A 135,204-nucleotide genomic window follows, 5' to 3' on the forward strand; every position below is an offset into this window, starting at 1 on the left:
CACTCCTCCATGACGACATCACGGAGCTGGCGGATATTCGAGACTTTGCGCTCCTCCACCTTCCGCTTGAGGATGCCCCAAAGATGTTCTATTGGGTTTAGGTCTGGAGACATGCTTGGCCAGTCCATCACCTTTACCCTCAGCCTCTTCAATAAAGCAGTGGTCGTCTTAGAGGTGTGTTTGGGGTCATTATCATGCTGGAACACTGCCCTGCGACCCAGTTTCCGGAGGGAGGGGATCATGCTCTGCTTCAGTATTTCACAGTACATATTGGAGTTCATGTGTCCCTCAATGAAATGTAACTCCCCAACACCTGCTGCACTCATGCAGCCCCAGACCATGGCATTCCCACCACCATGCTTGACTGTAGGCATGACACACTTATCTTTGTACTTCTCACCTGATTGCCGCCACACATGCTTGAGACCATCGGAACCAAACAAATTAATCTTGGTCTCATCAGACCATGAGACATGGTTCCAGTAATCCATGTCCTTTGTTGACATGTCTTCAGCAAACTGTTTGCGGGCTTTCTTGTGTAGAGACTTCAGAAGAGGCTTCCTTCTGGGGTGACAGCCATGCAGACCAATTTGATGTAGTGTGCGGCGTATGGTCTGAGCACTGACAGGCTGACCCCCCACCTTTTCAATCTCTGCAGCAATGCTGACAGCACTCCTGCGCCTATCTTTCAAAGACAGCAGTTGGATGTGACGCTGAGCACGTGCACTCAGCTTCTTTGGACGACCAACGCAAGGTCTGTTCTGAGTGGACCCTGCTCTTTTAAAACGCTGGATGATCTTGGCCACTGTGCTGCAGCTCAGTTTCAGGGTGTTGGCAATCTTCTTGTAGCCTTGGCCATCTTCATGTAGCGCAACAATTCGTTTTTTAAGATCCTCAGAGAGTTCTTTGCCATGAGGTGCCATGTTGGAACTTTCAGTGACCAGTATGAGAGAGTGTGAGAGCTGTACTACTAAATTGAACACACCTGCTCCCTATGCACACCTGAGACCTAGTAACACTAACAAATCACATGACATTTTGGAGGGAAAATGACAAGCAGTGCTCAATTTGGACATTTAGGGGTGTAGTCTCTTAGGGGTGTACTCACTTTTGTTGCCGGTGGTTTAGACATTAATGGCTGTATATTGAGTTATTTTGAGAGAGGAATAAATTTACACTGTTATATAAGCTGCACACAGACTACTTTTCATTGTGTCAAAGTGTCATTTTGTCAGTGTTGTCCCATGAAAAGATATACTTAAATATCTGCAGAAATGTGAGGGGTGTACTCACTTTTGTGATACACTGTACATATACAGATAAACAGCACAATTAAATTCTTTCTTCGCATATCCCAGCTTGTTTTGGGAGCTGGGGTCAGAGCGCAGGGTCAGCCACCTTACGGCGCTTCAGGTGCTAGCATACAGAATGCATTTGATTGCTTTGGTGATTCCATAAGTGGAAGGATAGTGTGTTCTGATGCCCCCTCTGACTTTCTGTTTTTGTTTAGTTCACCTCCCCCAAATCTGTCTAAATCCAAACAGTGCCATGGTCAATCATCTGGAAATTAGCCAGACTTATTTTATTTTATTTTATTTAACCAGGAAATTTATCTCACTGAGATTTACAATCTCATTTGCAGGAAAGTCCTGGCCAAGACTTTGTTGTGTTAGCTTGTTCTACAGAACATGACTGGAAGTGCTTTAAAAAAAAAAGTATCAAACAGGTACAAAGGTAGGGTGACCATATTTTGGTTTTAAAAAAAGTGGACACTTGGCAGGATGACAGCATGGGCCAGACAAAAACGTTGATTTTTATCTGTAACCGGTCTCTGCATTTTAATTTTCATTTGAGCATTTTTAAGAGAAGTGCGAGAAGGCGGGACCTAAAGAGAAAGGTGAAATCAATGCAAAAACAAGCAAAGAATAGCTTGTACAGGCTACAATAGCCGAATCCCACACATTTATAGTGATTTAGAAATCCTGACACTTTTTTTAGGTCCAAAAAGAATGTCCGGGAAAAAGAGGACGTTGGTAAGATGGCGGATGTAGTACGTCTGCACACTTGCGTACTGAAAGAGCGAACTGCTATTTTGGGTGAGCAGTGCGCTCCGCCTCCAATCTAGTACGTACTGTTTAAGTATGCGATTTTGAACGCAGCTTTTGTTTAAGGTTGTTTTTCTTGATACAGCAGTTAATGATAAGTGACAGAGATTTTCCAAAATACTCTTGAGCCCATGTTGCTCTGTCCATCAATAATTTCCTTTGGGGTGAATTAAGTATCTACCTATCTCTATCTATCTATCACGACAGCACGACAGTTCTCTGATGACTGCTCTCACAAAGCTTGGCACAAAGTGGCGAGCCACGACCCATCCTTGCCTGCAAAGATTAAGCCTTTGATGGATGCCCTTTTAGAAGAAGAAGATATACTATATTTGTCATATATACATATACAGATGTACAGTACAATGAAATTCTTTCTTCGCATATCCCAGCTTGTTTTGGGAGCTGGGGTCAGAACGCAGGGTCAGCCACCTTACGGCGCCCCTGGAGCAGCCAGGGTTAAGGGTCTTGCTCAAGGACCCAACAGTGGCTGCATAGCAGAGCTTGGATTTTTTTATACCTAATCATGATTCAATTACCTGTTAACAGTTAAACTGCTAATTGTGGAACCTTTCAGAACAGTGTCTCAAATTCAGTCTTATTTTGTCTCTGTCCTGAATTTTTTGGGTGTGTTGCAGGTGTCAGATTCTATTGTTTTTTTATATTTACAAAATACAGTTAGTAGAACCTGGTGTGAGGGGTGAGTAGTAGAACATGATGTGGTTAGTAGAACAAAGTGAGAGTGGTGATAAGTCAGTACCTTCTCTGAGATGTTTTTCCATTATTAAAGTTAACAGGTTTGTCCATTGACTGGTCACTCTTCATGGATACACCACTGGGTACTGGAGAGGGGGGTCTATATTCACCCTCACTAGATACCACAAAGAGAAGAGGTTACCAACATAAAGGTTCATGATAAAAAAATGTAATCTTTATAAGTAATTGGTTTAAATTGCAGGTTATATTAAAGAACATGATGGTGGGATTAGTAAAACATGGTGTGATTAGTAGAACTTGGTCAACCTGTATTCAGTCATAATTGTAAGTCACTTTGGATAAAATCACCTGCTAAATGCCACCAATGTAAATGCATATACTAATTAATCTGAGGGCTGTGTTTCAATCCACATGCTAGCAGTAAATAGTTTTGTGTAGAATGATATAAAGAACTTGGTTTTAAAAAATAAAACCTTTATTACTCCTAACATTAAGGCAACAAAGGTTAGCTTCAGGTGCCAGCATACAGAATGCATTTGATCGCTTTGGTGATTACATAAGTGGAAGGAAAAAGTGTTCTGATGCCCCCTCTGACTTTCTGTTTTTGTTTAGTTCACCTCCCCCAAATCTGTCTAAATCCAAACGGTGCCATGGTCAATCATCTGGAAATTAGCCAGACTTTGTTGTGTTAGCTTGTTCTACAGAACACCACTGGAAGTGCTTTAAAAAAATAAGTATCACACAGGTACAAAGGTAGGGTGACCATATTTTGGTTTTTAAAAAAGTGGACACTTGTCAGGATGGCAGCATGGGCCAGATGAAACCGTTGATTTTTGTCTGTAACCGGTCTCTGCATTTTTATTTGGGCATTTTTAAGAGAAGTGCGAGAAGGCGGGACCTAAAGAGAAAGGTGAAATCAATACAAAAACATGCAAAGAATAGCTTGTGCAGGCTACAATAGCCGAATCCCGCACATTTATAGTGATTTAGAAATCCTGACACTTTTTTTTTAGGTCCAGAAAGAGCATGTCCGGGAAAAAGAGGACATATGGTCACCCTAACAAAGGGAAACCTGGATGAAGGTCAGCAGTCCAAAGTCTCACCTCTGAATATGACACTGCTCCTCCTGGAGACTCATTTTAGAGATCTGGAGCTTCTCACGCTCCTCCGATGACACTGGGTTAGAAAAACTAAAACCTTTAGTCACCTAATAAACACCACAGACTTCATCCTGGTGGGAAAGAAACAGGAGAACACTGAGATGGTTGAGCTCTCATTCTAATCAATAGATCAATTAAATATCGTAAATAATCTAAATCATCTACAAATAAAAACAAACATTTACATTTAACATTTAACATTTTTACAAAAATATTGTAAGTTCAATCTTCTTACAAAGTGCATAACATAAACACACACTGTATGGCCACAAGTATGTGGACACTTTTCCTAATCACTAGGCTCATGTGTGTCACACACATTGCTAACAGGCGTATAAAACTGATTATAGAAAATAAACGACTGCTTGTAGCTTTAAAGCTCCAAAGAAACAAAATGAAAGTTCTGGAGCGGTGGAGTTAAAGTCCTTATTTGAATCCCACTGAGATGTTGTGAAACCTTAAACGTTAATGCTGGAAAATCCTCTAATGTAGATGAATTCAAATGATTTTGCAGGGGAAAGCGGAACAAAATTCCTCCTCAGAGACGTAAAAACTTCGAACCCACACCATTCCGTTAGACCTAAAACTCTGTAAAGCACTATTAGCATAATCAGCTTCTCTTTAAATCTGTCAGTAAACTGTGTGCAGTATTTCTACATTTCTGTTTTGTATAATTAAATAAACATTTGTAGACGTGTGTTCAGTTCAGTGTTTATAATGGAACTCTTTTGTGGTCTAATAATTTAGTTTGTTGAGTGATTTGATGTTTTATAGCTTTCTGTTACTGTTTGTAGCCAATCGTTTAACTATGGACAGAACTGGCTATTTAAACCTATTGATCATTTGAATGTATTGAATGTAAATGGTGGGTCAGATTTAATAATGTCCACTGTATTCTGGTGCTTGTTTGCATCAGATATAATAGGTGTTTACATGCCAGAGCTCCAAACAGTGTCTAGAGTAAGTGTTCTTTATGATCACTTCACACCTTCACCAGCAGCAGCAAGGTCCCCTCTCTCTCTCTCTCTCTCTCTCTCTCTCTCTCTTCCTGTCAGGCACGTGCACAGACATTTTTGAGGCAGGTGCTCAAGTTAAAAAAAGGGCACCCATCGCCAAAATTATTAATAAAATAAAAAATACATTTAAAACAACTTAAGTAGGATATTTAACTTATATATTTATTTTTGTTAACACAACACAATCAATACACATCTAATCAAATAACTTAAATGATCAAATTGCATAAATAAATGAAAAACAGGCAAAAACAAGGCCATATTGTGCACGCTTTTTAATAACCAAACGACTGATACTGATACATCTCCCTCATTGGCTTAACTGGTAGGTGGCCTAAAGCCACCCTGAGCTGCTTGCTGTAGTTCCTTTTCTTTCTGCTTTTGTAACCTTTCTTTTCTTGACATTATGCTGCAAAATTTGTAAATGAGATAAATCAATGTTGTGCATAATAATGAAGAGTGACTTACTGAATCTCCATAAAGGGGAGAACACAGTATACATCATTTTACTGTTTTCTGACAGAGTTGAAGCATTACACTAATAATATACCATTACTAGTATCAATTTACCTCACCAGACTGTCATGTAGCTCAACTTAAGACCTACCTTTGATTTCAAATCAGAAACCCACTTTGGGTAGTTAATGTTAACAGTGGGCCTATTTTTATGCCAATAAAATCAAATAGACAGCTAAATAACATTTTCCTATTTATTCATAATTTTTTGTATGCTGTTCTATATCATAGAGCATTATATTTAGCCTTCTACATATATTAGTTTGTAATGTTATTTACCTAGCAAAATTATTCCTCATTTGTAAACCTCAATGGTTGAAGTATAAATGCTTGCATGAAAATAACTCCTTGACTAAAGATGACTTTTCCTACACAGCGTTTTGGCCAGGATGCTGTAATTATAAAATATTGTATGTTTGTATCTATTTTCAACACTTTACTGTGAGAGCTACTTGACATTCTCCTGCAAAATGTTTGTGCTCATGCTTTTTTTCTTCAGGCTTTCACATCAAAATAAGTCCGATTTTAAATGAAACAAAACTAGTGAACTTGTCTAATTAGTAAAACAGTAAAACTCTGTCTGTCTGTCTGTTGTAGTTTGTCCCCCTCCCCCTTCATTAAACATGACAAACGTCAGTAAACAGCTGGACAAGGCTTTGAAATCACGTATTTCATGACTCATGAGTACAGAACGTGTAGGCTATGCGTTATGCAGAGATGCTCTTTGTATGAAACACTGTCATTACCTGTCTGTCTGATGCTGCGGGTCAGAAGAGAAGTGTGTAGCAGCGGTTTGGCCTGGCGCTCAGCATGAGTGCTAACCGGAGGACGAGGAGGGAGGGGCAAGACTGGAGCTTGTGTGCGCCGAGGATCAGATCTGGGAAGAATTCTCACAAGAACTCCAGGGCAAAAGGGCAGGTGCTTGAGCACCACTAGGGGTCTATCTGTGCATGTGCCTGCTTCCTGTTATATTCTGGGGTGCATTTTTTGATAATGATTCATCTTAGCGATTTACGAACAACTTTAAGAACGACGTAACTTTAAGAATGCCAATTTTGCGAGTGTTTCCCAAAAGCCCTCGTAAGTCTCTGAAACTACGAACGAGGTGTAAGTACCAGTAGAAAACTGAATCACCGAGTACCATATAATTTCTCATTATATTACAAAAAGCAAATAATTCATTAAGAAAACATTTTTTTAAAAACAATAACCAATAGATCTTTAAATTATTCGTATAAAACATTACATTTGCAATCGCTATCTGTTGCATATCAAGCCTATAAATAGGTGCACAATTAACCTTTCATGCATCAGTCCAGCAGCATGGCGAGTCTACAGTGCAAACTGGGGCACAATTTAGGAAAGAGAGGAGAGGGTTAAGACAGGTGGAGGTCAGTTATCTGCAACAGGCCTTACTGTGGGTACTGAACACTAGGTCCAACAGCCACTGAAGGGACATGGGAGTAGATGTATGTTTAAAGTTCCCATCTACCCATCTACCAGTGGCGGTTCTTGGGGGGGGACAACCAGCTTGGCCCCCCCTACGGCCCCCCTAATGAGTGAGTCACCTCACTCTTGCGAACACACGGCGACAAAGCTGCACACCAAAGTAACCCACATTTTCCAGTCGGACCGTTGGGTGGACCGAGTTTCCCTCGTGGAGCAGAAGCGCTTCCCTGCACAGGAAATCTGTCTAAAGGTTATAAAGAGAGAAGCAGTAAAGGTGAGTCAAATATTTTGTCAGTGCTATCTAAGTATGTTCCGTTAGTTGTATATTTTGTACAGTCATGTAGGTTAGCGTTACTGAGAATGTGTTGCATTACAGAGTGCTTTATATACGTATAAACATACTATCGTAATGGTCGCACATTTGTTGTTTGCTCTGTAGTTCTTTCCAAAATGAAGAGGAAAACTTCTTTTAAAAAAAGAAAGACAACCACTCAGAAAGTCGGTCAGAGCCAGTGATCAAAACATCCATGTAAACTTTTGATGTATATAAGATTGATGTTAGATGATTGATGTAGTATTACTTTGCTATAAGAAAATTATACGGTAATACTTAATTTTTTTTATTTTTAATCCAGATATCAGCAAATGCAGAGATGATCCACCAGCGCAGCCAATTTTGAAACTGTTTCCAAGGACCCTGATGGGAGACAGGAGGAGGAGTTTTAAGGCAGCCTGGTACAATATCCACCCCTGGTTTGAAACTCAAGAAAATGTAGACTGAAAACTGCATAAATAAAATGTTGAATTCTATTGAATATCGACTGTCCCCCCCACGGTCTAGAACCGCCACTGCCATCTACCCCACCTCAGCCTACATCCCCTGTGCAACCTTCACTTTGCAGCAGTCCTGGGTCATCTCCTGGGCCTTCCTCTGCACAGTCCAATCAAATTGCTTTACCTGATCAACAAGACTTCATGGCCAAGCAGCTTTCAATGGCAAAGATTATAGCTAACCAATATTCCACATTTCTACAGTAAAATGTATATAAATCACAATTAGAGTACTAGAATAAGTACTAGTGGTGGCATTTGATCATCTGATGTGCTAATTTTATTGGACTTTAAAATGTGCTGTGCTCTGTACATAATGGAATAGACACTTTACATAAGTTTTAGATTCCATCACAAATTCCTCCAGTAAAAATGTCTGAAATGTGTTTCATTAATAACAGAGTCAATGCTCTTTAACAGACCTGGGCATTGTACGGCCCGCAGCCCACATCCGGCCCGCGAGACATCCCCAACCGGCCCGCATGAGGTTCGTGGCAATTAAAAAATAGACGTAAATAAATGTACATCAAACATGCAATATAACAGGATTGTTTTTGGACTGAAGGACTGAAAAACAAATGATGTAATTAGACTCAAAATCAAAATAGTGTAAAGTTTAAAAACCTGCACATTTTGTTCACATTTGTTTTTTTTTGCATTTGTTTGTTTAAATAGTAAAATAATGTTGATGTTTTTACTCTGCCTACTTCTAATTGTCCGATTGTAACATTTAAACATTAACAACTTATTAGAACTGCACAATTTACTGCTTTTAATAAAGAGTGAGCAGTTGTAGCCTAGTGCTTAAGGTACTGGACTGGTAACCAGAAGGTCGCTGGTTCAAGCCCCACCACCGCCAGGTTGCTGCTGGCCCTTAACTAATATTGAGCAGAATTAAGTTCACCTTATTGGTCCGGCCCTCCACAACAGTCCCAGTTTCTAACGTGGCCCTTTCGAAAATGTAATTGCCCACCCCTGCTCTTTAAGAATAAAGTTGATTTTGTAGATCAAAACAGGGTACACTGTGTTTATTAAGCTGTAAAACCTTCAGTGTAGATGGTGGTGTTTAACATGTCAGTGCTGGAACACCAAAGGAATAAAAAATAACTGGTCAAATCCATTTTAGATCCAGATACTGACACGGACTCCATTTGTTATGTTGGTACTGAAGCAGAAATTTGCTTAAAGAAATTAAAACCAGTTAAATGAGTTGAATAATTCCAGTCTGTGCGAGAATAAACTGCAGATTAAAAATGTTCACATGAATCTAACATGTCAGTGTTTCCTACATACCCACACTGAACCGTTTTTGCTTTTAAAATAATTCTATAATAAAAATACAAACAGTTCAGAAATATTTTCTAATGACAGCAGCAGATTAAAGCCAAACGTGTTTTTATTTTAGTTTATTTTAGTAAAAATGAGCGGGAGCGGTTCTGAAATTTACTTTCACTTTTATCTTTCTAACGATAGTGTGGTCGAACTTTTCACAAAAAATAAAGATTAATAAAGAAATAAAATATATGTTCGATATTAATCCGCAATTTATATAAATGTTTTGAACATTTGATCATAAATCACTTATATTTCATTCAAAAAGAATAGAATATTTTCTATTTCTTTGCCAGTTATACTGCCCTCTGAACAAGCATTTAATTTATTTCATTTAGATGTGTACATCAACAAATGATGTAATTTTTTTACCACCTCTTTGTTTCTACACTCTATGTCCATTTTATCAGCTCCACCATATAGAAGCACTTTGAAGTTCTACAATTACTGACTGTAGTCCATCTGTTTCTCTGCATGCTTTGATAGCCCCTATTCCTGCTGTTCTTCAATGGTCAGGACCCCCACAGGACCACCAAAGGACCACGACAGAGCAGGTATTATTTGGGTGGTGGATGATTCTCAGCACTGCAGTGGCACTGACATGGTGGTAGTGTGTTAGTGTGTGTTGTGCTTGTATGAGTGGATCAGACACAGCAGCGCTGCTGGAGCTTTTAAATACCTTACTGTCACTGCTGGACTGAGAATCATCCACCAACCAAAAACGTCCAGCCAACAGCACCCCGTGGGCAGCCCTGTGACCACTGATGAAGATGTAGAAGATGAGCAACTCAAACAGCAGCAATAGATGAGCGATCATCTCTGACTTTACATCTACGAGGTGGACAAACTAGGTAGGAGTGTCTAATAGAGTGGACAGTGAGTGGACACGGTATTTAAAAACTCCAGCAGCGCTGCTGTGTCTGATCCACTCATACAAGCACAACACACCACCACCATGTCAGTGTCACTGCAGTGCTGAGAATGATCCACTGCCTAAATAATACCTGCTCTGTAGTGGTCCTGTGAGGGTCCTGACCATTGAAGAACAGCATGAAAGGGGGCTAACAAAGCATGTAGAGAAACAGATGGACTACAGTCAGTAATTGTAGAACTACAAAGTGCTTCTATATAGTAAGTGGAGCTGATAAAATGGACAGTAAGTGTAAAAACGAGGAGGTGGTTGTAATGTTATGGCTGGTCAGTGTATACACAGTATATATAATTTTTTTTGACAGTTAATATTTTTATAAAGGTGATGTTGCAGTATATAGAACCAGTGCGTCTGTGAGTTTTTTAAAGGCAAATTTATTGTTTTTGTGCAGGCAAAGTTCAAGTTAAGAACTACTTAGTGAGTTACGAATGGGTTAGACTACTCGTAATTTACGAACAATTTTAAGTACTATGTGAGTTACGAAGGGTTTCAAGACACACTTGTAAATTTAATAATGTTCGTAAGTACGAGGTTACGAAGTACTTAGCATTACGAATGTTTTGGGAAATGTACCCCAGAGGTCTGCAAATCTAATAAATAATTTACAGTTTATCCTTTAAAACTGCACACATTGCAAATAACTTGGGACAGGGGCCATATACTACTGGAAAGTTTGTGTAAGGAACAAAAACATCTGTACTGGAACTCTCCACATGTGCTGGCATGGTAACTGAATTAAAATGGAGCAGAAGTGAACCCTGACTCTTGGACCTTAACCTTCAGCCTTCCCTACCCTCTGAAAAAAACAGCCTGGTTTACTGTGTCCCCCTTTGCTAAAGTTTAGAAGATTATAGTTCAGAGTTAGAAATGTAATTAGCAAACAGCACTGGGGGTCATCACCTAAAAATAACAGATCATTATAACAGATCATCAAACTCCAAACCATGCGTGTCACTTAAAGCCATTCTAAAGAAACTTCAGGTTCCCAAAAATTTTTTACAATCAGCTGAACTCATCACAATGTACAGGGAACAGTGGTCCTTTGGGTTTAGGGCAAGAAAAAAATTTGATTAATGTTATTTTACACTGATAGAAATGTGTGGGTGGCGCTCACCAATCCAACCTCTCCACCGAGACAGATTCTGATTCCTTTTTTTCACAGTCTGATCTCATTCTGATTTTCTGCTGATCAGCTCTGCATCTCTGCACATTTTAGGAGCAGGATTGATGCGCTTGAATGGAACCACATCTCTAGTTGGAATCCAGTTGCCGAGCGGTCGGCGAGCCGGTCGGGTCGAGTTGTTGGGTAGTTCACACATAGCGATTGAGAGCTGAGTTGTGATCGCCGAGTGAACGCCGAGTTGCTCCCGAGCCAGAAAATCTAGCGCCTACCAGTCGCCGAGCCAAATCTGGGCAAAACTCGTGTAGTGTGAACTAGGCATTACACTACACAGTCTTAGCAACTGAGGGTTAACGGCTTTGCTCAGAGGCCCAACAGTAGCAACCTGGTGGGGTTTGAACCAGCAGCCTTCTGCTTACTAAACTGCCCACTTAGCAGTGACTGAACGTTTTACTTCAGAGTCAGATTATTTTGATATTTTTCTGCTCTAATGACTAAGATCATGTTTGTAAAATAGAGACGTTTGCTGGTGTTTAGAAGTTAAGTTATATTAGCCATGTAGCTTTGGAGCAAAACTAAAGGAAGCGATGGTGAGGATCAAACTGAGGCTCTTAGGAACTTCTGTCCAGCGCCCACTGTACCAGCTGTGCCACCATAACACGGTCTGCTAAAAGGAACCAACGTGGAGGAGGAAACATGAACACAGCTCCACTGTCTGATCTGAGCCAACGGTGCAGGACAAAATGCCTGAGAAGCCTGTGACGTCAGCAGTCCATCACTGACCTGTCAGCGTCACATGACCTGAATAACTTACACACTGGTTTCATAAGAGAAGAAGAACAGAAACTGAAGCTGCACCTCCACAGCGATGAAAATCTCCTTGTTGCTGATGTTCTCAATCTGTGTGATCTTCTCAGCCAAACGACTGCTGTTCTTACTGAGCTCAGTCTGCACACACACACACACACACATACACACTCACAAACACATAAACTAAGCTCATCTAAAATGTTTAGTTATAGCCAATTGGAGCTCATCTTTCTCTCGCCGCTGCTGCTACCCCCGCCCTTGATCAAGGAGGGCTGAGACATTAGGCTTGTTCGAGATGAACTGCGCCTCGCCTTGGTGGTCAGCGAGAGCTGCCGGTTGCAGTTGGGGGAGGAGGTTAAAAGAAAGCCATCAAGTCGGACAGTCGCCACCTGCAACCCACGTGAGCTACATCTCGCGGCGGTTGCGTTCTTCGTGGCTGATGAAGTGAATGCAGTAGAAATCGCTCTGCTTTTGCGTGAAATCGAACTAAACATTCTTGATCACTGAGCAGGTTAAACCCAGCGTTTGTTTTCCAAATCCATAGTGGTGAATATAGATGACCATAAAGTGTCAAACTAAGTTTCTGTAAAATCTGTAAATAAATATAGTTTTACTCATCATTCATTTATCTTGTAGATTGGTGAAAAAGAAAAGTTCTAACAAACATGTTATCAAACACATATTTATGTTATTGAATAGATTTAAATATTTGTCTACAACAATTTAAATGAATAGACCTAAACTAAGTAGCCTATTTTTCAAGGCTGTCTATTGAAACATTTCACATGAAAACGTGTGAATACATAATTCCAAATATACGGTTTGTTCAAGGTAGAATTAGTGAATATGATAAACAATGTACGTAAAAGTGTTCTAGAAATAATTAGATGGAAATTATAAAGTGCACTCAATCAGACCTTAATCATTATGGTTGTGTATATGGTAAATAGACGTAAGGACTTAATCACATTTACCCTTCTTTAGGCTTGTTCCAAAAATACAACATTTTGTAGAGGATGTTGTCCCCCTCTATAGTCTCTCTCAGAATTTAGAGGTCATTTCAGACTCTCTAAAGGACAAGTGGAGGTACGATATGATAACCTTCTTTTCTCTCACTTACTATGTAGGGTCTTATAAACACCATTGGCCCTGTCTATATGAATCCACAGCAAACAAATTGCCACTGACAAAGAGTGTCCTAGCCTGTATATGGACACTGTCGAACCAGGAGTCATATAGGGGTATTTCAGACAGATTCAATATCACAAAATCCACTCTTGCCAAACATCTCCATGAGTTTTGTACTCTGGTAAATACATGGCACACCACATTTCCTGGCCATTAGGACAAACCCTGCACAATTCTTTGTTAGGCTTTCAAGCAGCTGGATTTCCAAACACTATCTGTGCAGTAGATGGATGCCACATTCATATTCCGAAGCCACACTGTGACAACCCCCTGGCATATTTTAACAGGAAACAGTTCTATTCTATCATTCTCACTGGATTTTGTGACAGTCACCAGCAGTTCATCCACATCAGCGTGGGTCACCCTGGTAGCTGGCATGATGCCAGAGCCTTTCGTCTCACAGAGGTTGCTTGTCTTTTAGAAGAAGATCCCCTGTCCCTGGTCCCACAAGGGATGTATATAATTGGGGATTCAGCCTACCCTCTATTGCCCCAACTGATGAGGACTTACAGAGACAATGGAATAATAGATAATAGAAACTAATAGATAATGGATAATAGAAAACTAAACACTGGCCGTGTGGTCATTGAGCATGCCTTCAGCAAAGTTTAGGAGACTCCGATGCCTGCACATGAGGAATGTCCAGTCCATCAGCTCAGCAGTGTCTGTTGCATTCTACACAGTGTTTGCTTGGAGCCAGGAGACCATGGCGATGATGTGCAGGATGAAGAGGATGATGAACAGCATTCACTACAACCTCACAACCAAGATGTAATTCATTATAGAGACATAATAAAAAAAATTTTAAAGGCATCTTTAACTTCATGCCTTTTGGAGATAATTTTATCTTCAACTTGCTTAACTGTTCACAGTAACAGTAATTTTGACCAGGGTGCCCAAATGTTCGCATGCCACTGTATTTTATAGATGCATTGTTAAACAGTATACATCAGTATGCTCACCGATGTGCCCAGTATGAGTCACTAATGAATAATGTGGTTAATATGTGCATTGTACAATTGTGTAGAGGTTTGTGCTTCTTCGAGCACTGACAAATCAGTTATTTAGGCATTGATGATGAATAGTGGCTGTGGTTTATTGAAGATGAATCTCTTAACACAATCATCTTCTGAACAACACATTGTTTTGTTCTTCCAGAACAGCTTACCTTCTGGCCTTGGTTCTTGTAAAGAAACATGACACCATGCACATCCACACATTTTTATTTATGTAGCATATTTTAAAATGTTGACAAAGTTTACAGAGAAGAATGAAAAATAAATCAAAGTGTAATAGTGATAGTGGTATTAAAACAGTTAAGATATAAAATATTAAAGCAATTTAGATTGCTTTATATTAATAAAATGAGAAGACAAGAACCATCAGAAGTTCTAGAAAAACATCAAGATAAAAAGATATGTTACATTAAAGAAATATCAGGTAGCTTACTTGAGTCTTTTCATGATATGGAACGATAATTATGACATGCTGCAATTTGTACGAAAATAAACAGTCATGCTACTAGAAAGCATGATAGTATTTCGAACATATCAGGTCTTTAAGACAAATAAACTGAGATTTACATTTTAGAATAAAACGAAACAACCACCAGAGGATTCAGCGGAGCTTCTAGCCAATGAGGATTAAGCTCTGTCGTCATCAAGCCGTCTCTCAGGCAGCACAGCCCGTGGAGAGCAACTGCAGGGACTAGTTCCACCGCCTGCAGCCGCCCCACTCTCGCAAGATTATAACGAGTCTGTCACCGAGACGCACCGGTGGCGCAGACGCAAGTCGGACAAAAAAACTAACCGGCATGCACCGTACCGAGCCAGGAGGCGATTGGTCTGCGCAGCACCGGGTTAAGTCGAACAAGCCTATTTACTGCTTCACTTCTTTTCACCTGCCAGGGGCGTGGTCTCACAGAGCACAGTGGTACAGTACAGCCATTAACCCCCCCTCCCCCAACCACCCAGCGAATTGTATGTCTGCATAAGCACCCAGCTGGCTGATAGCAGAGCTGAGATTGGAACTCAACAGTGACTCAGTTCAAATGAATTATTCTCAACATGAATGACTCGGTTCAAACAAATCATTCCCAACATGAATGACTCGGTTCAAACGAATTATTCTCAAAATGAATGACTCGGTTCAAACAAATCATTCTCAACATGTATAACTCAGTTCGAATGAATCATTCTCAACATGTATGTAGATTGTAATTTAAATAGTGTTATTATTATTCAATTATTTTGAATCTAGTGTTAGTGATTATTGAACCCATGATGATTTTTAGAGTGGGAATAAATCTTGTATTTTTATGCCTCATTTAAAGAAAAAATAGACACAAGAAAACAAAATACTTTATCATTTAAGCTTTTATGTTTTTTGCTCTTTAAAAGAAGAAAGAACCCTTTACTTTGACCCTGTGACAATTTGTTTTATTTTGAACGGATAAAATTACCATTTTAACCACCGATCTACTACTACAGTCTTATATCATTACAAAGTGAAAACAAACAAAAACACATTTATTAAAAGTCAAAACTGTTACTAAATTAAAATCTCTTACTTACAAAATATTCAGACCCTCTGCAGTGCCACTCCAGATTGTGATCTGATGCCTCCTGTTTGCTTTAATGATTGAGATGTGTCTGGAACTTCATTGGAATCACCTGTTACGATCTGAATTGACTGAACATAGTTTGGAAAGGCAAAACCGAGTCTATAAACACGTCATCGTCAGGACAACAACAGAACCAAGAAGTCCAAGGAATTGTCTGTGGATTTCCACCATCATATTATAGTCATGCACAGATCAGGGGAAGAATATAAACAATATCTCAGACTTTCAGAGTTACCAGGACGTCTACAGTGATCATTATGAAATGGAAGAAGCTGGGAACAAGAAGGACCTTGGTCAAGAAATAAAAACAAAAGTCTGTAAGGCCTTAGACATTTCAACACAACAACAATGTGAAGCATGCAGCCTAAACAACACTAAGTCTTCACTTTCTGCATTTATCGTTTGTGTGAAGTTCAGATATTTACTGGTGTTCATAGTTTACCTTTCTAAATCCCTGAGATCAGGAAATGTTTAATACGTTTTAATGATCAGTACCGAGCCGCTGGTTTGACGATTAAACTCTGTACATATGGATTTATGTGTAACATTATTTATTAAACAGATTTCACCTCGTGTCCCAATATAATGATCAGACTTTAGGGATCATCTTCTGTAACCTAACGCTGACTGAAGCTTTGAGATTCCAGCTCTACCTTCTTATTAGATTATCATAATTAGTTGTAATAGTATCATTGATCATTTCACAAACCTCCCAGTCTTACATTTCTCCTGTCCTATCAGACATTAATCTCACACTAGTATATATTTATATATAAAGTCAGTAAAGCTGATAAAGTATTCTGTGTACTGTACATTATGTATATTTAAAAACATTAATAAACATTAATAAAGCTGATAAAGTAAAACATTCTGTGTACTGTACATTTGTTGGAATTGGTTTGTATGTTTGCCTCTGTGGATTAATGGTGGTACGACGTTTTCTAGCCTCCAGCTGCCTGGAGTCGATGGTTTTGAGTTACTGTCCCACTGCTGTCCTGGGGGTCTCCACCATTCCTGAATTACTGACTACACTGTGTGGGTTACACCAAAAATATTCATTGTATTTACTGTCTGAAGTGGGTGAGGAACCTTCCTCCTCATCTGTGTTTTGAGTGTTCTTTATATTTTGCTGGTTTTTGTGATGAGGAGAAGCTGTCGGGTTCAGGAGTCTGCTGGTCATCAGAATTTTTTTGGCCTTGTCCAGGATGTGTAGATCCTCCTGGTTTATCATATTCTGTTAGATCAAAAAAAGAAAGAAATGTTTTATTATTGTACATTATAATTCATAAAATCTGTAACCCTGTGTTTACATGAGCAGTGACATGACGGAATTGAGCAGAGCGGTATGTGCTTTAACTCCATCATCATGAAGCGGTACGCTCATCGCCCAAGTCAATCAAACTAATAGTAATTAACACCAAGAAACAAGAACAACTGCATCAGTAAAGAGGAACAGTGGGTGCAAGTAACAGATCACCGATGGACAAGATGGTCTAAAAAACAAAACACCTGGACCTCTGAGCAACTGAAAAAACATTCACCATACTTTCTACATTTCTTTAACTTCTCTAGTGCCTTCAATACCATCCAGCCCTGCCCACTGAGTGAGAAGCTGCTGGAGATGCACCTGCACTCCGATACCACTTCCTGGATCATAGACTACCTCACAGGCCCGCCACAATATGTCAGAGTGGACGGCTGTGTTTCTGAGTCTGTGATCTGCAACACTGGTGCACCCCAAGGAACTGTACTAGCACCATTCCTCTTCACTGTCTACTTTAACTCTGGTTCCTGCCACCTCCAGAAGTTCTCTGACAACTTCTCCATTGTTGGATGTATCACCAAGGACAATGAGGAGGAGTACAGAGGACTGATCGAGAGCTTCACTACACGGTGCAGAGAAAATTACCTGAAGCTCAACATCAGCAAGACTAAAGAGATTGTGTTAGATTACCAGAGGAACAGAAGCCCCCCTGTTCCGGTCTTCATACAGGGAAAGGAAGTGGAGAGGGTGGATTCCTACATGTACCTTGGAGTACATATAAACAACAAGCTGGACTGGACACATAACACTGATACCATCTATAGGGAAGGGCAGAGTAGTGTTTTTTTTCTGAGGAGGCTGAGGTCTTTCATGTGTGTAACAGACTGCTGAAAGCTTTTTATCAGTCTATAGTTGCCAGTGCCCTCTTTTTTGCTGTGGTGTGCTGGTTTGGTGGCATCAAGGCTGAAGATGCCAACAAACTAAATAAGCTGGTGAGGAAAGCCAGTTCTGTTGTGGGTCTACAGCTGGACAGTCTGGAAGTAGTATGGACGAGAAACTATGGCAGCTGGGCAGTTCTTTCAATCATAGACTAATTCCACCAAAGAGCAAGACGAAGCGCTTCAGACATTCTTCTGTGCCAACTGCCATCAGACTGTATAACTAGCAGAATACACAGGCTGTCCTCACACTGATATGCCAGCTCCCCCCCATAGAATAACTCAAGACCCCCCCCTTTTTTTTTTACCAGCACTGGACTCTACATTTCAATATTCACACATATGTATATATTTACATATAGAATATATAGTGTTTTTATTATATTTTTGTAATTACTATACTGTTGTATAATAGTAATTGAATCTCATAGCTAATATTGTTTTTATAATTTTCTTATTTTTATTTTATTCTACTGTATTTTATTTACTGTACTTACACTGTACTGGAACTGCTGTAACACTCGAATTTCCCCCATGGGGATCAATAAGGGAGTCTTATGTTAAATGTGCATGTAACACTTGAAGCCTCTGTGTGCTCTGGAGCTTGTCTGCCACGCCCGCCTTCTCCGTGAGCACACTCTGTCTCCTGCCATGCCTGCTCATGATTGGTTCATCTGGCCTAATTATCTCCAGCTGCTCCTTATTTAAGGAGGCAGCATTTGTGTAGACTTTGGAACCTATTTTGAACTGCTCTGGTGTTATTTTGGTTTGGACTTCTAGACAGGACTTGGTTAAGCTCTGTAAGCTCTGTTACTAGCTCTTGTGTTTAGTTCGCGTTACTAGCTATGTTACTAGCTCTTGTGTTTAGCTCGCGTTACTAGCTGTTATTAGCTCTTGTGTTTAGCTCTCGTTACTAGCTATGTTAGTAGCTCTTGTGTTTAGCTCTCGTTACTAGCTATGTTACTAGCTCTTGTGTTTAGCTCACGTTACTAGCTACAGTGTATCACATAAGTGAGTACACCCCTCACATTTCTGCAGATATTTAAGTATATCTTTTCATGGGACAACACTGACAAAATGACACTTTGACACAATGAAAAGTAGTCTGTGTGCAGCTTATATAACAGTGTAAATGTATTCTTTCCTCAAAATAACTCAATATACAGCCATTAATGTCTAAACCACCGGCAACAAAAGTGAGTACACCCCTTAGTAAAAAGTCCTGAAGTGTCAATATTTTGTGTGGCCACCATTATTTCCCAGAACTGCCTTAACTCTCCTGGGCATGGAGTTTACCAGAGCTTCACAGGTTGCCACTGGAATGCTTTTCCACTCCTCCATGACGACATCACGGAGCTGGCAGATATTCGAGACTTTGCGCTCCTCCACCTTCCGCTTGAGGATGCCCCAAAGATGTTCTATTGGGTTTAGGTCTGGAAACATGCTTGGCCAGTCCATCACCTTTACCCTCAGCCTCTTCAATAAAGCAGTGGTCGTCTTAGAGGTGTGTTTGGGGTCATTATCATGCTGGAACACTGCCCTGCGACCCAGTTTCCGGAGGGAGGGGATCATGCTCTGCTTCAGTATTTCACAGTACATATTGGAGTTCATGTGTCCCTCAATGAAATGTAACTCCCCAACACCTGCTGCACTCATGCAGCCCCAGACCATGGCATTCCCACCACCATGCTTGACTGTAGGCATGACACACTTATCTTTGTACTCCTCACCTGATTGCCGCCACTCATGCTTGAGACCATCTGAACCAAACAAATTAATCTTGGTCTCATCAGACCATAGGACATGGTTCCAGTAATCCATGTCCTTTGTTGACATGTCTTCAGCAAACTGTTTGCGGGCTTTCTTGTGTAGAGACTTCAGAAAAGGCTTCCTTCTGGGGTGACAGCAATGCAGACCAATTTGATGTAGTGTGCGGCGTATGGTCTGAGCACTGCCAGGCTGACCCCCCACCTTTTCAATCTCTGCAGCAATGCTGACAGCACTCCTGCGCCTATCTTTCAAAGACAGCAGTTGGATGTGACGCTGAGCACGTGCACTCAGCTTCTTTGGACGACCAACGCGAGGTCTGTTCTGAGTGGACCCTGCTCTTTAAAAACGCTGGATGATCTTGGCCACTGTGCTGCAGCTCAGTTTCAGGGTGTTGGCAATCTTCTTGTAGCCTTGGCCATCTTCATGTAGCGCAACAATTCGTCTTTTAAGATCCTCAGAGAGTTCTTTGCCATGAGGTGCCATGTTGGAACTTTCAGTGACCAGTATGAGAGAGTGTGAGAGCTGTACTACTAAATTGAACACACCTGCTCCCTATGCACACCTGAGACCTAGTAACACTAACAAATCACATGACATTTTTGAGGGAAAATGACAATCAGTGCTCAATTTGGACATTTAGGGGTGTAGTCTCTTAGGGGTGTACTCACTTTTGTTGCCGGTGGTTTAGACATTAATGGCTGTATTTTGAGTTATTTTGAGGGAAGAATAAATTTACACTGTTATATAAGCTGCACACAGACTACTTTTCATTGTGTCAAAGTGTCATTTTGTCAGTGTTGTCCCATGAAAAGATATACTTAAATATCTGCAGAAATGTGAGGGGTGTACTCACTTTTGTGATACACTGTATGTTACTAGCTCTTGTGTTTAGCTCGCGTTACTAGCTATGTTCCTAGCCCTTGTGATTAGCTTTTGTTACTAATAAATTCTTAGTGTGTTTGCATCTCTGCGTGTGTGTCCGCCCCATTGTCTTGCCTTAGCCGCCCGTTCGTGACATAATAGGTCCCCACCTTAAGGACGCAGCGAGATGTATTTTGTTCATGTTTTCCCGGAGTTTAACTCCATGAGGTTTCCTCAGACCCTACCGCTTAGTAGGCCAGCTCCATATGATGGAAGCGACTCATTTGTCGACGGCTTCCTTCTGCAGAGCCAGCTCTACCTGCAGCACCTTATGTTCCAGCCTGCAGAGTTCAAGCCACAGTCTACTACCGACAATTCTCCTTCAGCTCTCCTGCTGCCGCCTTCAGGTTCCGAGCAGCTAGTTCGAGAAAACTCACCAGGTTCCAAGCAGCTGATTCAACATGAATCTTCAGGTTCCAAGCAGCTGATTCAAGATGAATCTTCAGGTTCCAAGCAGCTGATTCACGAAGCCTCTTCAGGTTCCAAGCAGCTGATCCAAAAAAACTCTTCAGGGTTCAAGCAACTGATTCAAGAAACCTCTCCAGGTTCCAAGCAGCTGATTCAAGAAACCTCACCAGGTTCCAAGCAGCTGATTCAAGATGAATCTTCAGGTTCCATGCAACTGATTCAAGACGAATCTCCAGGTTCCAAGCAGCTGAGTCAAGAAACCTCTTCAGGTTCCAAGCAGCTGATTCACAAAACCTCTTCAGGTTTCAAGCAGCTGATTCAAGACATCCCTCCAGGGTTCAAGCAGCTGATTCAAGACGTCCCTCCAGGGTTCAAGCAGCTGATTCAAGACGTCCCTCCAGGGTTCAAGCAGCTGATTCAAGACGTCCCTCCAGAGTTCAAGCAGCTGATTCAAGACGTCCCTCCAGGGTTCAAGCAGCTGATTCAAGACGTCCCTCCAGGGTTCAAGCAGCTGATTCAAGACGTCCCTCCAGGGTTCAAGCAGCTGATTCAAGACGTCCCTCCAGAGTTCAAGCAGCTGATTCAAGACGTCCCTCCAGGGTTCAAGCAGCTGATTCAAGACGTTACTCCAGGGTCTAAGCAGCTGCTTCAAGAACTTTCCCCAGTGTTTTCGCAGCTGACTTCGGACGCCTCTCCAGGGTCCTCGCAGCTGGTTAATGATGTTTCTTCAGTGTTTTCGCAGCTGACTTCGGATGCCTCTCCAGGGTCCTCGCAGCTGGTTAATGATGTTTCCCCAGTGTTTTCGCAGCTGACATCGGACGCCTCTCCAGGGTCCTCACAGCTGATTCAAGGAGTTTTTCAAGGGTCCGCGCAGCTGACTCCGGACGCCTCTTCTCAAGGGTCCTCGCAGCTGACTCCGGACACCTCTTCTCAAGGGTCCACGCAGCTGACTCCCGAAGCCTCTTCGCCAGGCTCCACGCAGCTGACTCCCGAAGCCTCTTCGCCAGGCTCCACGCAGCTGACTCCCGAAGCCTCTTCGCCAGGCTCCACGCAGCTGACTCCCAAAGCCTCTTCGCCAGGCTCCACGCAGCTGACTCCCGAAGCCTCTTCGCCAAGCTCCACGCAGCTGATTCCCGAAGCCTCTTCGCCAGGCTCCATGCAGCTGGTTTGTTTCCGAGTTGGCGCCCCCCGATGGCGCTCCTGTTTACGAGTTGGCGCTTCCCGATGCCGCTCCTGTTTCCGAGTTGGCGCTTCCCGATGGTGCTCCTGTTTCCGAGTTGGCGCCCCCCGATGGTGCTCCTGTTTCCGAGTTGGCGCTTCCCGATGGCGCTCCTGTTTCCGAGTTGGCGCCCCCCCATGGGGCTCCTGTTCCCGAGTTGGCGCCCCCCGATGGCGCTCCTGTTAAGTCAGCACTCCCAGAGCGTGCTTATGAACTCTCGTTGGCTGGTTTTCCGTCAGCAGCCTGTGTTCTGACGCTTTTGTCATGCCTGCCTCAAGATATACTTAATGACTTCAAATTTCCCCCGCAGGGTCCAGGACCTCCTTGTGTTTTTTGTTTTCTTATGTAACACTTGAAGCCTCGGTGTGCTCTGTGCCCCCCTTCTCCGTGAGCACACTCTGTCTCCTGCCATGCCTGCTCATGATTGGTTCATCTGGCCTAATTATCTCCAGCTGCTCCTTATTTAAGGAGGCAGCGTTTGTGTAGACTTTGGAACCTATTTTGAACTGCTCTGGTGTTATTTTGATTTGGACTTCTGGACAGGACTTGGTTAAGCTCTGTAAGCTCTGTTACTAGCTCTTGTGTTTAGTTCGCGTTACTAGCTATGTTACTAGCTCTTGTGTTTAGCTCGCGTTACTAGCTATGTTACTAGCTCTTGTGTTTAGCTCGCGTAACTAGCTATGTTACTAGCTCTTGTGTTTAGCTCGCGTTACTAGCTATGTTAGTAGCTCTTGTGTTTAGTTCGCATTACTAGCTATGTTACTAGCTCTTGTGTTTAGCTCGCGTTACTAGCTATGTTACTAGCTCTTGTGTTTAGCTCGCGTAACTAGCTATGTTACTAGCTCTTGTGTTTAGCTTGTGTTACTAGCTATGTTACTAGCTCTTATGTTTAGCTCGCGTTACTAGCTATGTTACTAGCTCTTGTGTTTAGTTCTCGTTACTAGCTATGTTATTAGCTCTTGTGTTTAGCTCTCATTACTAGCTATGTTAGTAGCTCTTGTGTTTAGCTCTCGTTACTAGCTATGTTACTAGCTCTTGTGTTTAGCTCACGTTACTAGCTATGTTACTAGCCCTTGTGTTTAGCTCGCGTTACTAGCTATGTTCCTAGCCCTTGTGATTAGCTTTTGTTACTAATAAATTCTTAGTGTGTTTGCATCTCTGCATGTGTGTCCGCCCCATTGTCTTGCCTTAGCCGCCCGTTCGTGACAGTGCAGCTTTATATTTACTTATATTTCTTTTGATTTAATTTTTTAACTGTTTTATTATTGTACAGTAAAATGTACCACTATAATTGTATAATTACTACTATAATGTACTAATTTACTACTACATTTACTGCTATCTAGTGTTACGCGGGGGCAAAGCCGAGATAAAGACAAAGGGGGCGGACACACACGCAGAGATGTACAAAACAAACTAAAGGTTCATTAGAACAAAACACAAAACAAATAGAACAAACACAGCTAAACAGACAAATCACCGAACTAATATAAAAAAGGCTAACAAGGACTACAAAGGCTAACAAACTAACAAGGCTAACAAAGCTAAACAGAACAAACAAGGCTAAACTAAGCTAAATGCTAATGCTAAACTAAACATACATAAACTAAGCTAAACTCTAATCTAACAAAACTAACAAGCTAAGCTAACAAGACTAACAAACTAAGTTAACACACTAAGCTAACAAACTAAGCTAACAAAGCTAACAAACTAAACTAACAAGACTAATTGACAAACAAGAGAACAAACCAGGTCTAACTCTCAAGCACACCACGAGTCAAGGGGGAAAATAGCTTCCAACGTCTGTTTTCCAGCTCACCTCTTATATAGAGGCAGCTGGAGCTAATCAGTCCACATGGACCAATCAGAGAAGGGGTGTGGCAGGAGACAGTGTGTGCTGGTGTGGCACACAGGAGCTCCTTGTGACATCTAGTTTTATTGTTAAAGAATGAATCTGATTAGTAACAGTTTATAATAATTGTTGTATGAGATAAATAAGAAGTGTTGTCTAGAGTTTATATTTAGTTTTCTACTTTCTAATTGTTTACATTTGTCATAGTTCAGATTTATTTCATATTCATTAGAAACATCCAGAGTCCAGCACCTACTTTATCATCAGAATCAGATTTACATTCATATGTAGTTTAAATCCAATAATTCTGCAACAATTAAATAATCAGACTTTAGAGACGACAGTAAAGTGATGAAAACAAAAATCTCTCACCTCAGTTTAATTTCACTCCTGTTGAACCATACAGCCTTACATACACTACAGATCTTCTGCACTCCTGATTCTCCAGGATGGTTCCCTCTGAGATCCAGCTCCTTCATGTATGAACGGTTTAATTTCAGAGCTTCAGCCAGAGCAGCATAACCTTCCTCTCCTACACCACAATCTGATAATCTGCAGAAAGAACACAAATGCTAGTTACGAATGTTACTGTGGTTATGTGAGTAGTGGATGACCGCCAGGGCAGTACTTACGTAGTGGATAATCCCGCACGTGTGCGCTTCAGACCGAGATATTTGTATACCAAATTATTACCCTGCAGTGATGTCACTCACAATACAAGTACCTGTGATTCACTAAAAACTTCCTCTTAGCATACTCAGAGTGACCAGGAACCCTGGCAGTCATCCACTGCTCACATAACCACAGTTACATTCGTAACTAGCATTATGTTTCGTATCTCTTGACCGCCAGGGCGGTACTTACGTAGTGGATGATTTATGCCCATGCCATCATAAGGAGTGCTTTAACTTCCACTCGTGGTAAGGGACAGGACAGCCGGTGCCAAGCTAGGTGAGGCTGCAACATTGACGTTGAAAAAAACATAAAAAATTTACATGGCGAAGACCAAGTGGCTGCCACACAAACCTCTGCAATGGGGACCCCTCTTAAAGCGGCCCAAGACGTGGCAACTCTTCTGACAGAGTGACCAGATGACAATGCGGTTAAAGGATGGTTGGATGCCGTGTAGGCCATTCCAATGACCTCCGCCAGCCAGCGAGATAGTCGCTGCTTAGAAAGGCGATGACCACGCTTAGAGTCCAAGAAACAAACAAAGAACTGATCTGTCTTCCGTATAGATGCTGTAGCAGATACATAACATCTCAACGCTCTGACAGGGCACAAGAGCTGATGTCTGGGGTCGGACTGATCGCTATACGCCACCAGACTGATGGACTGGTTGATAAATTACGTCCTGAGAACTTTCGGAAGAAAAACTGGGTTTTGTCTCAAGGTAACGGATGCCCCATCCAAGCCCTACCTGAGACACTCGGGGCTAACCGAAAGCGCCTGCAACTCGCAGACACGCTTCGCTGTTACAATTGCCAGCAAAAATGCTGATTTTAGGGACAACCACTTGAGACCAACCTGGTCCAGGGGCTAAAACTGAGCATTGCAAACATATTCCAGCACCAAGGGAAGGCCACAACAAGCTTGTGTGAGTCCAGAGATGCACCGTTACTCAAGGTTAAACGGCTTGATAGAGCAGCCACATAGATCTTCAGCGTGGATGAAGATGTCCCAGAGTCCAGCAACGCTTGTAAAAAGGAAAGTACTGTTTCCATCAAACAGGAAAGAGGATCAACCAACTGTTCCGTGCACCAGTTCACAAATGACTGCCATCTACCATCATACAAAGCTTGAGTAGATGCTGCTCTAGCATTTAGTATAGTGTTTTGCACTCCAGGAAGAGTTCATTGTCGGCCCTAAGGGCCACAGCCAAAGCTGGAGAAATTCTGGTCGTGGATGCCACACTTGACCCTTCAGCTGTGAGAGGAGGTCTTTTCTTAGGGGAACTTCCACGGAGTACCCCGAAGTAAAGACAGTAGCCAGGGAAACCATGGTTGTCTTGGCCACCATGGGGCTACCAGAAGAACTTTGTGGCCCTCCTACTGAAACCTGCACAACGGTGCCGGCAGGAGAGGGAGCGGAGGGAACGCAAACAGCAATTCTCTCAGCCAGTCGCGGGCTAATGCATCCTGACCGAGTGGGCTGTCCCACTGGTGTTCCGAGAACCATAGTGGACAATGTGTTGTGTCTGATGAAGTGAACAGGTCCACCCGTGCCTGGCCAAACTTCTCCCATATTAGGTGAACCACCTCCGGGTGAAGTCTCCAATGACTGGGGCTCAGAGGCAAGGCAAGGCAAGTTTATTTGTATAGCACCTTTCATACACAGTGGCAATTCAAAGTGCTTTACATAAGGAAAAAATTAAAAGCATTAAAACATTCCTGAGATCTAGAACCTCAGAAAGACTTCTTGCAAACATTTAGTTACAATTAAGACAACATGAAATTCAAACAAGAGAGATAAAAATTAAGAACATGAAAAATTAAAAGAAAATATTGTAAAATATACACTACAATTTAGAATGTACACTACTCTATAAAAAGAATTATTAAGAGCATGAAAAACTAAAAGAAATAGGGTAATAGCAAAAATTTCGAGCTCAATCATAGGCACAAGCAAAAAGAAAAGTTTTTAACCTGGATTTAAACATTTCTACATTTGCGGAACATCTAATATCTCCTGGCAGTCTGTTCCAGTTATATGCAGCCCAACAGCTAAATGCTGCTTCACCATGTTTTTGACCACTGAGCTCAACTAGCTGACCTGAGTCCATGGATCTAAGAGATCTACTAGGTTTATATTCTCTAAACATATCTGAGATGTATTCTGGGCCGAACCCATTCAGTGATTTATAGACCAGTAGCAGCACTTTAAATTCTATCCTGTAACTAACCGGAAGCCAGTGTAGAGATTTTAGAACTGGAGTGATGTGCTCAGTTCTCTTCGTCTTAGTTAGAACTCTAGCAGCAGCGTTCTGAATGAGCTGTAACTGTTTAATGGTCTTTTTGGGAAGTCCAGTTAAGAGACCATTACAATAGTCCACCCTACTGGAGATAAAAGCATGGATCAGCTTCTCTAGGTCTTGTTGGCACACTAGACCCTTGATTTTGGCTATATTTCTAAGATGGTAGAAGGCTGTTTTGGTGATGGTTTTAATATGGCTGGTGAATGTAAGATCTGAGTCTATTAGAACGCCAAGATTTCGGACTTGGTCTTTGGTTTTTAGAGCCCGGGAACTGAGGTGCTCACTGACACTAGACCTCTTTTCTTTGCTGCCAAACACCACAATCTCTGTTTTGTCCTTATTTAACTGTAAAAAATTCTGGCTCATCCAGTTATTGATGTCCTCCAGACACTGACACAGTGAATCTATTGGGCTGTAATCATCTGGTGAGAGAGCCAGATATATCTGTGTGTCATCTGCATAACTATGGTAATCAATGTTGTTAGCCTGTAGCATTTGGCCTAATGGCAGCATATAAAGATTGAACAGAAGAGGTCCGAGAACTGATCCCTGGGGGATTCCACATGTCATAGCCACCCTGTCAGATTCACAGCTGCCAATAGTGACGAAGTAACTCCGGTCTTCTAAATAAGACCTGAACCAATTAAGGACTGTTCCGGAAAGTCCAACACACTTTTCCAACCTATCCAGCAGTATTCTATGATCTACAGTGTCAAAGGCAGCACTAAGATCCAGTAAAACCAGAACTGATATTTTACCCGAGTCAGTATTCAGCCGTAGATCATTTAACACTTTTATGAGAGCCGTTTCAGTGCTGTAGTGAGCTCGAAAGCCTGACTGAAATTTGTCAAAATAACCACTGGAATTTAAAAAACTGCTGACTTGATTGTAAACAACTTTCTCAATGATCTTAGCTATGAAAGGAAGATTTGAGATCGGCCTGTAGTTGTTTAACACAGACGCATCCAGAGTTCTCTTTTTTAGGAGTGGCTTAATGGCAGCTGTTTTCAGTGACTTTGGGAAAACGCCTGATGCTAGTGAGCCATTAACTATTTGTTGCAAATCAGTTTTTACAGAGTTAAAAATAGTAAAAAAAAATTCAGATGGCAGCACGTCGAGACAACATGTTGATGATTTAAGATGCTGAACTGTTTTCTCCAGAGTTTTTTGGTCTATTGTATTAAATTGTGACATAATAGTCATGTTATTTTTAGGTGTCTGTAGGGGCGGCATGGTTTCATCGTTTGACTGAGTGGCGTTGATGGTCAGTCTAATAGTTTTGATTTTTTCACAGAAGAAATGAGCAAATTCATTACATTTCTCTGTGGACAGAAGTTCTGGTGTGATCTGTTTTGGAGGATTTGTAAGCTTGTCGACCACGTTGAATAGAGTGCGGGTGTTGTTGATGTTCCTGTTAATGATCTTAGAGAAGTGCAGCTGTCTAGCCCTGCATAACTCCGAGTTAAAACTACAAAGGCTTTGCTTATAGAGATCATAGTGGATTTGAAGTTTAGTTTTCCTCCACTTACGTTCAGCTCTCCTGCATTCTTTTTTCAGAGCTATTACCATCATTGTGTTACGCCATGGTGCTTTCTGTTTGCTCAACGTTTTCATGACTTTTACCGGGGCAACCACATCCATGACAGTCAATATTTTCACATTAAAGTTATCCAGGAGTTCATCAACTGACTCTGCAATTAAAGTTGGTGATATAGCTATGGCCTCCATAAACTGAGAACTAGTACTTTCATTTATGCACCTTTTCTTAACAGAAACAGAGCTAGTTTGAGCATCTGGAGTGATCAGCATTTCAAAGAAGACACAAAAATGATCAGAGAGGGCCAAGTCCTTGACCATAACAGAAGAAATGTTAAGACCTTTAGAAATAACTAGATCCAGAGTGTGCCCTCGAGTATGTGTAGGCCCTTTCACATGTTGCAATAGACCAAACGTGTCAAAAAGACCAAAAAGTTCTTTGGTGTTATTATCTAAGTGGATGTTAAAATCCCCAGTTATGATGAAAAAGCTGTACTCAGTGGAGATAACTGACAGTAGTTCAGCAAATTCATCTATAAAATGTGCAGAGTATCTTGGAGGTTTATAAATGGTTAAAAATAAAATTTTGGGAGTACCCTTCAAAATAAAACAGAGGTATTCAAAAGACATCAAATTGCCAAGCACAGTCTCTTTGCACTGGAATACATCTTTAAATAAGGCAGCTACTCCTCCACCTTTCCTACCACTTCGACACACATTCATAGAACTGAAGTTTGCTGGTGCTGTTTCATTAAGAACAGTAGCACTGCTGCCTTCTGCTAACCATGTTTCAGTTAGAAACAGAAAATCTAAACTGTAGGATAGAATTATGTCATTCACTAAAAATGATTTGTTGGCTAGAGATCTAATATTAAGCAGAGCTAGTTTTAAAGGAACCACAGGAGCCCCTGGGGCAGCCCAAGGTTGTCGTGGTACAGGTAAGAGGTTAGACTGGTTGACTTGATATGCTGAATGTGTTCTATTCTTTCTATTTCTTATCAACACAGGAATAGAAAACATTTCAGGCATACTGGGTCCAAGCTTACTCTCCAAACTGTTGTCAGTATCATATCTGCTATAGCAAGGACCCTGAACACATCACAACGAGTTATCATTGTTTTGTATTCTGCAGCCGCTATCAGTAGCACTCGCTGAACATTCTGAACTCTGTACAGCCAGAAGAGATGAAGTACAAGGCTGCTGCTGACGGTGCTGAAGTGGCCTCAGAGCACGGGGGGGAAGGGGAAGGGGTGCCCTGGGCTTTTTGGGTGAAACCTGTGGACTGGCTGAGATGGAGTGTGAGAATTTAGTCCCAACACACACCAGTTTCTCCATTTTCTCTGTGAAATCCATATGTGGAGGTGATGTTGTTGAGAGAGAGAAATTGGAGGATGATTGTGATGTCTCTGCTGTTGACTGCTGTGTCACTGCCTGATGATGAAGGTCGTAATAGCTTTCATCAAGAGTCAGAAACTCAGCCTGAGATGTGTTCTCCAGTGATGGGGATTGTATGTTTGATGGTCCTTCATGGTTGAAGGCAGGTGAGGGAGGTTGAGGATGCACGTATTGTGTCGAGTCAGTCCAGGAAGCAGATGGGTGGCGAAGAGCAAAATGGAGGTTGTCCTTTAGTGCCTTCACTCCAGTCTTGCTTAGGTGGGTGCCATCTGGGTAAAAAAATTCTCTGCGCCCCCAGAATAGATTAAAATTGCATCCAAACCTTTCAAACTGCAGGTTCTGCTTAGCCACGTGATGAGGTTGAGTAGCCGTGAAAACATATTAGATCCTCGGGCTGGGAGAGGCCCACTGATGAACTTCTGAGCAGTCAGCTTCTCAAGTGTATTAAACAGTTCAGTGAAGTTGTTCTTTAAGATTTCTGACTCCTCTCTGCGAATGTCACTTCTGCCCACGTGCAGAATAATTCGGTCGATCGCTCCATGCTGGGAGAGAATGTTGGGAAGTTCCTCATTTAATTCCGAGACAGTCACATTCAGGAGACAGCACGTTAGCATTGATCTGCTGCCTATATTCTTGATGGCAGAGTCACCGACGATCAGAGTTTTCAGCGCGTTCTCTGCGTCAGGCGAGGGCCTCTGCTTAATCAGCCTCGTGTTTTTGCTAGCCTGCTTTGAGACCCCTTTTATAGTCAGCTTCGCTGGTTTTGATTCGTTACCATTACCGCTGGGGGTAACCTCGATCAGATTTCTGAGCGGTTCAAAACGATTCAGCAAAGGGATCGGTTTTTGTTGCGACCCTGCTATTTTCCCACGGGGTGCAATTGTGCTAGCTTTTGGAATAGTTTTAGCTTTCCGAGCCCATGATGAGCAGTCTGGCGTGGAAGACATTAAGACAGCCACCTGCTGCTTTTGTGCTTTTGGTTTTGCTCCAAGTTTGTGCCACCGACTTATTCTCTCACATGGCTCGTTTCTGTTCCCCTGTTTTGATTGACTTCTGTCAAGCTTCAGGAAGTCTGTTAAGCTGTCTAGCCTTAGTTTAGCTGGTTGTTCTGTGTTAGATTTTGACTCACCCTCGAGTGATCTGGAACCATTTCTCCTCTCCGTTCCAGGTAGGATTGTGAGCATTTTTGTCTCCAGCACAGCGATTTTCCGTAGAAGTCTGTAGCAGTTGGAGCAGCACGAAGAACCCGCTGTAGTGATAGGAGCCATGGTAGTCCTGATAACTGTGCCCGAGTTTTTTAGTCTGACGGCTAGTGGAAAACTCTGTTAACTAAATGTCTAGTTTAATGTATTTCTGTAATGTATTTCTGTAATTCTGTGCCTTTCCAGCCGATCTATTGTCGGTGTCTGCTGATTGAGCTCTATATTTTAGAAATAAAAGATAAAAAATAACTAAAATAACTAAAAACTAAAAGCAAGCGGAGAGCAGACAGAAAGCGTGCAGCCCTGCCTCAGAGACTGCCTCGAGAGCATGTCCGCTGTCCCATTGGCCATCCCTGCCAGGTAAACAGCCTGTGGGGTGAGGAACTTCAGATGTGCCTATGTCCACAGCTCCTTTGCCAGGTTCAAGAGCGTTCGGGACCTGGTGCCACCATAATGGTTTATGTGATAAACTGTGCTCAGGTTGTCTGTGCGTACCAACACATGCCTGTCCTGCAAACTTGGAAGAAAGACTTCCAAGGCAAGTTTTATGGCACATAGTTCTTGAAAACTGATCTGTTCCCGAGCTTGGCTAGCTGATCAAGTGCCCTGAACCCAACTGTGCCTCCACACATCCCCCAGCCGGAAGCTGACGCGTCTGTCATCACCACTTCCCTGCATGTGGGTATTTGCCCCAGGTTTACCCCTGACAAGATGAACTTTGGAGAGCGCCATGGTTTGAGAGCTGGCAGACACTCTTCTGAAACGCGGACCCACACACGTCTGTGGCGTACAGGATCCAGTTTTTTTCCAGGCTTTGTGGAGTTTCCCCAGGCTTTGTGGAGTTTCCCCAACATAACAGCCTGTGCAGCCGCCGTAAGGAGGCCCTGGAGATGCAGTAGCCTTAGGAACGGAACTCTCATGCTGAGTTTTAGGTGACGCACACGAGACAGGATTGCTTGTGTGCGGGTCCCGGGAAGCATGCTGGTAGGGCTAGCGATTAAAAATAAACCACTCGCTATAACTAAAGATTAGCAACTTCACTTCACATGGAGTACAGAACTCTAGATGAAAATAATTGCACTGCTAGAGCTACGCGATGAAGACAAAACTGCTCGTTAAAAGCAAATATATGGTAGGATTCACTTAACACAGAGTATAAACTCTAGGTGAAGAAAGGGTGCCACGTGGCTAAGTGGGTAGCACTGTCGCCTCACAGCAAGAAGGTCCTGGGTTCAATCCCCAGGTGGGGCGGTCCGGGTCCTTTCTGTGTGGAGTTTGCATGTTCTCCCCGTGTCTGCGTGGGTTTCCTCCGGGTGCTCCGGTTTCCTCCCACAGTCCAAAGACATGCAAGTGAGGTGAATTGGAGACACTAAATTGTCCAGGACTATGTTCGATATAACCTTGTGAACTGATTAATCTTGTGTAATGAGTAACTAACGTTCCTGTCATGAATGTAACCAAAGTGTAAAACATGATGTTAAAATCCTAATAAACAAACAAACAAACAAACAAACAAACAAACAAACTAGGTGAAGAAAAATGTGAAGTTACAACTTTACAAGCGGCGTGCCCCCCTCAAAACCGAGTGAAAACTCTACATTAGAGCGAGCTAACTCCTGTTATAATACAGCATTCGCTTTCACGCAGACTGTTATAATTTCAGCTTACTCCATATTGAATGTGAAGAAAATCCAGTAACCAACACAGTTTCTCAAGCTCATTCTCACACCGAATGCACTCTAGGTGAACAAGGTTGCCAGATCCCGCTGTGGTAATCCCAGCCCATAGAGGATGAATAAAATTCGTAGCTCTGACCCCAAGTGTCGCCGGGCTGTACGACACTTGAGAAAACGAGACGAGAAAAGAGGAAGTTTGCAGTGAATCACAGGTACTTGTATTGTGAGTGACATCGCTGCAGGGGTCACGTGTGACTAATTTGGTATACAAATATCTCGATCTGAAGCGCACACACGCGGGATTATCCACTACGTAAGTACCGCCCTGGCGGTCAGGAGATACGAAACATAACATTCTTTATCAAACCTTAGTGTCAGAAAAGTTGGGACAGGGTGTAAACTCTGATAAAAACAGCAAGGAGTGATTTAGAATTATTGCTTAGCTTCATAATTTATGTATTTAAGTTTATATAAATGTAATTTATTTATGTATATTTTTTAAGAAACATCAAATTTACATCTCGTCTTTATAAACACTGATTCGTGCACAGGGGCACAGTAATAGTGAAACAGGAAAAGACCTTCCACAAACTGTTGTCACAAAAGTAAAAGCATATCATTTATTTTTTACTTCAGGTCTCTCAGCCACACCCACTGTGAGGTAAATACAATTATTTATTATTTATAAATATATATATACCAAACATTAATGTTATCAACCATACCATTAAAACCACCTCCTTGTAACTACACTCACTGTCCATTTTATCAGAAGCACTATGTAGTTCTACAATTACTGACTGTAGTCCATCTGTTTCTCTACATACTTTGTTAGCCCTCTTTCATGCTGTTCTTCAATGGTCAGGACCCCCACAGGACCACCACAGAGCAGGTATTATTTAGGTGGTGGATCATTCTCAGCACTGCAGTGACACTGACATGGTGGTGGTGTGTTAGTGTGTGTTGTGCTGGTATGAGTGGATCAGACACAGCAGCGCTGCTGGAGTTTTTAAATACCGTGTCCACTCACTGTCCACTCTATTAGACACTCCTACCTAGTTGGTCCACCTTGTAGATGTAAAGTCAGAGACGATCGCTCATCTATTGCTGCTGTTTAAGTCGGTCATCTTCTAGACCTTCATCAGTGGTCACAGGACGCTGCCCATGGGGTGCTGTTGGCTGGATATTTTTGGTTGGTGGATGATTCTCAGTTCAGCAGTGACAGTGAGGTGTATAAAAACTCCTTTTTTCATTGATGTCTGTTATTTTGGCCTTATTTTGTAGTTCTCTTGCAGTTTTTTTTTTTTTTTTTTTTTTTGGCAACAGTATTATTATGCAATGGTTAAGCATCCTGATAACTGTGTTTAACAGCCCACTCTCGCAGGTCCTGGGCTATGCCTGCAGCCTCAGTGACAAGACATGCACCATCCCTTTACATGATTTTAGACTTGAGCTTGTCACAAGCTAAGACATTGGGTGACTATAATGTCACAGAATAAATCACCACCATAGTCATTTCTAATGAGGCTCCATTAACTAGGAGCAGATTCTTTTTCCTCACCTAATAGGACAGTCACAATGTTCCCCGAGAGAGGAACCTTAACTTAGAGGTGCTGATACTTGCTGTTTCACATTCCACAGGCCAAAGTTCTGGTTCAGATGGAGCCAAGAGAGCAACACAAACTGTAAAGCCATGTACTTTATTCCCAGAGGCTTCAGGCCAAGATTTTCCTCCAGATTCATCCAAATCTGTAACTTTCATTTTGCACCCTTTCAGCTAAGCCTGACTGCGTAAAGTGGGTGGCTTGGTGACCAGTCACTCGTCTGTGAACACCCCCCCCCCCCCCCCCCCTCTTCCTTCCCCACACTGAGACCTTCTCACCTGAAGTAGAGTTAGGGTCTCATTAACGCCCGGTCCTGTGTTTTACTCAACACCATGAGATGTTGTGAATTACAGAAGTGTATGAGCATAATTACCTCAGAACCTCCAGTTTACACTCTTTCTTCTTCAGTCCTTCACAGAGCTTCTGTACTCCAGAGTTCTGTAGGTTGTTGTTGCTCAGGTCCAGCTCTCTCAGACTGGAGGATCCTGATCTCAGAACTTCAGATAAAGCTGAACAGCTCTCCATCGTTAGATCATCGTCATTAATCCTAAACACAACAGAAACCCCCGAATTTATCTGTCATGTTCAGATGCTTAATTACTCAAATATCAAGAGGTTTGATTGTTTTAATCCATTACTGTTTATTATAAATGCTGTTCTGCTTCAAGCTGCTTGTCTGAGGTAGCTTTTTTACTATACACACTTTCTAGTGCCTTACTAACATCTTAAAGAATTATGGTTGCATGCTTTAAATTATCTGTGTTTTAATTAGATTTCTGAACATTGCTTTCATTTATCAGCATTTACATGAGCGCCTGAGTAATCAGGTAAGTATTTTTATCTTGTAGGGCCCAAAGCATTCTGCTTAAAATGAGCAAAAACTGTTCTGAGGGTTAAACTATAAAAAATATAAGTAATAATTAATAAGCTATTTAATTGTAAATAGAGTTAAACAGTTCCTGTAGTGTTGACTCTAATTTCAGGAGGAATGTGGACATTATTAGAATAGAAAGAATAGAATAGAAAGCCTTTACTGGCATTTATACATACACAGCCATACAACAAAATTCTTTTTTCACATATCTCAGCTTGTTTGGAGGCTGAGGTCAGAGCACAGGAGCAGTCTTTGTACAGTGCCACTGGAGCTGAGATGGTTAAGGGCCTTGCTCAAGGGCCCAACAGTGGCAGCATGGCAAAGCGGCAGTATTCCCTACACTAGGGAATTCATTCTGTAAAAACCTGTTTAATTATTAGATGTTCCAAGTCTGTTAAACTCTTGATTAATTGTGCACCAACAGTCCATTTTTTTGTTTTCAAAGAGAGGCATCCTGAATGGTATTGTGAGGCCAAGTCTCCTTGAAAACCAACAGACTATAGGTCATCATTTAGCTGCTCCCAGAAAACTGTAGTTATGAATCTATTTTGTCTTTACAGACTGACCATTGGTGAAAAGTTGGCTAAAAATTGGCGTGGGCTTTGGTTAACGCTAAGCTAGGTTAGCTTTAATATTGCCTCATCTACTATGTGTTCTTGAATGTGAGAAATTTCCAGGACTGACTAAACAGTATCTGTGCAATGAAACACCTCCAAACCACCATCGTGGTTATACACCATAAAGTGGTTATTTAGGATATAAAGTATAACTTACATTTTAACCTTTTTCTATCAAATAAAATAAAATTATGAAGTCGATGACTTAAACAGTTATAGTTGCTACTGCTGTAACTGTAAAAGTAAAACTTGAACATCAATACATTTATTACAGTGATGTTTCTTTCCTCTCTGGTGTGTGTGTGTCTGTCTGTGTGTGTGTGTGTGTATTTACTAGGTAACTATTTAGTATTAATGATCTTCTACTGAGCACCTGAATTCATTATCAGGTTCTACATGCAGTACAAGAACCTGTAATGATGACACTGAATGAAAGAAGCACTTGTAGTTCAGAATGACGGAGTTTAACATTCATGTGATAATAAATCTCATTTCTCTCTGAACTACAAACACGAGCAGCTGAAGAGTGAAATACTGACTGAAGTTTCTGCAGTTTGCAGTGAGAGTCCTGCAGAAACTCTGAGAGAAGCTTCACTCTGGAATCTCCTGATACCCCCTCTGGGTTCCTCTCTAGCTTCATCTGGGTCAGTATTAAGGGGTTCTGACCCAGAGTGGAACAAAGAGAGGTGTAGACTTCTTCTGCTTTAGGAGACTTTAAGTAAAATTTCAGTAAAAATGACAAACTTACAATACCTGCTGGGCGTCTGATGTGCTAATGTGCTAATACATTAATGTGATTAATCTCACTGTGTTCTCCACTGTTAGCAATGATTTAAGGTTGTACTGATGCAAGAAACAGGTTGTAAATCCTTTGGAATCACATAGAGCAGCATTATCATCAAATGTTGTTTTATCCCTTATTTACAATAATAACTGATTATATTTGTGTAGCATGATTCCTTTATGCTAGACATCCCTAAATGATGTAAAGTTTCTCCTCACTGTTGTACAAGTCCAACAGCAGAACATTGTTCTGAGTGTTAAATAAAGAGATATAAAGAGGTGAGGAGAACACTGAGGTGCTAATATTTATTATCAGTTCAGGTGGAGTCCAGGGTTTGTCCATCATAAGTTCTTAATCAATCAATTCATGCGTTACAGGGTTCACAAACTTTACCTCACACATAATATATCAGTGGATGCTTCAGATAAAGGAGTAGAAATAATAAGTGTCATTTATTTTCTCTCACCTCAGTGTGCTCAGTTTAGATTTTTTATTCTGTACTAGATCATCGAGCAATTTTACTCCTGAATCTCCAGGATGGTTCCCTCTGAGATCCAGCTCCATCAGCTCTGATGATGGGTTTGATTTCAGAGCTTCAGCCAGAGCAGCATAACCTTCCTCTCTTACACCACAATCTGATAATCTGGAGAAATAAGAAAATATTTAATTATTTTAATTTACTGTTGGTTCATAATTTTCTATCTCATGAATAATGACTTTAAGTAGAAAAAAGCACAACACCAATGATTTGGTAATAAATAAATTATAATAAAATACTAACATGAGTTTGTGGAGTTTGATCTGTGGATTCTTCAGTAGATGAGAGATCTGAATCACTCCTGGATCTCCTAGTTGATTGTTACTCAAATCCAGATCTTTCAGGTGTGATGGATTTACATCAAGAGCTGATTTCAGATCAGCACAACTTTTATCTGTAATGCTGCAGTTCCTCAAGCTGCAGAGAGAGAAGAAGAACATCTAAATAAATGTATTTATAAATACTATAATATTATAAGCTACATGTTGGTGGGTGTAAAATGAAAGCATGCCTGTTCCTCTTGAGGATTTCCCCCCTTTCTGTTCTCGGAAGGTTTTATTTACTCTGCAAGGTTGTTAAGTTTAGCATGTTCTCTCCACATCTGCATGGGTTTCTTCTGCGAGCTCCAGTTTTTTCCCATAATACAAAGACTTGCAGTCAAGTTTGTTTACAGTGCTGTGAAAAAGTATTCGCCCCCTTAAAGATTTCTTTTGTTTTTGCACATTTGTCACACTTAAATGTTTCAGATTATTAAACAAATTCAAATATTAGACAAAGATAACCTAAGTAAATACAAAATACAAAAACTTTAAAAAGTTTTTAAATGATGATTTCATTCATTAAGGGAAAAAGCTATACCAAACAACCTGGCCCTATGTGAAAAAGTAATTGCAAACCCCATGAATTAACTGTAATGAACCACAATTTTGGGAAAGCTGGGTTCAATTTCACTAGCCACACCCAGGCCTGATTACTGCCAGACCTGTAGAATCAAGAAATCACTTCAATAGAACCTGTCTGACAACATGAAGTAGCTAAAAGATCTCAAAAAGCAACACATTATGCCTCGATCTGAAGAAATTCAAGAACAGATGAGAAACAAAGTCATTGACATCTCTCAGTCTGGAAAAGGTTACAAAGCCATTTCTAAGGCTTTGGGACTCCACCAAACCACAGTGAGAGCTATTGTCCACAAATGGTGAAAACATGGAACAGTGGTGAACCTTCCCAGGAGTGGCAAGCCTACCAAAATTACTCCAAGAGCGCATCGACCACTCATCCAGGAGGTCACAGAAAAACCCTGAACAACATCTAAAGCACTGCAGGACTCACTCGCCTCAGTTAAGGTCAGTGCTCATGATTCAACAATAAGAAAGAGACTGGGCAAAAATGGTATCCATGGGAGAGTTCCAAAGTGAAAACCACTGCTGACCAAAAAGAACACAAAGGCCTTACATTTGCCAAAAAAACATCTTGATAATCCCCAAGACTTTTGCGTAGGGCTATCGTGGTGAAAGAATTTCCCCTTTCGGTATTTAGGTATGCGGTATTACCGGCATTTTTTTTGTTTTTGAAAATTACTTAATTTATCTGGATTTTAGAGCTATATAAACAAGCTTTATTGTTAGGCTATAATTCGATATATTATTGCTTTTTAATGACAAAGATGAGACAGCTTTAAGACAAATCAAATGAGAGGGGCAGAGCAGAGCAGGGATGCGCAATAAGAATGCACGGCTTTTCTCTATTAAAAAAAGGTTTAAATGTAGCTTCTAGCCTAGGCTAGATATACACTGTGAAACGAAAAAAAGCAAACTGTTTAGGCTAAATATTTTATATGCACATCAAAATATGTAAAAAAAAAAAATAATAATAAAACAAAACCTTTCGTTTACAATAAAGAATAAAGTCTATAAGACCTTAAACCTGCGTTATCATGTCCTTGTTGCACGCTAGAAAACCAACATGTTCACCTGATGTGGTTTCAGAGAGGATCTGAGTGGGGTAGCGATGTTCCCCATGGCACTAACAACTCTCTCTGATGGTGTGCTTGTTGCACAAATACACACGTACTTGCATGCGAATTTAGAGAGCAGAGGAAATCTAGCCTGGTTGTCGCGCCACTATTAACTATCTACTGTATTTAGTATGTATAATTAACATAACAATATATACTACATTTTAAGTTATTATTCGTTTCAATACATTTTTATTCAACGAAAAAATACATTTAAATCATTCCAGCTAGCCAGCAAGAGAACATTTGCAGGCTGCAATGCCATATTAACTGTCATTAAGTGTTTTAGTACGCCAAGGCTGTTTGAATATAGTCTAAATTACAAGTATTTATTGAGTGTGAAACTCAATTTCATCATTAATAAATTTGCCTATAATTAGTGTTGCCATTGTTTCCATCTTAAAACACAAAGCCTGACACTCAGCAGCAACGGATGTGAAAAGGTGGAGGGAAAATGACATTTATTTAACATTTATTATGCCCGAATGTAAGCATAAAACAAGATGGACCCTGCAACAAAAAAAAAAAAAAGAAAGAAAGAAAGAAAGAAAAAACGTGAACATCGCAGTGTGACAGTTGCTTGGCATGCCCTGCGGTTGGCTGGTCTATAGCACGGTATTTCAAAATTGCGGTTACCGCGACAGCCCTACTTTTGGGAAAATATTCTGTGGACTGACGAGACAAAAGTGGAACTTTTGGAAGGTGTGCGTCCTGTTACATCTGGCACAAAACTAACACATTATTCAGAAAGAGAACATCATACCGACAGTCAAACATGGTGGTGGTAGTGTGATAGTCTGGGGCTGCTTTGCTGCTTCAGGACCTGGTCGACTTGCTGTAATTGATGGAACCATGAATTCTGCTCTCTACCAGAAAATCCTGAAGGAGAATGTCAGTTCGTGACCTTAAGCTCAAGCGTACTTGGGTTCTGCAGCAGGACAATGAGCCGAAGCACACCAGCAAGTCAACCACTGAATGGCTGAAACAAAACTAAATGAAGGTTTTGGAGTGGCCAAAGTCCCTCCAATGTGGCTGAATTAAAACAATTCTGCAAAGAAGAGTAAGCCAAAATTCCTCCACAGAGATGTAAAAGACTCACTGCCAGTTATTGCAAATGCTTGATTGCAGTTGTTGCTGCCAAGGGTGGCACAACCAATTATTAGTTTTAGGGGGCAATTACTTTTTCACATAGGGTCAGTTTGGTTTTGATAGCTTTTTTCCCTTAATAAATGAAATCATCATTGAAAAACTGCATGTTGAATTAACTCAGATTCTCTTTGTCTGATGTTAAAATTTGTTTGATAATCTGAAAAATGTAAGTATGACAAAATAACAAAAACCAAAGAAATCTGTAAGGGAGCGAATGCTTTTTCACAGCACTGTATGTGTGTGTGTGTGTGTGTGTGTGTGTGTGTGTGTGTGTGTGTGTGTGTTATTGCCCTGTGATGGAGTGGCTCCCTGTCCAGGGTGTTTCTAGTGAATAAACGTACGTGAGTTCTGTAATCATGCAGTGTGGATCCTTCAGTACAGTCGATAGATGTTTAACTCCTGAATCTCCAATATTTCTTCCACTCAGATCCAGCTCTACCAGGTCTAACATCTTTATATCCATTTTATTCAGATAATCACAAGCTTTATTCATCTCAGGGCTTCTGCTCAGAAATCTACAAAACAATAAATAATAATATTATTACACTGTTTTACTATTTTACTGCTAATGTAACAGACTAGAATACAGGTGCAATGAGTTATTTAGTAACTAACTATTTATTTAATTGTTTAGTTGTTAATGCTGATTTAGTATGTTCTTCACAGTTGTTGCACAGCTGTGGTTCTGCACTTTTTGTTCCACACGTTTGCTGTAGTCTGGTAGACTCAAGACATGCAAATGTACACCTGAGATATTTTACATTTATACAATAAAATAATAGATGCACAAGCTTTAATACCAAGTAAATATAGTTAATTACTAATCACATCACTTAACCAGCAGGGTTTTATTTCCTTTTGATGAGTAATTAGAGTTTATATTAAACTTTTTAGCAGTGTTGGTACAAACTCGTGCTTCACCAAAATTATACACTTTTCTAAATAATAAAACAGTTGTTTTAATAATAATTTATAATAAATATAAGTATTTAATATGTTTTTTTTACTCTGAGCTTTACTGACTAATTTAAACACAAGAAGTTAAAGTTACTTACCTCACTTTCAGTTTAGAGTTTGGTTTCTTTAATAAATCATTAAACATCCCCATTCCTTCTGTTCCTGGATTATTTCCACTGAGATCCAGATCAGTTAGATGTGATGAGGGGTTTAACATCAGAGCTCCAGCCAGAGCAACATAACCTTCATCTGAGATCTCACAATCTCTCAGTCTGTAAGTAGAATCATAAACAGTGAATCGGAACTTTAGGATCTTTATGAGTATTTAAATATTAATATTAGAATAAAAGTTTATCTAAAGCAGCTCGAGTTTCTCCTGAATTCTTTCATCATGGAGCTGAAACCTGAACTGATTGTGTAGAAAATATTGATCCTGTTTCTCTCAGTGTAGAAATCAGGAATTCTTATTGCTCAGGGTTCTGAGTCTCATCTGTGTTTGGTGAAGAACTTTTAATAATTGTAATTATTTTATTAACTTCAGTCAGACATCACCACCCATTTCCATCATTTCTGCAGAATCTCTCACCATCTGCCCTTCCTTATTCCAGTTTCCTAACACCTTCTCATCATATCTATTCCCTTCACCAGCATGCCCATTAAAGTCAGCTCCAATCTCAACGCTAAATAAATAATATAATAGAAGAAAATGCTTCCTCTTACGTAAGGTTTTGGATTGTACAGTGTGGATCCCCCAGCAGAGCTGATAGATGATTCACTTTGATCTCTTTCAGTGTTTTGGAGCTCAGATCGAGTTCCTTCTGCAGTAAGATGTTTTTACCTAGAATCTGATTGAGAGTGGTGTAGGCTTCCTCTGCATCAGGAATTTTAAACAGCCTGTAGAGAAGAAACATCCAGAAACATCAATCTTATAACATTTATAACATTCATAATGTTAATAACATCAATAACAGTCTAATAATGACTTTACTGTTTTCACTCATGCACTTGTTTTTAGATTTGGAGTGTGAAGCTGTTTAGGCAGGTGGAAAAGCAGTTCAAGAATCCTGGCCACTAGTCTCTAAAAACTGAGCTCTGGGATTTAAAGTGTGAATTTTATGATGTAATTTTGCTAAATGTGTCACAGTTTTTTTATCTTACACACTGACAGATTATTTTAAACTCCACACGTTACATAAAACATTTACTGACTTCAATCATATTTATAGTTTATTCTGCTACTTAGGGTTGTACAAACATGATTAAAACTGTACATAGTTTTTATTTTAAATTTAAAATGTTCATTTGAAGAAAAAAATTCATTTTTTTATTGAAAAATAATATAAACAAAATAAAAATATTTATATTTGATGTCCAAAAATGTTAGGACAGTGTAAAAACAAACAAACAAAAAAAAACAGACAGCAATGATTTCTAAATCCGTTTTGATCTGCATTCAATAAAAACAACAAATATTACATATTTAATGTTGCAACTAATCAACGTCACTGTTTTTTAAATGTTTAGACTTATTGTAAATGTGATGGCTGCATGAAGTTGGTGGTGTTTCTGGATGTTGTTGATTTTGGTTTCTGCTTTGTGTAGATGTAGTGATGAACTGTGTTTACTGACCAGGGTTTTCTGAAGAATTCAGTCTATGTGGTTCTGTTCATTATAGAAATATGCGGTGCTGAAGGATCAGGTTTATTTATTATGCACTATAGATGGTGAAATCCACAATTTCTTTTACTTGTGCACTTATCGAACTTACAAACTCTGACCCATCCTCACTCATAAATAATAAAGCTTTTTTAATCATGTAAAAAACAACAACATAGTGTCATGAGTAACTGTGTGAATGAATCTGATTAGCAACAGTTTATGCTAATTCTCTTATTATAAATTATGATGAAGTGTTGTCTAGAGCAGTGTTTCTCAACCTTTTTTCAGTCACGGCACCCTTTAAAAGTATTCAAAATCTCAAGTCACCCCTCTAAAATGTATTAAAAAATTTACACTCTGCATCCCTCGGACAAATTTTGATGTTTGAGGCGGCTAATGGTCTACACTTTCATGATAAGTTGACTTTTTTGTATTTTAAATTTATTTCATTTTCAATATCAGTAACGTCAGAATATTTTTGATGGCACCCCTGAAGAAGCCAGACGGCACCCCAGGGTGCGGCGGCACCCCGGTTGAGAAAGGCTGGTCTAGAGTTTATAATATTTATCTTATAGGTATTAATAATGTTAAATCAGAGTCCAGCACTGTTTCCTCCATCATCAGAATCAGATTTACATTCATATGTAGTTTAAATCTAATAATTCTGCAACAGTTAAATCATCAGATTTTAGAGACGACAGTAAAGTGATGAAAACAAAAATCTCTCACCTCAGTTTCATTTCACTCCAGTTGAACCATCCAGCGTTACATACGTCACAGATCTTCTGCATTCCTGATTCTCCAGGATGGTTCCCTCTGAGATCCAGCTCCTTCATGTATGAACGGTTTGATTTCAGAGCTTCAGCCAGAGCAGCATAACCTTCCTCTCCTACACCACAATCTGATAATCTGCAGAAAGAACACAAAAAACATTCACAATCAAACCTCAGTTTCAGAAAAGTTGGGACAGGGTGTAAAATACATAAGAATGTTTTGTATTATTTCTTCCCCACCTCACTGAAACGGATGATCAGTCACAGAATAAATCACAACCATAATAAAACCTCCATTAGATTCCACTGGTGGGTCACGATGGCAGTAATCTGAGAAAGTCTAGACATCTATATCACCACTCCTACAGGTTGGTCTTCAGATGTTCCAAAGACACCATGGAGCTGTAAGACTTTCAATGTTTCCTGGATCTACACCATGATCTCTATCCATTTAAATTGTGCCTGACTCTCCACTGGGCATGAATATTGATTAGTGGGTATATGTATGTGACTGGTTCCTTCTCATTCAAGGTGGTGGCTCTACTCAGAGCTCTTTTAGCCCAAACTCCAAATTTATAATAACTGCAGAACTACTGTTGCTGACCTGAAGATTCCCAGAAGATATATGCCAAGGTTTTATTCCAAAATTCCTCAACCTTCTCTTTGCCAACACGATGGTTCCATGTCTTCCTTTCATCTAAACTCTGACTGGGTAACATGGGTGGCTTGGTGACCAGGCACTCGCCTGTAAACATCTTTCTCTGACCTCCCCTTACTAAAACCTTCTCACCTGAAGTAGAATTAGAGTCTCATTAACACCGGGTCCTGTGGTTTACTCAACATAATGAGATGTTCTGGATTACAGAAGTGTAGATTATGAGCATCATTACCTCAGAACCTCCAGTTTACACTCTTTCTTCTTCAGTCCTTCACAGAGCTTCTGTACTCCAGAGTTCTGTAGGTTGTTGTTGCTCAGGTCCAGCTCTCTCAGACTGGAGGATCCTGATCTCAGAACTTCAGATAAAGCTGAACAGCTCTCCGTCGTTAGATCATCGTCATTAATCCTAAACACAACAGAAACCCCCAAATTTATGTGTCATGTTTAGATGCTGAGTTACTTAAATATTAGACACTTACTGATTCCGTGCACTGTAGGTAAGTTACGTAAATAATAAAGGTTTAGTTATTTATCATTGTTTATTATAATAATAATAGACTTAAAATGATTCACTGAGGTTGTGTCCTTAATCAGCAGCAGTGTACTATACAGTGTTTCACCATAGTTACTACATCATTTTCTTATTATACACACTTTTTAGTGCCCAACTAACAACATTAGGAACTTTATTAAAATTCAGTCTGATGTGAGTTAGTGGTGTTTAACATGTGCAGAATTACAACAGAAATTATGACAAAAAAAGTCATATTATTAAGTCTTTTTTTCTCTCTGGTGTGTGTGTGTGTGTGTGTGTGTTTACTAGGTATATATTTTGTGTAAATGAGCTTCTACTGAGCACCTGAATTCATCATCAGGTTCTACATGCAGTACCAGAACCTGTAATGGAAGAAGCACTTGTAGTTCAGAATGAACATTCATGTGCTAATAAATCTCATTTATCTCTGAACTACAAACACGAACAGCTGAAGAGTGAAATACTGACTGGAGTTTCTGCAGTTTGCAGTGAGAGTCCTGCAGAAACGCAGAGAGAAGCTTCACTCTGGAATCTCCTGATACCCCCTCTGGGTTCCTCTCCAGCTTCATCTGGGTCAGTATTAAGGGGTTCTGACCCAGAGTGGAACAAAGAGAGGTGTAGACTTCTTCTGCTTCAGGAGACTTTAAGAACCTGAAGAGGGAAAAACATTTCAGTGTAAATAATAAACGTTATATTAACATGTCCGCTTAAGAGATCATCAGTGATGTTCATCTTTAACTGGAGATTAGAATCAAACCCATGTACCCAGGACTCATACTGCTGTGCTGCATCCACACTGTCAGCTACTTGTACTACTTATGGTATATGATACACTCTGAGTTTGATGAACATTCTCATGTAATGGTTCATTCATTCATTCTTAATAACACTTCATCCTGACTGGGGTCGTGGTGAAAGTGAAGCCTATGGGTCGCAGTCCATTACAGGGCATAACACATTAACAATTTAGAGCGGCCAATCTACCTACTTGAATTTTATGGTAGGTTTGGCAAAATGAAGTAACCAGAGGGGTTGCTGACGAGTCTAAACCTAGATGTGCTCATACACTAATGTGATTAATCCCACTGTGTTCTCCACTGTTAGTAATGATTTAAGGTGGTACAGATGTAAAAAAAACAGTTTGTAAATGTTTTGGAAACAGAGCAGCATTATTCTAAATTACATTTCATTTACAATAATAACTGATTTTATTTGTGTAGCATGATTTGTTTATGTTAGAAATCCCTAAATTATATAAAGTTTCTCCTCACTGTTGTATGAGTCCAGCAGCAGAACATCATTGCTGCTTAATAAGCTTCAGTAATTAAACAAAAAATCAAATACAAATCTGAGTTAAATAAAGAGATATAAAGAGGTGAGGAGAACATTGAGGTGCTAATATTTATTATCCGTTCAGCTGGAGTTGGTTTGTTTAAAATAATCAATTCATGCTACAGGGTTCACAAACTTTACCTCACACATAATATTTCAGTGAATAAAGAAGTAGAAATTTATTTTATTTTCTCTCACCTCAGTGTGCTCAGTTTAGATTTTTTGTTCTGCACTAGATCATCGAGCAGTTTTACTCCTGAATCTCCAGGATGGTTCCCTCTGAGATCCAGCTCCATCAGCTCTGATGATGGGTTTGATTTCAGAGCTTCAGCCAGAGCAGCATAACCTTCCTCTCTTACACCACAATCTGATAATCTGGAGAAATAAGAAAATATTTAATTATTTTAATTTACTGTTGGTTCATAATTTCCTATCCCATGAATAATGACGTTAAGTAAAAAAAAAGCACAACACCAATGATTTGGTAATAAATATATTATAATTAAATACTAACATGAGTTTGTGGAGTTTGAACTGTGGATTCTTCAATAGATGAGAGATCTGAATCACTCCTGGATCTCCTAGTCGATTGTTACTCAGATCCAGATCTTTCAGGTGTGATGGATTTACATCAAGAACTGATTTCAGATCAGCACAACTTTTATCTGTAATGCTGCAGTTCCTCAAACTGCAGAGAGAGAAGAAGAACATCTGAATAAATGTATTTATAAATAATATAATACAGTATTATAAACTACATGTTGGTGGTTGTAAAATTAAAGCATGCCTGTTCCTCTTGAGGATTAATTAATGAAGTTCCCCTCTCTCTGTTCCCGGAAGGTTTTATTTACTCTTTAGGGTTTAAGGCTCAGTTGAGGTTTAGACCTTGTTTTCTGATGATGTTTTATTTATATTTTGCCCACATGAACCATCTAAGAAGAAATTCATGATTATTTCACAACACATAAGTGTGGTTTTATTTTTTATTGCACACTCGCTTCTTTTTGGTTTAGCATGAAGTAGTTTATAATTAATGTCTCTCCCTAAACTCAATTTTAATATATTCAATTTTAATACAGGCTCGTACACGCCTCAACCAGCACTGTGAGTTAGAAGTCACTGTTCCATCACGTGTTTATTTTAAACTGTACTGAAAAAATAATGACACAGCAAGAAGGTGCTAAGTTTGATTCCCAGGTAGAGTGGAAAGGGTTTTTGTGTGGAGTTTTGCATGTTCTGTCTATGTCTGTATGGGTTTCTTCTGCAAGTTCTAGCTTTCCCCCCATAATCCAAAGGCATGCAGTCAAGTGAATTGAAAATACATAAGTGTGTGTGTGTGTGTGTGTGTGTGTGTGTTGCCCTCTGATGGACTGGCGAACTGTCAAGGGTGTTTCCAATAAATAAACGTACGTGAGTTCTGTAATCATGCAGTGTGGATCCTTCAGTACAGTCGATAGATGTTTAACTCCTGAATCTTTAATGTCTCTTTCACTCAGATCCACCTCACTCAGTTCTAACATCTTTATATCCATTTCATTCAGATAATCACAAGCTTCATCCATCTCAGGGCTTCTGCTCAGAAATCTACAAAACAATAAAGAGAAATAACATTACACCATTATTTTACTAATGTTACTGACTAGAATACAGGCTCATTGAGTTTAGTGTGAATTCCACCTGAATTATTTCATATTTAATTGTTAATGCTCATTTAGTATGTTCTTCTCAGTTGTTGCACAGCTGTGGTTCTGCACTTTTTGTTCCACATGCTTGCTGTAGTCTGGTAGACTCAAGACATGCAAATGTACACCTGAGATATTTTACATTTATACAATAAAATATTAGATGTACAAGCTTTAATACCAAGTAAATATAGTTAATTACTAATCACATCACTTAACCAGCAGGGTTTAATTTTCTTTTGAGGAGTAATTAAAGTTCATATTAAACTTTTTAGCAGTGTTGGTGCAAACTTGTGCTTCACCAAAATTATAAAAAATTATTTTGTAAATAATAAAACTTTGTCTGATTTAAACACAAGTTAAAATGACTCACCTCACTCTCAGTTTAGAGTTTGATTTCTTTAATAAATCATTAAACATCTTCATTCCTTCTGTTCCTGGATTATTTCCACTGAGATCCAGATCAGTTAGATGTGATGAGGGGTTTAACATCAGAGCTCTAGCCAGAGCAACATAACCTTCATCTGAGATCTCACAATCTCTCAGTCTGTAAGTAGAATCATAAACAATGAATCAGAACTTTAGCATCTTTAAGAGGATTTAAATGATGATATAAGAATCAGAATCAGATTGCTTTGGTGATACACACAATAATACACACAATAGTCCACATAGTAGTACAAACAATATACATAATAGTACAGATAATTACACATGTATGACATGTAACATATAACATATTTAACAGACCCAACAGCACACGGACTGTTAACCAGTATTTACCGACATTTGCCCAAGAGAACAACTTACAGCTCTGGGGAAAAAGCTGTTAGCATGTCTTGATGTGTTTGTTTTTATTGTCCTGAGTCTTCTGCCAGATGGAAGAGTCTGAAAAAGGTGATGTCCAGGATGAGAGGGGTCTGCTGTAATTTTGCCGACATGCTTCAGCACTCTGCTGTTGTAAATGTCCTGAAGCGTTGGCAGACTACATCCAATGATCCTCTCCGCTGTCTTGATTATACGCTGGAGTTTGGCTCGTTCATGTGATGTTGAGGAACCAAACCAAATGGTGATGGATGATGTAAGGATGGACTCTATTATTGTTGTGTAGAACTGGATCAGCAGACTCTGTGGCAGGTTGAATTTCTTCAGCTGTCTCAGGAAGAGCATTCTCTGCTGAGTCCTCTTGGCAATGGAGAGTGTGTTCTTTTCCCACTTTAGGTCCCTGGATAAGGTGGTGCCCAGGAACTTAAGTGACTCCACCACTAAGACCATAGAGCCATTAATTGTGAGGGGGTGTAAGGAGGGCGCTTTGTGCCTGAAATCCACCACCATCTCTACAGTCTTTTGTGTGTTGATCAGCAGGTGGTTGTCGCTGCACCATGAGACCAACTGCTCGACTTCTTTTCTGTAGGCAGACTCGTGACCATCGGTTATGAGGCCCACCACAGTGGTGTCATCAGCAAACTTAAGGATCTTTACACCTGGTTCCTTAGAAACACAGTCATTGGTATAAAGACTGAAGAGAAGGGGTGAAAGCACACAGCCTTGTGGTACACCAGTACTTAGGTTCCGCTGGTCCATGATCCACCGGCAGATGGCATCCGGCACAGACAGCTGGGACAGTTTGACCTGCAGCAGCTCTGTGATCTCTTCGAGGACTCTCCAGACTGAAGTTGGGTCGTTAGCTGCATTCTGGCTTTTCAGCTTTTCTGAATATTCCTTTTTTGCTGATTGTATTTTTTGCTCCAGCTTGTATTTGGCCTCTTTGTAGAGAACTCTATCTCCACTCCTGAATGCTGACTCCTTTTCCCTCCGAAGCCGAGAACCATGCTTTATTGTTGCTGTATTTTACCCGTGTTGTAGTAGAAATACAGCTGTCCTCACAGAAACTGATGTATGATGCTACAGTGTCTGTATATTCATCCAAGCCGTCCGTCGCCTCCTCAAAGACAGACGAGTTTGTGGATTCAAAGGTCCTGTAGTATTTCAATGTCTTCACTGGTCCACTTCTTCACTGTTGTAATGACAGGCTTGTTAGTTTTGAGTCTCTGCCTGTATGTGGGAATGAGGTGAACGAGATTGTGGTTGGAATGTCAAAGAGCCGCACGCGTGACGGAGCGATAGGCATTTTTAACAGAGGTGTAGCAATGATCCAAAATGTTCCCTTCTCTTGTGGCACAGGTGACATGTTGCTTGTATTTCGGCATTTCTTTCGTAAGATTTGCGCTGTTGAAGTCTCTCAGGATGATGAGCAGTGAGTCCGGGTTTTCCCTTTCTACTTTCATTATCTGATCGGCCAGCAGTTTCTGCGCATCTCTCGTGCGCGCATCCAGCGGAATGTAAACAGCGACCAGAATGAATGAAGAAAACTCTCTGGGAGAGTAGTACGGTCGACAGTTAATGAAAAGTGATTCTAGATGAGGAGTGCATGATTTTAACAGTACCGTTGCATCTTTACACCAGCGTTCATTGATGTAAAAGCACAGTCCTCCTCCTCTTGTTTTGCCGCTAAGCTCTGCGTCCCTGTCCGCTCGGTGCAGCTGAAAGTCGGGAAGATGCAGCGCGCTATCCGGGGTCAGCTCAGAAAGCCAGGTCTCCGTAAAGCACAGCGCAGATGTGTTTGAAAAATCCCTGTTAGTTTGGTTGAGCAGGAGTAGTTCTTCCAGTTTGTTGTGCAGAGATCGCTTTCTTGCCAGGTTAAGTAGAGCCAGCGCACCTGTTGTGAGGATTTCCAAAAACTCTGAAGGATTTTGAGAAAACTCTGGAATAAAAGTTGGGGAAACATTGTCTCTGAAGGTCAGTAACTGTTCTTTGCTCCAACTGACCGAGTTTGACGCACAATAAATTACATTAACAAACAAAAACCAACACAAAACATAGAGAGCTCTCACAGAGGCAGCCATCTGCGGCGTCATCAAAAGTTTCTCTAAAGCAGCACGAGTTTCTCCTGAATTTTTTCATCATGGAGCTGAAATCTGAACTGATTGTGTAGAAAATATTGATCCTGTTTCTCTCAGTGTAGAAATCAGGAATTCTTATTGCTCAGGGTTCTCATCTGTGTTTGGTGAAGAACTTTTATTGATTGTAATTATTTTATTAACTTTAGTCGGACATCACCACCCATTTCCATCATTTCTGCAGAATCTCTCACCATCTGCCCTTCCTTATTCCAGTTTCCTAACACCTTCTCATCATCTCGATTCCCTTCACCAGCATGCCCATTAAAGTCAGCTCCAATCTCAACGCTCTCTTCTTTGGGTACTCTCTCCACCACTTCATCTAACTCACTCCAGACATCTTCTTTCTCCTCTTTCTCACAACCAACTTGTGGAGCATTTGTCATGACAATATTCACTATCACTGTATCATTCCCATCTTTACACTCATCACTCGATATGACACTCTTTCATCTCCACTACATTCATGATGTATTCTTCTTTTACAATTACCCTTACCCCATTTCTTTTCTCATCTGTACCATGGTAGAGCAGTTTAAACCCACCTCCAATACTCATACCCTTACCCCATTTCTCCTCTCATCTGTACCATGGTAGAGCAGTTTAAACTCTCCTCCAATACTCATACCCTTACCCCATTTCTCCTCTCATCTGTACCATGGTAGAGCAGTTTAAACTCTCCTCCAATACTCATACCCTTACCCTTCTCCTGTCATCCGTTGTAAATAGAAATTTCATTTATTGTGTGTGTTGAATTCATGTGTTCACTTCGTCATTCTGCGTGAATGAGTGTAGATTGATGGTAAAATGCTAATTATATTCATTCAAAATGAAAAATCCACAACACAATAAAGTAGATTTGATAATTTGGAAATTTGTAGGGGGAGTGAAAATGGAGCAGATCAGGATTTGTTCATTTTCCCTGGTGAGCTGATTATTTTAGCTAATTATTCAGATCTTTCTGGAGTCTGACTGATCTAATAAAGTGATCAGATAAACCAGCTGATTCTGTAAACATGCACTAATATTTTTACCAATTCTGGAACCCATCAGGTTTAACAGTTACTGTGGGAATGTAAAGAAAAATGAAGATTATTTATTGGTGTTTAATGTTCTTGGAATTCAATGTAATCAAAAAAATGGTTTCGCTTGTTCTTACGTAAGGTTTTGGATTGTGCAGTGTGGATCCTCCAGCAGAGCTGATAGAAGATTTACTTTGATTTCTTTCAGTGTTTTGGAGCTCAGATCGAGTTCCTTCTGCAGTAAGATGTTTTTATCTATAATCTGATTGAGAGTGGTGTAGGCTTCCTCTGCATCAGGACTTTTTAACAGCCTGTAGAGAAGAAACATCCAGAAACATCAATCTTATATCATTAATAACATTTGTAACATTAATAACATTAATAAGATTCATAACTACACATTTATAACATTCATAACATTAATAACAGTTTAATAATGATGTTACTGATACACAGTCTTACAGTGTTTTCATGTTTGGGTGAATGTCTGTAGTTCATGTTAGGGTGCCTGCAACGTCTGGTGAACGTACCACCAGAATCCCCGGTTCGAATCCACTCGCCTGAACCCTTTTTCCAAACTCAATCATCGGTTTCTTCCCAGCCTTTTAAAACTGGTGACATAACCGATCCACTATTCCCGTTTCAATTATCTTTACAAGTTTTGCCCCTTTTAACGGATTATTTACTAAGATCCGTCTTCTCGTTTCAGCCTTATATTCAGAAGGCGAGTGTGTAACCTCAGCAACGCCGTAGCGTAGCGGGGTGGTTATAAATACCGCGAGTGAGCGACCCGGGTTCGCGCCTCGCGTTGGCTGTTTTTCTATTTTCTGTTTTTGTGTTTCCTTTTCAGTTGCCAGTGACGAGAGTGGCGTCGTTCGGGATTTCCCGAATTGTTTTTTGTTTAACTCCTTTCCTTTGTTCTTCTATATATATCATTTATTGTTAATAAATATCATTTTTTGCTCCGCATCTTTGGGTCCTACGCCTCTATTCATTACAGTTCAGATTTATTTTATATTTATTAATAATGTTAAATCAGAGTCCAGCACTGTTTCCTCCTTCATCATCAGAATCAGATTTACATTTATATGTATATAAATCTAATAATTCTGCAACAGTTAAATTAGTGCGGACAATAATTCAATATCGATATATATCGCGATAGAAAATGTTTCAATAACGGTGATATGATTTTTAAACAAATTCGATCGATATACATTACGTCAGTGCGTGATGACATACGCCACAGGCATGAAGCCAGTGCTCAGCGTTACCGCTCTGATTACACTCCGCTACTTACAACACGGTGGATATTAGCGGCAAAATGAGTTCAACAGCTGTGAGTGAACGAGCATCCACGGTCAGGGGCGGAGCCAGGGGGTGGCCGCTTTGCCGGTGTTACTTTTTTGCGGAAGCATTTTTGCACGCAGGTGTTCCCACAGGGACGCAATTCAACAGCGCACGTCAAGCAAGTAGTTCTCCACCAAAACAGTGCAGTTACACACTCAACATGAATGTCAACCACCAACACTATTACTGAAGAAGTACTACTACTTAGTACTAATATTACTTAGTAGTTGTGGCGCGCTACGAGTAAAGGCACTAACGGGCTCTGCGCGTTCCAGTGTTGCCAGATTTGGTGGTTTTCCTCTAAATTGGGCGTTTAAAAAAAAACAACAATTTAATAGCAGTTAAATAACACTTCTATTTAAAAGAAAATATTCAGTTTTAAGAAGCTCCAGCATTGTAGAAGGCTATTAAAAGTAAAGTCAATTTTCAATGCTGATTTGGCCTAATAGTGTTGGTCAGTCTGTGTCATATTCTTGAAAGAAAATTAAAATGTGTTTTCCATGCATTCTCGCTAGCATGTTCTGGGGTTCAAATGAGTCTCATCAGTACACACAAGTTTGCAGTCAAATGATCAAGTATTGCAAAGAAATATCTTTGAAATTCTTCCTCGTAATGTTAAGGTTGCTATATTTTAGTTTTTTACTTGTCAGGGAAAATGAGAAAAAATAAAAAGCTTATTATGCTAGGCTTGATGTAATTCTACATGGCACTCACTGCCTGTATAGGTAAATGAGTGTATAGGTAAATCAGACAGTTTCTGTGTTACCCCTGTGTGAGCAATGGTCTCAGTCTGGCCACCCCTATGAAAATTGTCTGTTTCCACCACTGTCCACAGTTGAAAAAGAAGCAGACAAAATAGCTAATAAGAGAGGAAGGACTAATTCAGTGGTGTAATCAGCCTGTATTTCTTGCCAGAAACCAGAAAAGAGGTTTGCAGGTACAGCCATCCAATTTTGGTGTTCTTGGCAGTTTTTCTGACATTTGTATTATTCATATCGATATCGAAATTATATCGTATCGACCGAAATTAGGAGTTATATCGTGATATTAATTTTAGCCATATCGTCCAGCCCTAAGTTAAATCATCAGATTTTAGAGACGACAGTAAAGTGATGAAATCAAAAATCACTCACCTCAGTTTAATTTTAATCCAGTTGAACCATCCAGCCTTACATACACCACAGATCTTCTGCACTCCTGAATCTCCAGGATGGTTCCCTCTGAGATCCAGCTCCTTCATGTATGAACGGTTTGATCTTAGAGCTTCAGCCAGAGCAGCATAACCTTCCTCTCCTACACCACAATCTGATAATCTGCAGAAAGAACACTCAAAACATTGCTCTGCTTTATAATTTAATAAATATAAAAAAGAAGACATAAAATTTACATCAAACCTCGTCATTATGATCATTCCCTTCAACAAACTGTTGTCACAAAAGTAAAAACATATAATTGTTATATATATATATATATATATATATATATATATATATATATATATATATATATATATATATATACTGTATATATATATTTAATTGTATACAGCACACAGTGGGTGTGGCTGGACCTACAGTCAATAATTAGAAGGGGTGTCCACATGCGTCTCTAAGTGTTTTTTTTAGCATTGATGATGCTCTCACAGATGTGGCGTCTATTACGTGGACACTAATACACCCTGTACCATAACAGATTCAGACCTGGGAACTTTACACTGCTGCTTCAGTAACATGGTATCCTGTGGTTTACTCAACAACACTAGATGTTCTGGATTACAGAAGTGTAGATTATGAGCATCATTACCTCAGAACCTCCAGTTTACACTCTTTCTTCTTCAGTCCTTCACAGAGCTTCTTTACTCCAGAGTTCTGTAGGTTGTTGTTGCTCAGGTCCAGCTCTCTCAGACTGGAGGATCCTGATCTCAGAACTTCAGATAAAGCTGAACAGCTCTCCATCGTTAGATCATCGTCATTAATCCTAAACACAACAGAAACCCCCGAATTTATCTGTCATGTTCAGATGCTTAATTACTTAAATATTAGAGGTTTTAATTGTCATAAATGTTTATTATAAATGCTATTCTGCTTTAAGCTGCTCCTCTGAGGTAGTTTTCTTACTATACACACTTTCTAGTTCCCTACTAACATATTGTGACAATGAGCTCCTGTGTGCCACGCCCCCCTCTCCGCACACTCACACTCCTGCCATGCCTCAGGATTGGTCCCTGGCTGCTAATTGCTGGCAGCTGCACCTCGTCTGGGAGGAGAAGCCTGGGACATTTAAGGAGGCAGCTTCCCCTCACACTTTGGGAACTATTTGACGCGGTATGGATTCTGTTTCTAGCTCTTGTTTCTAGCTCTTGTTTCTAGCTCTTGTTTCTAGCTCTTGTTTCTAGCTCTTGTTACTAGTAGTGATGGGCTGATGAAGCCTCGTGAAGCCTTGACGCTTTCCATCAAATTGGTTCGAGAAAAGGTTCATTTCTCGAGGCTTCATTTGCACCCCCCTGCTGGTCAAAACTATTATTGTCATTTCAACTGATGTGATGACCCCTGCCTCCCATGCATGTGTTAACATGGGAATAATCACTGCCAATAATAGAAATAAAAACATCTTAATATGATTTTGTGTGGTTAATTCATCCATCCATCCATTCATTCATGATTTTATATATGATTTTTGTTAAGTGGGAAAAAGTAATATAGGTCTATTCATGTTTAAATTTTAGTTGTGTTTAGTTAGGATTGTGTTTGTGAATACTGGTGAGATGGACTTTATTCATTTTTATTTAGAAACAGTATTTTTTCCACTGTGCTTGGACTCAGGCGGTTTCTTTTTTTTGATAGGACCTCTGCAGCTTTTGAAAAAACCCTTTCACATAAATCGCGCCAGTACTCGAACCACTTCCTGAACCGGCGAGGCTTCACACGTCATCCGTGACGTCACTTGTTCTTAAAGAAGCAAGCCTCGATACGCGCTTCACGAAAGACTTCCTAGATTTCTCGACACACGCTCCGAAGCCTCGGCACAGTACGACCCATCACTAGTTACTAGCCATGTTTCTAGCTCTTGTTACTAGCCATGTTTCTAGCTCTTGTTACTAGCCATGTTTGTTTCTAGTCTTGTTACTAGCCATGTTCCTAGCTCTTGTTACTAGCCATGTTTGTTTCTAGTCTTGTTACTAGCCATGTTTCTAGCTCATGTTACGGTAGCTCTTTGTTTTGCCTTGTTTGCTTGTTTTGCCTTGTTTGGCCTAGTTTTGTTCTGTCTTGTCTTTTATAATAAATCCTTTGTTTTTTGGTATAAATCTCTGCATGTGTCCGTCCCCTTTGTCTCGTCCCTTAGCCCCCGCGTGACACATATTAATGAAGGTTCTACATGCAGTACCAGAACCAGTAATGATTGAACTGAATGAAAGAAGCACTTGAAGTATAAAATAATTGAGTGTGTTTATGTAAGAGCAAATAAATGATCAGTAATAAAGCTAATAAATCTAATTTCTCTCTGAACTACAAACACGAGCAGCTGAAGAGTGAAATACTGACTGGAGTTTCTGCAGTTTGCAGTGAGAGTCCTGCAGAAACTCTGAGAGAAGCTTCACTCTGGAATCTCCTGATACCCCCTCTGGGTTCCTCTCCAGCTTCATCTGGGTCAGTATTAAGGGGTTCTGACCCAGCGTGGAATAAAGAGAGGTGTAGACTTCTTCTGCTCTAGGGGATTTTAATAACCTGAAGAGAGAAAAACATTTCAGTGTAAATAATAATTGTTATATTAACATGTCCGCTTAAGAGATCATCAGTGATGTTCATCTTTAACTGGAGATTAGAATCAAACCCATGTACCCAGGACTCATACTGCTGTGCTGCATCCACACTGGCAGCTACTTGTACTACTTATGGTATATGATACACTCTGAGTTTGATGAACATTCTCATGTAAAAATATACAAACTAAAGGTATAAAAATGAGGTTCCATCAAAGCAACACAAATTCAGTACACAGTTAATACAAGTGGTTCATTCATTCATTCTTAGTAACCACTTCATCCTGACTGGGGTCGTGGTGGGAGTGAAGCCTATGGGTCGCAGTCCATTACAGGGCATAACACATTAACAATTTGGAGCGGCCAATCTACCTATCTGCATTTTATGGTAAGTTTGGCTAAATTAAGTAACGAGAGGGGTTGCTGACGAGTCTAAACCTAGATGTGCTCATACACTAATGTGATTAATCCCACTGTGTTCTCCACTGTTAGTAATGATTTAAGGTGGTACTGATGCAAGAAACAGTTTGTAAATCCTTTGGAAACAGAGCAGCATTATTCTAAATTACATTTCATTTACAATAATAACTGATTTTATTTGTGTAGCATAAATTGTTTATGCTAGAAATCCCTAAATTATGTAAGATTTCTCCTTTCTCCTCAATGTTGTACGAGTCCAGCAGCAGAACATCATTACTGCTTAATGAGCTTAAGTAATTAAACAAAACAACAATAAATCTGAGTTAAATAAAGAGGTGAGGAGAACACCGGTGCTAATATTTATTAGCCGTTCAGGTGGGGTCAGTTTGTTTAAATTAATCAATTCATTCTTTTACAGGGTTCACAAACTTTTCCTCACAAATGATATTTCAGTGGGTGCTTCAGATATTAATTTATTTATTTGGGATTTTTATGCCATGTTAAACACGTGTCATTTAATGGCAGGAACTGGGTATTATATATCTGTCTATCATTTGGTCCATTTTATAGTTTCATTTTTATGGTTGCGAGGTATGTTAATACTGTTCTTGTGTTGTCTTGTGTAAGAATGTCTTTCATGGTTTCAAGCATGTGCACTTGTTGTCTTTCCTTTGTGTATTTAGGGCATTCTATCAAAATGTGTTTTATAGTTGTAATTGTTTGGCAGGTTTCACATGTTGGTGGTATTGGTGGGTTACCCTGGTGTGTCCAATTCTGCATCTTGTGAATATAGTTTGGTTTATGCATCGTCCCTGGTGAGTTCTAGGTTTGTTATTGATGTTTGGATGTATTTCTTGGAGTTTGTTGGTGGTCTGAGCGGTCCACTTAACTTGCCATTTTCCTTGATGTAGGAATGTATTAGTGGTTTCAAGTCTGTGGATAGGATTTTGATGTTTGCCGTATTTTGGTTTGTTTTTTCTCTGGCTAATTGATCTGCTTTTTCGCTCCCTTCTATTCCGCTGTGTCCTGGTACCTAGCATAGCTTTATGTCATGCTCCAGTTCTGTTAGTTGGTTGATTGTCCTTTGCACATTGTTGATTATAGGGTGGTCTGATGTGCATGATTCCAGGGCTTTAAGGCATGATTGTGAGCCTGTGCATATTAAGATTTTGTGTTTTTGTTTTTCTTTCTCATATTTTAGTGCCATAAGTATGGCATGGGCTTCTGTGCTGTAGATGGAGCTGGGTTGAGGTAATTCTACTCTGTCTGTGTATCTGTTTGTATATACAGCTGCTGTTACCTGGTCTATGGTTTTGGATCAGTCTGTGTAGATAGGTTGATGGTATGGGTATTCTTCTCTGACCTTGAGAAAGTTGTTGATATACATGTTTGGGTGTGTGATTCCTTTCCTTTTGTCTGCAATGTCAAAGATGATGCTGGGTTTTCTGGTTTTCCAAGGAAAACAAGAAAAAAAGGAGGTATGATATTGTAAGGGTTCTGGGCTATTATATTTGGACTTAGTTTTAGGTCGTCTGTATGGTTTGATTCGGATCCCAAATGGTTGGATTTTATTTTGTCTTATGTCGGGTTAAGGGACGTGGTGGCTTTATTATTCTGTATACTGGGTTTCTGGGGTTGCTCATGATTCTGATTGTATATTGTCATGCTAGTTTTATTCTTGTGAGTTCAAGCGTGGGTTCTTGGGACTCTATGTAGAGACTTTGGATGGGAGAGGTGCGGTATGCTCCTAGGGCAATTCTGATCCCTAAATGATGTATTGTGTTCAGGCTCTTGAGGTAGGATTTTCGGGCTGATCCATATATGAAGCATCCATAATCTAGTTTTGTTCTGATTAATGTTCTGTATAGGCGCAACAGTATATTAAGATCTGCTCCCCATTTAGTACTGGCTAGTATTTTTACTCACATTTCTCTCTTAGTGCTTTAATATGAGGAGTGAATGTGAGTCTTTGGTCTAGTGTTAAGCCCAAGTATTGTGTAGTTTCTGTTATTTTTATGGGTTCTCCATCTAAAAAGAGTTTGGGATCTGGGTGTAGTTTTCTGTTCTGGCAGAAATGAACGCATGTCGGTTTACTTTTGGATATTTTAAAACCATTTGTGTTTGACCATTTGTGTATTTTATTGATGCAGGGTTGAAGTTTTTGTTATACTGTTTTTATAGAGGTTCTGAAAGGCAGGTCAGTTTGCTCTGCTTAGTCTCCATCTTTGTGGTGTAAGTATAGGATGGGGTCTATCTGGACTTATGAGGATAGGGAAGTGGTCACTGCCACAGAGGTCATCCCATATTTTCCAAGAGAATTCAATATATAGTTCCGGTCTGCATATTGTTAGGTCAATTGTAGTGTAGATCCCATGTCCTGGGTATAGATATGTATGTCCAGGTGTGTTCATTAAACAGAGGTTATTTGCATTTAAAATGTTTTTCCTTTGCTGTTGGAATTTTGGCTCCCCCACATTATGTTGTGGCTGTTAAAGTCTCCTAATAGGATGTATGGTGTTGGGAGTTGTTCGATTAGACTGTTTAGATCTGTTAACTTTAAAGTAGTGTTTGGGGGGATGTAATTGTGCATATGGTAATGTTTTTATGGATGACATTTGATGTTCTGATTGCGGTGACCTGTAAATGCGTGTTGAGGACGATATGGCTATGGGGAATGTTATTCCTTATGTATATTGCTGTCCCTCCACTTGCTTTGCCAATGTTTGGTCCTGGCTTATGATATGCAGTAAAGTTTTTTAGTTGTATGTTGTTGTTCAGTGGTGTTTTGGTTTCTTGAAGACAAATAACAGATAGATTGATGAGTAGTGTTAGTTGTTGGAGTTCGTTATAGTTAGTCCGAAGGCCTCGGCAGTTCCACTGTATTATGGTGTTTGTCATTTGGGTTTTGGTATGTCTGAGCGAAATTTATTTCTGTTTTTTTGGGGATATACTGCGGTGTCTGGTATGTCCCTCTTCCTTCATCTCTACGTCCTTAGTTGTGTTTGGCAGCTGGGGGCAGTCGGATTTTTGCGTTTTGTCATTTTTGTTGCCTATTTCTTCTTGGGATTTGTTAATCTTAGGTGTCAGCTGTAAGGCCATGTTTGAGCTCTGTGTGTATGTGTTTTTTGGTTTTGGGAGGGTTAGTTCTTTAGTGGGGTTGATTATTAGTGGTTTGTCTCGGTTGAACCATGTGTAATCAGTTTTTACAATATCAGCAAAGGTTTTTGCAAATTTTAAACTTGGGGTGTCTGAGACCTGCTTTTTTGCTTCGGCATGGCTAATCTTTTTGTATGTTCAATTCTTTGAATTTCTTTTTCTTCCATCCATATCGGGCAGTTTTTGTCTGATGCAGCATATGGGCCTCCACAATTCCTGCACTTTGGTTTATTGGTGCACGGTAGTTCATGTCCCTCTCCCCAGGTGTTTCAGATAAAGGAGTAGAAATAAACAGTGTCATTTATTTTCTCTCACCTTAATGTCTTCAGTTTACAGTTTGGATCCTGTAGTAGATTATCGAGCAGTTTTACTCCTGAATCTCCAGGATGGTTCCCTCTGAGATCCAGCTCCATCAGCTCTGATGATGGGTTTGATTTCAGAGCTTCAGCCAGAGCAGCATAACCTTCCTCTCTTACACCACAATCTGATAATCTGGAGAAATAAGAAAATATTTAATTATTTTAATTTACTTTCAGCTTTTAATTTTCTCTCATGAATAATTAGTTTCTTTGAGTAGAAAAAAGCACACCACCAATTATTTGGTAATGAATGAATTAGAATAAAATACTAACGTGAGTTTGTGGAGTTTGAACTGTGGATTCTTCAGTAGATGAGAGATCTGAATCACTCCTGGATCTCCTAGTTGATTGGTACTCAGATCCAGATCTTTCAGGTGTGATGGATTTACATCAAGAGCTGATTTCAGATCAGCACAACTTTTAGCTGTAATGCTGCAGTTCCATAAGCTGCAGAGAGAGAAGAAGAACATCTGAATAAAAGTATTTATAAATAATATAATATTGTAAGCTACATGTTAGTGGTTGTAAAATTAAAGCATGCCTGTCCCTCTTGAGGATTAATTAATGAAGTTTCCCTCTCTCTGTTCCCTGAAGGTTTTATTTACTCTGTAGGGTTTAAGGCTCAGTTGAGGTTTAGACCTTGTTCATCAACCTGTTTTCTGATGATGTTTTATTTATATTTTGCCCACATGAATCATCCAGGAGAAAATTCACGATTATTTATTTTTAATTGCACACTCGCTTCTTTTTGGTTTAGCATAAAGTAGTTTATAATTAATGTCTCTCCCTAAACTCAATTTTAATATTTAACAAATCAGACACACCGGAAATGCTTGAACATTTCTGTCAGTCATGGTGATAAAATTTGTGCCCCCTACAGGCTCGTACACGCCTCAACCAGCATTTTCACTCCCCTCCTGAACCTGACGGTTAGGAGTCACTGTTCCAGGTGACTTGGTGATCACGTGTTTATTTTAAACTGTACTGAAAAAATAATGACACAGCAAGGTGCTGAGTTTAATTCCCAGGTAAAGTGGAAAGGGTTTTTGTGTGGAATGTTACATGTTCTCTCTATGTCTGTATGGGTTTCTTCTGCAAGTTCCAGTTCCCCCCCCCATAATCCAAAGGCATGCAGTCAAGTGAATTGAAAATACATAAGTGTGTAAGTGCATGTGTGTGTTATTGCCCTGTGATGGACTGGCGACTTGTGTTTCCAATAAATAAACGTACGTGAGTTCTGTAATCATGCAGTGTGGATCCTTCAGTACAGTCGATAGATGTTTAACTCCTGAATCTGTAATGTCTATTCCACTCAGATCCACCTCACTCAGTTCTAACATTTTTATATCCATTTCATTCAGATAATCACAAGCTTCATCCATCTCAGGGCTTCTGCTCAGAAATCTACAAAACAATAAAGAGAAATAACATTACACCATTATTTTACTAATGTTACTGACTAGAATACAGGCTCATTGAGTTTAGTGTGAATTCCACCTGAATTATTTCATATTTAATTGTTAATGCTGATTTAGTATGTTCTTCTCAGTTGTTGCACAGCTGTGGTTCTGCACTTTTTGTTCCACATGCTTGATGAGTCTGGTAGAATGTACACCTGAGATATTTTACATTTATACAATAAAATATTAGATGTACAAGCTTTAATACCAAGAAACCAGGGTTTTATTTCATTTTGATAAGTAATTAAAGTTCATATCAAACTTTTTAGCAGTGTTGGTGCAAACTCGTGCTTCACTAAAATTGTACAAAATTATTTTAAATAATAAAACTTTGTTCGTCTGATTTAAACTTAAGAAGTTAAAGTTACTCACCTCACTCTCAGTTTAGAGTTTGGTTTCTTTAATAAATCATTAAACATCTGCATTCCTTCTGTTCCTGGATAATTTCCACTGAGATCCAGATCAGTCAGTTGTGATGAGGGGTTTAACATCAGAGCTCCAGCCAGAGCAACATAACCTTCATCTGAGATCTCACAATCACTCAGTCTGTAAGTAGAATCATAAACAGTGAATCAGAACTTTAGGATCTTTATGAGCATTTAAATATTAATATTAGAATAAAAGTTTATCTAAAGCAGCTCGAGTTTCTCCTTAATTCTTTCATCGTGGAGCTGAAACCTGAACTGATTGTGTAGAAAATATTGATCCTGTTTCTCTCAGTGTAGAAATCAGGAATTCTTATTGCTCAGGGTTCTGAGTCTCATCTGTGTTTGGTGAAGAACTTTTATTGATTGTAATTATTTTATTAACTTTAGTCAGACATCACCACCCATTTCCATCATTTCTGCAGAATCTCTCACCATCTGCCCTTCCTTATTCCAGTTTCCTAACACCTTCTCATCATCTCTATTCCCTTCACCAGCATGCCCATTAAAGTCAGCTCCAATCACAACTTTCTCTTGTTTGGGTACTCTCTCCACCACTTCATCTAACTCACTCCAGACATCTTCTTTCTCACAAACCGACTTGTGGAGCATTTGCATTGATAATATTCACTATCACTCTATCATTCCCATCTTTACACTCATCACTCGATATGACACTCATCTGTACCATGGCAGAGCAGTTTAAACCCTCCTCCAATACTCATACCTTTACCCCATTTCTCCTCTCATCTGTACCATGGTAGAGCAGTTTAAACCCTCCTCCAATACTCATACCTTTACCCCATTTCTCCTCTCATCTGTACCATGGTAGAGCAGTTTAAACCCCCCAATACTCATACCTTTACCCCATTTCTCCTCTCATCTGTACCATGGTAGAGCAGTTTAAACCCACCTCCAATACTCATACCCTTACCCCATTTCTCCTCTCATCTGTACCATGGTAGAGCAGTTTAAACCCTCCTCCAATACTCATACCCTTACCCCATTTCTCCTCTCATCTGTTGTAAATAGAAATTTCATTTATTGTGTGTTGAATTTATGTGTTCACTTCGTCATTCTGCGTGAATGAGTGTAGATTGATGGTAAAATGCTAATTATATTCATTTAAAATGAAAAATCCACAACACAATAAAGTAGATTTGATAATCTGGAAATTTGTAGGGGGAGTGAAAATGGAGCAGATCAGGATTTGTTCATTTTCCCTGGTGAGCTGATTATTTTAGCTAATTATTCAGATCTTTCTGGAGTCTGACTGATCTAATCTACTGTAGTGATCAGATAAACCAGCTGATTCTGTAAACATGCACTAATATTTTTACCAATTCTGGAACCCATCAGGTTTAACAGTTACTGTGGGAATGTAAAGAAAAATGAACATTATTTATTGGTGTTTAATGTTCTTGGAATTCAATGTAATCAAGAAAATGGTTTCGCTTGTTCTTACGTAAGGTTTTGGATTGTGCAGTGTGGATCCTCCAGCAGAGCTGATAGAAGATTTACTTTGATTTCTTTCAGTGTTTTGGAGCTCAGATCGAGTTCCTTCTGCAGTAAGATGTTTTTACCTAGAATCTGATTGAGAGTGGTGTAGGCTTCCTCTGCATCAGGACTTTTTAACAGCCTGTAGAGAAATGACATCCAGAAACATTCAAAACTATACAGTACATTTACATTTATAACATTTATAACATTCATAACATTAATAACAGTTTAATAATGATGTTACTGATACACAGTCTTACAGTGTTTTCATGTTTGGGTGAATGCCTGTAGTTCAGATTTATTTTATATTTATTAATAATGTTAAATCAGAGTCCAGCACTGTTTCCTCCTTCATCATCAGAACCAGATTTACATTTATATGTAGTTTAAATCTAATAATTCTGCAACAGTTAAATCATCAGATTTTAGAGACGACAGTAAAGTGATGAAATCAAAAATCCCTCACCTCAGTTTAATTTGATTCCAGTTGAACCATCCAGCCTTACATACACCACAGATCTTCTGCACTCCTGAATCTCCAGGATGGTTCCCTCTGAAATCCAGCTCCTTCATGTATGAACGGTTTGATCTCAGAGCTTTAGCCAGGGCAGCATAACCTTCCTCTCCTACACCACAATCTGATAATCTGCAGAAAGAACACTCAAAACATTGCTCTGCTTTATAATTTAATAAATATAAAAAAGAAGACATCAAATTTACAACAAACCTCATCTTTATAAACATTCCCTTCAACAAACTGTTGTCACAAAAGTAAAAACATATAATTGTTATTATATATATACACTGCCTGGCCAAAAAAAAAAGTCACACCTTCTAATATTTGGTTGGAGCGCCTTTTGCTTTGATTACGGCACGCATTCGCTGTGGCATAGTTTCCACAAGCTTCTGCAATGTCACAACATTTATTTCTGTCCAGAGTTGCATTAATTTTTCCCCAAGATCTTGTATTGATGATGGGAGATTTGGACCACTGCACAAAGTCTTCTCCAGCACATCCCAAAGATTCTCAATGGGGTTAAGGTCTGGACTCTGTGGTGGCCAATCCATGTGTGAAAATGATGTCCCATGCTCCCTGAACCACTTTCACAATTTGAGCCCGATGAATCCTGGCATTGTATATTCTTAACCCGATTTTAGTAGTTTCAACAATCTCCTTAGATGTTTTCTCTGCTTGATGCATGCCAATAATTTGACCCTTCTGAAACAGATTAACATCTTTTCCAAGACCACAGGATATGTCTTTCCACATGGTTGTTTAACAAATGAGAAGCTCCTCACTGCATCAGCTGGGTAAAATAACTTGTTACCAGCTGAAACATAATCACCCATGCAGTAATTATCCAATGGGAGGCTCTTACCTATTTGCTTAGTTAAATCCAGGTGGTGACCTTTTTTTTGGCAGGGCAGTGTATAATTAATAGTATCCAGCACACAGTGGGTGTGGCTGGACCTACAGTCAATAATTAGAAGGGGTGTCCACATGCGTCTCTAAGTGTTTTTTTTAGCATTAATGATGCTCTCACAGATGTGGCTTCTATTACGTGGACACTAATACACCCCGTACCATAACAGATTCAGACCTGGGAACTTTACACTGCTGCTTCAGTAACATGGTATCCTGTGGTTTACTCAACAACACTAGATGTTCTGGATTACAGAAGTGTAGATTATGAGCATAATTACCTCAGAACCTCCAGTTTACACTCTTTCTTCTTCAGTCCTTCACAGAGCTTCTGTACTCCAGAGTTCTGTAGGTTGTTGTTGCTCAGGTCCAGCTCTCTCAGACTGGAGGATCCTGATCTCAGAACTTCAGATAAAGCTGAACAGCTCTCCATCGTTAGATCATCGTCATTAATCCTAAACACAACAGAAACCCCCAAATTTATCTGTCATGTTCAGATGCTGAGTTTCTTAAATATTAGAGGTCTTAATTGTCATAATTGTTTATTATAAATGCTATTCTGCTTTAAGCTGCTTCTCTGAGGTAGATTTCTTACTATACACACTTTCTAGTTCCCTACTAGTCAACTTTATTTATATAGCGCTTTTTACAATAGACATTGTCTCAAAGCAACTTTACAAAATCCAGGACCAACAGATACAAAAAATAATAATAATAATAAAAAATAATAAAATAAATAAATAAATAAATTAAAAAAAAAATACTAACATATTAATAACATTAATATTAATATTAATACTAACATATTAATGAAGGTTCTACATGCAGTACCAGAACCAGTAATGACATAACTAAATGAAAGAAGCACTTGAAGTATAAAATAATTGAGTGTGTCGTTTATGTAAGAGCACAGAAATGATCAGTGATAATAAATATCATTTCTCTCTGAACTACAAACACGAGCAGCTGAAGAGTGAAATACTGACTGGAGTTTCTGCAGTTTGCAGTGAGAGTCCTGCAGAAACGCAGAGAGAAGCTTCACTCTGGAATCTCCTGATACCCCAACTGGGTTCCTCTCCAGCTTCATCTGGGTCAGTATTAAGGGGTTCTGACCCAGAGTGGAACAAAGAGAGGTGTAGACTTCTTCTGCTTCAGGAGACTTTAAGATCCTGAAGAGAGAAAAACATTTCAGTGTAAATAATAAATGTTATATTAACATGTCTGCTTAAGAGCTCATCAGTGATGTTCATCTTTAACTGGAGATTAGAATCAAACCCATGTACCCAGGACTCATACTGCTGTGCTGCATCCACACGGTCAGCTACTTGTACTACTTATGGTATATGATACACTCTGAGTTTGATGAATGTTCTCATGTAAAAATTAGGGCTGTCAAACGATTAAAATTTTTAATCGCGATTAATCTCAGAATTTCATATAGTTAATCGCGATTAATCGCATTAAAAAAAATCTGTGTAAATGTTATAGAAAACAAGGATTTTTAAGTGAAATGTTACAATTACAATGGTGAACACATTTTATGCTAAATGTACTGATGTTAAAAACTGCTGGGACAAGAGAAAACTGTAAGGGAGTTTTATTCACTCACATACTAGGCAGTAATACTATCCAGTGGTTTAATGGACGTTTCTACACGAACTGAGTGTGTTTAGACTAGGGTGGCCAGATTCATAGTAACAAAAAGGAGGACATTACACCCCAAAAAGCCGGACATCATATTAGGAACAGGGGGACATGCTACTGCAACACACAGAATGAATCCAGAACCCATATAACAGTTTTTGACCAATTTAAGCAAGAATTATATAACAAATGACTGTTTTACTCACTAAATGTTGTGTCTTTTCATATTTAGGTCCGTTCATCGCTGCCTCAAAAGTTTACTTTTTGGCATTTTCACCGCGTTCCTGATCATGAGAGCTGAGTGATTGACTCAGGTAGCGCGGTGTTTACAAAACAGAGAGGGCGGGCGAAATTCAACCACCCAATCACAGACTAGCATTTAGAGGGCGGACCTTCTCCGATTGGCCAGTGGTAGCTCTATAAGGAGTCAAATGAGGCTGTTAAACCAATGAAATACAAAGCATTTGTTTCGACATGTACCTGAGCCAATGGTAAATAATATTGATCAAAAATGAAACCAGTTCACTCCAAAAGGAGGATTTTTAAGTGTCCGTCCTAGCGTTACGTGAATGGAGGACTGGCAGCTTCTTTATTATGCAAGTGCATTACTACGACACTACCACGCTCGGTAACATTATGTTAACAAACCGCAAATAAAAAACGGTGGCAAGTCCGACATTAAAACGTTTGTTCTACCAGTCAAGTCTCAACATAAACTAGAATTTGCGTTAACGGCACTAATTTTTATAATCGCGTTAAATTGAGATTGCGTTAATGCGTTATTATCGCGTTAACTTCGACAGCCCTAGTAAAAATATACAAACTAAAGGTATAAAAATGAGGTTCCATCAAAGCACACACATTCAGCACACAGTTAATACAAGTGAGCATACAACTTAATGAGCTTCAGTAATTAAACACAAATCAACAATATGTTTGAGTTAAATAAAGAGATACAGTGGGGGAAATAAGTATTTGATCCCCTGCTGATTTTGTAAGTTTACCCCCTTACAAAGACTTGAACAGTCTATAATTTTTATGGAAGGTTTATTTTAACAGAGAGAGACAGAATATCAACAAAAAATCCAGAAAAAAAACATTAAATAAAAGTTATAAATTAATTTGTATTTAATTAAGGGAAATAAGTATTTGATCCCCTACCAACCAGCAAGAATTCTTACCCCCACAGACCGGTTATGTGCACAAAAGGCACACAAATTAGTCATGTCCCTGTATAAAAGACTCCTGTCACAGAATCAGTTTCTTCCGTTCAAATCTCTCGACCACCATGGGCAAGACCAAAGAGCTATCAAAGGACGTCAGGGACAAGATTGTAGACCTGCACAAGGCTGGAATGGGCTACAAGACCATCAGCAAGAAGCTTGGTGAGAAAGAGACCACTGTTGGTGCGATAATTCGAAAATGGAAGAAATACAAGATCACAGCCAATCGCCCTCACTCTGGAGCTCCATGCAAGATCTCACCTCGTGGGGTAAGAATGATTCTGAGAAAGGTGAGGTCAGCCCAGAATTACACGGGAGGAGCTTGTCAATGATCTCAAGGGAGCTGGGAGCAGAGAAATGCTGGATATGGCCCCAAGAACACCATCCCGACTGGGCATTTCTCTGCCTCCAAACACGGCGAGTGGAGTTGATGCCAAAGAGCTAAATTTTGGTCTCATCTGACCATATCACATTCTCCCAAGCTTTCTCTGAATCATTCAGGTGTTCATTGGCAAACTTCAGACGGGCCTGTACATGAGCCTTCTTGAGCAGAGGGACTTTGCGGGCACTGCAGGATCTCAATCCATTACGGCGAAGTGTGTTACTAATGGTTTTCTTGGTGACTGTGCTCCCAGCTCGCTTGAGATCATTGACAAGCTCCTCCCGTGTAATTCTGGGCTGACCTCACCTTTCTCAGAATCATTCTTACCCCACCAGGTGAGATCTTGCATGGAGCTCCAGAGCGAGGGTGATTGACTGTGATCTTGTATTTCTTCCATTTTCGAATTATCGCACCAACAGTGATCTCTTTCTCACCAAGCGTCTTGCTGATGGTCTTGTAGCCCATTCCAGCCTTGTGCAGGTCAACAATCTTGTCCCTGACGTCCTTTGATAGCTCTTTGGTCTTGCCCATGGTGGTCGAGAGATTTGAACGGAAGAAACTGATTCTGTGACAGGAGTCTTTTATACAGGGACAGGACTAATTTGTGTGCCTTTTGTGCACATAACCGGTCTGTGGGGGTCAGAATTCTTATATATAAATACTTATTTCCCTTAATTAAATACAAATTAATTTATAACTTTTATTTAATGGATTTTTTGTTGATATTCTGTCTCTCTCTATTAAAATAAACCTTCCATAAAAATTATAAACTGTTCAAGTCTTTGTAAGGGGGTAAATTTACAAAATCAGCAGGGGATCAAATACTTATTTTCCCCACTGTATAAAGAAATGAGGAAAACACTGAGGTGCTAATATTTATTATCCGTTCAGGTGGAGTCGGTTTGTTTAAATTAATCAATTCATGCTACAGGGTTCACAAACTTTTCCTTACACATAATACAGTATGTCAGTGGGTGCTTCAGATAAAGGAATAGAAATAAACAGAGTGTCATTTATTTTCTCTCACCTCAGTGTCTTCAGTTTACAGTTTGGATCCTGTAGTAGATCATAGAGCAGTTTTACTCCTGAATCTCCAGGATGGTTCCCTCTGAGATCCAGCTCCATCAGCTCTGATGATGGGTTTGATTTGAGAGCTTCAGCCATAGCAGCATAACCTTCCTCTCTTACACCACAATCTGATAATCTGGAGAAATAAAAAAATATTTAATTATTTAAATTAGTGCTGGACAATAATTCGATATCGATATACGTATATCGCAATAGAAAATGTTTCAATAATGGTGATATGATTTTTAAACAAATTCGATCGATATACATTACGTCAGTGCGTGATGACGTACGCCACAGGCACGAAGCCAGTGCTCAGCGTTACCGCTCTGATTACACTCCGCTACAACACGGTGGATATCAGCGGCAAAATGAGTTCAACAGCTGTGAGTGAACGAGCATCCACAGTTTAAAAAGAAGCAGTAGAAATAGTTGATGAGAGGAAAGACTAGACTCTTTTTTTCTGTATTCTTTAAGCACAACATCTGCTGCAGCAAATTCTGCAGCAACTCTTAAGCACTTTTTATATTCTTTACCCTGGTTGAGCACTTTTGTTCGAAAATGTTTACATACAAATAATAATCAGTCCATGTTGTGGATTAAAGTTAGTTAAGACCAGAGGTGGAAAGTAACGAATTACATTTACATTTACTGTAATTGAGTGTCCTTTTTTGTTTTTTGTGTACTCATACTTTTTAAAGTAGATTTCACAGCCTATAATTTTACTTTTTTACTTAAGTATGTTTTGTATTAAGAATTGTAATTCGCTACATTTTAAATAAGATCCGTTACTGAGTAAAATAATAAACGCTAAAGAAATTTGCGTCTGGGAAACTGCTGCAGTGAATTCTGCGACAGGGAGTCGGATCTTTTGTCTCGGTTCCTTTTAAAGAGCCGTATATATACATAATCGATTTCTTTATTTCAGTTTAAAGGGCCGTTCAATAGATTCAAATATTTCTACGACACATCACTAGTGGTTATACAGTTTGAAAAAGTTTTATGGGACTAAAATGACACATTACACACCCCTAAATGTTTTAAATGTTGTATCAACATGTTTCTTCTACTGTATTATATTTGAATTAAAAACAACTATTGTGAGATTTATATCCACTTGTCCTGTTTGCATTACACAGAAGAGACTCCCCCCCTCCCCGTTAATAAAGTAACTAAGTAACGTTTACTCTGAGTACATTTTAAATGAGTTACCTTTTACTTGAGTAGATTTTTAGACTAGTAACTTTACTCGTACTTAAGTAAAAATTCATTAAAGTAATAGTACTTTTACTTGAGTACAATATTTTAGTACTCTTTCCACCTCTGGTTAAGACATATGTTAATATATTATATGATATATTGTCAAAGCTTATGTTTATTTGAAAATGATGCCGTGTTTTTGTCTGTATACAAATGCTGAATACAAGTAAAAGGTGAAAGCTAATTTATTTTTATTATTATTATTATTATTATTATTATTATTATTGCTAAAATATTATGTAGTTGTAAATGGTGAAATTTCATAGACTTTGCAAATAAATTTTTCAGAGGTTTGCAGGTACAGCCTTTCAATGTTGGTGTTCCTGGCAGTTTTTCTGACATTTGTATTATTCATATCGATATCGGAATTATATCGTATTGACAGAAATTAGGAGTTATATCGTGATATAAATTTTAGCCATATCGTCCAGCCCTAATGTAAATTCACTTTTGGCTTTTAATTTCCTCTTATAAATAATTTGTTTCTTTAAGTAGAGAAAAGCACACCACCAATGATTTGGTAATAAATAAATTAGAATAAAATACTAACGTGAGTTTGTGGAGTTTGATCTGTGGATTCTTCAGTAGATGAGAGACGTGAATCACTCCTGGATCTCCTAGTTGATTGTTACTCAGATCCAGATCTTTCAGGTGTGATGGATTTACATCAAGAGCTGATTTCAGATCAGTACAACTTTTATCTGTAATGCTGCAGTTCCTCAAGCTGCAGAGAGAGAAGAAGAACATCTGAATAAATGTATTTATAAATAATATAATATTATAAGCTACATGTTGGTGGGTGTAAAATTAAAGCATGTATAAAGCATGTATAGCCCCCCCCCCACCCCCACCCCAAAAAAGGTTTTATTTACTCTGTAGTGAATAAACTTACGTGAGTTTTGTAATCATGCAGTGTGGATACTTCAGTACAGTCGATAAATGTTTAACTCCTGAATCTTTAAGGTTTTTTCCACTCAGATCCACCTCACTCAGGTCTAATGGGTTTATACCCTTTTTATTCAGATAATCACAAGCTTTATCCATCTCAGGGCTACTCAGAAATCTACAGAACAATAAATAATAATAATATTACAAGAAATTAGCCTCATTGAATGTAGTGTGGATTCCACCTAAAGCTTTTAATATTTATAATATTTTTAATTGTTAATGTTGAATTGGTATGTTCTACAGTTGAATTTACACTTTGCAATCGTAACAGTCTGTATTTTTTCCATTTTTACTTTTTTATCCACACGCTTGCTGTAGTCTGGTAGACTTAAGAAATGCAAATGTACACCTGAGATATTTTACATTTATACCATAAAATAATAGATGTACGAGCTTTAATACCAAGTAAATATAGTTAATTACTAATCACATCACTTAACCAGCAGGGTTTAATTTTCTTTTGATGAGTAATGAAAGTTCATATTAAACTTTTTAGCAGTGTTGGTGCTTCACCAAAATTATACAAAATGATTTTGTAAATAATAAATCTTTGTTCATCTGATTTAAACACAAGAAGTTAAGGTTACTCACCTCACTCTCAGTTTAGAGTTTGGTTTCTTTAATAAATCATTAAACATCTTCAGTTCTTTTGTTCCTGGATTATTTCCACTGAGATCCAGATCAGTTAGATGTGATGAGGGGTTTAACATCAGAGCTCCAGCCAGAGCAACATAACCTTCATCTGAGATCTCACAATCACTCAGTCTGTAAGTAGAATCATAAACAGTGAATCAGAACTTTAGGATCTTTATGAGTATTTAAATATTAATATTAGAATAAAAGTTTTTCTAAAGCAGCTCGAGTTTCTCCTGAATTCTTTCATCATGGAGCTGAAACCTGAACCTGATTGTGTAGAAAATATTGAGCCTGTTTCTCTCAGTGTAGAAATCAGGAATTCTTATTGCTCAGGGTTCTGAGTCTCATCTGTCTTTGGTGAAGAACTTTTAATGATTGTAATTATTATCATTGTAATCTGTGTCTTCCATTTGTTTTCTGCTCCTGGTGGATGTAGGCATGTCCTGTCCTATGTCCACTATTAAACCCTTTCAACTCATTCAAAATGCAGCTGCTTGCCTGGTTTTCAACTAACCTAAACACTGCCACATCACCACACTGCTGCCACATCATCACCCCACTGCTGCCACATCTTCACCCCACTGCTGCCTCATTATCATCCCACTGCTGCCTTATCATCACCCCACTGCTGCCACATCATCACCCCACTGCAGTTTAGCATCTAACCAGAAGTGCAATAAGCAGAAAGTGCAGGATATATGGTATCTATGATATGCATTATTTACAGTGGGTAAATAGCAGTGGTATGAACAAGATCTATGAAGTTGAATATATTACTGAATGTATTATAGACAAGATATACAGCTAAAAACAATATACAGAGTAAGGTGCAGATTAAGGTGCTATGGACATGATAGAGGAATGTATATATAAAACATGGTAAGCAGATGTATACGGTATATATGGAATTTATTTACAAATGAGGTATGAGGTATGTACCAATGATATACCTAGCAGAAAAAGGATAAAAAGGAGGAAAGAGTTCAATATGAAGACAGCTCTGGGGAAAAAGGTGTTCCTTAATCGAGTAGTATTTGTCCGGCAAAAGGGCAAATAGTCTGTGTGCAGGGTGGGAGGAGTCCTTAAGAATGCTGCGAGCTCGACGCAGACAGCGTTTCCTCTAAACGTCCTCAATGGGTGGAAGTGGAGTCCCTGTGATACACTGGGCCAATTTCACCACTCGTTGCAGTGCCTTGCGGTTTGCAACAGTGCAGTTCCCATACCAGACTGTGATACAGCTGGTCAGGATATTTTCAATTGCACAGTGTTAAAAGTTCACCAGGATGGCTGAAGATAGGTGGTGTTTCCTGAGTGTCCTCTGGAAGAAGAGGCGCTGGTGAGCCTTCTTGACCAAGCTGGAGGTGTTGGTGGTCCAGGACAGGTCCTCCGATATGTGGGTCCCCAAGAACTTAAAGCTGGAGACACGTTCAACAGCTGTCTGGTCGATGTGGATGGGGTCGTGCATGCCTCCTCCTTCCCTCCTGAAATCCACAATGAGCTCCTTAGTTTTGTTTGTATTAAGGAGCAGGTTGTTGTCCTCACACCATGTGGCCAGGTGCTGTACTTCCTCCCTGTAGGCTGTCTCATCGTTGTTACTGATGAGTCCAATCACCGTGGTGTCGTCAGCAAAACTTAATGATGAATAAAAAATTTTCTAGCCAGCCAGGAGTTGAATATATGACCAAAGTTAAAGCCAATGTGTATTAGGATGTACATGTAAAAGGTAATCTTGTGATTTATCTACATTTCCTGATGTGGTGCACAATAAAAGAACTACAAAAGCAGGAGGTTCTAGTCCCTGTTAGAAAAACAGACCAATGTTTTGCTCCTAAAATGCTGGTACACTAGACAGTGACACCACTGATGTCATCACTGTTCATTTCTATTAAATATGTGTATATAATAATATCACTGAACTTACCTGAGTCGTTTCAGTTTGTATTGATGATTCTGCAGTAGAGGAACGAGCTTCTTCACTCCTGAGTTTTCTATTGGATTTTTACTCAGATCCAGATCAGTCAGGTGTGATGGGTTTATACTGAGAGCTGAAACCAGAGTAGTGCAGCTTTTCTCTTTTAATCTGCACCCACACAACCTGCAGAGAGAGGGCGCTATTAGAAATTGTCTTTATTTGTTTTCTTGATTTTTACTTTAAATTCTACATATTTAAATGTCACTAAGAAACAGTATCAAGTTCTCAGTAAATAGAACAACTCGAAAAACTTAATTTTTCAGCTGAAATCAGTGAATGTTTGTGGATGTTCATCAGTGTAAGTTTGTTTGTTTGTTTATTAGAATTTTAACATCATGTTTTACACTTTGGGTACATTCATGACAGGAACGGTAGTTACTCATTACACAAGATTCATCAGTTCTCAAGTTTATATCCAACACAGTAATGGACAATGTAGTGTCTCCAATTCACCTCACTTGCATGTCTTTGGACTGTGGAAGAAAACCGGAGCACCCGGAGGAAACCCACTCGGATAAGGGGAGAACATGCAAACTCCACACAGAAAGGACCCAGACCCCACCTGGGGATTGAACCCAGGACATTCTTGGACGTTCTTGCTGTGAGGCGACAGTGCTACCCACTTAGCCACCGTGTCGCCCCATCAGTGTAAGTAAAAAAAAATATATATATACACTTCTTAATGCATTTCTGCTCCTCTGTTAAATAGTTTTCTTAAACAGGGTAGTGAGAATATCAAACAGAGGCTTATCAAATTGATTATGGACCTAAGATCAAGGGATGAGCAAAAGAAAAATCTCTTGTGGTAAACAAAGAAATGTGACAAATATGCAAAAATATAAGAAATAAAGAAAAGGGTAAATACTGTTTCAACACACTGTACAGCAGATTCAGATTCAGTAAAATATTAACATGTGAATTATGAACGACTATTTTAGAAGCAAATGATTGAATAAAATATCGTACTTTAGTTTCTTTGGTCTGAAATGTGGATCTTTCAGTAGAGCAGAAAACAATGTCATTCCAGGATCTCCTTTTATTTTGTGAGTTAGATTCAGCTCACTCTGCAGTAACGGGTTCTTATTAAGTTTATCAGTCAGAGACTTTACTGCTTTCTCAGCATCGTTAGTTTTTACCAACCTACAAAGACAAACAAGATCATGTTTACGATTATATTAACACATATTAAAACTCTCATAATTCACGAAGCTGATTCTGGATGGTAATCCGGTCACATTCTGTACAGGATACTAAAAGTACAGTTTACATTTCTTACATACAGACATAAATAAAGAAAATCACAGACAAAAAAAAAATCTAGTTTTAATCAATAGCTCTGCATGTTTCTAAACATTTTAAAAACATTTAAAGTAATTATGTGGATTTTACACTTTAGCATTAATCTATTGATGTTAGACAAAATAGTGATAGGTGATTTCAGGCACTGTACGGCCTAAAATAAACTAGCAGTTTTGAAAATCACTTAAACATTCTCAACTAGAATTACAGTAAAAAGTGATTAGTCCCCTGATTTAATACAGAGCTGTGAAAAACTATTTGCCCCACACCCAAATTCTTCCATTTCTGCTATTTTGTCCATCACACTAACAAAACCCACATCTTCCAAAAAGTGACTGATTGGGGAGAGTCACAACGCTCGCCATTTTCAGCGTGTATGTGGGTGTGTGTGTGTGTGTGCGAGGCTGCGTGGACCCACTTCTCTCTGACATCTTTTAGTGAGTATCCCACCAGTATAGACTGGTTATCGATGTTCATTGATTAATAGGTCACAGAGACTGAGTTATATAGGTTCTTTAACTGAACTGATCTGTGTTATTAAATGTTATAAAACGGATAGTTTCGATCCTAAAATCTGATTGGCTGAGCCGCGTTCGAAGCCGTTGTAAAATCCCCGATATATGCACACCTATGACCACCTCACATCATTCCATATTAATACGCCACTGAAAAGAAAAAGTACAAACTTGTTTGAACACTATTTTAAGTCATGTACTATTCATGGAAATGTCCAGATTAATATGAACAGTAATCCTGATCATTAATCGGGTGTTTCAATTAAGAAATAGTGTAATAGTGTTTATGGAGGAATGTTTATTGCAAATGTTATGTTCGCCCTTCTGTTGCCTAGCAACACTGTTAACGGCCTACCTGATTTCATGGAAGAATGCTTTCTGTAAGTGTTTTTGTAAATAAAAACATTTATAAGTTGAACATTGTTGTATTTTATTATATTTTATGTTGACCACGGTTTTATAAAAGCAATAAGGTTTCATAGCTTATAAAATCGCAGTAACACACAGTCTCTTGTGGCTTATTGCTTTATTCTGTTATTAGTGCAGTATTTGAAGGGTAAAACCGTTTTCAGTTTATTGTGAATGGGAACTCATGAATGTGAACTGTGACAATACAGCTTGAACGTTTTAAGAGAAAGTACGGACTGTAGTTATATAATACCCAAATAACTGAGAAATTGGAACAACTTGTTTTTTTGTTATTCATTGTACAACATTAATAATGAACTGAATGTGTTGACATTTGAACTGAAATTGAAACGGAACAACAGTGCGAACTTTAATCGAAATATTAATGTAATTCTCATAATAAATAATTACATTTGTTATACCTTTGCTCATTGTTTATTATAGTTATTTACTTGCCTAGGAGTAGGGGCATCTCTCCTTTTCTACTAGATCTGGAGAGGGTGGGAATAAGTGTCACCTTTACACATGTACAGCTTACACTTTACACTTCAGGGTGCTACCGTGATCCTGCTAGATCCTGAAGCCCACCTCACCACATCTCAAGCGTTTACTCTAAGAGTTTCACTGCAGCAGGATAGGTATAAACATATTTGCAAACGTGAGTACTAAGACTAAAAGTATCAGGGGTGGGGACACAGATCCTGTCATGTCCTCGGTCTTCCTAGGTACAGTGGTGCTTGAAAGTTTGTGAACCCTTTAGAATTTTCTATATTTCTGCATAAATATGACCTAAAACATCATCAGATTTTCCTAAAAGTAGATAAAGAGAACCCAGTTAAACAAATGAGACCAAAATATTATACTTGGTCATTTATTTATTGAGGAAAATGATTCAATATTACATATTTGTGAGTGGCAAAAGTATGTGAACCTTTGCTTTCAGTATCTGGTGTGACCCCCCTTTGCAGCAATAACTGCAACTAAACGTTTCTGGGACTGTTGATCAGTCCTGTACACCGGCTTGGAGGAATTTTAGCCCATTCCTCCGTACAGAACAGCTTCAACTCTGGGATGTTGGTGGGTTTCCTCACATTAACTGCTCGCTTCAGGTCCTTCCACAACATTTCGTTTGGATTAAGGTCAGGACTTTGACTTGGCCATTCCAAAACATTAACTTTATTCTTCTTTAACCATTCTTTTTAGAACTACTTGTGTGCTTAGGGTCGTTGTCTTGCTGCATGACCCACCTTCTCTTGAGATTCAGTTCATGGACAGATGTCCTGACATTTTCCTTAAGAATTCTCTGATATAATTCAAAATTCATTGTTCCATCAATGATGGCAAGCCGTCCTGGCCCAGATGCAGCAAAACAAGCCCAAACCATGATACTACCACCACCATGTTTCACAGATAGGATAAGGTTCTTATGCTGGAATGCAGTGTTTTCCTTTCTCCAAACATAACGCTTTGCATTTAAACCAAAAAGTTCTATTTTGGTCTCATCCGTCCACAAAACATTCTTCCAATAGCCTTCTGGCTTGTCCACGTGATCTGTAGCAAACTGCAGACAAGCAGCAATGTTCTTTTTGGAGAGCAGTGGCTTTCTCCTTGCAACCCTGCCATGCACACCATTGTTGTTCAGTGTTCTCCTGATAGTGGACTCATGAACATTAACATTAGCCAATGTGAGAGAGGCCTTCAGTTGCTTAGAAGTTACCCTGGGGTCATTTGTGACCTCGCCGACTATTACACGCCTTGCTCTTGGAGTGATCTTTGTTGGTCGACCACTCCTGGGGAGGGTAACAATGGACTTGAATTTCCTCCATTTGTACACAATCTGTCTGACTGTGGATTGATGGAGTCCGAACTCTTTAGAGATGGTTTTGTAACCTTTTCCAGTCTGATGAGCATCAACAACTCTTTTTCTGAGGTCCTCGGAAATCTTCTTTGTTCGTGCCATGATACACTTCCACAAACGTGTTGTGAAGAGCAGATTTTGCTAGATCCCTGTTCTTTAAATAAAACGGGGTGCCCACTCACACCTGATTGTCATTCCATTGATTGAAAACACCTGACTCTAATTTCACCTTCAAATTAACTGCTAATCCTAGAGGTTCACATACTCACAAATATGTAATATTGAAGCATTTTTCTCAATAAATAAGTGACCAAGTATAATATTTTTGTCTCATTTGTTTAACTGGGTTCTCTTTATCTACTTTTAGGACTTATAGTAAAAATACAGTAAAAATCTGATGATGTTTTAGGTCATATTTATGCAAAAATATAGAAAATTCTAAAGGGTTCACAAACTTTTCAACCAAAAATTCATCCCTTTGGGAAAAAAAGCCCTGCCTGCATAAAATAAAATAAGAATCGATGTAAATGTTAGAAACACATTTTATTAGTGTGATTGCCTAAAGGCAAGCACACTATTGTTATCCGTTAGTCATATTTTTATTTTTATTATTCCACCACTTTTTTGTCCGCCTTTCTTCGTCCGCAGTTTTCGAGATATCGACCCCGTTCTAGCGCAAAATCGTCCGGCCCATACGGCAATAGAGCGCTTGTATACAGCTTTTCGATCCGCCCGCCCGTTCGCCCGCCACGCCCGTTTTTGTAGCGTTTTTTGGTCCCATTGACTTCCATTCATTTTCGAAAAATTTTGAGATATCGACGCCGTTCCAACTCTAAATCGTCCGGCCCGTTAATGCCACCACTTCGTGAAGAAAGCTTTTGGATCCACCTGCCCGTTCGCCCGCCACGCCCGTTTTTTTGTCCCATTCACTTCCATTTATTTTTTGGAAATTTCGAGATATCAACGCCGTTCCAACTGTAAATCATCCGGGCAGTTAATGACACCCCAACCTGGATACAGCATGGTCATACACAGCCCCGCCCGCCTGCCACGCCCGTTTTTTTTTATATTTCGAGATAACGCCGTTCCAACTCTAATTTGTTTAGCCCACTGATGACACCCCGACTTGGATACAGCATGGTCATACGCAGCCCCGCCCGCCTGCCACGCCCGTTTTTTTAATATTTTGAGATATCAACGCCGTTCCAACTGTAAATCATCCGGGCAGTTAATGACACCCCAACTTGGATACAGCATGGTCATACGCAGCCCCGCCCGCCTGTCACGCCCGTTTCTGAGATGTCCGGACGTCGACGCCGTTCCGACTCTGAGCCGTCCGGCCCATCGACGCTGCTCCCAGCTTAGATACGGCGTTCGGATAAGCGCGTACGCCCGCCGACCGGCACACGGCAATCACACTCGCATTTTCTCCGGAAATGCAATCTCTAGTTTTATTTGCATTTTCTATACTGTCCCTTTTTTTTATTATTTGGGTTGTACATTCAAGTCTGAGATTATAAAAAAAACTGCATTTTGGCAGAATTAATACAGGTGTAAGTTATCTGAGGAAATGTTAGTCGGCAGGTGAGTTTTTAAAAATGACGGACGTCTCTTCTTGTCTGCACTGAAGAAATTCCATACAAATTTAATGAAACGTTTTACTGTTGGTTAGAATGTAATTGAAAATGTTAGCTGATATCTGAACAATGTTAATGCTAAAAATAGGAAAAAACAATGATGCTGTGGTTTCACTTTGTTATTCATTCTTAACTTACATCAGTGTGTTGGATGGGGAGGTTCTGAAATGTCGGTATTTCCGAACGACATGCTTCACTTCAGAACTTTTGTTTGCATCTGCGCAATAATGTGTTTAACCGCTGATCTCATTTACAACCGCTGATTTGCCAAACCTGCGTGCAGTCTGTCACATTTCTCACATCATTTAGCTAAAAAAAATCTTGTCATTTTATTTTGTAGTAACGAGTAACGAATTTACATACGGTAAATGTACGGTGAGTAGAAGTGTACATTTTCTATAGGAAATGTAGTAAAGTAAAGTAAAAGTTGCCGAAAATGTTTATACTCCAGTAAAGTACAGATACTCCATAAAACTACTTAAGTACTGTAACAAAGTATTATTACTTCATTACTATACACCTTCTAGTCTAAATGAATTGAATTTAAATAACTTACCTCAGTTTCTGCAGTGTACAGTCTGAATCCTGTAATAAATTACCGAGCGGTTTAACTCCCGAATCTCCAGGATCGTTCCCTCTGAGATCCAGCTCCATCAGCTCTGATGATGGGTTTGATCTCAGAGCTTCAGCCAGAGCAGCATAACCTTCCTCTCCTACACCACAATCTGATAATCTGCAGAAATCATTTATCAGAGTTTCTTACATTTACTTTGACTTTTATTTTATTGCAGACAGGATGAAGATATTTCACGTTTTGTCTGGTCTTTTTTCTGATTTGGGGTTGTAACTTTAGCCTTTTTAAGGAGTAATAAAAGTAATACAATAACATTTCTTTTTACAAATCAGATATTTCTAATAAAATAAATATCCAAGTTTAATGATTAAAGGTTTTCATGGAGTGTCCTATTTATTTCACATGACTACATGTATCTTGGAGGGTGTATGTATGGTTGGTCGACTTTAGACTGTATTTATGCTTGAAATACATTTGGTTGTTGGTTGAATTTATGTTGAGGGCCCCACTGAACTATTCAGACTTACCTCACACTTAGTAGTTTACAGTTTGGATTCTTAAGTAGATCAGAAATGAGTCTGACTCCCGAATCCTGAATCTGATTGTTACTCAGGTCGAGTTTTCTCACAGTGGAGGAATCTGATGAGAGAACTTGGAACAAAGCTGAACATCCTTTATCTGTCATATTACACTGACTGAGTCTGAAAATACAATCAAGCAGAAGAAAGTGTAAAATTAAATGGACTGATCAGTGTAATCAGTCTCCTGTATTTAAACCAATGCTGAGCCATAATTATCTGGTCATCATCAGTACTTTGGTTAGTTAGTAGTTAAAATAAAAACTTTTGTAAAATGCAGTAAAAAAGAATCTGTGATTTGTTAATTCTACTGAATCAAATATAAAAAACATTTTGAATTTAACGCCTGCATTACACTTAAAAAGTTGAGCCAGAGGCGTGTTTACCCCTGTGTAATAGTGTTTCAGGTTGCATTCCTTGCAGTGGTGAACTGTGTTAAGTGACAGTGGTTTTCTGAAGTACTCTCAAGCTCATGTAGATATATTTATTACAGTAGGATGACTGTTTTTTATGTAATGCCATATGAGGGCTCAAAATTCAGTCATCTAATAGTGTTTCCTGCTTTGCTCTAAATAAATTGAGGTTTCTCCAGATTGCTTGAACCTTTCACAATTATTTGTTATCTTGCATTGACAAATGTAAAATGTTTCTGAACGAAGTAAAAAAATGTTTATACCAAATCGTGATTTCCTCACCTGTTACCCGTTCACCAGCTAATTGTGGAATGTTTCCAAAATTGTGTAATTTGAACTTTGAGTGCATTGCAGGCATCAAATTGTAAATTTGTTTATAGTTAGAAAGCACAATGAAGTTGGTCAGAAAAAAAACAGTAGCAATTATTTTGTACCTTTGTCAGTTAAATAAATGTTTATGTGGCACTGGGCTGTCTGCGGGGAGGTGTTTAATTCATACTTACCCCACAGTGTGTAGTTTACAGTTTGGATTGTTAAGTAGATCAGAAATGAGTCTGACTCCTGAATCCTGAATCTGATTGTTACTCAGGTCGAGTTCGCTCACAGTGAAGGAATCTGATGATAGAACTTGGAACAGAGCTAAACATCCTTCATCTGTCAGATTACACTGACTGAGTCTGAAAATACAATCAAGCAGAAGAAAGTGTGAAATTAAAAAAGTGGATTAATCAGTTATGTTCAGTTTCCTGCAATTTCAGCAATAGTTGACCACCGCACCTGTGTTAACAGGTTTTATGTCCCTCCAACCCCAGCACCCTGACCATTTGGCTCTAGGCTATGCTCGTAAATAGTTCTCTTTGTGCCCTACCATTAAAATTCAACCAAGTTTAGAAATCACATTTCTCACGTACTACACCAACTATATAAGCTTGCACCATTCATATAATAAACTGGAAGTTTTACTCTGTGTGTGATGAGTATCTTCCCGTGCACACACAAGGTTTTGAGGACGCCCCCTTCTCATGCTCAGCAATTGACACTGGAGTAAAAGATCTGAGCAGCAAGTTTTTTTTAAAGAACTTGATGTTCTAACAAATGGTGGAGAATGCGGGCAATCTCAGTTCAGGTAAGTCATTATGTATTGTTGTATTATTAGCTATTTAGCCATAGTAGGCTGCTGGATCATTTCATGTAAACAATGACTTATTTTAAAGAATCTTGAGTGCTCAGTAACCCATAATATTATACATCAAAAGGTCCTTTTCTTCTTTAAACTGAGTAGTAGCATTGCATTGTAAAATGCCACAGTAGCCTGCTATATTAATACTGTTTTCCTGAATGGAGATGAGATCTGTCTCTGCTTTTGACTTGGTCTTAGTTTCTTTCTGAGCTGATCTCCTGCACAGTATTACTCAACCTCCCAGAGTGCTAAGTAGAAAAGAACCAAACAATTAACTTTCTAACTACATTTACACAACAGTGTGACCATATATTTGTGATTGCTACATACTTGTTCATACTAAAAACTTACTAAGAAAAAAGTCAGTAAATTTACCATTTACATGAAAACAATTTATAATAGTTCACCTGAGTGTGGTGGGTCTGCAGTGTGGATCCTTCAGTAGATCTGAGAGCTTCTTAACTCCTGAATCTTCATTTATCTTCTGACTTAGATCAAACTCTGTCTCTACTAACAGGTTTATACTCACAACCTTCTTCAGATCATTGAAAGCTTCTTCTGCAGCAGCACTCAACAACCTGCAGAATGGGAAGAACCACCAATTTAGAATCAAAACCCACAGTAAATCTGTGAGGCAGGAGTGAAGAAATCAACAATAACAACTGATTAGATAATTCTCAGACAGAAATATTCTAGTTACTAATGTCCAAGGATGGACTTGAAGCTGTAGAACCAAAAGTCAGGCATGAATCATCATGATCTGAATTTTTTTTTTACTTATGACTAAATTTATTATAATATTAGAAAAGATCTTTACCTCAGTGTGTTCAGTTTAATTTTTTTATTCTGTAGTAGATCATCAAGCGGTTTTACTCCTGAATCTCCGGGATCGTTCCCTCTGAGATCCAGCTCCATCAGCTCTGATAATGGGTTTGATCTCAGAGCTTCAGCCAGAGCAGCATAACCTTCCTCTCTTATACCACAATCTGATAATCTGGAGAAATAAGAAAATATTTAATTATTTAAATTTGCTGCTGGCTCATATTTTACTTTCATAGATAATAACTTATAATAACTGTGTAATAAATTTCACAGCACTTTTATGATCTAGTCATTTATAAAAAAAAAAAACATTAAATACTAACGTGAGTTTGTGGAGTTTGAACTGTGGATTCTTCAGTAGATGAGAGATCTGAATCACTCCTGAATCTCCTAGTTGATTGTTACTCAGATCCAGATCTTTCAGGTGTGATGTATTTACATCAAGAGCTGATTTCAGATCAGCACAACTTTTAGCTGTAATGTTGCAGTTCCTCAAGCTGCAAATAATAAAAACAAAGATTGTTTCTAATAAGTATGAAGTCATTTGGTGTAAGTATGAAACTGGATGGTGTGAATATGTATAATGTAAATTAAAATGGCCTAACCAATCTCTTTACACTCTTTACACTTTACACTCACCTGAGTGTGGTGGGTCTGCAGTGTGGATCCTTCAGTAGCTCTGAGAGCTTCTTCACTCCTGAATCTCCATGTATCTTCTGACTCAGATCCAGCTCTCTCTCTACTAACAGGTTTATACTCACAACCTTCTTTAGATCAGTGAAAGCTTTTTCTGCATCAGCACCCAACAACCTACAGAAAAATAAGTATAAAACAAGTTTGTCAAATAAACACCAAATATTTTAATTAACACAGTTAACAAAAACAAAAAAATGACTGGATAAACACTTACCTCAGTGTCTTCAGTTTAGATTCTGGATGATCTAGTAACTCATAGAGCAGTTTTACTCCTGAATCTCCAGGATTGTTCCCTCTGAGATCCAGCTCCATCAGCTCTGATAATGGGTTTGATTTCAGAGCTTCAGCCAGAGCAGCATAACCTTCCTCTCTTACACCACAATCTGATAATCTGCAGAAACACAGTGACATTTAAATGCATGTAAATGCAGATGTGAGTATCAGTAGGTGAGTGTTTTTCTGAATGTGATTAATAAATGTAGATAAAAGCAAGTAGGATCATTTCTATCTCTAGTGGAAATTTTAATGCAAATTTTATTGCTTTAATGTTTTTATTGTTGCTTGGGTGCAGCGGCCTATTACGCTAACACACCATCTGAAAATTAAATGAAATTTGATGAAACCTCATCAAGAAATGAACATTTGAATGCAACAACATAATGTGAACAGTCCTGCAGTAAACAAAATTCAGTACTTTCAATAATTAGGGTAAGTAAAGTGGATTTAAATGTCTCACTTCTTTCAAACATACTCCCGTTCATTCGAATCAATCACTTAATCTTATTACTACAGACAATTGTTTAAAAATTGTGACAACATGCCACTCAGTCCCAAAAAAGTGTGATTATCATAGGTTCTCCAGCAGGATGCCTGACCCAAAACACAAAAGAATGGTTAAAAAGATACAAAATTAACAGAGAGTACTGATGCAATAGAGAACTTTTGGAAAGAACTCTCTTTGCAGACTTGAGGAGGATACAGGACAAATGAACCTAATAAAGTAGTTGGTGAGTGTAAATATGACAGTGTGACATTTCCTGATAACACTGGTCAACAGAGATTTTGTTTCTTGAAAACTTTTGGGTGTATCTTATGTATTTTAAACTGCTGATAACAAAAATTACCTCAAAAGTTTCTTATCACATACAGTTTTATTGATTCATGATTGTTAAGGCTCAAGGCTGTCTTGTTATACAGTGACAATGTCTATGCTTCAGTACCTGTTGGTATGCTGCACACATGAAGGAAACATACCAGAACATGGAACTGTTGTTGAAACACATCAAGTACAGCAACTGCGATTGGGACAGCCATACAGAGTCATATTACACTAAAAAGAACTGGTCAATTCATCAGCAAATGTGGCACATAAACCACTTGTGGACCCAAAAAAGATATTTTGCCTCCACTTTACATAAAACTCGGGTTGATGATACATTTTGTGAAAGCAATGAACAAAAAAGTGGATAGGTTTTCGTTATTTGAGACAAGTGTTCCCAAGAATAACTGATGACAAGATTAGTGAAGGCATTTCTGTTGGTCCACAAATCGGACACATAAGAATGATCAGTTCAAAGAGCTGGTGGTGAGACCTGAGAAAATCATTTGGAAATCAAGGATGCTGAAAATTTTCTTTTGCAACTATCGAGTGCCAAACTACACCAAATGGTTGACAACCTTCTTCAAGCTTAAGTGATGAACATGGCAAACACTTTCACCTAGACATTGCCACAATGGAAAAGTCCACTGGAATTTGTCAGTGCTGGCTGACTATTGCTGGCGATGCACCAGATGTTGAGTAGAAACGAAAATCAGCAGCAAAACACTTTTAGCTCCGTTGAACTAATGACACATGTTAGATTTGAATGCGTTATAATCAATAAAACTTAATATCATGTTTCTCAAAATGTATATGTGATACAGACAATCAGACCATACATTTGTGTTCAGCTTCAATGGGTCTGTCACAATTACCAAAAGATTTCAAGGAAACAGAACTTTTGCAAAAACATTTTTGTCCAGTGTAACCTGAACACCACCACCAACTATGGTAAATAGGATCTATAACTAAAGGTTCTGTACAACAGACGGTTAAAGAAAATGTTTAAAATACTCACATCAGTTTCTGCAGAAAGCATTTTTGATCAATCAGGAGATCACAGAGCTTCTGCACTTCTGGATTTCCTAGTTTCCTATTTTCACTCAGATCCAGATGTTTTAGGTGTGATGGATTTAAAGAAAATGCTGATTTCAGATCAGCACAACTTTCCTCTGTAATACTGCAGTTACACAACCTGTGGAGAAAAAGATTTTTGGGTCCTTAATAGTTTTTCATTTACTATGTGAACTGCACTAAAGGAAAAAAAATTGTCTATAACAAACATCTACATACAGATAAATGTACACACCTATAATAACTAGTTTAAAATAACCTGATGTACCCTTTTTTAGCTTTTTAACATCATCACCAGATTCTCTGACTGGAATCTCTGGCCACAAGGTTCAGCTAAATAAACAGCAAGGATCTACTCCTCTACACTGTGTATAAACATGATCATTATACAGTTTTGAACAGATAAACAAAGGTTGCTTGAACGATTATTTTTTGTTATAATAATCTATATTTTTAAATGTTTCACCTGCTACAGTAATTATGAATCACCAAAGCGGGTCATTCTGGTCCATATTCAAGGCCTGCATGGTTTTTACGATGGGTGTCCTTCCAGACTAGGGCTGAAACGATTCCTCGAGTAATTCCTTTACTAAAAATCATCAATTCAAATTTTTCACATCGAGACTTCGTTTACAGCTACATACAGCTCACAGTGTTTCACACGGACTTTCATGCTGTGTGCAGTGAAGAAGCCACGGGCTGCGTCCCAAATCTCATACTAAAAGACTTCTTAACAGGACTTAAACCAGGTACTTTTTGCCTACAGTTCAATGACTAATACGTATTTGTACACGCTCGCTGCTCGCCCCCCCGTACTGTTCAGTATGAAAGTAGCGATTTGAAACGCAGCCGAGATTTGATAACACAGACTGCAAAATTGAGAGAGAAAGAAAATATCGAGAGGTGTGTAAAATAATGTAAAAATGATTACAAGTTCAAACACTTAAGTAGGAGTTTAACAAGAATGTTTTTTTGTTTTTTTGTCACACAAGCTCAGTGTAAAACATGACAACATAAGCACAGCCGAATCATTTCTGATATCTTCCCTACACACTCGCTCCCTATGCCCTAGCATAGTACACTTATCACTCTAAAAGGGCCAGACAATATATATGTAAATCACATTACATGACAGGGCGAACAAACGAGACTGGACAGAGAAAACCACAGAAAGTTTGAGGTCATTTTAAGCTGAAAAAAAACAAAAACTCAGAACAGCATCCACACCATCAGAGCGTCATGTTGATACGCTGACTTTTCTTTAATGCAATTACCACATGCTTTTTTTGAAGACCTAGGCAAACACACACACACACACAAATGACAAATCTACCTCATCTAGGAGATACAATCCTGACAGAACCTCCTACAAACACCACAAAGCCTCCCAACTAAATATTAAAGCTTTATGTTCTGTGTGAGCTGTAGCTGAAACTTTTAGTTCTGAAAGTTGCACAAATTAGAGGCTTATGTTTATGTATTGTTGTTTTAGTGTTTTAGGTTACCTGTATAAATTTTAACAGTAATTTGATTTATTTTTTATGTATTTGTTTTTGCATTTCAGTAATGTTCTCTTTAAACTGTCCTGTATGCAAGGAATAAAAATGTACAGTTTGTTTTAGGAGACGCAACTTATTTAATCTTATATGTATTTATTTTGGCTCATTATTAAAGCAAAAGTATTTCTTAACCGATTACTCAATTAATCGCCGGAATAATCGATAGAATATTACAGAAATAACCGATAGCTGTAGCCCTATTCCAGACATCATTTTACTCAAATTGTTATACTGATTATCAGCAATAATGGCTAGCGTACCTTACCACTGTGGCACCTATACAATAATAAACATATCAGGTAAAAATCCAAAGCCATCATTCTACATACACAAGTTTAGTTGTTCTGCAGTGTGGATCCTTCAGTAGACCTGAGATCTTCTTCACTCCTGGATCTCCATGTATTTTCTCTCTCAGATCCAGCTCTCTCTGCAGTAATGGGTTTATATTCACAGTGTTCCTCAGGTATTCAAAACCAGTTTCTGCATCAGGTCTCAACAACCTGTGGAATAAAGACATCAGTACATTTTACTGTGAAAGAATTGTTCCATGTTAATCTCGAATTGTTAATAAAAACATGCTATAAAAATGTATAATAAACTATACATGTATAATAAGATAAACAGGTTTATCAATTCTGGAGACAAAACATCAATATTTTACAATAATTGCATTTACCTGTAAAATAAACTATAAATTGGTTGGTTAAAAACTATCTGCAGGTTTAAATAATATAAATTAAATAAACAAGCATTTTTACTAATTTGCTTAGAGAGAGAAAAAAGTGACACATTTAAAAACTTTAAATTACATGTACAGTGGGGAAATTAAGTATTTGATACACTGCCGATTTTGCTGAAGTTTTCCCACCTACAAAGAATGGAGAGGCCTGTAATTTTTATCGTAGGGACACTTCAACTGTGAGAGACAGAATCTAAAAAAAATCCAGAAAATCACATTGTACGATTTTTAAAGAATTAATTGGTATTTTTTTGCATAAAATAAGTATTTGATACAATGGAAAAACAGAACTTAATATTTGGTACAAAAACCTTTACAGAGGTCAGATGTTTCCTGTAGTTCTTGACCAAGTTTGCACACACTGCAGCAGGGATTTTGGCCCACTCCTCCATATAGATCTTCTCCAGATCTTTCAGGTTTCGGGGCTGTCGCTGGGCAACATTGAATTTCAGCTTCCTCCAAAGATTTTCTATTGGGTTCAGGTCTGGAGACTGGCTAGGCCACTCCAGGACCTTGAAATGCTTCTTACGGAGCAGTTAGTTGCCCTGGCTGTGTGTTTCGGGTCATTGTCATGCTGGAAGACCCAGCCACGACGGTCCGTGTACCTTTGGTAATTCGTTTTTCACTTTAAATCCCAAAGTTGAAAAACAAGAAAACGGGTCGTTTTTTGTTTTTAGTTTCAAAAACCAATATTGAAAAACGGGAAAACGGGGCGTTATTCGTGTTTCGTTTTAAGATAAAAAATCAAATAACAAATAAGCAGAAATTGAAAAACGGGTCGTATTTTAATTTTCCAAAATCAAAATTTTTCATCAGTTCAACCAGAAATAAAAGTGCGAGCGCGTGCACGTGCTGAGGTGCGTGTACACGCTTCATATAAAGTGTAAATCAGGTACAAGTGTTGAGAAGACGGAGCAAAAAGTCATAATAACATTACACCGCGTCCCCTGTTATATTACCGTAATACAGGCTTATTTGTTATTTGATTTTCGTACATGTCACGGTGAAGCTATTACATCTAATGCTTCTTTTTAATCAGTGTTCTGCCTATTATTTACCACATAACTTTTTGAAATATATTTGATTGTTGTTGCTCCTTGTTCACTGCAGAGTTAGTTCGTGCAATTTTATAAATTTTTGGATGTTTATTGGCCGAGAACAAGAAATATTGAATCGCCTCGGTTAAGGATTCGAATCTTCGTACTGAATCAGGAATCACGAGTCCGAGATCTCAATGAACCCGGATCCTATGAGTCCTCTGATTGGCCCTGGCTGTGAGTGCACGGAAGATAAGTGATATTTGGATCCATTTTCATGCAGTAAATCAATCGCAATCAAGATGTCAGTACAAGTGACTCAAGTGAACCGAATCACATTACTGAGTGACTCAGACTAACCCGAGTCCATAAAATGAACCGAATTTACCACCACTATGTGACATGTACGATTAGTTATGCCTGTATTACAGAACTGAGTCCTATACGGTAATAATAATAGTAATAGGATAAATAGTTCTTGTGTGAATAACAAAGGCAGGAAAAAGTACAGCAGACACAAAAGTCAGAACAGGGGACGCGGTGTAATGTTATTGTAACTTTGTGCTCCGTCTTCTCAACACTTGTACCTGATTTACACTTTATATGAAGCGTGTACACGCACCTCAGCACGTGCACGCGCTCGCTCTTTTATTTCTGGTTGAACTGATGAAAAATGTTGATTTTGGAAAATTAAAATACGACCCGTTTTTCAATTTCTGCTTATTTGTTATTTGATTTTTGATCTTAAAACGAAACACGAATAACGCCCCGTTTTCCCGTTTTTCAGTATTGGTTTTTGAAACGAAAAACAAAAAACGACCCGTTTTCTTGTTTTTCAACTTTGGGATTTAAAGTGAAAAACGAATTACCAAAGGTACACGGACCCACGACCCATCTTCAATGCTCTTACCGACCATGACCCTATCCATCCTCCCTTCAATACAGTGCAGTTGTCCTGTCCCCTTTGCAGAAAAGCACCCACGGTTGGGACGGGTTGTACTCATCAAGGTTATAATAGTTTTGGATTTTTCATTATAGTTTAGTTTTATTTCGTTGTGACTTTTTTTCACCAATTCAATTAGTTTTAATTAGTTTTTAGAGTGGGTTTGCTAGTTTTTATTAGATTTTTATTGTTTTTTTAATGCTTAGCTATAGTTTAGTTTTTATTAGTTTTAGTTTTTTTATACTTTGGATTATTTTCAGGTGCAGGATTCAAAAAGGTCAGAGTAAGTATTGTGTAATAAAAACTCAACAAAAGATACCATTTAAAAAAAGTATTCAATTACTGTTGAACAACCAACTGTCCACAAAAACTGTAACAGTCCACAAGATAGCAGCCCTAAGTGCCTTTAGTTATGTGTATAATACTGCTGCTGAAAATAGTTAATAGACTAAGGACACACATGAACATAATAATTAGGGCTGTCACGCGATAAAAAAATTTAATCTGGATTAATCGCGATTAAAGAACCAAATTAATCGCAATTAATCGCAAACTAATAACTAAGCAAAATTTGAACAGTTATGCAAATTTTTTATTTATGTTAAACAATAAAAACATTCATAAAAATATGATAAAATTATTCAGTCTAAATTATTTTTAGAAAGACAGCCAATACCTATATGTAGTTGTTAACAGTTACCATCTTTCAGCCAGTTATTTAAAATGAGTCTGTTCACATTAACTGGTAAAAGTGAGGATCTATACCTGTTCATAACCCTGCCACTGAAAACAGGCGCTCACAATATGAACCATGTTGTACCTAGGAGCTCAAGGGCCCCAGTGCAAAAAAATGTTGGGCCCCCTCAACAAATTGCATATGCTGATAGCTGATCAGAATGAATTAAAAGTCACTCAGAAGTTACACTTCAAGTTCAAATTCCTGCCTCTGGTATATTTAATGCACAGTTTAAGTTATTTTAATTTTACTTTACGAAAATATTGTAATATAATAATAACGACCTGGCGAGTGCAGCCAATGTGGGGGCAGTGAGGTGAGTGGTTGAGTTCATGTTGTGGAGGCCCCCCTGCCATGGGCCCCGGTGCACCTTTAGTATCTGCTGTAGTTTTTCCTGCCCTTGTAATTCACACAAGAACTATTTTCCTTAATTTTTTTTCCTCTCACCCGTCATGTAATATAATGTCTGGCCCTTTAAGAATGTTAAGTGTACTATAGGGCGCAGGGAGCAAGTGTGTAGGGAAGATGTCGGAATTGACCATGTCCGGCTGTGCTTTTTTTCTTCTGTTAATCAGTGTTCTGCTTCATGCACTTTTAAGGAACGCAAATTACCACAGAGACACATATTTACATGACACAAACAGCTAAAAAATAGTTTGATTAATAGTTTGATTAATAGATAAATAGTTTGAAATTTTTCATCTCGATAAATTTTTTTTTATCGCGATTACAAATTTTACGCATTAATTAATGCGATTAACGACAGCCCTAATAATAATATAAACTAATTAATGAGACACACATCAGGGAGCTCAATCTGAGAAAACATCAACTTAACTTTTGCTGTGGTCATTTTGCAGGCTAGTGTGGTGAGCAGAAACAGAGTGTAAACATGAAGTGGCGTCAGGGAGCATCCCCCAATCTCAATCCGCTCCCTACTCACTCCCCCTCTCCACTCCACCTCCGTTTGCGCGTTCACGTGGAGTGTCACTCTGTAGTGGAGTGTTAGTGAGGAGGGAACAGTTTGGGAAAGGCCGTATGAGGTACCGTACGGTGCCGGCAGCTAATGTAAAACTGCTCAAATGGAAAACATCGATTTCATATCAGTTCGCAAGGCTCATAAATAAATTGACAAACACGAAAACAAAGGCTATTCTATCTATAATTTTAGTACGTTTTAGTTAGTTTTGTAAACGCATCATACAGTTACAGTTAGTTATAGTCTTTTCTTTTAATTACCGTTTTTATTTATTTCAGTTAACGAAAATGTTTTTTAAATTTCAGTTCGTTATTTCATTCGTTTTCGTTAACGATAATAACCCTGGTACTCATCCTTCTTCTTCCTCCAAACACGACGAGTGGAGTTGATACCAAAAAGCTCTATTTTGGTCTCATCTGACCACATGACCTTCTCCCATGCCTCCTCTGGATCATCCAGATGTTCATTGGTGATCTTCAAACGGGCCTGGACATGTGCTGGCGTGAGCAGGGGGGCCTTGCGTGCCCTGCAGGATTTTAATCCATGGCGGCGTAGTGTGTTACTAATGGTAATCTTTGAGACTGTGGTCCCAGCTCTCTTCAGGTCATTGACCAGGTCCTCCAGTGTGGTTCTGGGCTGATTCCTGACCTTTCTCAGGATCATCCTTACCCCACGAGGTGAGATCTTGCATGGAGCAGCAGACTGAAGAAGATTGACAGTCATCTTGTGTTTCTTCCATTTTCTAATAATTGCGCCAACAGTTGTTGCCTTCTCACCAAGCTGCTTGCTATTGTCCTGTAGCACATCCCAGCCTTGTGCAGGTCTACAATTTTGTCCCTGGTGTCCTTAGACAGCTCTTTGGTCTTGGCCATGGTGAAAGGTTGGAGTGTGATTGATTCGAGTGTGTGGACAGGTGTCTTTTATACAGGAGTTTAAACATGCGCAATAAATACAGGTAATGAGTACAGAATAGGAGGGCTTCTTAAAGAAGAACAACAGGTCTGTGAGAGCCAGAATTCTTTCTGGTTGGTAGGTGATCAAATACTTATTTCATGCAATAAAATGCAAATTTGTTGAAGTTGAATCTAAAATTAAAAAATCATACAACGTGATTATCTGGATTATTGTTTAGATTCTGTCTCTCACAGTTGAAGTGTCCCTACGATAGAAATTACAGGCCTCTCCATTCTTTGTAGGTGGGAAAACTTGCAAAATCGGCAGTGTATCAAATACTTATTTTCCTCACTGTATTAAAACTAGGGGTGGGTTTATAAAATCGATTTTTTGATTCGAATCGATCTTTATTTGAATGATCCGATATCGATTCATATAAACGCGAGATCGATCTTTTAAATACGCCCCTTTTTACGGTGCACACGGAAATCTGTTACCCCCTTTAATTTCACGTGACCAGCCAGTGTTTTTTCATGCAACGAAATCTGACCTGCACATCAGTTTAGCATGGCAGAAGCTCAAGTTATGACCACTACACAACTTTTTGCACTGATTTTCGCTCGGCGACGGGTCGGTGCTGGATTCGGGAGGAACTCGGTGTTCGCTCTGCGATCAAAACTCATCTCTCAATCAATGTGAGAAACAGCGAGGGGAAACACAGGGGAGAGGTTGTAAACAGGTGGAGCGCAATATACAGTAGTTTCTATCAGAATACATCAGCACACGAGTTTTACAGTATTTCTGACCTGATCGTTCTCTACAAAACAAAATATTTATTAACCTCCAGCTCACTATAGAACAAGCCATGCTGCTCGTGTTGCCAAATCCACTCAGATTCATTTATTTCATCAGCGCACAAACTTTCATCTCTCGCTACTTGTTGATGTGCATGTTTGGACGTGGTATCATTAAACCTTCTTAATCACTTCTCACGTTTGTTTTCGTGACAAAACGTAGTTTTGGAGACCAGAGAAGCTCGCCTGTGATTCCCCCTGGTGATAGATGGTGTAGTGTAAAACCCCCCATCGCCGATCAGTCGTGTAGTGTGAACATTACAGCGACCAGGTGTTAATCAGAGTGTCGTGTAGTGTAAACTTGGCATAAGCTGTTCAACAGCCAGGTGTATGTTTACATTACATTTACAATGTTGTAGCGTGTCAGACATATAAAATAATAATAAAAAATGAATGTTACTGTTTTCTGTTTTGGATTAATTATTTATGTAAACAAAATACACAAATATTTGTAATAATGAGTGTTCTTTGTACAATTATCACATTCGTTCTCTGAACATCTGTACATATTTAAACAAAACCTGTTAATGTAACTCAAATATGCCTAAATGTGTTGAATCGAAATTGAATCGAAAATCGAATCGAAGATCGAAGATCGAATCGAATCGGGACCTTGTGAATCGGAATCGAATCGATCCAGGAAATTAGCCCAGCCCTAATTAAAACTGTAATTTTTAAAAAGTGTGACCTGAATAAATGTAGTACATCACTACCAACAATTCCTCACAAAACACACATTCACCCAGATTCAGGTTTACAAATATTCACCTCAGTGTCTTCAGATTACAGTCCGGATCTTCTAGTAACTCATAGAGCTTCTGAACTCCTGAATCTCCAGGATCGTTCCCTCTGAGATCCAGCTCCATCAGCTTTGATGATGGGTTTAATTTCAGAGCTTCAGCCAGAGCAGCATAACCTTCCTCTCTTACACCACAATCTGATAATCTGCAGAAATAAGAAATGTATTATGCAGAAACATGAGGCAGTAGATGAAATGAAAAAACAAAAATATCAGGGATTGTTATTGTTACATGATGTTGAGAAACTAGTACAATTATTCTAAAGTTTGAAGGCTTGAATAGAATTTTTTATTCTATACTTTAGTTTTATTTACAATATTACAGAAACATATTACATTGCTAAACTACCTAATACAAGAGAGATCTCCAGTTTACCTCAGTATCTCCAGTTTAGAGTTCTGATTCTTCAGTCCAGAAGATATCAGCTCTATTCCTGAATCCTGCAGGTCGTTGTTGCTCAGATCCACCTCGATCAGGTTGGATTCAGAATTAAGAACCGTGAGTAAAGCTGAGCAGCTTCTGTCTGTCAGGTTACAGCTACTGAGTCTGAAAATACAACAGAACATCTGATCATCTACAAGCAGGGATGGACTGGCCATCGGAAGGGTCGGGAGTTTTCCCGGTGGGCTGCTCTGTATGTGGGCCGCTGAAAGAGTGAAAAATAAATTCTGTTTTAAATATTCCTGAATAATAATCCTGAAGTGTGCATTGGCCCACCACATTATACCCACTGCATGTCCATTGGCCAATCACAGAAATGTCCCTCCCCTAGGATAAATTGTAATCACAACAACAGGTGTTCAAAAAATAGTGAATGCGTGCGAGATGGAGAAATGGTCGAAAAAGCGTAAAGGAGGTGCAGAAAAAGCCTGTCATAAAAAAAAAAAGAAGAAGCTGCAAGCAGATGCAGAAAAGTGCAGGAAACTGGACAACCTGTTTGGCAGTGGGGAACTACAGCATAGCCAAAGAGCAGAAAAGATATAGTTAGAGTCCAGTGCCTCTGCTTCGTTAGAAACGCAGTTTAAGAAGAGACTGTGGGCCCATCTCAAATGTCGCCTATGCCCTACTTAGGGTACTTCCTAACAGTACAAAACATTTCTGAATGATTAATAAGTAGTTATCTAAGCTACTGTTCGATACCAGGGGCTTTAAACCAGCCGTTTTAACCCTTGTATTGTGTTAGAAAGCTGCCCACATCTTTAGTGTTAGCGGGTCAAATTTTACCCGATTTAAATCAGCCTCAAAAAAATACTAAAAAACAATAGTTATCATCCAATTTTGTTTCTCACCTGATAGCTAACTTAGTTTGTATTTAAATCCATGTAAACACTGTTTTCAATTAGATTTTTTTGGCTCCATAAACTTTTCATCTCACAATATACCACTCATTTTCAAAAAAAAAAAATAATAAATAAAAAACTGTTTAAATACACTGTAGTGAATTTCCTATAGTGAAGAAACAATGTAAGGATATTATCTGAGTCTAACAGACTAATATCAGAGCACACTGAGCAAAAATTGCTTTTTTTTTTTTCTTCTAAACATTATTATCTATAGACCGTTTCAATGAGGTAAACAATAACAACGCTACTGCGCATGTCTGTTCCTTCCGCCTTTCCGGTAGCGCCATTTTTAAACATCCATCCAGCTGTCAACATGACGAGATTGTACTTTGCGAGTCTCCCGAACGCGAAACAAACGCGATATAAGCAGAAATTTATTTTATTTTTTTTATTTATTTTTTTTTGTTTGTTTTTTTTTTATAAATTTAGCACGTTCAATTTTTCATCCCATCTATCATCCTCTCATTAGTGCGGATTCCTGCTCCTGGTTGGGGCTGACGAGGCCGTTCCACGCCTCCTCCGAAACGTGCACAGCCAATCGACCGTCTTATCACCCACACTTGACGAGTGTAGCGTGGCAGAGTACTGTGCACGGAGGATCACACACTCCGCCACACCCCCTCCCATCTCCATACAGGCGCCACCAACCAACCGCCCCGTTCCTGAGAGAGCATCCCCTACGGTCTCAAGTCCCGCCCCCCACCCGGACAACAGGCCAATCATTGTCCATAGCCTCGACCGTGAAGGCAGAGCTGGATTCGAAACGACGCTCCTTCGAAATCCAGCTCTGGTTGCAGCGCATGTCTTTTACCGCTGCGCCACCTGAGCGGCATAAGCAGAAATTTATGATAGATCATCAAGTATCTTTACCAGCCCCTTTTGAGGAGAATTTAAGAAGTAAAAAAGTGTTTTTCCTCTGACCTAAAACGTTTGCCTGAGGTAACATACCCAGCCGTGTATCACTACCTTGTTGAAACGGAGTGTGTTTACACCAGAGAGGCAGTGAAAGCACACCGCAGTTTGAACGCATACAATTAATTATTAAAATAATTATTGTGTCATCTCCCCTTTTGTGTCTGTTGAGCTAAGAGCCATTATAATATGATAAAAATATGACAAACCACAGTGAATTACTTATTACTGAATTAGAACATATTAGCTAATGCTAAAACTATTTTTTTATAGCCTAACTGGAAATACATGAAATATTTTACAGTAAGCACAATGTATTCATAAATAGAATGTTTACATTTTGTATTACAAAAGTAGAACCATGTTTCTTTACAGGTCTGCGTGTCATTTAATAATTAAGCTAAGCTAATTATTACAGCTAATTAAGCTGTTAATATAATTCCATATAGTGACGTTTCCCCAAAATATAGTCCTATAAAGTTATGGCTTTTACACAGTATTCTAAGGAAAATGTAAACTTTTTAAGGCTTATGTTAGGTTTATGTTTATTCTGTACTATTAATACAAATATTAAGTGCCTGCGTATTTTAATACACTTAAGCTAAACGTCAGGGACAAGACACCATGAGAACAGCGTTCAACTGAGTACATTTGTTTACAATATTTTATTATGAAATAATATATATTACATTAATTATAAGAGTTGATGGTGGGTATCCAGCCGTCTCTATTTACAGCAGCAATCCAAGCGTTTCACTGTGCGTTCTTTTGGAAATCTGTTCACCTTTATTTCTGAAAGCAAGTTTGTACCCGGCCTGAGGGAACATCCGCCAACCGAACAACATGGTCCTAACTTTAATTTAGACATACTGTCAATAAATCACACCTGCACTAGCGCAAAAGAATTGAAGCAGTCGTGGTCAATCGCTGTTGTTCTGAGCGCTGTTTACCACCAAGCGGAAGCGTCTTAGGAACATTTACGTCACTTCCCTTACTCATGAATATTTATTTGAAACGGTCTATAGTGACATCAGTGCTGCTATGGGTCAGTTTTGACACGTATAGATTTTTTCACTTTTTCATAAAACCAACTTTATTTTACTTAGAACAGCAGGTGTAAATTGAAAATTAAACTATAAATTGAACATTGAAAAACAATATTTTGTGTGTGTGCATGTGCGTGTGTGTGTTTACATGCATATATCACAGTATGTGATTGTTTTAGTGTGCTCCTTGCAGATGTGTTTCTTACATGTGTGGCAAGTGGTGCTAGTTTTTCTGTCCTTGTTGAAGGGGCAGGACTGGCACCTCTTTCTCTTGTTTCCCCTGGCATCGCCTGTCTGGTTCCTTGTGCAGGATGCTGGTGTGGGTGTAGCCTGAAGCTCTCTCAACAAATTGACAGAGGCTTGGGTTCGGGGCAGCCACTGGCGTCTTTCAATGTGGGGATATACCAGAGTCCTCCCCAACTCCTCCAGAAAAAGCCTCCTCTTGAAGGTTTTTCCGATGTTTCATCCAGGATTTATTTCCGTCCACACCACAAATGCATTGTATGCAGAAACATACAATATATTATAAAAGACTGCCATTGGTTACCTTTTTGTCTTTCGCTTGCATGTGTATGTGCCAGTGACCTTGTCCAGATTGTCAACTCCTCCTTTGTTTTTGTTATAATCCAGGATCATATCTGGCTTTTTGTCCTCCCTACTGCTCACAGCAACATCCTTGTGGAGAGTGGACATCACAATGACATTTCTGGGGTTTTTTGGACAGTTTGACACAATTGTGGTTCTCTCTAAGAATGCAAACTTCGAGGAGAGAGGTGCCCTGTCCTTTGTTCCAAGAAGTGCAAGAGGAAGCTCAGGTTTGTTTTTCCTGACCGTTCCCACCATGGTCACCTTCTTCTTCAGCAGTTCTTGGTCATAGAACGTGAGTCTGTATGTCTCTCTGTGTGTGTATGTGTGTGGTGGGGCAAATTGAGCCAGATTTGATCCACAGAGCAAACCACACCTTTTATGTAATAGACGCAACAGCCAGTATTCTATGCCGGGTCATATTTGACCCATAACACCACAAATGTCACTTTTTTTATTAGAGACATTCAGAATGGACTAAAATTATGAAAATTTATTTTGTTGTGTTAAAATAGCTGTTTCTGAGGATATCATAAAATCTTGTTCCAATACTAAAAAGCATAGGGTACTTTTTACATACCTGAACTTAAAAATGGGTCAAATTTTACCCAAACACAAGATAAGGGTTAAGGACTATTTTTGTGAAAGTTCTATTATGTCGTGTCCAACATAGTGCATATAGCACATAGGGAGGTGGATATATTTTGAGATGGTACCATTAGTCTCTGCTCCTCAGAAAAAGTAAACAATATCTTGTCCTCTATAATACAGAAAAGAAAATGCAGTTGTTCAGGAAATTTTTTAGAGTGATTATGTGCATAGCTCACATGGTTAATTGATATTGATATGTGTGGCACGATGTGCTTGTAGTGGGCCGGTTAAGAAAAAAGTCCAGGGCTGAATTTTGTTCCCAGTCCAGCCCTGTCTACAAGCATTAAATTCAAATATATTACTACTGATATTGTATGATTCTTAGGAGAGACAGGGCTGCAGTTCCAGCTTAAGGCTCAAACTCGAAATGTCTCAACTATAGATAGACTTTCTGTGTCCCTTAGGAGCCATGTCCAAGTTTAAATGTCACTAAATGAGCATCAGTAGAAAAAAAACAAGCTAAAATGAAACTGTTTTACTTACAGAGCTCTTTTAGACTCCTTGACGACTGGCAGCAGCCTCCTAAAGCATTCATCTGACCTTATGAACTTCTGTAGGTCAAAAACATCCAGATCTTCATCTGATGTCAGCAACACAAAGACCAGAGCAAACCACTGTGCAGGTGAGAGTTCAGTTTCAGACAAACGACCTGAGCTTAAGTAGCTTTGGATTTCTTTTACTAAAGTATCATCGTTTAACTCATTCAGACAGTAGAACAGGTTGATGGATCTCTCTGGAGATGGATTTTCATCAAACTTCATCTTGATGTACTGAGCAATTTCTTTCTGGCAGTCAGAACTTCTTCCACTGGACTTCAACAGACCTCGGATGAGTTTCTGATTATAGTCAACTGTGAGACCCAGAAGGAACCGAAGAAAAAGATCAAGATGTCCACTGTCGCTCTCCAAAGCCTTGTCCACTGCTGTCCTGAGAAGTTCCATAGCTTTGTTCTCAGGGTTCTCTGATGATGTCGACTCTTGGTCAAAAACATTCACATTTTCATTTCTGAGACACATGTATGCATATAAAGAGGCAATAAACTCCTGAATGCTCAGATGCACAAAGCTAAAAACTGTGTCGTGAAACCTGCTTGTTTCCTGAGTGCACAGGCCAGAGTAGACAGAGATTTTACTGACATCAATTCCACATTCTTCTAGATCTTCTGCATAAAAAATCAGGTTGCTTTTTTCCAGGTTATAAAATGCCAGCTTTCCCAGTGCCAGTATGGCCTCTTTATCCCATGGAATATCTGAGGAGTTTTTTCCTGTATATTTCAGGTTTCCCTGGATGGTCTGGAAGATCAGAAAGCAGGTGTACATCTCAGTCAAAGTCTTTGGTGTCTCTCCATCTTCTGTTTCCTTCAAAATCTTCTCAAAAACTGTGGCTGAAATCCAGCAAAAGACAGGAATGTGGCACATGATGAAGAGACTCCGTGATGCTTTAATGTGTTTGATTATTTTGTTGGCGAGGCTCTCATCACTGATTCTTTTTCTGAAGTACTCCTCCTTCTGTTGATCATTGAAGCCTCGGACCTCCGTTACCCGCACCACACATTCAGCAGGGATCCTAGCAGCTGCAGCAGGTCGAGTGGTTATCCAGATCAGAGCTGAGGGAAGCAGGTCTCCTTTGATGAGGCTGGTTAGAATAACGTCCAACGTGGCTGGAATCGAAGCGTCTGTCAGTGTCTTATTTTTCTGGAATGCCAAAGGGAATCGACATTCATCAAGTCCATCAAAGATGAACATGACTTTATACCTGTCTGTGAACCTCAGTCCTTTAGTTTCAGGGAAAAACTCAGAGATGAGGTCCCTCAGGCTGCGATTTTCTTTCTTCAAGTTTAGTTCTCTGAAAGGCAGAGGAAACAATAATTTGATGTCCTGATATTTTTTATCTGTAGCCCAATCAAGGACAAACTTCTGCACACAGATAGATTTTCCAATGCCAGCCACACCCTGTGTCATCACCATTCTGATGTCCTTGTCTTGTCCAGGCAGTGGTTCAAACATGTTTTTGCAGTCAATTTGTCGCTCCTGCTGCATTTCAGTTGCTTCCTTTGTTACTCTGGTTTTCTGCTTTTGGATTTGTCTCATCTCGTGCTCCTGGTTTATAGTTCCAGCTCCACCTTCAGTGATGTAGAGATCCGTGTAGATCTGATTTAAAATAGTGGACTCTCCTTGTTTTGAAATTCCTTCCCACACGTGCTGATACTTCTTTCTCAGTATCAGTTTCAGTTTATGCTGTTCAAACCCAATTAGTTCATCTAAACAAAAAATATATAAAAAAATATACATTTAAATTACAGTTACAGCCAAAAGTTTACATACACATGAAAGGGTGTGTTGTGTGGCAGTCTTGGGATTTCAGTGATTTACTTAAGTTTTTTTTTTTTCTTTTTGTAACTGAAGGTATAGAACACTTGAGGGAAAAATGTTTTTGTCTTGCCTAAAAATTTACAGCAACACAGACTTGTATTCAGTCCAAATTGTAAGTCGCTTTGGATAAAAAGCATCTGCTAACTGCCACAAATGTAAATGCAAGAACTGGATAAGATAAAAGCATGAAGCAAAAACCCTGATGGATACAGAAAACTGATGTGAAGGGCAGAGGATGATCAGAAGAGATAAATAAGCTGAGTTGGATTCATTAAAGGAAAGAAAAGCAACAGCAGACCTGCTGACCTGTTGACAACAGAAGTGTGCCCTGCTAGGACTGGCTAATTGAAAGACACATAGTCCTGATGATATAGCAGTTGATCTGGTCAAGTTTGGTGAAGAGATTAATCTTAACAAGCTGCATAAGGTCTGCAGGAAAGTGTGGGAGACTGGGATCTGGTCAGAGGAATGGACACCATCAGACTTTATTCTACTGTCTAAGAAAGGTGCCTTGCTCCAATTCAGCAACTACAGGACCACTATACTGGTCTCACATGCTAGCAGGATCCTGCTGCAAGTGTCAGTAAATACACTGCCTGGCCAAAAAAAGGTCACACACTCTAACATTTGGTTGGACCGCCTTTAGCTTTGATTACAGCACGCATTCGCAGTGGCATCGTTTCCACAAGCTTCTGCAATGTCACAACATTTATTGCATTAATTTTTCCCCAAGATCTTGTATTGATGATGGGAGATTTGGATCCTGGCATCGTCATCTTGGAATATGCCCGTGCCATCAGGGAGTCAGCTGACCTATTCTTTGGGCACATAACGTTGCTGAACCTAGACCTAACCAACTGCAGCAACCCCAGATCATAGCACTGCCCCCACAGGCTTGTACGGTAGGCACTAGGCATGATGGGTGCATCACTTCAGCCGCCTCTCTTCCTACCCTGATACGCCCATCACTCTGGAACAGGGTAAATCTGGACTATCAGACCACATGACCTTCTTCCATTGCTCCAGAGTCCAATCCTTATGCTCCCTAGCAAATTGAAGCCGTTTTTGCCGGTTAGCCTCACTGACAAGTGGTTTCCCTGGAGGTTTTCTAGCATTTGATTTGATTTGATTTCCATTTGACCAAATGTTTAAGTGATCGCCAATCACGATCATTCAAGACTTTTTTCCGATCACATTCCTTCCTCGAAGATGATGTTTCCCCCCCACTGTCCTTCCACATTTTAATAATGCGTTGGACCATTCTTAACCCGATTTTAGTAGTTTCAGCAATTTCCTTAGATGTTTTCTCTGCTTAATGCATGCCAATAATTTGACCATTTTGAAACAGATTAACATCTTTTCCACGACCACAGGATGTGTCTTTCCACATGGTTGTTTAACAAATGAGAAGCTACTCACTGCATCAGTTAGGGCTTTTTGTTGGCCAGGCAGTGTATAATGTAATGCTTTTAAATGATTTATAAGCAAAATTAAAGACTATAACCACTAATAGATTGTCTTTATCATGGCAGCAACACAACACAACATGCACGTGTTTATAAATGTATGAAGTGTTAAATATCTGTTATATTCTTACTCTGAAGAGTATCCACGATATCATCACATTCCATCATCTTCAGAAAATGAAATATCATATTAAGAACAGAGTCTCTCAGACTGAACATCTTCTCATCCTTCATTTCCTCGTTATAGTTTGTGTTTTCTTCTTTCAAAAGATTTTTAAACATTTCCAGTTCCTTCTTTACAAACCCCACGATCTTCTTTTCCACTTCCTTAAAACAAAACAGAATAGAAAAATATAAAACACACAACTATTAGACCATCACAATGTTCAATTACTAATGCACCAATATTTTATAGTAACTTCTGACACTCATATCTGTACAAAATACTATTAATAATCAATCTAAAAAACTCCTGATGAGTTTATCATTATTCTACACATTGAGGGGGAATTTAGCGTCAAAATCAAATCCAGTCCCTGCACTATGGGATGGTCATGGATCTGTGATGTTTTTTTTCTGGTGATGTTTTAAGGATGCATCATGGACTCCATGAAGTACCAACAGGTTTTAAACAAAAATCTGTCTGCCTCTGTCAATAAACTACAACTACATTAAGGCTTTACTTCCATCAAACACAAAATGGTTTAAAGAGCACATAATAAAGCTTTTACCATGTTTTACCTGAACTAAAGCCAACTGATAAGCTGTTAGCAGAGATAATGAAGAGCTCACAAGAGTGAATCTTGGAGCCTGGAAGGTTTGGAGAGGTTCTGGATTGATGATTGCATCTCATCTAGCACACCTGGGTTCTTACTGACATTAAGCTTTTCAAGTACAAACATTTAATCACCATTTTAATTATTATTTAGTGTGCCTATAATCCCTAACCTGACTGTTCAGAGAAGATATGCTTTAGTGCAAATAAAACTTCATTCTTACATCAAAGATGCTGATGAAGTCTGTGATCTTCTTCTGTAGCTTCTTAGCAGGTTTTCGGTTGCGATGATCTGTGCTGTTAAAAGTAAATTCAGTACAGATTTATAACCAGCAGCTTAAATAAATACAATTATTTGATGAATTAATTGACTTGTTTTGGACTGTCGGTATTTACAGTGTTTTATGTGGTTTACTTTATTCTTTGATCATGTATTTGTGATGCTTCAGTACCTGAAATAATAATGTCACAGACACACTACTACATGACTTTTACAGTGGTCAGATATCTGAACTGTTCACACTAGCTGGTCAGCAGCTACTCTAGTGGCAGCGGTAACTTCCCTCCAGACTATTGCAGCACTGGATGAAGCTTAGTGCAGACAGAAAGCCGATGTCTGCTTGATTAGTGGCAAAGGTTTTGTGGGCATATTCTGCCCAGAGCAAATGTTTTGACCAAAATGTGGAGTTGGTCAGGGCTAGAGTGTTCATTCAAGATCTTGGTTGACCCTCTTGGTCATCCACCTTTATGATGAAAGGGAGCTTGGGGTCAGGTAGTTGGAGCTCTGGGGCAGTCACAAGGAGCCTTTTTATTTTTTTAAAGGCCTCTTGGGTCTCCAGCATCCATATGGCCTACCTGAAGACTTCTTGGTCGGGGCATCACAATGGTACCGAAATGGTCAATGAACCACAAAGCCCAAGAAGTGCTGGAGCAGCCAAACCAAGATGGGATGGAAACATTCAGTTATGGTCTGTACTCATAAAGGCCCAACAGGTTGATAAAGGTCATTTTCCACTCATCCCCCAGCCAAAATCTGACTTTTAATTTGCTACAGGTGGAAGGTTTCTTATATAGTCTTGGTTTATTGTTTGCTGGCTGTTGACAAACCTGCTTTTCTCCTAAACTGTTCCTCTCTGGTTTTCTGACGGCTATGGATGAGGACATTCTTTATCTTTTCATAGAAGCATGGCCAGATATGCAAACACAGCACATGTGTGATCCAATAATCTATACCACAATTCAACTGGGGCTGCAAAGGCATTCAAAGCGGATGACAAAAAATGGGGGAAAGTGGAGACAATAATCAAAACATGTTATGAATAATTACAACCCTAAATAACATTATAAGCAGCTTTGTGGAAAAGGACAATTGATTTTGTCTGATTTTAAAATTGCTATAACTGGCGATGTGATGTCATGTATCACGTGACGTTGGTAAGATGGCGGATGTAGTACGAAGATGTAGTGAAAGAGCGAACTGCTATATTGAAAGTGTGCACCGCCTCCAATCTAGTACGTACTGTTTAAGTATGTGATTTCGAAGGCAGCTTTTGTTTCAGGTTGCATTTCTTGATACAGCAGTTAATGATAAGTGACAGAGATTTTCCAAAATACTCTTGAGCCCATGTTGCTCTGTCCATCAATAATTTCCTTCGGGATGAATAAAGTATCTATCTATCTCTATCTATCTATCTATCTATCTATCACGACAGCATGACAGTTTCTCTGATGACTGCTCTCACAAAGTTTGGCACAAAGTGGCGAGCCACGACCCATCCTTGCCTGCAAAGATTAAGCCTTTGATGGACGCCCTTTTATACCCAATCATGATTCAATTACCTGTTAAACTGCTAATTGTGGAACCTTTCAGAACAGTGTCTTATTTTGTCTCTGTCCTGAATTGTTTGAGTGTGTTGAAGGTGTCAGATTCTATTGTTTTTTATATATTTACAAAATACAGTTAGTAGAACCTGGTGTGAGGGGTGAGTACTAGAACATGATGTGGTTAGTAGAACATGGTGAGAGAGGTGATAAGTCAGTACCTTCTCTGAGATGTTTTTCCATCATTAAAGTGAACAGGTTTGTCCATTGACTGGTCACTCTTCATGGATACACCACTGGGTACTGGAGAGGGGGGTCTATCCTTATACTCACTAGATACCACAAAGAGAAGAGAACATAAAGGTTCATGATAAAGAATGTAATTTTTATAGGTAATTGGTTTAAATTGCAGGTTCTATTAAAATACATGATAGTGGGGTTAGTAAAACATGATGTGATTAGTAGACTTTGGTCAACCTGTATTCAGTCATAATTGTAAGCCACTTTGGATAAAATCACCTGCTAAATGCCACCAATGTAAATGTACGTATATACTAATTAATCTAAGGGCTGTGTTTCAATCCACATGCTAGCAGTAAATAGTTTTGTGTAAAATAATATAAAGGACTTGGTTTTAAAAAATAAAACCTTTATTACTCCTAACATTAAAGCAACAAAGGTTAGCTTCAGGTGCTAGCATACAGAATGCATTTAATCGCTTTGGTGATTCCATAAGTAAAAGGAAAGTGTGCTGATGCCCTCTCTGACTTTCTGTTTTTGTTTAGTTCGCCTCCCCCAAATCTGTCTAAATCCAAACTGTGCCACAGTAAATCATCTGGAAATTAGCCAGACTTTGTTGTGTTAGCTTGTTTTACAGAACATCACTGGAAGTGATTTCTGAAAAAATGAGTATCAAACAGGTACAAAGGTAGGGTGACCATATTTTGGTCTTCGAAAAAGTGGACACTTGTCAGGATGACAGCATGGGCCAGACGAAACCGTTGATTTTTGTCTGTATCAACATGCAGTACCGTTCTCTGCATTTTCATTTGAGCATTTTTTAAGAGAAGTGCGAGAAGGCGGGACCTAAAGAGAAAGGTGAAATCAATGCAAAACATGCAAAGAATAGCTTGTGCAGGCTACAACAGCCAAATCCCGCACATTTATAGTGATTTAGAAATCCCGACACTTTTTTAAGGTCCAAAAAGAGCATGTTCGGGAAAAAGAGGACGTTGGTAAGATGGCGGATGTAGTACATCTGTACACTTGCGTACTGAAAGAGCGAACTGCTATATTGAAAGTGTGCACCGCCTCCAATCTAGTACGTACTGTTTAAGTATGTGATTTCGAAGGCAGCTTTTGTTTCAGGTTGCATTTCTTGATAAAGCAGTTAATGATAAGTGACAAAGATTTTCCAAAGTACTCTTGAGCCCATGTTGCTCTGTCCATCAATAATTTTCTTTGGGATAAATAATCTATCTATCTCTATCTATCTATCTATCATGACAGCACGACAAATTCTCTGATGACTGCTCACACAAAGTTTGGCACAAAGTGGCGAGCCATGACCCATCCTTGCCTGCAAAGATTAAGCCTTTGATGGATGCCCTTTTATACCCAATCATGATTCAATTACCTGTTAAACTGCTAATTGTGGAACCTTTCAGAACAGTGTCTCAAATTCAGTCTTATTTTGTCTCTGTCCTGAATTGTTTGAGTGTGTTGCAGGTGTCAGATTCTATTGTTTTTTTATATTTACAAAATACAGTTAGTAGAACCTGGTGTGAGGGGTGAGTAGTAGAACATGATGTGGTTAGTAGAACAAAGTGAGAGTGGTGATAAGTCAGTACCTTCTCTGAGATGTTTTTCCATCATTAAAGTGAACAGGTTTGTCCATTGACTGGTCACTCTTCATGGATACACCACTGGGTACTGGAGAGGGGGGTCTATATTCACCCTCACTAGATACCACAAAGAGAAGAGGTTACCAACATAAAGGTTCATGATAAAAAATGTAATCTTTATAGGTAATTGGTTTAAATTGCAGGTTCTATTAAAGAACATGATGGTGGGATTAGTAAAACATGGTGTGATTAGTAGAGCTCGGTCAACCTGTATTCAGTCATAATTGTAAGTCACTTTGGATAAAATCACCTGCTAAATGCCACCAATGTAAATGTATATACTAATTAATCTGAGGGCTGTGTTGCAATCCACATGCTAGCAGTAAAAAGTTTTGTGTAGAATTATATAAAGGAGGCTTGGTTTTAAAAAATAAAACCTTTATTACTCCTAACATTAACACAACAAAGGTTAGCTTCAGGTGCCATACATCCCAAGTTGCAAAAACTCATTTCAGGGAGGTACCCCTGGACCCAGACCTTGACCGCGACCCCAAGCTAAAAAACCTCTCGCACACACCAAAGGATATGGGTGATAACAGAACTTGTAGGAGCTGCTAATTGAGCTACTAAGCTAACTGTTCGCGTCACAAACACATCAATGTGTACTACATAGTGCACTAGATAGTGTGCAAGATAATAGATTTATGTTCCCTACATAGTGCACTAGATAGTGTGAAAGATAATAGATTTATGTTCCCTACACAGTGCACTAGATTGTAGAGTATATTAGAAAAAAATTTATGTTCCTTACTTAGTGCACTAGATAGTGTACTAGATAATAGACTTATGTTTCTTACATAATGCTTTAGGTAGCGTATTAGTTAACAGATTTAGGTTCCCTACATAATGCTTTAGGTAGCGTATTAGTTAACGGATTTAGGTTCCCTACATAGTGCACTAAATTGTATATCAGATAACAGATTTATGTTCCCTACATAGTGCACTAGATAGTATTTTAGATATGAATTTATGTTCCCTACGTAGTGCACTAGATAGTGAATTAGACAATTGGTTCATGTTCCCTACACAGTGCACTAGATTGTATATCAGATCACGGAATTATGTTCCTTACATAGTGCACTAGATAGTGTATTAGATAACGCATTCATGTTCACTACATAGTGCACTAGAAAGTATAACTAGATGATGATTTGTCTTCCTTACATAGTGCACTAGATAGTGTATTACATAATTAATGATGTTCCCTACATAGTGCACCAAATTGTATATCAGATAACAAATTTATGTTCCCAACATAGTGCACTAGTCAGTATTTTAGACAATTGATTTATGTTCCCTACACAGATTTAATACGCAATCAGGGAAAAAAGTCTGTATCGCCTGCGTGCGCGTTTGTGTCGCTCTTGGCCGCTCGTTCTAGATTCCGGGAGATTTTATCTGACTTGCAGGCATCAGGGAGCCGCTATGTACATTCTCAATGGAGTGGTGATAAAAGGATTCACCGTGGATGCGAAAGAAAGTGGGAGTAGAGCGTCATATTTTACATCAGTATACCTGGAAATATTAATGTTTCCATATGCAGATTATGAAAATATTTTAGATGTAAAAGTAATCCAGCAGCGTCCTTCTAATCTTACATTTCATAAACCGCACCAGTTCAGTCAGACTGCTTGTGTTGTGCATAATCATGAGAATTCCGCTGCTTTGTAAATCTGATTTATTATAAGCTTGTCAATATGTCTAAACTAAAAGACTCGAGTAATAAAATTATTACCACGTAACCTGTTAAATCTCGAGCATGAATAAACTTATGGGATCGGGCTGTATTATCTTTTTGAAGTAATGTTTTCAGTCAGTAAAATTGCATTGTATGTATGATGTGCACAACGTTAATTATGTTATTTTATGTTGTCAAGAGCTTTCGCAATGGTTTCTGTGTGATGGTTGACGAGGGTGGGGGGGGGTGAGGCGCAAGTTCGCGGTTGGCACACGAAGGGGGGCGCATGTCCAAAAAGGTTGAAAACCCCTGGATTAAAGAATGCAGTCAACTTGTCAAAAATGTGTAGTAGCAATCAAAAGTGAAATGTTAGCAGCTTGGCTAAATTATGTCAATTTGGAAAAGCCTGTCTTTGGACTGGGGACTGGGGGAGCACCTGGAAAAAATCCACACAGACACGAGGAGAACATGCAACCTCCACACAGAAAGGACCCAGCCTGCTTTTTAAATTTTAGACCCAGGCCCTTCTTGCTACGAGGTGACAATGCTACCCACCGTGCCATCTTCTTCAAGCAAAAGATAAACAATTAACACTTCACAAAAACTCAATAATGAACTACGTGAAAAACAAAGATTTTGTAATCAACTCTTCTGAACAAAGAGATACTGTAGCTTTGCTTAAATAAGTGAAATCTGAGGCCAGATGAAGGTTCTCTAAGAACTTAAAAACAAAAATGTTTCACTGTCTTCATGCTGCTGTAGGCTGCATTACAACTTGCATCATCTGGCAGTACACTTTATCAAACAATACTGCTTCATTCTCTTGATATGTGAAGGCACTGAAGAAGCACAATAATGCATTTCAATAGGGAAAAAATTGTTCGAACAAGCACCAAAACGAGCATAATTTAAGAGCTTATAAAAGGCCAATTTGTTTATGTAACCACATCACATCCACCCATCCTCTTTGGGTGGCCTGGAGGATACTTTAAATAAATAGGATTTACACAAATCATACAACAACAGAAGGTGTAGTTACAATGTAAAATCGTTAAGAGTAAAATGTCAGTTTTACAGAAAGTAGCTTTAGACTCTGGCACCCCTAATTATGAATGAATGAATCCTTTATTGTCATTGAACATGGTTTAGAACATGGTGAACATTTAGTCAGCCACTGATTGTGCAAGTTCTCCTACTTAGAAAGATGAGAGAGGTCTGTAATTTTCATCATAGGTACACTTCAACTATGAGAGACAAAATGAGAAAAAAAAATCCAGGAATTTATTTGTAAATTATGTTGGAAAATAAGTATTTGGTCAATAACAAACAAGCAAGATTTCCGGCTCTCACAGACCTGTAACTTCTTCTTTAAGAAGCTCTTCTGTCCTCCACTCGTTACCTGTTTTAATGGCACCTGTTTGACCTCGTTATCTGTATAAAATACACCTGTCCACAGCCTCAAACAGTCAACCATGGCCAAGACCAAAGAGCTGTCGAAGGACACCAGGAAGAAAATTGTAGACCTGCACCAGGCTGGGAAGAGTGAATCTACAATAGGTAAGCAGGTTGGTGTGAATAAATCAACTGTGGGAGCAATTGTAAGAAAATGGAAGACATACAAGACCAGTGATAATCTCCCTTGGGGTCAAGATCTCATCCTGTGGGGTCAAAATGATCATGAGAACAGTGAGCAAAAATCCCAGAACTACACGGAGGGACCTGATGAATGACCTGCAGAGAGCTGGGACCAAAGTAACAAAGGCTACCATCAGTAACACACTACGCCGAGAGGGACTCAAATCCTGCAGTGCCAGGCGTGTCCCCCTGCTTAAGCCAGTACATGTCCAGGCCCGTCTGAAGTTTGCCAGAGAGCATATGGATGATCCAGAAGAGGATTGGGAGAATATCATGTGGTCAGGTGAAACCAAAATGGAACTTTTTGGTAAAAACTCAACTTGTCGTGTTTGGAGGAAGAAGAATGCTGAGTTGCACACCATACCTACTGTGAAGCAAGGGGGTGAAAACATCATGCTTTGGGGCTGTTTCTCTGCAAAGGGGACAGGATGACTGATCCATGTTAAGGGAAGAATTAACGGGGTCTTGTATCATGAGATTTTAAGCCAAAACCTCCTTCCAGCAGTGAGAGCATTGAAGATGGAACGTGGCTTCCAGCATGACAATTATCCCAAACACACCGTTCGGGCAACAAAGGAGTGGCTCCATAAAAAGCATTTCAAGGTCCTGGAGTGGCCTAGCCAGTCTCCAGACCTCAACCCCATAGAAAATTTGTGGAGTCCGTGTTGCCCAGCGACAGCCCCAAAACATCACTGCTCTAGAGGAGATCTGCATGAAGGAATGGGCCAAAATACCAGCTACAGTGTGTGCAAACCTGGTGAAGACTTACAGGAAACGTTTGACCTCTGTCATTGCCAACAAAGGTTATGTTACAAAGTATTGAGTTGAACTTTTGTTATTGACCAAATACTTATTTTCCACCATAATTTACAAATAAATTCTTAAAAAATCCTACAATGTGATTTCCTGGATTTTTTTCTCTCATTTTGTCTCTCATAGTTGAAGTGTACCTATGATGAAAATTACAGACCTCTCTCATCTTTCTAAGTAGGAGAACTTGCAAAATCAGTGGCTGACTAAATACTTTTTGGCCCCACTGTACACTTGCACAACGAAATTGAAATACAACCCCCCATCCCCCCGCCCCCTCGGTGCAAGAAAACAACACAGATGTTTAATGTTCAGTTTTGCTTTGGGTCATTGTTGTATAAAAAAGTGAAATGCCAGTTTTTTTGCTAGACTAAGTGCTGTATTGCCCAAAGAGTTTACCTGTTGTCTTATCACACCAGAGAATCTTTTTCAAGTTGCCAGCAAACTCCAAGCAAGCTGTCACATGCCTTATACTCAGCATTGGCTTCCATCTTGTCACTGACATAAAGACCTAATTTATAAAGTGCTGCAGACTGTCTGTTCAAAAGGTTCTACCATATCTGCACAAAAATTCTAGAGCCCTTTTAGAGTGACCTGAATCTTTCCTATCTTTCTGACCAAGGCCCTTCTTGCCTGGATGTACTCTAGGAAGGTTCAAGTAGGTTGTGCCAAGCTTCTTCTATTTCAAGATTATTGATGCCATTGCAGTCCTGGGAACACTCAAAGCTTAAGATATTGCCATAGCTGTAACCGTGGACTGGTAATCAGAAGATCACTGGTTCAAGCCCCACCACTGCCAGGTTGCTGCTGTTGGGCCTTTAAGCAAAGTCCATGATCCTCAATTGCTCAGACTGTATACTGTAATGTAAGTTGCTGTGGATAAAAGCATCTGCAAAATGCCGAAAATGTAAATACCCCTGCCCTTATCTACACCCTGTCACAATTTGCAGTTTGTTTGTTTGTTTATTAGGATTTTAATGTCATGTTTTACACTTTTACACATTCAAGACAGGAACAGTAGTTACTCATTACACAAGGTTCATAAGTTCACACACAAGGTTATATTGAACAGTCATGGACAATTTAGTATCTCCAATTTACCTCACTTGCATGTCTTTGGACTGTGGGAGGAAAACGGAGCACCCGGAGTAAACCCACTCAGACACGGGGAGAACATGCAAACTCCACACAGAAAGGACCCGGACCGCCCAACCTGGGGGTCGAACCCAGGACCTTCTTACGCCACAATTTGCAGAAATCCACAAATATTTCCTTGGACTTGATGGTTGGACTTGACTCTTGTATTTTTTGTCCTGACACTGCAGAGTAAACTGTAAGCCCTTATAGATTCCGGTATGTGCTTTTCCGAAATACATCCTAACAATTCGAATGGCAACTGGTGGATTCCAGTTTGGTTCTACACATCTCAATGATAATTATGCAACCTGGTGGACCAGCCTTTGTCTTGTGGCCCATTGCAGTGCAGCTAGAAAACTAGTCGAGCACCAGTCCAGGCTCACCGAAACACAGCAGACTCAGATGATTTGGCTGAACCGGCTTCACTCCAGTCCGTGAATCTAAGTAATAAGTTAAATATTCCAATAAACAAGCGGTTAAACTCACTGGTGTTTGTTATGTGGCTGATTTTATGCACATGCTTTTATTATTATTATCAGTAGTAGTGGTGTAGATTAGTAATGCAGCATATTTTCTTGTAAGCAAAACAACAACAAAATATAGTTAAATTATTATTAAAATGCAAACGCTTACAGGCTACTTTAGGACTATACCACTTAAGGACTATCATAGCCCCCATGGTAATTTATTGACTGTTTGTTTTGGTGCTACTGTGGCTGCCTGACTGGGTGAAGTTACCATGCCAATTTGTTGTTGACTATCCCCCTTGAACCTTTGATCCATTAATATACCCATCTGATCCAAACCCCAAACCCCCACCACAACCCCCGCCCCCGCCCCCGCCCCCCCAAATCAAGATGTCAGCACAAGTTCAGACATCCCAAGTTGCAAAAACTCATTTCAGGGAGTAAATTAAAGTGTACTACATAGCGCACTAGATAGTGTGAAAGATAATAGATTTATGTTCCCTACATAGTGCACTACATTGTATATTAGAAAAGTATTTATGTTCCTTACTTAGTGCACTAGATAGTGTACTAGATAATAAACTTATGTTTCTTACATAATGCTTCAGGTAGTGTATTATTTAACGGATTTAGGTTCCCTACTCAGTGCACTAAATTGTATATCAGATAACGGATTTACAGTGGGGCCAAAAAGTATTTAGTCAGCCACTGATTGTGCAAGTTCTCCTACTTAGAAAGATGAGAGAGGTCTGTAATTTTCATCATAGGTACACTTCAAATATGAGAGACAAAATGAGAAGGTTTGCACACACTGTAGCTGGTATTTTGGCCCATTCCTCCATGCAGATCTCCTCTAGAGCAGTGATGTTTCGGGGCTGTCGCTGGGCAACACGGATTTTCAACTCCCTCCACAAATTTTCTATGGGGTTGAGGTCTGGAGACTGGCTAGGCCACTCCAGGACCTTGAAATGCTTTTTACGGAGCCACTCCTTCGTTGGGGATCATTGTCATGCTGGAAGACCCAGCCACGTTCCATCTTCAATGCTCTCACTGATGGAAGGAGGTTTTGGCTTAAAATCTCATGATACATGGCCCCGTTCATTCTTCCCTTAACACGGATCAGTCGTCCTGTCCCCTTTGCAGAAAAACAGCCCCAAAGCATGATGTTTCCACCCCCATGCTTCACAGTAGGTATGGTGTTCTTGGGATGCAACTCAGCATTCTTCTTCCTCCAAACACGACGAGTTGAGTTTTTACCAACAAGTTCCATTTTGGTTTCATCTGACCACATGATATTCTCCCAATCCTCTTCTGGATCATCCATATGCTCTCTGGCAAACTTCAGACAGGCCTGGACATGTACTGGCTTAAGCAGGGGGACACGCCTGGCACTGCAGGATTTGAGTCCCTCTCGGCGTAGTGTGTTACTGATGGTAGCCTTTGTTACTTTGGTCCCAGCTCTCTGCAGGTCATTCATCAGGTCCCTCCGTGTAGTTCTGGGATTTTTGCTCACCGTTCTCATGATCATTTTGACCCCACGGGATGAGATCTTGCGTGGGGCCCCAGATCGAGGGAGATTATAAATGGTCTTGTATGTCTTCCATTTTCTTACAATTGCTCCCACAGTTGATTTATTCACACCAACCTGCTTGCCTATTGTAAATTCACTCTTCCCAGCCTGGTGCAGGTCTACAATTTTCTTCCTGGTGTCCTTCGACAGCTCTTTGGTCTTGGCCATGGTTGAGTTTGGAGTCTGACTGTTTGAGGCTGTGGACAGGTGTCTTTTATACAGATAATGAGGTCAAACAGGTGCCATTAATACAGGTAACGAGTGGAGGACAGAAGAGCTTCTTAAAGAAGAAGTTACAGGTCTGTGAGAGCCAGAAATCTTGCTTGTTTGTGGGTGACCAATTACTTATTTTCCACCATAATTTACAAATAAATTCTTTAAAAATCCTACAATGTGATTTCATGGATTTTTTTTTCTCATTTTGTCTCTCATAGTTGAAGTGTACTTATGATGAAAATTACAGACCTCTCATCTTTTTAAGTAGGAGAACTTGCACAATCAGTGGCTGACTAAATACTTTTTGGCCCCTACATAGTGCACTAAATTGTATATCAGATAACGGATTTATGTTTCCTACATAGTGCACTAAATTGTATATCAGATAACGGATTTAAGTTCCCTACATAGTGCAATAGATACCGTAGTATTTTAGATATGAATTAATGTTTTCGTACGTAGTGCACTAGATAGTGAATAAGACAATTGGTTTATGTTCCCTACATAGTGCACTAGAAAGTGTATTAGATAACGCATTTATGTTCACTACGTAGTGCACTAGAAAGTATAACTAGATGATGATTTGTGTTCCTTACATAGTGCACTAGATAGTGTATTACATAATTAATTATGTTCCCTACATATACATATATATTCGATCATGGATTTATGTTCCCTACTTAGTGCACTAGACAGTATATTAGACAATTGATTTATGTTCCCTACACAGTGAGCTAGATTGTACATCAGATAACGGATTTAATACTCAATGAGGAAAAAAGTCTGTGTCGCCTGCGTGTGTGTGTGCGCTCTTAGCCGCTTGTTCTAGATTCCGGGAGATTTTATCTGACTTGCGGGCATCAGGGGGCCGCTATGTAAATGCAGGAGACTCCCGGAACCTCCGGGAGACTTGGGATGTCTGAGGTGCTAACATACAGAATGCATTTGATCGCTTTGGTGATTCCATAAGTGGAAGGAAAGTGTGTTCTGATGCCCCCTCTGACTTTAGTTCACCTCCCCCAAATCTGTCTAAAGATTGGTGCCACGGTAAATCATCTGGAAATTAGCCAGACTTTGTTGTGTTAGCTTGTTTTACAGAACATCACTGGAAGTGCTTTAAAAAAAAAAAGTATCACACAGGTACGAAAGGTAGGGTGACCATATTTTGGTCAGGATGGCAGCATGGGCCAGACAAAACTGTTGATTTTTGTCTGTAACCGGTCTCTGCATTTTTATTTGGGCATTTTTAAGAGAAGTGCGAGAAGGCGGGACCTAAAGAGAAAGGTGAAATCAATGCAAAAACATGCAAAGAATAGCTTGTGCAGGCTACAATAGCCGAATCCCACACATTTATTGTCATTTAGAAATCCTGACACTTTTTTTAGGTCCAAAAAGAGCATGTCCGGGAAAAAGAGGACATATGGTCACCCTAACAAAAGGAAAACCTGGATGAAGGTCAGCAGTCCAAAGTCTCACCTCTGAATATGACACTGCTCCTCCTGGAGACTCATTTTAGAGATCTGGAGCTTCTCACGCTCCTCCGATGACACTGTTTTAGAAAAACCAAAATCTTCAGTCACCTAGTATACACCAACTTCATCCTGGTGGGAAAGAAACAGGAGAACACTGAGATGGTTGAGCTCTCATTCTAATCAATAGATCAATTAAATATGGTAAATCATCTAAATCATCTACAAATAAAAACAAACATTTAACATTTTTACTAAAATATTGTAAGTTCAATCTTCTTATAAAGTGCATAACATAAACACACACTGTATGGCCACAAGTATGTGGACACTTTTCCTAATCACTAGGCTCATGTGTTTCCACACACACATTGCTAACAGGCGTATAAAACTGATTATAGAAAATAAACAACTGCTTGTAGCTTTAAAGCCCCAAAGAAACTAAATGAAAGTTCTGGAGCGGTGGAGTTAAAGTCCTGATTTGAATCACACTGAGATGCTGTGAAACCTTAAACATGCAGTTAATGCTGGAAAATCCTCTAATGTAGATGAATTCAAATGATTCTACAGGGGAAAGCGGCACAAAATTCCTCCTCAGAGACGTAAAAACTTTAAACCCACAACATTCTGTTAAGCCTAAAACTCTGTAAAGCACTGTTAGCATAATCAGCTTCTCTTTAAATCTGTCAGTAAACTGTGTGCAGTATTTCTACATTTCTGTTTTGTATAATTAAATAAACATTTGTAGACGTGTGTTCAGTTCAGTATTTATAATAGAACTCTTTTGTGGTCTAATAATTTAGTTTGTTGAGTGATTTGATGTTTTATAGATTTCTGTTACTGTTTGTAGCCAATCGTTTAACTATGGACAGAACTGGCTATTTAAACCTATTGATCATTTGAATGTATTGAATGTAAATAGTGGGTCAGATTTAATAATGTCCACTGTATTCTGGTGCTTGTTTGCATCAGATATAATAGGTGTTTACATGCCAGTGCTCTAAACAGTGTCTGTACACAACACTTATCCCAGTATTCCACATTTCTACAGTAAAATGTATATAAATCACAAGTAGAGTACTAGAGTAAGTGTTCTTTATGATCATAGTGGTGGCATTTGATCATCTGATGTGCTAATTTTATTGGACTTTAAAATGTGGTCTGTACACAATGGAATAAACACTTTACATAAGTTTGAGATTCCATCACAACAAATTCATCCAGTAAAAATGTCTGAAATGTGTTTCATTAATAACAGAGTCGATGCTCTTTAAGAAAAAAGTGGATTTTGTGGATCAGAACAGGGTACATTGTGTTTATTTAGCTGTAAAACCTTCAGTGTAGATGGTGGTGTTTAACATGTCAGTGCTGGAACACCAGAAAAATAAAAGATAACTGGTCAGATCCACTTTAGATACAAATACTGACACGGACTCCATTTGTTGGTACTGAAGTGGAAATTTGCTTAAAGAAATTAAAACCAGTTAAATGAGTTGAATAATTCCAGTCTGTGCGAGAATAAACTGCAGATTAAAAATGTTCACATGAATCTAACGTCAGTGTTTCCTACATACCCACACTGAACCGTTTTTGCTTTTAAAATAATTCTATAATAAAAATACAAACAGTTCAGAAATATTTTTCTAATCACAGCAGCAGATTAAAGCCAAACGTGTTTTTATTTTAGTTTATTTTAGTAAAAATGAGCGGGAGTGGTTCTGAAATTTACTTTCACTTTCACTTTTATCTTTCTAACGGTAGTGTGGTCGAACTTTTCACAAAACAAAGATTAATAAAGAAATAAAATATATGTTCGATATTAATCCGCAATTTATATAAATGTTTTGAACATTCGATTATAAATCACTCATATTTCATTCAAAAAGAACCGAATAAAAACCCTGCAGCTAAAAAGATTCAATATATTAGAATTATATTAGAATTATATTAGAATTATATTAGAATTATATTAGAATCCAACGCTGCGCACCTTCACCAGCAGCTGCAGCAGCAAGGTCTTATCTCTCTCTCTCTCTCTCTCTCACATCTCTTCCTGTTCCTGTTATTCTGGGGTGCGTTTCCCGATAACGATTCATTTTAGCGATTTACGAACAACTTTAAGAACGACGTAACTTTAAGAACGCCGCAAAAGCCCTCAGAAGTCTCCGAAACTACGAACGAGGTGTAAGTACTGTAGTTCTTTGTTCGCTCCGCCTTTGATAAGGCACCGCCAGTAGAAAACTGAATCACTGATTATCATATAATTTCTCACTATTCACTGATTCTTGAGATAAGGGACAAAATGAATTTTATTTCTTCAATAAAAAAAAATACCACATCAATCTGAAATTGATATATTTATAGACAAAGGTTTCAACTGATTAACTGTGAAAGGGAATAGGTTTTTCCTAATACAATTTTTATCAAAATTGACATTATTTCACTTCATAACTTGATTAATGTCACACAATGACACACAAAAAAAGTATGCTATTTTAATTTGATCAGTACTACATGAGTGTAAAGACCTCCAGAATCTAATTACGGTGTTCTGTAACAGAGTTAAGTAATAAAATGAATTGTATACACTTTTGTTCAAATTTCACACTAATTAGAAAATCCCATTGTGAAATTCCAAAATGTTGTATATTTATTGTTAATATTAAGCGTATACAATCAATGTTCTTAAGCAAAAAAGACACCATTGCATGTAGTTCTGCTGGTGTTTTAATATATAAACACAATAAACTGAACAAACAGTAACATATTTCTCTGAAAAAACAAAAGACAAAAACCTTAATCTGCTGACAAGTGTTGACAAGCAACTGATAGTGTTGACCAATAATTTCATCAACTAACGGAGATAAAAACTTATGAAGAATTTTACTAACAACTGAGATCAGATATGAAACCCTCAAGGAAAGTGGAAGAGAAACCACCCAAAGAACACCTTTCAACAGGATCTCCAGGCAGACACTATAAGAGACTAGGATATACCTGGCATCCAAAGAAAACTAATGACTGAGAACTCTGAATGTCTCTCTTTGGCATAGATTAACTGAACTGAAAAACTAACTAATAATTTTTTAAAAGCTAGTTAATTATAAGTTCCAAAATTAATCCAGTGGCTCTCCTTTCTCCGTTCAGTAGGTCTCAAAAAACAAATGAGACTACTGTCAATATGTCTCAGCAAAGTTTCTAGTTTAAATATTTTCATTTAATCTGTTGCAGAGGTGAGCATTACTATAAGACACCCTGTAACAATAACATCTATAGCCTATAAAAAATCTGTAGTTTTTTTGTGTTTTAAAACAGGATCAATTACTACTTAAGCTTTCATTTTTGTGTGACCTGCATAACTTACTTAGGCATTGGGCATTATGTGTCGCACATGCTCATGCTCTATGAAGTCCGTTACATCAGGGGCTATGCTGTAGCGATCTCTTGCACGGCTTGATTGGAGTGGACATGCCTTCCCTGTTAGTTTCAGAAGAATGCTTTTAACTGGACAGAAACAAACATCCCTTCTCCCATGTTTTGGGTGAACATTTGATGTTAGACTATGAGGGTGCATGAACTCCACTTTCACGTTTTGATGCTCAGTGTCTACATCAATAGCCTTTGCTAGCCACCAGTGCTTATCATATACCACTGCTAGCCAGTCTCCATCCTCAGTGTTGTCAATAGTTATTTTGGGACCTTTCAACAGATCCTTCTCCACTTCCATCAAATATTCTATTTCCCCCATCTCTTCTTCCATCTCCTCCATCGACATGGCCAAAGGACTTTTCTTCCTGGTCCTTGCACCAGTCTGCTGTTCTTCTGTGCAGCCATGTAAACAGAAATTAGCTGGGGTAAAGCATTGGCAATCCAATGGCTCACTGCAAAAGCATAATAGCTGTCTGTGGAGGACACCATTTTGATGTGGTGTTTTTTTCTTGTTGATGGAACCTGTTTGAGTTGTTGCATAAGAAGTGTGTCATATTTGTCCATGTCTTCTTCCTCAATGTGATACAGGTGAACACCATTCAGACTTTTTGAGATCTTTTCAAATAGTTCTTTTTCATCTTTCACATAATTTCCTTGCAGAACCAATCTGTCTGCAGTTCTTTTTACTGTTCCCCCAATGCCATCTGGGGTACCCTTGCCATGGGATGTTGGGAAGTAATTCCATGTGGTTCTGTTGAAGCCTAATGTGGGTGGCACTTTAGAAAGGAGGAAGAAGTTCTTCCTGTTCTTATACTGCTTACTGGGACCATCTGACCAAAAGTGCACAGTGGTAACTGATGGAAATTTTGTTTGAATGTTTTTTAGGACTGGATCCATATACAGTGTATCACAAAAGTGAGTACAGCCCTCACATTTCTGCAGATATTTAAGTATATCTTTTCATGGGACAACACTGACAAAATGAAAATTTGACACAATGAAAAGTAGTCTGTGTGCAGCTTATATAACAGTGTACATTTATTCTTCCCTCAAAATAACTCAAAATACAGCCATTAATGTCTAAACCACCGGCAACAAAAGTGAGTACACCCCTAAGAGACTACACCCCTAAATGTCCAAATTGAGCACTGCTTGTCATTTTCCCTCCAAAATGTCATGTGATTTGTTAGTGTTACTAGGTCTCAGGTATGCATAGGGAGCAGGTGTGTTCAATTTAGTAGTACAGCTCTCACACTCTCTCATACTGGTCACTGAAAGTTCCAACATGGCACCTCATGGCAAATAACTCTCTGAGGATCTTAAAAGACGAATTGTTGCGCTACATGAAGATGGCCAAGGCTACAAGAAGATTGCCAACACCCTGAAACTGAGCTGCAGCACAGTGGCCAAGATCATCCAGCGTTTTAAAAGAGCAGGGTCCACTCAGAACAGACCTCGCGTTGGTCGTCCAAAGAAGCTGAGTGCACGTGCTCAGCGTCACATCCAACTGCTGTCTTTGAAAGATAGGCGCAGGAGTGCTGTCAGCATTGCTGCAGAGATTGAAAAGGTGGGGGGTCAGCCTGTCAGTGCTCAGACCATACGCCGCACACTACATCAAATTGGTCTGCATGGCTGTCACCCCAGAAGGAAGCCTCTTCTGAAGTCTTTACACAAGAAAGCCCGCAAACAGTTGCTGAAGACATGTCAACAAAGGACATGGATTACTGGAACCATGTCCTATGGTCTGATGAGACCAAGATTAATTTGTTTGGTTCAGATGGTCTCAAGCATGTGTGGTGGCAATCAGGTGAGAAGTACAAAGATAAGTGTGTCATGCCTACAGTCAAGCATGGTGGTGGGAATGCCATGGTCTGGGGCTGCATGAGTGCAGCAGGTGTTGGGGAGTTACATTTCATTGAGGGACACATGAACTCCAATATGTACTGTGAAATACTGAAGCAGAGCATGATCCCCTCCCTCCGGAAACTGGTTCGCAGGGCAGTGTTCCAGCATGATAATGACCCCAAACACACCTCTAAGACGACCACTGCTTTATTGAAGAGGCTGAGGGTAAAGGTGATGGACTGGCCAAGCATGTCTCCAGACCTAAACCCAATAGAACATCTTTGGGGCATCCTCAAGCGGAAGGTGGAGGAGCGCAAAGTCTCGAATATCCGCCAGCTCCGTGATGTCGTCATGGAGGAGTGGAAAAGCATTCCAGTGGCAACCTGTGAAGCTCTGGTAAACTCCATGCCCAGGAGAGTTAAGGCAGTTCTGGGAAATAATGGTGGCCACACAAAATATTGACACTTCAGGAACTTTCACTAAGGGGTGTACTCACTTTTGTTGCCGGTGGTTTAGACATTAATGGCTGTATATTGAGTTATTTTGAGGGAAGAATAAATTTACACTGTTATATAAGCTGCACACAGACTACTTTTCATTGTGTCAAAGTGTCATTTTGTCAGTGTTGTCCCATGAAAAGATATACTTAAATATCTGCAGAAATGTGAGGGGTGTACTCACTTTTGTGATACACTGTATGTCCAGATTGCTGCAGCGTCTTGTCTCTTAGACTCTGAAACTGTGCAAAATGCTGCCTTTACACCCTTGGTGTAATACATTCCAGTATAACGATTCAACTGTGGCAAATTCTGGTCAAACCTCAGAGGCATACTGGCACTTCCAGAATTCTGAAAAATCAACATGTATGATGACAGTGTTCTCATTGCAGGTCTCAGTGTCAATGAATCGTCTAGTTGATTGGTCAGTTGCCCGTGTCCGTGTCACAGGAGTTTGGTTTTTTATGCTAAGTAGTTCTTGGCAGAGAACATTGTGGAAGCGCTTCCCTGCACAGGAAATCTGTCTAAAGGAGCAGTAAAGGTGAGTCAAATATTTTGTCAGTGCTATCTAAGTATGTTCCGTTAGTTGTATATTTTGTACAGTCATGTAGGTTAGCGTTACTGAGAATGTGTTGTATTACAGAGTGCTTTATATACGTATAAACGTCCTATCGTAATGGTCGCACATTTGTTGTTTGCTCTGTAGTTCTTTCCAAAATGAAGAGGAAAACTTATTTTAAAAAAAGAGAGACAACCACTCAGAAAATCGGTCAGAGCCAGATTTAGGTGGGGGAAGAGCCAAGGCAACTGCACAGAATGAGCAGGAAGAGCAGGTAGAATAGATACTGGTTCGTGCAGTAAGGACACAGTAGAGCAGGCAGAGACAGACAGACATCCTGGGAGTGAGGCTGAGGGTGAGGTTGAAGTTGAGTGTGAGACACAGAGAAAAGAGGCATTTGCGTCCACAAGCACAGCACCATCAGGTTTGTGACGTTGAACAACTCTGTTAGTCAGTTTGTGGCATCAATAAATCTGTAGTTTTGTGATTGGTTTAAAGTGATCAAAACATCCACTTCTGATGTATATACGATTGATGTTAGATGTTTGCTGTAGTATTACTTTGCTATGAGAAAATTATACGGTAATACTTTATTTTTTTTATTTTTTTTTAAATTCAGATATCAGCAAATGCAGATGATCCACCAGTGCAGCCAATTTTGAAACTGTTTCCAAGGACCCTGATGGGAGACAGGAGGAGGAGTTTCAAGGTGTAACGGTTATGTGGGCTAGACAGACCGGAGGGGTGGACACATACGCAGAGATGTATGATACAAACTATCTTTAATAATAATTAAGACAAGACAAAGGAATACAAACAAACATACAGAACTAACAGGGAAAACAAAGCTAATAGGGCTAAACAGGCTAACGGGGCTAAACAGACAAAATAGAACTAAACAAAGACTAAACAGGCTAAATGCTAACAAGCTAAACTAAACACAAAAGAAACTAAACTAAACTAGAACTAGAAAGGACTGGACAGAACAACACAAACTAAACGGGACTACAAAGACTAAACAGAGATAAACCAAACTAAAGCTAAAGAACAAAGGCTAACACAGAGCTAAGACAGAGCTAACAAACAAAGAGGCTAACAAACAGAGACAAAGGCTAAACAGACAGGAACATAAACTAAACAGGCTAACAAGGACTAAACAGGGCTACAAGGAATAAACAAACAGACAGGCTAAACAAAGACTAAACAGACAGAACTAAATAAAGCAAACAAACAGAGTCATTAGGAGCAAAATGAACAGAGTTACAAAGAATAAGCAGAGTTACCAAAAATAGTCTCCAACCAGCCTTTCCCTGAGCCTCTCCTAAATAGTAGCAGCTGGGGCTAATTAGCCCCAGCTAACCAATCAGGAGAGGGAGGCTGGCTGGAGAAGGGCGTGGCACACTGGAGCACAGGATCACACTGAGGCTCCAAGCGTGACAGTAGGCCCCTCCCCGAAGGCACGACTCCTGGCGTGCCCAAATACAAAAAACAAAAACAAAAAGGAGGTCCTGGACCTTGAGGGGCAAATTCGAAGTCATTTAGTAAGTCTTTAGGCAGGCGTGATAAAAACGTCAGAACACAGGCTGCCGACGGAAATCCAGAAGCGTCGTCGAGGGACACTGACAAAGAGCCAGGAGCATCATCTTGGAGGGCCAACAAGAGTTCAGAAGCGCCATCGGGGGGCGCTGACAAGGAGCCAGAAGCACCATCTAGGGGTGCCGACGAGAGTTCAGGAGTGCCGTCGGAGGGCACCAACGAGGAAACAGAAGCGCCCTCGGGGGGCGCCAATGCGGGAACAGAAGTGCCATCAGGGGGCACCAACTCAGGAACAGGAGCACCATCAGGGGGTGCTGACTTGAGGACAGAGGCGCCAACAAGGGGCGCCCACGAGAGTTCAGAAGCACCATCAATGGGTGCCAACTTGGAAACAGAAGCGCCAACAGGGAGCGTCAACTCGGGAACAGAAGCACCATCAGGGGGTGCCAACTTGGAAACAGAAGCACCATCTGAGGGCGCCAACTCAGGAACAGAAGCGCCATCGGGGGGCGCCATCTCAGGAACAGAAGCGCCATCGGGGGGCGCCATCGAAGGAACAGAAGCGCCATCGGAGGGCGCCATCGAAGGAACAGAAGGGCCATCGGGGGGGCGCCATCGAAGGAACAGAAGCGCCATCGGAGGGCGCCATCTCAGGAACAGAAGGGCCATCGAAGAGCGCCAATTCAGGAACAGGAACCAGCTGCGTAGAGCCTGGCGAAGAGGCTTCAGGAGTCAGCTGCGTGGAGCCTGGCGAAGAGGCTTCGGGAGATAGCTGCGTTGAGCCTGGCGAAGAGGCTTCGGGAGTCAGCTGCGTGGAGCTTGACAAAGAGGCTTCGGGAGTCAGCTGTGTGGAGCCTGGCGAAGAGGCTTCGGGAGTCAGCTGCGTGGAGCCTGGCGAAGAGGCTTCGGGAGTCAGCTGCGTGGAGCCTGGCAAAGAGGCGTCCGGAGTCAGCTGCGAGGACCCTGGCGAAAAGGCGTCCGGAGTCAGCTGCGAGGACCCTTGTGAAGCGGCGTCCGGAGTCAGCTGCGGGGACCCTTGTGAAGTGGCGTCCGGAGTCAGCTGCGAAGACACTTGTGAAGAGGCCTCCGGAGTCAGCTGCTTGGACCCTGGAGAGGCGACGGAAGTCAGCTGCTTGGACCCTGGAGAGTCGTCGGAAGTCAGCTGCTTGGACCCTGGAGAGGCATCCGAAGTCAGCTGTGAAAGCACTGGAGAAAGTTCTTGAATCAGCTGATTAGACCCTTGAGAGGTGTCTGGAATCAGCTGTGAGGACCCTGGAAAGGCATCCAAAGTCAGCTGCAAAAACACTGGAGAAACATCGGAAATCAGCTGCTTGAACCCTGGAGAGGTGACGGAAGTCAGCTGCTTGGACCCTGGAGAGGCGACGTAAGTCAGCTGCTTGGGACCTGAAGATTCGTCTTGAATCAGTTGTCTGGGACCTTAAGATTCGTCTTGAATCAATTGCTTGGAACCTGAAGATTCGTCTTGAATCAGTTGCTTGGGACCTGAAGATTCGTCTTGAATCAGTTGCTTGGGACCTGAAGATTCTTCTTGAATCAGTTGCTTGAAACCTGAAGATTCGTCTTGAATCAGTTGCTTGGAACCGGAAGATTCGTCTTGAATCAATTGCTTGGGACCTGAAGATTCGTCTTGAATCAGTTGCTTGGAACCTGAAGATTCGTCTTGAATCAGTTGTCTGGGACCTGAAGATTCTTCTTGAATCAGTTGCTTGGAACCTGAAGATTCGTCTTGAATCAGTTGTCTGGGACCTGAAGATTCGTCTTGAATCAGTTGCTTGGAACCTGAAGATTCGTCTTTAATCAGTTGCTTGGAACCTGAAGATTCGTCTTGAATCAGTTGCTTGGAACCTGAAGATTCGTCTTGAATCAGTTGTCTGGGACCTGAAGATTCGTCTTGAATCAGTTGCTTGGAACCTGAAGATTCGTCTTGAATCAGTTGTCTGGGACCTGAAGATTCGTCTTGAATCAGTTGCTTGGAACCTGAAGATTCGTCTTGAATCAGTTGCTTGGAACCTGAAGATTCTTCTTGAATCAGTTGCTTGGAACCTGAAGATTCGTCTTGAATCAGTTGTCTGGGACCTGAAGATTCGTCTTGAATCAGTTGCTTGGAACCTGAAGATTCGTCTTGAATCAGTTGCTTGGGACCTGAAGAGGTTTCTTGACTCAGCTGCTTGGAACCAGAGGATTCGTCTTGAATCAGTTGCTTGGAACCTGAAGATTCGTCTTGAATCAGTTGCTTGGAACCTGAAGGCGGCAGCAGCAGAGCTGAAGGAGAATTGTCTGTAGTAGACTGTGGCTTGAACTCTGCAGGCTGGAACATAACGCTTGGAACTTTGACAGGAAACAGAACTGGAGAGGACTTGGAACTGTTCGACTCTGTCTGGGTGGTAGGAGTGCCCGAAAGTATAGATATTCTATTTAGGAGACCCTGACCGGCTGAATTACACTTAGAACTGATAGAGACAGCAGAACTTGTAACAGGACTAGACAAACTAGAACTCAAGGGACCTGACTTAGACACAGAACAGCCTTGGACAGACTGACCAGGGCAAGACATGATAGACTGACTGACTTGATCAGACAAACCAGAATTCCCAAAAACAGATGAAGATACATGACGGACTTGGAAAGATGGACAAGACATGACAGGCTGAATGACTGAACTAGCATGATCAGACAAACTAGGACTTACTGAACCTGCCTTAGACACAGGACAGACTTGGACAGACAGACTTGGACAAGACTGGACAGACTGTAAAGATGGACTAGGAACAGGCAAGTTCGACGAACCAGCAGAATTAACAGCATTACTAAACACACGATCCTGACTGGTTCCTAACATGGACATGGGGCAGTCACGAGCATTAATAGCGGACACTGGCACCCGGACCACATCAGCAGTGGGCACTGGGGGAAATTTAACATCCCCAGTGGGCACTGGATGCCGGGTATAAGCTGCAGTGGACGCTTTGCTACGTGAAAATTTGGCTCTCATGAGGCCCTCAAAATCCTTCACCGAGTTCAGTACAACTCCCCTGTCAGACCAAAGCTGCTTAGCCCACTCACGAGCAGCACCCCTCAGTCTAGACATCATAAATCGCACCTTGTCGATTTCAGCTGGCTGGGGGTCCAGAAGGTTCTGCAGGTAGAGCTGGCTCTGTAGAAGGAAGCCTTCGACGCCTGAGTCGCTTCCATCATATGGAGCTGACCTACTAAGCGGGAAGGTTTGAGGAAACCTCATGGAGCCGAAGTCCGGAAAAACATGGACAAAAACCATCTTGCTGTGTCCTAATTGGGAGACTATTATGTAACGGTTATGTGGGCTAGACAGACCGGAGGGGCGGACACATACGCAGAGATATATGATACAAACTATCTTTAATAATAATTAAGACAAGACAAAGGAATACAAACAAACATACAGAACTAACAGGGAAAACAAAGCTAATAGGGCTAAACAGGCTAATGGGGCTAAACAGACAAAATAGAACTAAACAAAGACTAAACAGGCTAAATGCTAACAAGCTAAACTAAACACAAAAGAAACTAAACTAAACTAGAACTAGAAAGGACTGGACAGAACAACACAAACTAAACGGGACTACAAAGACTAAACAGAGATAAACCAAACTAAAGCTAAAGAACAAAGGCTAACACACAGAGCTAAGACAGAGCTAACAAACAAAGAGGCTAACAAACAGAGACAAAGGCTAAACAGACAGGAACATAAACTAAACAGGCTAACAAGGACTAAACAGGGCTACAAGGAATAAACAGACAGGCTAAACAAAGACTAAACAGACAGAACTAAATAAAGCAAACAAACAGAGTCATTAAGAGCAAACAAACAGAGTTACCAGGAGCAAACAAACAGAGTTACCAGGAGCAAACGAGCAGAGTTACCAGGAGCAAACGAGCAGAGTTACAAAGAATACGCAGAGTTACCAAAAAATAGTCTCCAACCAGCCTTTCCCTGAGCCTCTCCTAAATAGTAGCAGCTGGGGCTGAAAGTAATTGGCCCCTCTAACATAGCCTCTGGCCCCTGCCTGCCCCCCCACCTACCTCACATGGTGTAGAACCGCCACTGCCATCTACCCCACCTCAGTCTACATCCCCTGTGCAACCTTCCCTTTGTAGCAGTCCTGGGTCATCTCCTGGGCCATCCTCTGCACAGTCCAGTCAGATTGCTTTACCTGATCAACAGGACTTCATGGCCAAGCAGCTTCTATTTCTTTGCCAGTTATACTGCCCTCTGAACAAGCATTTAATTTATTTCATTTAGATGTGTACATTAACAAATGATGTACTTTAATTTTTTTTACCACCTCCTTGTTTCTACACTCTCTGTCCATTTTATCAGCTCCACCATATAGAAGCACTTTGTAGTTCTACAATTACTGACTGTAGTCCATCTGTTTCTTTGCATGCTTTGTTAGCCCCTATTCCTGCTGTTCTTCAGTGGTCAGAACCCCCACAGGACCCCCACAGAGCAGGTATTATTTAGGTGGTGGATGATTCTCAGCACTGCAGTGACACTGACATGGAGGCCCCGTGGGCAGCATCCTGTGACCACTGATGAAGGTCTAGAAGATGAGCAACTCAAAACAGCAGCAATAGATGAGGTAGGAGTGTCTAATAGAGTGGACAGTGAGTGAACACGGTATTTAAAAACTCCAGCAGCGCTGCTGTGTCTGATCCACACATACCAGCACAACACACACTAACACACCACCACCATGTCAGTGTCACTGCAGTGCTGAGAATGATTCACCACCTAAATCAGCCTTTCATTTTTTTGCACATGTAACTGTTTTGTATATATTTGTTCTTTCTTGCTGTTATTTTATTATTTCTCTCTAACTGAGCTTTGGCAATATGAATGTCTTTATTTGTCATGCCAATAAAGCTTCTTTTGAGTTTGAGTTGAGAGAGCCGTAACCGAGCTACAGAGAGAACATGAGCAGTGAAGAAGAAGCAGTGCTCTTAGTATAATGACAAATAATTGAGAAATAAACTATAAACTTGTTTAATTATGTTAAATCTGATTCGTTTATGGCACGAACTGAGCTTTTGGAGCCTAACTTACATCAAGAACAAGTACAGGGAGTGACTGAGGGCTCTGGACCAGGAGCTCCGTGTCTGCCTCTCATCCATCCCTGCCAGAATAGAGCGATTGTGTGCATCATCCCAGGCTCACTTTTCCCATTAAAAGTAAGTCACGTTTACCCCTCCCTCCCTAAATGACACCTTATGGTGTGTGTGCATGCGTGCATGTTAGCAGTGGTTGAGAAACACTGATCTAATACACTATCTAGTGCACTATGTAGGGAACATAAATCCGTGATCTGATGTACAATCTAGTGCACTGTGTAGGGAACATAAACCAATTGTCTAATTCACTATCTGGTGTGCTACGTAGGGAACATAAATTAATATCTAAAATACTATCTAGTGCACTATGTAGGGAACATAAATCCGTTATCTGATATACAATTTAGTGCACTATGTAGGAAACCTAAATCCATTAACTAATACACTACATAAAGCATTATGTAAGAAACATAAGTCTATTATCTAGTACACTATCTAGTGTACTAAGTAAGGAACATAAATTATTTTCTAATATACAATCTAGTGCACTATGTAGGGAACATAAATCTATTGTCTTTCACATTATGTAGTACACATAGTGTTTGTGACTCGAACAGTTAGTTCTGTTATCACCCATATCCGTTGGTGTGTGCAAGAGGTTTTTAAGCTTTTTTTTTTTTGGGCTTGGGGGGTCGGGGTCAAGGTATGGGTCCAGGGGTACCTCCCTGAAATGAGTTTTTGCAACTTGGGATGTCTGTAAACGTTCTCAAATTGTAACCTGTGTATTCTATGCATACTCGATATATCGAATGTTCATGTTCAACATTGCGTAAAAAGTAGTCAAATATATATCAATATTTACGATATACCCGATATACGATATACAGTGTATCACAAAAGTGAGTACACCCCTCACATTTCTGCAAATATTTTATTATATCTTTTCATGGGACAACACTATAGAAATAAAACTTGGATATAACTTAGAGTAGTCAGTGTACAACTTGTATAGCAGTGTAGATTTACTGTCTTCTGAAAATAACTCAACACACAGCCATTAATGTCTAAATGGCTGGCAACATAAGTGAGTACACCCCACAGTGAACATGTCCAAATTGTGCCCAAAGTGTCAATATTTTGTGTGACCACCATTATTATCCAGCACTGCCTTAACCCTCCTGGGCATGGAATTCACCAGAGCTGCACAGGTTGCTACTGGAATCCTCTTCCACTCCTCCATGATGACATCACGGAGCTGGTGGATGTTAGACACCTTGAACTCCTCCACCTTCCACTTGAGGATGCGCCACAGGTGCTCAATTGGGTTTAGTCCATCGCCTTTACCTTCAGCTTCCTCAGCAAGGCAGTTGTCATCTTGGAGGTTGTGTTTGGGGTCGTTATCCTGTTGGAAAACTGCCATGAGGCCCAGTTTTCGAAGGGAGGGGATCATGCTCTGTTTCAGAATGTCACAGTACATGTTGGAATTCATGTTTCCCTCAATGAACTGCAGCTCCCCAGTGCCAGCAACACTCATGCAGCCCAAGACCATGATGCTACCACCACCATGCTTGACTGTAGGCAAGATACAGTTGTCTTGGTACTTCTCACCAGGGCGCCGCCACACATGCTGGACACCATCTGAGCCAAACAAGTTTATCTTGGTCTCGTCAGACCACAGGGCATTCCAGTAATCCATGTTCTTGGACGGCTTGTCTTCAGCATACTGTTTGCGGGCTTTCTTGTGCGTCAGCTTCCTTCTGGGATGACGACCATGCAGACCGAGTTGATGCAGTGTGCGGCGTATGGTCTGAGCACTGACAGGCTGACCTCCCACGTCTTCAACCTCTGCAGCAATGCTGGCAGCACTCATGTGTCTATTTTTTAAAGCCAACCTCTGGATATGACGCCGAACACGTGGACTCAACTTCTTTGGTCGACCCTGGCGAAGCCTGTTCCGAGTGGAACCTGTCCTGGAAAACCGCTGTATGACCTTGGCCACCATGCTGTAGCTCAGTTTCAGGGTGTTAGCAATCTTCTTATAGCCCAGGCCATCTTTGTGCAGAGCAACAATTCTATTTCTCACATCCTCAGAGAGTTCTTTGCCATGAGGTGCCATGTTGAATATCCAGTGGCCAGTATGAGAGAAGTGTACCCAAAACACCAAATTTAACAGCCCTGCTCCCCATTTACACCTGGGACCTTGACACATGACACCAGGGAGGGACAACGACACATTTGGGCACAATTTGGACATGTTCACTGTGGGGTGTACTCACTTATGTTGCCAGCTATTTAGACATTAATGGCTGTGTGTTGAGTTATTTTCAGAAGACAGTAAATCTACACTGCTATACAAGCTGTACACTGACTACTCTAAGTTATATCCAAGTTTCATGTCTATAGTGTTGTCCCATGAAAAGATATAATGAAATATTTGCAGAAATGTGAGGGGTGTACTCACTTTTGTGATACACTGTATATCAGCCCTACTATAAACTGGCATTCTCAATGGAGTGGTGATAAAAGGATTCACCGTGGATGTGAAAGAAAGTGGGAGTAGAGCGTCATATTTTACATCAGTAGACCTGGAATTCATGTTTGCGTATGCAGATTATGAAAATATTTTAGATGTAAAAGTAATCCAGCAGCGTCCTTCTAATCTTACATTTCATAAACCGCACCAGTTCAGTCAGACTGCTTGTGTTGTGCATAATCATGAGAATTCCGCTGCTTTGTAAATCTGATGTCTAAACTAAAAGACACAAGTAATAAAATTATTATCACGTAACCTGTTAATCTCGAGTAAGCATTAATTATGTTATTTTAGGTTGTCAAGAGCTTTCACAATGGTTTATGTGTGATGGTTGACGAAGGTGGGTGTGTGTGTGTGTGTGGGGGGGGGGGGGGGGGGGGGGGGTGCAAGTTCACGGTTGGCACACGAAGGGGGGCGCATGTCCAAAAAGGTTGAAAACCCCTGAATTAAAGAATGCAGCCAACTTGTCAAAAATGTGTAGTAGCAATCAAAAGTGAAATGTTAGCAGCTTGGCTAAATTATGTCAATTTGGAAAAGCCTGTACATTAACAATCTCATTAATTTACAAGGGCATCATGGTGGCTAAGTGGGTAGCACTGTCGCCTCACAACAAGAAGGTCCTGGGTTCGATCTCCAGGTGGGGCGGTCCGGGTCCTTTCTTTGTGGAGTTTGCATGTTCTCCCCGTGTCTGCGTGGGTTTCCTCCCACAGTCCAAAGACATGCAAGTGAGGTGAATTGGAGATACAAAATTGTCCATGACTGTGTTCAATATAACCTTGTGTGAACTGATGAATCTTATGTAATGAGTAACTATCGTTCCTGTCATGAATGTAACCAAAGAGTGTAAAACATGACATTGAAATCCTAATAAACAAACAATAATTTACAAAAATTGTATTGCTAGTTAACGTAAAGTTTTTTACACTTTGGTTACATTCATGACAGGACAGGTAGTTACAAGTTACACAAGATTCATCAGTTTAAGTTCAATGTCAAACACTGTCACAGGCAATTGTGTATCTCCCTATCATTTAACTTGCATGTCTTTGGACTGGGGAAGGAACCTGGAGCACCTGGAGAAAATCCACACAGACACGAGGAGAACATGCAACCTCCACACAGAAAGGACCCAGCCTGCTTTAAAAATTTTAGACCCAGGCCCTTCTTGCTACGAGGTGACAATGCTACCCACCGTGCCATCTTCTTCAAGCAAAAGATAAACTGAATTCACACAAAAACTCAATAATGAACTATGTGAAAAACAAAGATTTTGTAAGCAACTCTGCTGAACGAAGAGATACTGTAGCTTTGCTTAAATAAGTGAAATCTGAGGCCAGATGAAAGTTCTCTAAGAACTTAAAAACAAAAATGTTTCACTGTCTTCACGCTGCTTTAGGCTGCATTACAACTTGCATCATCTGGCAGTACACTTTAGCAAACAATACTGCTTCATTCTCTTGATATGTGAAGTCACTGAAGAAGCACAATAATGCATTTCAATAGGGAATAAATTGTTCTAACAAGCACCAAAACGAGCTTATAGCAGCTTATAAAAGGCCAATTTGTTTATGTAACCACATCACATCCAGACATTGTGCTATTTCACGGTGATTTTTTTCCAAAAAATATTTATATATTTTATGTGGAATCAGCATGACAACTTGGGTACTGTCGGGTCAACAGTAAACTGCATTAACATTGTGCCTAAACTATACCTGAGTTTCCTGGGTATCTTCCTTGCTGAGGCTATCCAACCTGGTACAAACTGCAGAGTTATTGCTTTCAATTTTAAAAGTTATTGCACCTTCAATATAAACTAAAATGAATTGTTGAAGACATTTTTAGTCTTAAGAGCAGATGACATCAGTGAAACATACAGACTTATCTTACCTACACTTAAGGCTAAATACACAGAACTATTTTCATCCCTGCAGATCATCTTTCCAGAGATATTTACCCAACAATGTTGTGAATTATGCATTTAGCATGGCAAAAGTCTTAGCAAGAGCAACAAAGCAGTTGGCAGATTTGTAAAATATACTGAA

The 135,204-nt window shown here is 39.7% G+C and overlaps 1 protein-coding gene across 1 annotated transcript; it reads right to left on the reverse strand.

The window, feature by feature from the left end:
* Positions 1 to 16,548: 16,548 nt before the first annotated feature.
* LOC134317022 (NLR family CARD domain-containing protein 3-like) lies at positions 16,549 to 104,418 on the reverse strand. Its single transcript, XM_062997668.1, has 26 exons — positions 104,301 to 104,418; positions 103,042 to 103,044; positions 100,815 to 102,591; positions 96,170 to 96,340; positions 84,764 to 84,881; positions 83,970 to 84,043; positions 82,886 to 83,059; positions 81,919 to 82,092; positions 70,244 to 70,420; positions 66,954 to 67,136; positions 66,249 to 66,422; positions 61,116 to 61,292; positions 57,007 to 57,189; positions 55,268 to 55,441; positions 46,649 to 46,825; positions 45,587 to 45,769; positions 44,816 to 44,989; positions 43,882 to 44,061; positions 42,214 to 42,387; positions 41,592 to 41,765; positions 40,878 to 41,051; positions 37,614 to 37,787; positions 37,299 to 37,475; positions 34,931 to 35,104; positions 24,543 to 24,722; positions 16,549 to 17,032 (listed from the first exon to the last, which is right to left on the reverse strand). Exons 1-26 carry the CDS (start codon positions 104,401 to 104,403, stop codon positions 17,026 to 17,028), a joined length of 5,610 nt encoding a protein of 1,869 aa, XP_062853738.1. The 5' UTR covers positions 104,404 to 104,418; the 3' UTR covers positions 16,549 to 17,025.
* Between the last annotated feature and the right edge of the window lie 30,786 nt (positions 104,419 to 135,204).

The sequence above is a fragment of the Trichomycterus rosablanca genome, chromosome 6 (assembly GCF_030014385.1).
Source record: "Trichomycterus rosablanca isolate fTriRos1 chromosome 6, fTriRos1.hap1, whole genome shotgun sequence".
In the NCBI taxonomy this organism is placed as follows: domain Eukaryota; kingdom Metazoa; phylum Chordata; class Actinopteri; order Siluriformes; family Trichomycteridae; genus Trichomycterus; species Trichomycterus rosablanca.

Excerpts from the sequence above, each read along its gene's own strand:
- LOC134317022 (XM_062997668.1), bottom strand. The coding sequence starts at position 104,403 with ATGAAGGATGAGAAGATGTTCAGTCTGAGAGACTCTGTTCTTAATATG. Across the intron at positions 55,442-57,006 it reads TGCAAACTGCAGAAACTCCA|GATTAATGACGATGATCTAA; the intron begins GTCAGTATTTCA and ends TGTTGTGTTTAG. Across the intron at positions 35,105-37,298 it reads TCTAAACTGAGCACACTGAG|GATTAATGACGATGATCTAA; the intron begins GTGAGAGAAAAT and ends TGTTGTGTTTAG.